The 122,131-nt window shown below is 60.7% G+C and overlaps 1 protein-coding gene across 4 annotated transcripts; it reads right to left on the bottom strand.

Annotated features, from left to right (window-relative positions):
* Positions 1–20,828: 20,828 nt before the first annotated feature.
* Positions 20,829–104,875, bottom strand: CARD11 (caspase recruitment domain family member 11). Of its 4 annotated transcripts, none has more exons than XM_040990039.1 (25): positions 104,552–104,875; positions 59,902–60,027; positions 48,928–49,140; positions 47,398–47,535; positions 46,012–46,337; positions 41,507–41,686; positions 39,960–40,112; positions 39,582–39,707; positions 37,812–38,009; positions 36,166–36,342; positions 35,630–35,681; positions 33,727–33,815; positions 32,668–32,768; positions 31,605–31,657; positions 30,073–30,205; positions 29,441–29,642; positions 28,911–29,037; positions 26,856–27,096; positions 26,278–26,374; positions 25,949–26,044; positions 24,469–24,604; positions 23,978–24,157; positions 22,308–22,432; positions 21,612–21,727; positions 20,829–21,253 (listed from the first exon to the last, which is right to left on the bottom strand). In XM_040990039.1, the coding sequence occupies exons 2-25, from the start codon at positions 59,906–59,908 to the stop codon at positions 21,049–21,051; spliced, it is 3,471 nt and encodes a 1,156-aa protein (XP_040845973.1). In that variant the 5' UTR covers positions 59,909–60,027; positions 104,552–104,875; the 3' UTR covers positions 20,829–21,048. The 4 variants fall into 4 exon arrangements, with proteins under 4 accessions (XP_040845973.1, XP_040845972.1, XP_040845974.1 ...); XM_040990038.1 differs by having other exon boundaries at positions 104,616–104,875; XM_040990040.1 differs by having other exon boundaries at positions 32,668–32,765; positions 104,616–104,875.
* Between the last annotated feature and the right edge of the window lie 17,256 nt (positions 104,876–122,131).

Raw genomic sequence — 122,131 nt, 5'->3', positions numbered from 1 at the left:
GTTAAATGTTGGCGTTGATTTCTGGGTGGGGCTGGCACCGTGGTGGGATGGGTTCAGTTGCTGTTTCAGATACTGGCCCCACACACCTGAGTGCTGGTTCAAGTCCCGGCTGCTCAGCTTCCTGCTCACGCCTGGGGAAGCCTGGGTAACGGCCCGCGTGCCGGGGCCTCTGTCGCACAGATGGGGGTCCAGATTCGAGGCCTCTGGCGTGCGAGCCAGTGGATGGCAGCACCATGACGAAATAAGACAAGCGTCAAGCAGGTGCTGGCTTAGCGAGGCAGGGGTGCTGGTCACAGTAGAGAGGAGTCTCAAATAGTAGCGAGGAAGAGGCTCAAAGTTCATTTCTCTGGTGAGATGTAATAATGCCACACTCGCCCGCCACCACTAACAGCCTCAAACGCTTGCGGTGAGAAACTGCCGGGAGCTGAAGGAGGAAGTGAGTCCACCGCTACCGCTGGGCCTGCGTGAAGCCCGCCTGTTCGAAACGTTAGCAGTGCAAGCAGCTCGGAAATGCCACGGAGCTGCCAAAAGTGTCTGGAAATTTTACTTATTAAAATGTCTTTTTAAAAGATGTATTTATTTTTATTTGGATGGCAGACTTACAGAGAGAGGAGAGACAGGTACTCCGACATGGGACGTGGCATCTCAGGGCCTTAGACGCTCGCCAGACGCCCGTCTTCCGGAACCGCCCGGGGGAACACTGTCACTGACGTCCCGCCCTGCATGCGCCAGGGACACCGCAGCGAGCAGCACGGGGATGCCTCCCGAAACGCCAGGTGGACACCATGACGGGACACCGAGGAAACTCGTCTAGACAAGAGGAAATTCTAGAACAAAACAGGATACTGGCATGAGGACAGGCCTGAGGCAGGTTGGGCTGCGTGGCCTTGGACTGAAGCAAGGCGTCAGAACCCCAGAATCTCACAGGTGCTGCAGGGTGAGGGGCAGGCGGGGGCGAGCTGGCCTGCTTCCTGCGGGTCTGTCCCAGCCCCAGACAAAGCCTGCGAGTGCCCGGCTGGACCCCGCGCCCACCCACCCACCCGGAGCGGCATGCCCTGTGGCTCTCTTGTTATGGCATCCCCAGAGGACAGCAGAGCACGGATCCGAACCACCACGATCCCAATACTGGACGACGGGAGGGGTCTTCAAATGCTCGTGGGAAATGTGTGTCGGGGGTGGGGCTGGTGTTGTAGTGCCACGGGCTAAGCTGCCTCTTGTGGCGCCGGCAGCCCATTTTGCTTCAGATCCAGCGCCCTGCATTCATGCCCCAGAAGGCAACAGTGATGAACCAAGTGTTTGGGCCCATCCGTGGGGGAGACCAGGATGAAGCTTCTGGCTGCCGGCTGTGTCGGGGCCCAGCCTTGGCTGCTGCAGGTATTCAAGGTAATGAACCAGCAGATGACAGATCTGCCTCCCTGCCTCCGCCCCCATCTCTGAAAATCTTTTAAAATGTTGTGTATCGGGTCCGGCGGCGTGGCCTAGCGGCTAAAGTCCTCGCCTTGAAAGCACCAGGATCTCATAAGGGCACCGGTTCTAATCCCAGCAGCTCTACTTCCCATCCAGCTCCCTGCTTGTGGCCTGGGAAAGCAGTCGAGGACGGCCCAAAGCCTTGGGACCCTGCACACATGTGGGAGACCCAGAAGAAGTTCCTGGATCCTGGCTTCGGATCGGCATAGCACCGGCCGTTGCGCTCACTTGGGGAGTGAATCATCCATCGGACGGAAGATCTTCCTCTCTGTGTCTCCTCCTCTCTGTATATCTGACTTTCCAATAAATAAATAAATCTTTTTAAAAAAAAATGTTGTGGATCATGAACAACAAAATAAAACCGCACAGATTTCAATGATCTTGTAAAAACAGACGTCCCTTCTCATTCCACGTCCATGACCCTTTCTGGGGTGTCCTTGCCTATCCAAGCCCCGACACGGGCTCCCAGCGCCGGGTGGGTTTGAGCTCTGCCTACTCGGGGCTGCTGCACGGGTTTGCCTAGGCCGGGGCCGACACAGCAGGGCAGGGCAGGCAGAGGCTTGAAGGTGCTCCCATGGCCTGGTCTCTCAGGGCGGGCCAGGTGCAAAGAGGAGCAACGCAGACCGGACCTGGCCAGGAGCAGCCGACAGGGCCCGCGGACGTGTGAGCGAGCAGAGGGGCCGCTCTGGACCCCTGAGGCGAGGATGGGTTGGTGGGCAGCACAGCCATGGCAATCACCAAGCACTAGGAAATCCATTTGTCGATTGATTTCTTGCAATTGTAGCTTGTTGCTGCATCCCGCCTCGGCAATGGGAAAGGGTTCAGAACCAGCTGCTCTGTTACTGGCTGAAGCTTCCTGCATTTACTGGCTGCTAGAATCAGCAAGGTCCTGGGGGCTGTACTTCCTGGTTCCCATGGCTGTGACACTTGTCCCCATGTGAGGTGTAGCCTGTTTTGTGGTCGCGTCCATAGCGGCCGCTGACCACTGCTGTGCTGAACTGTCATTGTGGTGACTCTGTCTGGTCTACCCCAAGACACTAAGCTGTGGGTGCCACACCCCGTGAGCCCTCCCAGGGTCCCCGCGGGAGGCAGTTTTCACTTCCACAACTGCATAACCCTCCCAGTCCCGGATCCATGCTGACTCTTTAAAGATGCAGCCACATCAGGCCAAGGCCATGCTGGCCATCGGAGGGGCAAAGCATGAACCCGAACATGGAGCCCAAGAGGCTGCCAACTGCCCAGAGCAGAGACTCACACCCTGGTGGTTCTGCAGAGCGGAAGCCCGGCTTTGGGGCGTCTGGCGGCATTCCCTGGGGCTGCCTCGGGGGGGCTCACCCCAGCTGGCTGGGCAGAGCCCTCCTGGCCTATCCACCTCGGGAGCCTTGTCCCTGCTGCACAGGGACTTACAGATTGCTTCTGTTTCTCTGGGATGCAGAGTGACAGAAAGACACGGAAGGAGAGAGAGAGAAGGAGACAGAAAGAGAGAGAGAGATTTTCCATTCACTGGTTCAATCCTCAAATGCCCCCAATGAGCAGGGCTGGCCCAGGCAGAAGCCAGGAGCCAGGAACTCATCTAGGTATCCCCAACACTTAGGCCATCGCGTGCTGCTTTTCCAGATGCGGCAGCGGCCGGGATAGGAGCTGGAGCTCGTGTGGGATGCCAGTGTCCCAGGCCACCACGGCTTAGTCACTGCAGCCACAACACTGGCCTCTGCCATCCTCCTCCCCGCCCCCTTTTTTTTAAAGAATGAATGTATCATTTATTTATCTAGTTTTTTTGTTGTTGTTATTTTTGCTTATAATCTTACATAGTTGATTAGGGTACATAGTTGATTATAGGAAAGTGGGTAATATCATTGTTTCCACATTAAAATCATTTCCCCCTGTATCTGGGGTCAGGGAGAAACAAAGGGAGAAGCCCCACCCAGCCTCCCACCCATCCCAGGTCCCCGATGTGGGGCACGCTCTGAGGGTCCTGCTCAAGCAGTTTTGAAAATTCAACAGTTCTGCATTGCTGCTAATCTCGCCATTCCAAGCACGATGAAATCTATTCAGAATCCACTGCTGACATAGTCTCTTCATGGTTGGGATTCTGAGATCAGCAGTTCAGTTGGAAGGATCTCCAAAGAAACTTCATCTGAGGTGATCCCAGACCTGATTCTTGTGTGTATTTTCCAGTACAGCGCCTGGCACAGTCCATCGCCCCAATCAGCTTATGCACATGCTGGTCGTTGCAATTGCTGGGTCAGTTCTGTTTCCAGCCCTGACTTCCACATGAACCAGTGGGTGTTGCATTCCAGCCCAATCCTGCCCACTTCATACTCGACCCTCACGCAAACCGGTGGGAACTGCAGCCTAGTTGGGGTGACTCCCCATAACCCCTACCAGGCCTGCCCCCTGTCCTGGTTCCCATGCTTGCCAGTGTGTACTGCAGACTTGTTCAGTCTGTCCCACAACCCCACTTAGCTCTTGTACTTGTCAATGGGCATTGAAGCATAGTTCAACCCAACCAACCTAGTATCCAGCCCACACACATACTGGCAGGTGCCTTTCTGTCTAGCCACCCCTGCCCCTGTTCTGGTTTTCATGTTCTCCAGTGGGAGCAGTAACTCAAGAGCGAGATGCCCACTGTTTCCCTACTAGGCCACTCCCAGTCCTGGATTATGCACTCTCCAGGTAGTTCTGGAGTTTAACTTGACAGATTTAGCCTCCAGTGCCAGCCTCTGCCAGCTGATGCTGCGGCAAAGCTCAATCAACCCTCATCCACTCTAATTTATGCTTGCACCAGTCGGAACAGTCATCCCAACCTGGCTTTTCACTGATCTAGCTCACATGAGACCCAGAGGTGTTGTAGCCCTGTCTGGTCTGGTCTGCCCCATCCCAGCTCACACTTTCCAGTGGGAGTGGTTGTCCAGCAGGGGAGCCCATATTCCCCCTGCCGGCTTTGTCCCCTCCCCGCCTGGTTTTCACGTGTGCTGCTTGGGTGCTGCAGCCACATCTGGCACGGCTCACCTCACCGTGGCATTCCTTAATGTGTACTGGTATGTGTCGCAACCGAACCTGACCCAACACACACTCTAATCTGATGCTTGGATTCACCAGTAGGTGATGTGAACTGGTTCAGCCTGGTCTGCCACTGATCTATGCCAAATGTATAACGGTGGGTACCTTTCCCTGGCCTGGTCTGGGTTGCTCCCTATCATGGTTCTTGCGTTCACCTGCAGGGACTGTGTCTCGACAGAGGAGTTTCCCAAGCTCCTCCATCAGAACCTCTCCCTATGCCAGATCTTGCACATACTGGTGGGTGCATGGGTCAGACCTCCTTGCTGGCCTTCAACCCATTCCATTTCTTACTGTTGGACGTTTCAGCCCAGCCAAGGCTTGTCCATACCCAGACATGGCTCACACATGGCTCAGTAGGGACAGAGACCCAGCCTAGTCCATTCTACATCTACTCAGGTTCTCCAGAGCACCAGATGGTGCTGAAGTCTAGCCAGGCTAGGTGTACCCAGTCCCAGTTTACACTTGTGCCAAGGGAGATTACAACCATACCCAGACCAGAATGCAGCCCCCACTCAGGCCCCCACACTCTCCCGTGGGAACCCCAACCCAGGAAGGGTGTACTCTCCCAGCTCCCCAACTAGGTCTATTCTCTGCCCTTGATTACACGCATACCAGTGGTTGCTCTGACCCAGTTGGCTTAGCCCCTCACATGTCTCAGCCTTTGCCTTCGATGCTGTGGCCTAGTATCCCTGGCTCATGCAGACCAGTTGGTGTAAGAGCCTAGTTTGGCATGACCTGTGCTCCATCATGATTTCTGTTCTTCCTTGTGAGTTGAGGTTTGCTCGGCCCTGCCCAGTCCGCAACTCGGCTCACCCCACATCCTATTTTAGGATGCACATTTAGGTGCTGCTGCCTTGACCTGCCCAGACTGTTGTCGGTTTCTTTAACTGTAAATGATGGCAGGTTCCATGGTCACACCTAACTCAGCCCATCACCACCCCAGCTCGCGAGCTAACCAGAAGGACTTGTATTTCCACAGGGTTCAGCCCACACTTCCCCCTCAGACCTAGTTCTCTCATGTGCAGGTTAGTGTCTTGACCCTGCCAAGTGTGACCCATCCCGTGTTCCACCACTCAGTCAGGTATGGTACCTAGCTCTGCCAGACAGGCCCCCATCAGTAGCTTTCGTGTGGACAGGTGTGTGGCAGTCAGTGATGCTCTATGCTAACAGCCCACCTCAGGATTCCCATGCGGGCTGGTGAGTCAGCCTGGCCCCAACAGATCTTATGGACTCTCCCCTCCAAACCACCAGGTCTCAGTCTCCACGTCTGCCAGAAAGTTCTGTGACCCTGTTGCTGGGAATCCCCCAGAATTCGTCTCTCACCTACACTCACACTGGCCTTATCCATGGGTGTCCCTAGGCAGCAATTCCATATTCTAAAAACCCTAGAGCTTGCTTCCAGGTGGCCAGCAGGCAGAGCCTGGCACCACTTGGTACAATGGCTGCCCAAAACCTAGGACTAGGTCACTGCCTTTCCGCATTGGCTTTGGCCTGAGTCCCCAGCGTTGGTTCCAGCCTGGCTGGGGCATGCCCCCACAGCTACCACACTGCAGGGAGCTGCTTTTGCCTCAACCCCACGGCCAACCAGTTGCCATCTCTCCTCTTGATGCCTGAAGCTTACACGGTGGGAATGGCCCAGGTGACCCAACAGCAGAGCTGCTTCCTGGCTGTGGAGAGCCCTCCACCTGGACTACCCATTCCTGGCTCCATGAAAGGCGGCTGGGTGGTGAATTCACGCACCTGGTAGGGGTGCGCCACCTGAGAGATGCCACCACTCAGGACTGGCATCACAGAGCCAGAGGGACCTCAGAAGCCCAGCCCGTGGCACTTGGCATCTAGGGCAGCTGTGCCCCCAGCTGTCTGTTCCCCTGGCCAGCATGCCTTGACCACAAGAAGCAAGGATGGGGCCTGAGGGTGTGGGCACAAGCATCTTGACCCGTCTCTTGTCTGTGGGACCAGGAATTCTCCAGACAATGAAGTCCTCAGAGGCCTTTATGAGCCAGAACCTGATGACAGTAGGCTGGCAATGTGCCCTTGGAATGTTCCCTTTGCTGCGTGGGGCAGCTGATGCCACTCAGCCAGTGCCCGGGATGGAAGTCACCCTGCTGCCCCAAGCTGCCAGCGTGGCTCTCACACATGCTGCCCGTCCGTTCCACAAATGCTTCCCAGGGTAGAGAGGTGTCAGGAGAGCCTGGGTTCCCACAGGGGAGTGGACTAGGACAGGGAGCTGCAGCTGCATGAGAAACTGCTGACCGCACATGAACAATGAGCTGCTGACACCCCAGCGATCCCTCCAACACCTTCCAGAAGAGCCTTCTAAACCAACACTCTGACAGAGCTCTCAAGGCCCCGGGGGGCTGTGCCATCTGCAGCCCATCCATCATCTATTCATTTATGCATCCTCTGTCTGTCCAGCATCATCCATCCTTCAATTCCTCTATCCGTCCATCCCTCCATCTACTAATCCACTCACCTCCGTCCACTCCATCATCCACCCACCTCCGTCCACTCCATCATCCATCCACCACCGTCCACTCCATCATCCACCCATCTCCGTCCACTCCATCATCCACCCACCACCGTCCACTCCATCATCTACCCACCGCCATCCACTCCATCATCCATCCACCTCCGTCCACTCCATCATCCACCCACCTCCGTCCATCCATCGTCCACCCACCTCCGTCCACTCCATCATCCACCCACCTCCGTCCACTCCATCTTCCACCCACCTCCGTCCATCCATCATCCACCCACTGTTGTCCACCATCGTCCACCCATCATCCACCCACCAGCCACCCGTCATCTATCCAGCCCACCATTGTCCATGTACCCGTTATGTGTCCATCCATTCATTAGTCGCTCAATCATCCATCTAGCCCCTTCTTCCACCCATCTTCCCACCAACATGATCCAGCTCCTGCCACGTGCAGGTACAAGACCTCCAGCCCAGCCTCAGTACACAGCCTCTGCCCTGTGGATGGGGGTGGGGAGGCCAGCATCACCCATACTTGTGTAGTTTTAAATGTGGCAAATACCAGCAATGACAACGGGAGTCCCGGTTGGCAGACAATGGGAGCTGGGCGTGGGGGGCATTGAGAAAGGCTTCCTGAGAGAGTAACCTCTGAGCTGCCCTGCAGGGTGACAGCCTGGGAGAGAAGCGACAAGGGCCGGTTTCCGGCCGAGTGAACAGCTGGAGCCACATTCCCTGGGGCCGGGAGTGGGCAGGCTGTGGTGGGCAGCAGCGGGAGGGGAGAGAGACCTTCCGCTGCCTGGGTGAGGGGCGAGCACGTGGTGAACCACAGAGGCCGCAGGGTCCCAGGTCCGGCCTGGAGCTGGTCCCACCCAGGCTGTCCCCCTTCTCACGGCTCACTGGACAGCACTCGCCACGGGCAGTTCATGTGTCCACTCAGCCGGCTGTCCTCTTGGTCCTGTCTATAGGCAAAGGAGCAGCTGTCCTCTCTGACCAGCCATCTCCAAGTCAAGGAGGATGGTCCCATGTGGCCTACTGGCCGCCTCAACGGAGCCTGTGTGGCTGAGAGGCACTGCTCAGGCACGGGGCACATTCCGAGGAATGTCTGGGTGATCCTTTCCTTGTTTGCCAATAGAGAGGGAGACACACTCGCGGCTGGGGGTGGCGGTGTCTTCCACCCACTGGTTCACTCCCCAAGTGGCTGCAATGGCTGGAGATGAGCTGATCTGAAGCCAGGAGCCGAGAGCTACGTCTGGGTCTCCCAAACAGGTGCAGGGTCTCAAGGCTTTGGGCCGTCCTTGACTGCTTTCCCAGGCCACAGGCAGGGAGCTGGATGGGAAGCAGACTCACACAGTCCCCAACCAGTTGGGGCTGGCAGTGACCTGGAGCGCCGAGGGTGCAGCCACCCGGGGAGCTGGGGCTGTGTGTCCGCCCCACGCCTGCCACTTGCAGACTCCAGCAGAACTCTTACCTGCCTCTTTGGGGTCTCAGAGCTGCCTCCTGGGGGGGACAGGGGAAGTGCCTGCGGAGGCCAGAGACCACCCCACCCAGGAAGTACAGCCCGGGGGAGCCTGGGCAGTGCACAGTCCACTGAGGACGTGGGCAGGGGTGTGGGCGAGCCCCTCCCTGGGGGCCAGGCCTGCTGGTCCCCGGGGGGAGGGGCAGCCAGGCCCCAGGTGGCTCTCGGAGGGGGGCCAGTGTGCTCACAGGAAGCAGCCGGTCAGTCCCACTGCCCTGTGACTCACCCCCCGCGGCCCTGTCCTCAGCAGCCCCCGCTTCCTGTCCTTTCTCTGAGCAGGAGCCAGCCCGGCCCCGCCGAGCTTTCAGCAGCCCTTCTTCCCTCCCGAGGGGCAGAGGGGGCAGGGGCAAGTCGGGCGCCGCCCATCTTGGCTCTGTCCCCTGTCTCCTGGGAGGGAAAGGGACAGGAAGGGGAGGGACCAAGTGTGCTGTGCTACGCGCGTGTCTTAGTCGTCACTGCCCCGTCCATGCAGGGGCCTGTGGGGGCGGGGCCGGGTCACTGGGTGACATGGCCACCCCGCGCTCCCTGTGCCTGACTGGTGACCCTTAGTCCCGCTCTGTCCCAGATGCTGGTCAGCTTTTGGGGGATTAGAAACAGCGCCCTGGAAGACTACAGGCCACACGCAGGCCCTGCCTGGGCAGGAGGGGACAGTGGCCTTGCAGCAGACGCCTCTCAGGGGGCAGGACAGGTTCCCAGGACACTCCGCGGTCATGCTTCCTGGATGGTGCACGGGGTCCTCTCGTGGCTGGAGGAGACCGAAGCCGAGCGAGGCAGGAAGTGCCTGAGCAGGCTGGTGGGGAGAGTGGCGGAGTCAGGGTTCAGGGTTCTCCTGGGGTCCCGCAGTTGCTGCTTCCTGCCATCTTCCTAGGAGCCCAGCTGACGTTTGGGCTTCCTCCTGGGGGATGTCGTGACCCCTGGGCTCGGTGGGGATGCAGGAAGTGGGGAGGGCCCTGCAGGTGTGAAGGCTCAGGGGCACCTGCAGACCACCAGCTCCTGGAGGTGGGGATGGGGGTGGGTGCTGGGGTGGGTGTGAGTGCTGGGGGTTGGGTCCTGGGGGTGGATCCTGGGGGTTAGAGTGCTGAGGGTGGGTCCTGAGGGTTGGGTGCTGGGGGCAGGTGCTGGGTTGGGTGCTTGGGGTGGGTGGTAGGTGGGTGGTAGGTGCTGGGGTGGGTGCTGGGGTGGGTGCTGGGTTGGGTGCTGGGGCTGGGTGGTAGGTGCTGGGGGTGGGTGTGGGTGCTGGGGCTGGGTGGTAGGTGCTGGGGGTGGGTGCTGAGGGTGGGTGCTGGGGTGGGTGCTGGGGGGTGGGTGCTGGGTTGGGTGCTGGGGCTGGGTGGTAGGTGCTGGGGGTGGGTGCTGGGCTGGGTGTGGGTGCTGAGGGCAGGTGCTGAGGGTGAGTGCTGGGGCGGGTGCTCTCACATAGGGGCTGAGGGTAGGTGCTGAGGGTGGGTGCTGGGGTGGGTGCTGGGGGCGGGTGCTCTCACATAGGGGCTGAGGGTGGGTGTGGGTGCTGGGGGCGGGTGCTCTCACATAGGGGCTGAAGGTGGGTGCTGAGGGTGGGTGCTGGGGCGGGTGCTCTCACATAGGGGCTGAAGGTGGGTGCTGAGGGTGGGTGCTGGGGCGGGTGCTCTCACATAGGGGCTGAGGGTAGGTGCTGAGGGTGGGTGGTGGGTGCTGAGGGTGGGTGCTGGGGCGGGTGCTCTCACATAGGGGCTGAGGGTAGGTGCTGAGGGTGGGTGCTGGGGTGGGTGCTGGGGGCGGGTGCTCTCACATAGGGGCTGGGAGCTTCTCACTTCTGCCCCTGCACCTGACCTCCTGTACTCACTGGGGAAGGGCGATAGCGGTGGGAATCCGAGGCCAGACTGCCCCCTCCATCTCTAATCTCTGGTGCCTGGTGGGGGCTGCTGCTCCGTGTGCCTGGGGGAAGGAATGAATGTCCCTCTGCCTTCCTCCGGCAGGTGCCCAGAGGTGGACCCTGCTGAAGGGACCCAGCAAGGTGCATGTCCTGACACCCTACGACCACCAGGTGGCGCTCACGCCACACAAGGAAACCCAAGGTCACTCCTGCTGAACCCCTAGGCCCGGGGCTGGGCCTTCTGGGAGCCAGCCCCATGCATCTTCATTAGCACCTGGCCATCCTGCCCTGGAACCAGACAGGCGTGACCTCTCACCGTCTCCTGCTTCTCCCAGAGACTGGCCCTGCTCTGCAGCCAGAGTCCTGGCCGGGGTGCAGGCTTCAAGCCCCAGGGCTCTCACCCTCTGGCTGGGTGGTCTTGCCTTCAACCCTGTACCCCACCCCACACCCCGGGCAGCCTGGATGGGCAGTGTTCCCTCCACCCACCTGCGTGAAGCCCACTGCCCACTGACACCCTGGGATTCCCAGGGGTGTGCCAGCCAGATGGCAGGCCCCCTACCATGCTGCAGCTCCACTTGGGAACACCGCCCAAGCTCTTGGTGATATTCAAGCATCCCTGGGTGAGGCAGCTGGCTTGATGCCCGGAGGACATCCAGGAGCCTGGGCAGGCAGACCTACGTGCCCAGCTCCCAGCTTCCCTGGCAGGCCCTGCCAGAAGCCACCTGGGAGAGCAGGCCAGTCGTGTGGCCGGTGGGGGGTCGGGTGGGCAGAGGCAGAATCAGGGAGGAGGGTCGGGCCTCCCAGCACCCTGCGGCGGCCAGGAGGAAGGTTGGAAGTGGGTGAGTGTGGGCAGATGGCATGAGGGCTCTGCCGTTCATTGAGAAGGGCGCTGGAGCCCGGGCGGCCGAGTCAACAGCCGTCATGGCGAATGGCAGAGGTAAATCAGGCTCGCCATAGGCAGGGTGGCCGGAGTTCATTAGGGAAAGGGGAACAACCACACCGTCCCACCCAGAGAAGCCGTCCCCTGGGAGACGTCCCGTGGGATGCCCGGCTGCCCGAGAGGCCCAGCCTGGTCTTGCCGCCTGTGCCCTGGCAGTGGGGCTGCGTGGCTCCTGGGCTCCAGTGGGGGGACCAGGGCTGCGGACGGTCCTGATGCTGAGAAGGGGCTGTGGGGAGTGGGGAGATGTGCTTCTGCGTGCTGAGGGGTTAGGGGCCCTTAGTGCCACAGGGAGGCTTGGGGGAAGTTGAGGGGAGCGCTGTCGGGGGCGTCCTGAGGAGGAAACCCCAAGGCCCCGTGCCACGGGCAGGCCAGGTCCAGCCCTGCCGCCGGGGCAAACGCGCCCGTGTCCTGGTGGTCAGGACTCAGAGGTTCCCTGTTCGGTACACACTGGGCAGCCCTCCTTCCCTCTTTGCCGACCGCACCCAGCATGCGCTGCCCCAGACAGCGGCAGAGGCCTGTGGGGTCAGCAGACGCACAGGGCACGCTGCCCTGGGCGCAGGTGGGCACACGACGCAGCCTGGCTTCAAGGGGGCAGGGTAAGGCAGCTGTATACCCAGGAGAAGGGAGCTGGTGCCGGGTGGGGGTTCGGCTGGCAGCCTCTGCTACCCCTGCGAAGAGTAGGGGGCTGCCCAGACCTGCTCCCTGGGGCTGGGATGTGAGTGTGTGCACGGAGGTGTGCAGGCGTGCGTCCTGGAGTGTGGCCACATGAGTCCTCATTTATGTGCCTCTGCGTGTGAATGTGTGTGCAGCTTGTGACGCGTGTGTACCCACGAGCACGTGTATGTGGGGACCGCATGGTGTGGTCAGCCCTCTGGGTAGAGAGTTGGGGGGGCCTGGGCAGGTGAGCCCTGGCTGTGTGCCATGGGAGTGATGCGGGCGGCCGCGGGGAGAGACCATGCAGAGAGAGATGTCCGGCCTGGAGCTGCCCCGGCCTGGGGGCCCCTGGGCCGGATGGCGGCTCAGGCCTTGTGGGAGGCGACCGCTCCTGCTCTGTTGCTTTTCGTAGGAGCCTGTGAGTCCCTGGAGGGATGGCAGGAAGGCCTGGGTTCCCAGAGGAAGAGCTGCTGGTGCAGGGTGCTCGCCTCAGCCCCTCCTTGCTGGGCCCAGGAAGCACCGTGCCACTGGGTTCCCCGGGTCCCTGGCCACGCGTCCTGTGGCTGGCTCATGATGTTCTGCCCTCATTCTTGTCTGATTGCACTGCTGCCCTTGGTGGGGGTTGTTCTGGTGCCTCAGTTTCCTGCTCAGTGGAATGGGTCCATAGCCTGACTGCCTGTGTACGACTGAGTAGGGGAGAGCCCGGAGCTCTCGGACAGTAGCTGCCCTGCCCGAGGCCTGGGAGGAGTGTCGGGGCGTGACGACTCGATGCAGAATAATGCAGTCCCGGATCAGACCCGCGGCTGTAACTCAGGCCGCAGACGCTGCCAGCGCTGTAAATCTGGGAGGAAACCGCGGCACCAGCAGTTTGTGTGTGAGAGCGGGAGGCCGGTGACTTACAGCCACGGGGGACGCGGGGCCCCTGCCTGGTGTGTGAGCCAAGCCAGCGATGGATTGCTCACTGGCTTTAATGAAATTGAATTTTAATTTATATCCCAGCCCGCGGTGGAGGTGGGGGGGCGAGGGCGTGCCTGTGCAGCGGTGGGGAGGGGGGAGGGTGGGACCAGCAGAACCCTCTAGAAAGGAACAGTGGTGGTGGCTACAGCCCCAAGTTTGCAATCCTGTATCCCTTCCCTTGGCAGCACCCAGAAGCTTCCTCTTGGGGGATGTGGGAGTCAGGTGGCCACCCTGAGGGTAGACGGCCTGGCACCGGGCTCACAGCTACCCAGGGCAGGGGGTGGCGGGCAGCGGGCCTCCCCTGAACTGGCTGGTTTATCCCTTGCTTCTCCCACCATGGCACCTGCATGCCCACCTGGGGCTGCTCGTGAACCAGCCACCAGCAGCAGCAGCTGGCAGGTGCAGAGGGGACGGGCTCTTACCTGAGGTCCCTTGGCCAGGTGTGGGCACAGCCCCGTGCTCCCCAAGGGGGAGAGGGCAGGGGAGCACAGGTGGCTCTGGAAAGGAGGGCCACGTGTGCCGCCTGTGCAGTCATCGCCGTGTAGATGGTGTCTCTGCGTCCACAGCATGATGCCCGCCCGGGGCACAGAGCGTGGGATCAGCTCACACTAGATGCCAGCCCCACAGGGCCCTGGAAGCCACACAGGGACCCTGGAAGCCACACAGGGACCCTGGAAGCCACACAGGGACCCTGGACGCCCCACAGGGACCCTGGACGCCCCACAGGACCCTGGACGCCCCACAGGGACCCTGGACGCCCCACAGGGACCCTGGAAGCCACACAGGGACCCTGGAAGCCACACAGGACCCTGGAAGCCACACAGGACCCTGGATGCCCCACAGGGACCCTGGACGCCCCACAGGGACCCTGGACGCCCCACAGGGACCCTGGACGCCCCACAGGGACCCTGGACGCCCCACAGGACCCTGGACGCCCCACAGGGACCCTGGAAGCCACACAGGACCCTGGAAGCCACACAGGGACCCTGGACGCCCCACAGGACCCTGGACGCCCCACAGGACCCTGGACGCCCCACAGGGACCCTGGAAGCCACACAGGGACCCTGGACGCCCCACAGGGCCTGGGGGACGCATCATCTTTCTTGGGGTGGAGTTCACCTTTTGTGAACACCAACACCTTGATCATAAAAGGAAACAGTGTGGGCAATCAGCACAGCAGCAGCACAAACACGCCTTCCGCACACCGACTTGGTTACATATTGCCTATTGCATCGGCAAGCATGTGTGAATATGTGTTCCTGCGCGTTGCATATACAAGGGTGTTGTGAAAGTTCACTGACGCGGCATCTGAACAAACATCTGAAAGGCAGGGTTACAGACAGAGGAGGACATGGGGACAGATCTTCCAGCAGGAAAGACTGGACCAGGTCAAACCCAGGAGCATCTCCTGGTCCCCCCTGCAGGTGCAGGTGCCTGAGGTCTTGGGCCGTCCTTTGCTGCTTTCCCAGACACGTCAGCGGGAACCGGATGGGAAGCAGAGCAGCTGGGGCTCAAACCTGTATGTATGTGGCCCCTGGGGTTGTTGTCAAACGGGTGTGCAGCCCCGCTCCCACCCGCAGACGGGAAGCACTCTGATGGAGCTCTCGGGTCAGACCGTCTGCTGCAGTTGCTGTGGCTGTGGGCAACTTCCGTGAAGGCAAACCTGCCTGAAAGGTGGGCTTGAATTGGGCAGGTGGCAGGGTCCCCGGGTTGGGCAGGGTGCTAAGCCATCATCCCGGCACCACAGGCGTTTACCACCTGCCTGGAGTGCTGGGTTGGGAGTGGCACAGCGAGACTCCGTCCGGGTCCTTTCCCGGAGGTGTTCTGTGGGGGGCCTTTACCGGAGGTGTTCCGTGGGGGGCCTTTACCGGAGGTGTTCCGTGGGGGCCCTTTCCCGGAGGTGTTCCGTGGCCCGCAGGTGCCGGGACAGAGAGGGAGCAGTTTGATCCCGGGAGACTGATGTTGCCAAGGACTCGGGGTCAGGGTCCACCAGCGGGCTGAGTCTGCTGAGCTGGCAGGGTTCTCTGGAGCAGATGGGAAGTGGGGGGCTGCCCTGGGAGGCACCTGACACCACCCCTGGACTGGGGTGCTGGGGTGCGGGCGGAGGGGCTGTGCACTTTGCAGTACCTGCCTGAGGACACCAGGACCTGACAGCTCAGACGCTGGTGTGAGCAGACACCTGAGTGTACACAGCCACACACACACACACACACACACAGCCTGCAGAGCTACACACACACACACACACACAGCCTACACAGCCACACACATAAACACACAGCCTGCAGAGCCACACACACACATATACAGAGACACAGCCTACACAGCCAGACACACACACACAGAGCACACACACACACACACACACACACACACACACACACACACACACACAGCCACACATACCCTACACACAAAGAGCCTGCCTTGCCATACAGCCCCCCCCCCCAGACACCCCAACACACGTACGTGCAGACACACAGGCTCCATGTACAGGACGTGCAGTGGAGCTCTGCCACCACGAGAGGGGGCTACAGGCCTGCCCAGAAACCCCTCGGCTATGGCACACTCACACAGTAATCCCTCCAGAGCGCCCCACCCACTGCGTGCGGTGTTGGCGGCGCTGAGCGCTGTACATCCCGGAGTCCGGCAGGTAACGAGGCAGCGGGCCCGGCATGCGCGGGCACGTGTGCCTGCGTGTCACTGCTGGAGGCGTGGGCACATGTGCTGTTGCAAATAGAGACTATACTTGTCCACGGTCTCTATCGTTGACACCTCAGGGTGCCCAGCGCAGCTCTAGGTCAGGGCCATTGTAGATGTGGCTAGAGGGGCTCCTGCCCTGCGCCCCTCAACCCTCACCAGGCCCGACGCTAAGTGTGCCCACTGTTGCTCAGAGACCCTGGTCCTCTTCTCTGTGCTGCTGCCTGGCTGCCCCTGCCTGTTTCTAGAACATTCTTATAAGCCCCAGCCATGCTGGTTTGGGGAGAGGGGCTGCTGGGCCAGCCCTGATTGCAGACCGCAGGGTCGGGGGGTGGGGACGGGGCTGGCGGTGGGGGCTGGAACGCCCTCACTCCAGCACGCGGTCAGATACTCCTGGGAGCTCAGATGGTGGTCCGTCAAGCACTTACTGAGTACCCGCTGGGTGCCAGGCCCGGGTGGGGTGGGTCCTACCCATCTCTTGCAGGGATCCCCAGGCTGTGACTGTGTCTCCCCGACCTCTGCCCTGCCTCTCTGGGTCTCCCACGGCCTCTCTGATGTGGACCCCACCAGGGGCTGCCTTGATGTGACGACTTCGGCCAGGGCCACAGCCCTGAGTCTGTGTGTGTGGGCACAGGCCATTGGCTAAGGGCTGGCAAGCAAGGGACAGGAGACGTGACACTCCTGCCACACCTCCTGCACGGCTCCCACTCCTGGAGGCCCTGCTCCCCTAGCATGGCCTCAAGGAGCCCGCCTCCTCCCCGGCCTCCCACGGCACACGCCGGCCGGCCTCCGTGCTGACATGTCCACTCTCTTGGCGTGGCTATGAACGCCGAGAGCTGGTCATTTGGGCAAGGAAAGGTTCTGTTGAGGTCATGGTCAGAGGTCAGAAGACAGCTCAGCCCACAGCCTCTTGGGGTCCCGTGGCAGCTGCTCACGGCGGGTGTGGAGGCTGGGAGAGAGAGTGGACCCAGCCCCAAGGACACACCCACCCTGGGAGGCCAGCAGGAGTAGCCCTGCCCGGGGGCCAGCCCTGATCCTTCCGGGGAGGCTCCGTGTACCCCTGGGGAAAGCCACGGTGGGCAGAGCCAATGACGGCCACCCCTTCCTCCAGCCGATGGATGGTCTGGGGGCAGGTGAGGTGGCCCTGGCCAACGAGACGTGCAAAGGTCACGGGGCACTGCGGTAGGACTTCCTCCATCACAAGAGGGAGGTCCCACATAAGGAGGAGGCCCCCCATGCTTCCTGTTCCCCTTGCTCCATGCTTGGGGCCCCTTGGGTGATGCTTCGATCTGTGGCAGCCACAATGCAATCTTGAGGCAGCGAGCGCGGCCACACCCTGACGGCCACAGCGGCCCTGGGACGGGTGTGCCCCCAGCTGACCACGGTGAAGGCGAGACGGTGTGGGCAACCTCAGCCGAGCCACACGTGCAAGGAGACGGTGGCAGGGCTGGCGGCTGCATTCCTGGGCTTTGTAAAAGTACTTCAAAGAAGCCGGTTCCCGTCCTTGACAAACTCTTCCAGAACTCTCAACCGGATGGAGGTCTGCCAGACTCACCGCACGAGCCCAGTGCCACACTCAAACAAGGCGTGACAAGAATAGGGACTGGCACTGAGCCATGGTGGGCACCCACAACGCTGGCATCCCATACGGGCACCGTTCGCATCTAGCTGCTCCACTTACCATCCAGCTTCCTGCTACCATGAGGTGAGACAGCAGAGGGTGGCCGAGTGCCTGGGCCCCTGCTCCTGCGTGGGAGACCTGCGTGACGAAGGTGGCCAAGTGCCTGGGCCCCTGCTCCTGCGTGGGGGACCCGCGTGACGAGGTTGGCCGAGTGCCTGGGCCCCTGCTCCCGCGTGGGGGATCCGGGTGACGAGGGTGGCTGAGTGTGTGGGCCCCTGCTCCCGCGTGGGGGACCCGCGTGACGAAGGTGGCCGAGTGCCTGGGCCCCTGCTCCTGCGTGGGGGACCCGCGTGACGAAGGTGGCCGAGTGTCTGGGCCCCTGCTCCTGCGTGGGGGACCCGCGTGACGAAGGTGGCCGAGTGCCTGGGCCCCTGCTCCTGCGTGGGGGACCCGCGTGACGAAGGTGGCCGAGTGCCTGGGCCCCTGCTCCTGCGTGGGGGACCCGCGTGACGAAGGTGGCCGAGTGCCTGGGCCCCTGCTCCTGCGTGGGGGACCCGCGTGACGAAGGTGGCCGAGTGTCTGGGCCCCTGCTCCTGCGTGGGGGACCCGCGTGACGAGGTTGGCGGAGTGCCTGGGCCCCTGCTCCTGCGTGGGGGACCCGCGTGACGAAGGTGGCCGAGTGTCTGGGCCCCTGCTCCCGCGTGGGGGACCCGCGTGACGAGGTTGGCCAAGTGCCTGGGCCCCTGCTCCCACGTGGGACCCGCGTGACGAAGGTGGCCGAGTGCCTGGGCCCCTGCTCCTGCGTGGGGGACCCGCGTGACGAAGGTGGCCGAGTGTCTGGGCCCCTGCTCCCGCGTGGGGGACCCGCGTGACGAGGTTGGCCGAGTGCCTGGGCCCCTGCTCCCGCGTGGGGGACCTGCGTGACGAAGGTGGCCGAGTGTCTGGGCCCCTGCTCCTGCGTGGGAGACCCGGATGGAGTTCCTGACTTCGGCCTGGCCAAGCTCTGGAGGAGTGAACCCCTTGAATAGATGCTCTAACACTACTTTTCAAATAAATAAATACATCTTTCCTTTATTTCTTTAAAGAAGTATTTATTTTATATTGTAAAGTCTGATATATAGGGAAGGAGATATAAAGATCTTCCATCTGCTGGTTCATTCCCTAAGTGGCCGCAACGGCCGAACTGAGCTGATCCGAAGCCAGGAGCCAGGAACCAGGAGCTTCTTCCGGGTCTCCCTGCGGGTGCAGATTCCCAAGGTCTTGGGCTGTCCTCCACTGCTTTCCCAGGCCACGAGCCGGGAGCTGCATGGGAAGTGGGGCTGCCAGGATTAGAACTGGTGGCCATATAAGATCCTGGGGCATGCAAGGTGAGGACTTCAGCCACTAGGCCACGGCACCGACCCCACATCATTCTTTTGCAAACTAGTCCAGTGTCCTCGGTGAACGTGGATGATGCAGAAATTCTCAGTGCGAAAGTGGCAAAGCTGCACCAGGTTCCAGCTCACACCTCCCGACCCAGGGGAGCACAGCGGGGCACAGCAGGGCACAGCCCAGGGAGCAGCGGAGGCTGTGCTGGCAGCAACCGCCAGTCACATCACGGAGCCAGGAAAGCCACTTGCTTTGGGGAGGACACCCTGCATGGAGCTGTGACCCGCAAGGTCACAGGGTCATGGCCCCTGCACTGAGCGCCCTGTAGGGTCACAGGGTCACAGGGTCACAGGGTCATGGCCCCTGCACTGAGCACTCTGCAGGGCCACAGGGGTCACAGGGTCATGGCCCCTGTACTGACTGCCCTGCAGGGCCACAGGGGTCACAGGGTCATAGGGTCACAGGGTCATGGCACCTGCACTGAGCACCCTGCAGGGTCACAGGATCACAGGGTCACGGCCCCTGTACTGAGTGCCCTGTAGGGTCATAGGGGTCACAGGGTCACAGGATCATGGCCCCTGTACTGACTGCCCTGCAGGGCCACAGGGGTCACAGAGTCATAGGGTCGCAGGGTCATGGCCCCTGCACTGAGCACCCTGCAGGGTCACAGGGTCACAGGGTCACAGCGTCACGGCCCCTCTACTGAGCGCCCTGCAGGGCCACAGGGGTCACAGGGTCACAGGGTCACAGGGTCACGGCCCCTGTACTGAGTGCCCTGCAGGGTCACAGGGTCACAGGGTCAGAGCCCCTGCACTGAGCGTCCTGCAGGGTCACAGCCTCACACACTGAGTGGCCCACAGGCCGTGGATGATAACACGGAGGGGGTACTGTGCTGCCTACTGCCCTGTTGGAGCTGGAGCAGGAATGGCAGCGAGTGCCACCCTGGCTCAGTACAGGACGGGAAGTGTGAGCTGGAGTCGCCATGAGGGGAACGGCACAGGAGGCCAGAATGGTCACGTGTGTGGAGGCTGTGTGCACCCGGCATAGCACGCACGGCCGGAGGCTCCGCACACGTGCAGCCAAGAGACAGGGGCAGAGCTGGGGAGGTGGTGGCACCCCACACCGCCTCACCTCTCAGCTCCGTCCACATGGCTCCCTCCTAAAGGCCTCCAAGGCAAATGGGGCTATCTTGAGGTTGCTCCTCCAGCAGAGCCTGGGACAGCGACAGGAACATGGGGCCGCCAGGTGCGGCCAGGCACCCTCGCCCCTCTTTGGGCTGGCCAGGAGGCCCCGTATGGCCATTGGCCTCTGCGTTCCAGGCTGAGGCAGCTACTCCGCGGTGTCGTCAGTGACCCTGGATCCTTTCTGAGTAGTCGCACCTCTCATGCCTTTGGGGTCGCCTCGAGAGCTAAGATCACGGCTGGGGCTCCAGCCATCACAGCTGCATCCAGGCAAGTCACTGCAGGAAAGGGCTGTTTGTGTGTATCTTTTCAACCTCCCCTCTTTCCACTCCCTGTTTTGGCTGCAGGAAAAGTGACAGATTCCACAGGCCCCTGGCAGAGTTGGGGTTCTGTGAGAGGGAAGCCAGGCAATGGTGTCCCTCACAGCGCCCCAGCCTTCTTGCTGACGCGGCGTGGGGCCTGGTCTGCTTGGGCTGCATGCTCTCTCCGGGCACACAGTGGGTTTGCTTGTGGGGGGCAAGGAGAGGGACATTCCGGAGCCTGCTGTGCCAGGGCGCCCAGCTTCCCGCAGCCCCAGCGCAGCGAGGCCAGGCGAGGGCGGGGTGCCCAGACAGCCACCAGAGGACCCGCTCCCGTGTAGGACCCAAGTCAGGGCGCAAGGGGGAGTGTCTGAGGGACACGGCTGAGTCCACAGTGAAGCAGCCCCACCCTGGGAGGCCTGGGAGCTGAAGACCTCCGAAAACCTGCGCGTGTTTTTGTAAACTGATTTTAATTTTTCAAAGACCAAGATCTCTGGGTCTCCCATCACCTGTTCACTCCCCAGGTGGCTCCAACAGCCAGGGCTGGAGCAGGCTGAAGCCAGGAGCTCCATCTGGGTCTCCCATGTGGGCATGGGGCGCCAAGTCCCTGGGCCGTCCTCTGCTGCTTTCCCAGCTGTATTAGCAGGGGGCTGGGTCGGAAACGGAGCAGCCAGGACTTGAACCGGTGCCCTTATGGGATGCCGGTGGCCCAGGCAGCAGCTTTACCAGCTGTGCCACCGTGTCGGCCCCTGCACAGTTGAGACGAATGGAGCGAGCAGTCGGGATGTGTTAATGCCAGCGGGCAGCACACTGCCCGCAGGTGGGCCACACCCACCTTCCTGCCAGTCACACTGCAGTGCCATAGGGCCTGGCTCTGCATCTGAGAGCCCGACCGCTCACAGCTGGTCCCTGCCGCCCTCTGTAGGTGCGTCTGTGCCGAGAGCCCGCGGCCGTTCACAGCTGGTCCTCGTCCACCCAGATGGTCTTGCGCTGTTCCTCGCTGATCTTGTCCTTGAGCACGCGCAGCAGCTCCTCCACGCTGCCCCACATGTCGGCCTCCACCGTGGCGTAGAGACAGGGCAGCGCCTCCAGCTCCTTCTCCTTGAGCCGGCACACCCGCAGGAACTCCTCCTCCGTCTCGGGCCGGGCCAGCAGCTTCCTGCGGGGATGCGTGGTGTGCGGGAGCCGTGGTGCCGGCTGGGGTGGCCCTGCCTCCCTCGCTGCCCTGCCCACACTGCTGCCTTGGACGACCTCCGCTCAGAGATATTCCGGCACCTGTGCAGCCCGCCCATCACGGCAGGGGGCTTTTGAGCCAAGGCTTCCCTGCACACCAGCCCTGCTGCTGGGGTCCCCCGCATGCGCTGCTGCACGCGAGGGCTGAGGGCCCAGACTGGGTATCCCACCCCTACAGACTGGGCACGAATGTGTGTGCCAGTGTGGATAAGTGGATCTAACTGCATGAGGCCGTGCATATCCGCACGTGTGCGTGGGGTGCCGGGACCGGTCTCAGAACCTACCGGAACCTCTTGCTGTTCTTCTCGGACACCCGGATGAAGAGGACGATGGGGTAAATCTGGCACTTGATCAAGTCCCTGGTGCAGCCAATCCCGGCCTCCAACAGGCAGTGCTTGTTCTGTGGGGACAGTGGCCCAGGCTCGGCGGGGGTCCTGACCGCCCCCAGGCTGTGTGGGGGTCCATGTGGGGCCTGCACCCCCGGTCAGAGGGCACGGGACAAGCCCCGAGGGCCACAGGCTGACCCAGCCCCACCCTTGCTCTGTACACAGGCACAGCAGAGATCAGGCCACGGCCGGCCTGCAGAGGCGCTCTGAGTCTTGGCCAGAGGGCACAGGCTCCAGGGAGGGAGGCGGGAGGCCAGGGGCTCTGAACCAGGATGTCACGCTCTGTGCAAGAGCACCACAAACCAACCTCATGTGCAGACGGATACCCTCCTGATGTCCCACTTTTGCTGCCCGTTAGGCGTTGCTCACCCCGTCTCTCACCCTGGAGTGCCGGCACATATTATCACTGCCTGACAGATACATCTCCAAGGTGTGCAAACTCACAAAAATAGATGGTGACTGCTACACGGGAAGCCCGAACACAGCCCAAGGACACAGGTGCATGGGGAGCCGGCGGGGCAGATGCAGGGAGAGGCAGGCAGGCACGGGGGCAGGTCTGTCACACTAGCCCGTCCAGCTTCCCCTGGCCCTCACCTTGGCTGCCACAGCTTCGATGTTGGCGGGGACGATGCACTCAAACGTGTTGGGGTTCTTCTCCCGGGAGTAGATGATGGTCTCCGTCTTCTGCTTCCTCAGGAACTCCTCTCTCGTGACAATATCTGCAGGGACAGGGCACATGGCGCAAGGGTGCCAGCATCCCCCCACAGGCCCTGCCTCACCCCCTTTGGGTCCCGCACAGCTGCATGGCCAACACCCTCCAGCTGCGTTTGTGTTCTGTTCTTCTGGTAGGCCGGCTAAGGCCCCACTCCATAATCAGGGCAGGCTGCAGGCTCTCAATCTCCCTCCTCCTCAGTCTCACAGGAGAAGCAGACCAGGCACCGTGGGGTGACGCTGGTCCCCAGTGCAGTCTCAGTCCACTCATCCACTCATCCATCCATCCACCCACCCACCTATCCATCCAACTACCCACCATCCATCCATCCCACTACCCATTATCCAGCCAACTACCCATCATCCATCCACCCATCCATCCACCCACCTATCCATCCACCCACCGTCCTTCTATCCAACTACCCATCATCCATCCATCCACCCATCCATCCACCCATCCACCCATCCATCCACCCACCGTCCTTCTATCCAACTATCCATCATCCATCCAACTACCCACCATCCATCCACCTACCCATCATCCATCCATTACCCACCCACCCATCCATCCATCTACCCACCCACCCACCATCCATCCATCCATTTATCCTTTCAGAAATTCATCCACACACCCATCTGTCCAACAGCCTTTGTCCATCCATGTACTCACCCACTGGCTCCCCAGAATCAGGGAAAGAGACTGAGAGGAGGAAGAGAACCTCCCCCCGACCCTGGCTCTGGTCACCAGGTGTGAAAATGTGGCAGCAGGCAGGAGCAGTGTGCAGGGGCTAGGGCTAAGAGAGCTCAGCCAAATCTGGCACCCATTGGAGTCTGCTTCTGCTGAGCAATCTCCCCAGCCTATCCCTGGCGAGCCTGAGGCTCTTGGGGAGTCGGGCAGGAGCAGGGTGCCATCACCCTCAAAATGCCCTGTGGCCCAAGGGCTGAGCTGGGGGGGCTAGGGCATGCCAGGCCTCGCCAAGGAGGGAGGTGGGGCCGTGGCCTCCGCTGGGTGAGGCATGGAGCCCATGTCTGGGCACCATTAGCTCCTAGGGCCTGGAGCTGCCCAAAGGCTGGCTCGGCCTGTCCAACCTGAGCCAGATCCTCAGACGTGGCTGCTGCTTTCCTGCAGGTGGCTGGATGCAGAGCCTGCCTGGCCCCAAGCTAGAGACGCGACATGGAGCAGGATTGCTGGGACTAGGCAGTGACCCTCTCTCTGGGGAGAGCTGGCTGAGGGCTGTGCCATAACATGGACCTCCCGAGGGGACTTCAGCACGGGGAATGTGCACATTTCATGTTATTTTTACCACAACAGACAAATCAGGCCTGGACATTCGTGGTGTTGCTAGCCCCAGATGTTCAGGATTCTGTGAAGGTCCCAGGGTGAGCTGGGCTGGGCTCCTCTCCCTGAGCCAGGCGGCACAAGGGGGTGGCTGGCCACAGCCTAGAGTGGGCCCGAACTCCTGGCTACCCCGTGACTGCTGAGTAGTACAGGGAAGAGAAGGCCGAGGCTGGGCACTCTGAGCACACTGGGGCAGCCCTGTGTCTCCGCACACCTGACTTGCATATGGTGAACTCCATGGCGCCCCCTGAGTTGAGCAGCTTCTGCACCAGCGTCTTGGCCAGCGTGGTGGGCGTGAACAGCACGGGCCGGCGTCGCTGGCAGTGGAAGGCGCGCACCAGGCTGTAGGGGATGAGGCTCAGTTTCCGGCTGAGCTCACTGTCCGGATCCAGCTCTGGGGAAGGAGCAGAGGTCACCAACAGAGCCCCAGCACGGTCACACCAGCCCCTCCGCAGGGCAGCCGCCCATGCTGCTGACCCCCATCGGGAGGCTGTGGGGAAGGGCAGGGCCAGGCCAGCCATCGGCCGTGGCGGCGGGCAGGGCAGGGCTGGGTCGGGCGTGTGAGGACATGGCCTGTCCTCGGCCGCAGGTCCTGCCGGCTAGCCCCCTTTCCCAGGCACAGGGGCCGAGTGTGGCTGGGCAGTCACCCCAGGAGGCCATTGTGTGCCTCCCCTGCCTCTCCGAGACCACGCGTTCCTCACGCACCTTCCTGCTTCTCTGGCAGAAGCTTGGTGGCGTCCAGCGAGGTGCGGGCCAGGCTGCCCAGGGGGCTCCCCGAGATGATACGGACACGCTCGTTGCTGTTCATGCGTTTGTACTTGTTCTCAGACCTGCTGACAAACTGCACAGGGCAGGATGGGAGGGCTGTGAGGCACAGCCCACTCCCAGCACCTGCTGCCTCCTGCCGCCCTGGGCTTCCATCCTGGCTCTGCCCTGGGCCCCGTGGCAGCTGTCGTGACCGGTTAGAGAGAGGGCAGACACCTGTTCTCTAGGACCCGACCAGGTCCTTGCCATCTCTCTGGAGCAATCCCTCCCTTTGCCCCGTGGACAGCTGCCTGGCACATCTCTCTCCCTGCTTTCCTGCCCCCTTCCCCCAATCAGAGTGGCTTGCTGGGGGGCAGCATACTCCCGGGGTGGCCTCCAGTCCCTTCAAACCCCTGCAACCCCAGCGAGGAGGCAGCCAGGGCCGCAGGGCTTGGCATCACGGGCCACACGCCGCTGGACTCTTGCTGAGCTGGGCTGGGAAGATGCCCGGCCTTGCCCCAGCCTCCTTGCCTCCGGGCATCCCTCAGCTCCCTGGCCGAGTCCACCTGGGCTTTAGGACTCGCCCCCGCCTTCCTGAGAGCCCTCCTCAAAGCATCAGGACCAGCAGAGAGCACCCACTGGCATCCGTGGGGTACTTGGGAAGTTCACGGGGAAGGTGGCATGGAGTCAGTGCCTGGGGTGGGTCCTGTCTCTGTCCCTGTGAGCGTGCACCCGGAGTCCCCGCCCCCCAAGTGGGAGAGCAGGAGGGAGTTCCTGGCTCCAGGCTTCAGCCTGGTCCCGCCCTGGATCCTGTGGGCATCTGGCAAGTGAACCGGTGAACAGAGAATCTGTCTTCCAAATACAATGAAAATGTAGGCTTGTTTGGGTGCCGACAAGTGTTGAAATCCACGACACTGTCTTCACTGGGTACCTCTGCTTGGGGACCAGAGGAAGACGTTGGTGAGCCTGGACTTCAACACTTGTTTTCTGCACCAAAATAAAACCTTTTAACTTCATTCTCCACAAGCTGCCAGCCATGCCCTGTGGCTGGCGCCCACACGGGGACACAGTCCTGGCTCCCGTTTCAGCTCACGCTCAGCCTTTTGTGGGCTGCACACAGCGCTCTGGCAAGGGTGGGGAGTTGCTCCTGGACGCGGCACATGCGTGGTCCATGCTGCCAGGGCAAGGCCATCGCTGGCCTCAGAGAGGCGAGCACGGGCTTGCGGACAGCGAGGTCCTAAACAGCTTGCTGGCTTTCCAGCTTTTCTTTGCTCAGCCTGGTCTCAATCTGTGAAACCGCCGCTTCTGGTTTCCTGTGGGACTCCACATTCCGAGCAGCCGGGTTTCTTTCAGCCACATGCTTTCCCCATCCTTGGGACAGTGGGGTTCCCTTCTGCTGGCAGGGCTGAGGGCAGGCCAGCACGCATTCCGGGGTCTTTACCTGTAGGAGCTGGCCAAACAGGAAGCTGGCCCGTGACAGGCGGGGACTGACGCGGGGGTCGCTGGTGGAGAGAGCCTCTTCAGGCTGCAGGGTGTTCTGGGAGAAGTGGAACAGTCGTTGGTGGAGCTTTCCATGCGCCTGCCTGTCCACGGGCAGGGATCTCAGAGCAGGAGAGAGGGCTCCACAGAGTCCAGAGAGATGCATCAAGCCCCATGCCCCAGCTGGGGCTGGAAACGTGGGCTCAGGGCTGGGGCTCCCCTGCCAGCCCTGGGATGAGGGAGGCTGTGGGGAGAGGAAGGGTGGCCCTGCGTCCTGGGCTTCCCACCTACCCGGAGTGCCCTGAGGGTGTGGTGGCCGCTGTCTGCCTCCTCCCGGACGCCCCGGTGCATCAGGCGCTGCAACTTGACCAGGAGAAGCTGCTGGGCTCTGGGGGGTGGGGGGAAAGGGGAGCCTTAGGGTTTGCAGCAAAGCAGTGTGGGTGGGGTGGGCGCCCAGGGGTGCAGCGGCCTGGGAGTCCTGCCTTGGCCAATGCCCTCCTGGGATGGGGCATCTCTGAGCCTCGGTGTCCCACCTGTGACCCTGGGCTGACCACAACCTGCTGGGCTCCAGGAACCCAGATATGAGGGTTGCTCTGCGGACATAACACCGCATGGCTATGTGCGTGACGGACGTGCCTTGCAGGAAAGAGGTGAGGAGCCCACACAGCGAGAGGGTTCAAAACGGAGCGCCCCTCTGTCCGGCGGCCCCAGGCAACATGTTTGGATGGATGCAGTCGTGTCCCCGGAGGGGAAAGGGGCAGGAAGGCCTCCTGGAGGAGGTGGACCCAGCTCCGCTGTGAGCCCCATGGCTGATGTCCCCCTGTCCCCAGGGCCAGGGAGACAGGGGCCCCCGCCGCCGCTGCCCTCACCGGCTGTAGCTGGGTATGGTGCCCATGTCGAGGTCATGGTCGGTAAAGGGGTCGACGCGTGCACACAGCCACTCGTGCCGGTCCTGGTACATGGTGTCGCGTACATGCACGATGTCGTCACACTTGAGGGACATGGAACAGGCGTCCAGCTGGCTGGAGATGTTGAGGTTCAGGCGGATGTAGAAGGAGTCGCCAGACGTGATCAGCCCCTCCTCCATGTCCTTCAGCAGCCGCCGGTACCCTGGGCAGGGACAGGCTTTCAGACCCAGGGCAGACCCCGGCCGCCAGGCTCATCCGTGCATACCCTCTGGCCATCTGTCACTCCTGGAGCCCGGCTGCGAGGGCACCTCCTGGCCCTCATCTACGCACACACACTCCTTCTGCTGACTGCTCACGCCGTGTCACCCCCAGAGTTCATCCGTGAGGGCACCCCCTGGCCGCTCATCTGTGCACACACACTCCCTCCGGTGACTGCCCACGCCATGTCACCCCCAGAGTTCACCCGTGAGGGCACCCCCTGGCCGCTCATCTGTGCACACACCCTCTGCTGACTGCCCATGCCATGTCACCCCCAGAGCCCACCCGTGAGGGCATCCCCTGGCTGTTCATCTATGCACCCTCTGCTGACTGCCCACGCCGTGTCACCCCCAGAGTTCACCTGTGAGGGCATCCCCTGGCTGTTCATCTATGCACCCTCTACTGACTGCCCACGCCGTGTCACCCCCAGAGTTCCTGGCTGCAGCACAGGCTTTCTTTCCTGGTGAGCGGCAGTTACAAGTTTCCGCTTTTGCCTTGGCTGCCAGGAAGCCCAGCGCTCAAAACTATGCTGAGCCGCACCGACACCCCACACTGGCCTGCTGGCTACGACCTCCCAACCTTTCATGTCGTGGTAGGGTCCTCGTGTTTGGTTTTCCTAAACGGACATGAAACTTACAATAAATGGTCTATGCTCTCAGACGTGCCACCCACACTCACTGTCACCATCCCCCCTGCATTCCAGCGCCCTCCGGAAGTCCCTGTAAGGCACGTCCTTTCACGGCTCCCAGGGGCTACCAGCTCATGGTGGGCACACCCGTCAGGTTCAGGGCCATGGTCGGTCTCCTTCCCTGTGGCTTCTGCACTCACAGGTTCAACCAAATGTCAGAAAAAAATTCCCAAACTGCACCTGTCCTAAGGTTCCAGGTCTTCCCTCACTGCTCCCCAAGCATTGCAGTGTAACAACCGGTAACATTGCCACAGGTGCCAGAAGTCTCTGGAGGTGTGTGGGTTCAAGGTGCTTTATGGTGGGGCCCTCAGAGTGCCAACTGCCAGCACAGGCAGGGTCATGGCAGCCTGTGGGGTGGACGCTCCCAGCTCCAGTCCAGTGCTGCAGGAGCTGGACTCTTGGCTAGGGCTCCCGACTCCCTCCCAGCCCAAGCCGGGCTCCCTCCAGTCTCTCCCTGGCATCTTGGCACTAGAATCCTTTCCTGGGAATTCCTGAAGGCCACACGACTCCACGAGGTGCCCCTCACCTTGCCTGTGTTGGCACCGCTGCCCGGGGTGCACAGCATCATCCTAACTTCCCTCAGGGTGGGGAAGCCAGGTCTGGGAGCGGGAGTGCTTGCCTGCTCATGGGGCAGCTGGGACCAGGCTGCCATTATGAGCCCCTCTGCCCTACAGTAGAGCAGAGTGGCTGGGTGGGGAAGCTGCTCAGTCATGCCCTGCTGAAACATTCATAAGGCCGTGGCTAGAACTAAGTCCTAGCTCCAGATGATCATGGAGGTGAGAAAGGACCCAGAACTGACAGTCTTGGCCGGGAAACGGGAGCTTAGATGAAAACCTGCTGGAGGCCGGCAGAGGGCCGGGGAACATGGCACAAGGCCACGCGGTCAGTGAGGCTGCCCTGAAGCTCGAGAAAGGAAACAAACCTCAAACGTGGCAGAAACGGACTCCTCTAACACTGTCTGGGAGACATGGTGCCTGCCTGGCCTAGCTGGCAGCCGAGGCAGGTGCAGGTGGACCCGAGGGGGCATGGAGGGCAGTTGGAGACCTGGATGGTGTGGGCTGGCAGCTCACCTTCCTGGTTGACCTTGTAGTGCAGGGTGATGGGGCCGCTGCACCTCTGGATGGTCCAGTGGGCCTCCTCCTTGGTGCACGTGTCCAGGGGCACGCTCTGCCTCTCGCCTCGGATGCATCCTTCAAGCTGGTACCAAGACACGGCATCCCCCTTGACTCTGCAGGCAGGGTGCCGCGGGGGTGGGGGCAGCCCGCTCCACAAAGGAAGTGAGGACTCTTCCCCAGCCAAGGGTGGAAACAAAGCTCCCCTCCCAGGGGTGTCCGTGTCTCCGCCCAGGCCCTGCCCAGGGGGTGCTCCTGCCCCCCACCCATCTACTCCCCAGGAGCAGAGTGTGTGTGTGTGTGTGTGAGTGTGTAGATGTTTGTGTGTTGTGTTCGTCGGCTCAGACACACAAGCGAGGGGCTGGGGACAGAAGGACTCGGAGGTGTGGGCAGCTCTCCGTGTGGCTCCTCCTGGCAGGGCTCAGGGATCCCCGGGTCCCAGCCCAGGGCGGAAGCCATGTGTGCCCTCTCCCTGTGTGGCCCCTCACCAGTAGCAGCTGGTGGCCCTCGTGCAGGCCCGCCTTCTCGGCCAGGGAACCCGGCTTGACCGAGTGGATGAAGCTGCCGCGGGCGTTGCCGCCCAGCAGGCTGAGCTGCGTGATGAGGCCATCGCCGTTGAGCGTCGTATGCTGCACCGAGGGCCCGGGACCCCGCACGTGGCCCCCGGATGTGACCGAGGGGCGGAACGGTCTGGGGTGGAGAGAAGACAGCGTCAGACTGCGGCTTAGCAGGGACGATAGCCCTGTCCAGGTCACGCGCACGTGGTGGGATGCAGCGGTCCTGGATCCGCCCGTTCAGCCACCTCCCTGGCCACTGAAGCGGGCACTCTCAGATGACCTGACTCCTGCTCAACGAAACATGAGCAGCTGGGCCACCCTCCTGGCTGCAGTGGCCACGGCAAGATGCCAGGACCTGTGCTGCCCACTTCCCAAGGGGTCACAGAGTCGCAGGCCAGTGAGCTCCGAGTGCTGAGCCGGGCTCCTGCCTCTGTGGGCCTGCGCGTCCTCGCCTGAGCAGGGCTAAGAGGAAGAAGCCTCTGACTTGCGGATGCTCTGATCCAGGAGGGGCCCTCAGAGAAGCTGGGGTGCCCGGGGGCCCCTGTGATGTGAGCGCCAGGTACCTTTCCAGGGAGAACTTGCGGAACATGAGGTTGACCTGCTCCAGGTCGTAGGCGTCCAGCCCCTCGGACTGGTGTGAGGAGGAGGAGGAGTGGATGGAGGGGGGTCCGAAGGAGTAGCGCTCGTGGCTGTCATCTGCAAGGCAGGGGGCAGGAGGAGGTGGGCCCCGGCACGGGACCCCAAGTCTCTGCATCTTGCAATGCAGCCCATCCCCTGCCTCACCAGCTTGTCTGGGTTTGAGAATCTGCGTCTGGAAGGGGAGTTTCCGAGCAGTTCCTAGTTCTGGTCTATTTTGGAATGGGTTGTGGGGATAGAACAAGGCAGGAAGAGGGGTAGGCCCAATACGGGGGCTCTGCCCTGCTTACCTGCTCCCTGCCCTGCTGGACGCCAAGGGCCCTAGGGCAAGGTGCCCCGTACATGCCTAGGAATCCAGCGGTGGCCCTGACAAAGGCTTTTCCTGACGCTGCAGAAAACCTTTGGACGGCTGCCCAGGAGTCTGTTCCCAGCTTTGCAAAAGCACTCCCTCCTAGTTCTCTTGCCTTTAGAAGCTGTGCCTCCACCAACCACCCAGTTAGCACCTGCTGGCCTCCCACGGCTCAGGGCCGGGCTTGGGGCTGCCAGGTCTGAGGGGCTGCTGTCCCTGTCCCCAGAGACTGTGGCCACTCCTCCTGTGTCCTCTGGCCCCAGGGCCACAGCGTCTGCCCACGGGACATCGGCAGCCCCTGCCTTCTTGGCTGGTGCTCCACTGTACTCTGCTGTCATTTCTGACCTCGTGTGCTGTCCATCCGGGCCAGCAGGTCATCCAACCCTAGGACCCTCCCTCCCTTCCGTGGTGGCTAGGTGAGGACTGTCACAGCCTTGCACCCATTGTCAGGGCCTGCCTCTGACTGCCCACCTCAGGGCAGCGTGATGTGTGCCTCTCCCTTGGTGCCAGCCCTGCCCCTGAGACTGTGCAGGCCGCTCTGCAGCCCACATGTGCGCTTGTCACGGGCCCTCCAGGCTTTCCAGTCTCCCAGCAGCTCCTGGACCCTGTGTCCTCACTGTGTGCTGACACCGGCAATTAGGTCAGACTGCACAGGCCCCAGAGCTGGGGTGGGCATCCAGCTGGCGATGCAGAGGGCCTGGCATGGGTCCCTGATTGTACCTCCTGACCCTGCCAACACAAACCCTGGGGAGCAGGGGACTGATGGCTCAGGCTACAGGGCCAGCCACCCAAGCGGAACGCCTGCACTGGATTCCTGGCTCCGGCCACACTGCTGCAGGTGTCCGGGATGGGGGCACGCTGTAGCTCTCAGAAGCAATAGAAAACCCAGACTCGATTCCGACCTCTGTCCAGCACCCAGGGTGGCTCCTGGCGCCACCCACCGGAGCTCAGGTGCCACACATTTCCTGAGGACCTACTATGGGGTCTCTTCCTCCCTGGGGAGGTTCTGCTGGAGGTTCGAGGTCAGAGGTGTGCAGAGGTGGCCACGCTCCCACTAGACAGCACCTGTGTGGTCACGGTGCCTACAAAAGCTCGCAGACAGCTACATACCATCCAGGTCTAAGGCGTCAAAGCCGCCACTCTCGTTGTCTTCTTCAACTGTGCTGCAAGACAAACGGGGCAGGGGAGGCGTCGTGTGGATGCGCGTGCAGGTGGGCGAGGGCAGGGAAGCTTCTGGAGTGTTCCAGCTGAGCGTGGGCAGGAGCAGGGGAGGCGTCGTGCGGATGCGCGTGCAGGTGGGCGAGGGCAGGGAAGCTTCTGGAGTGTTCCAGCTGAGTGTGGGCAGGAGCAGGGGAGGCGTCGTGCGGATGCGCGTGCAGGTGGGCGAGGGCAGGGAAGCTTCTGGAGTGTTCCAGCTGAGTGTGGGCAGGAGCAGGGGAGGCGTCGTGCGGATGCGCGTGCAGGTGGGCGAGGGCAGGGAAGCTTCTGGAGTGTTCCATCTGAGTGTGGGCAGGAGCACAGCAGGCGGGTGGGCAGAGGAGAGACAGTGGGGCCCTGACAGCAGAGCAGGGGTGAGGGGTGCAGGTTCATGGGCCCTCTGTCGGCCCTGTGTGCCTCACCATACCGGCTGGAGCAGAGCAGGCTATACAGGAAGACTGTAGAGCCGGGGCCTGCGGCTGGGCTTACGCAGGACTGGCCTTTCCTGCTCACCCTGCACCTTTACTCTGGACCCACTGGGGAAGCGTGGGCTCCAACGGTCCACACCAGGGCCTGCAGGACCACGGATACTGCCTGCTCTCAGAACTTCCAGAAGGCACGCCACAGCCCGTCTTTGCACATGCTGCATTCAGTACCCAGCTAATGCCAGGTGCACCTCAGCTGCGTCCTTACTGCTTGTGTGAGGACTGGCGGGGTGGAGCGGGCGGGGAGGGTGTGAGCAAGATGCTTACTGACCTCTCACTTTCAGGCAGCAAGAGCCAAGGGCTGGGACCGCAGGTCAGGGGCCAGCCTCCTGGGCAGCCTGGGGCCAAGCCCCAGCCTGTGGCTGCTGAGGTGCTCCACTGCCTTCTCTGCACAGTGGGCCCCATCCCAGCTCCTCTCCCCGGGGTCCCCAGGACCGCCAGGACAGTCTGGTTGGTCCACGGCAGGGGATGGGCCTCTGCCTGCCACCCACCTACGGTGAGGCGCGTCTTCCTTGTAGCGCCTGACGATGGAGTCGTTTCCTGGGGGCTCAGCCGTGATGGACATGATGCTGCTCCGGCTTCGGTGGGGCTGCTGCAAACGTGGGTGTGGGTACGTCATGGAGCCGGGCTCTGACCCCAGGCCCCGGGCGTGTGGGTGCACCCCAGGCCCCGGGCTCTGCACCCCAGGCCCCGGGCGTGTGGGTGCACCCCAGACCCCGGCAGCTCTGACCCCAGACCCCGGGCTCTGCACCCCAGGCCCCAGGCTCTGCACCCCAGGCCCCGGGCTCTGACTCCAGGCCCTGGCAGCATGGACTGCGTACACAGTGGACTGGGGGCAGCCTGGCGCCGATGCTGCTGCCCGCCGAGCTTGGAGCTCATCTGGTCACACAGCTGGTCCCAGGGATGGTGCCAGTGGGCACGGGCCCAGGCTCCGGCCCAGGTGGCTGAGCTCCAGGCCCCCGGCACAGGGGCAGGGTGGGCACAGGAAGCAGAGACCCCAGGACAGCACAGCAGAACTGCGGCCTCTGGGGGCAGGCCCACTAGCTCTTGGCGAGGGTGGCTGGCAGAAGGAGCCCAGGGCTTTGCCACCCGCAGCTGTCGGTTGGCTCCTGTGGGGACGCTTTGGGAAGCTAAGCCCACACACCTCCTAGGGCGTCCCCTTGGGGGCAGTTACTGATCCTGGGGGCTAGGATCTGGCTTGGCTCTGTGCAGCTTGGCTGGAGCCCAGGAGTGGGCAGGTGCTGGGTCAGGGGAGGGGTCCCTGGACCTCAGCTCTGTTGCGTGCCCTGACTCCCTGCAGCTGCTGCCTTGCTGCCAGGACCGCCTGGGGCTGAGGAGTTGCGGAAGGATCTCTAGCCACCTGTGTGATGCCTGCAGCCCCCCAGGGACCATCTCCTCCCACCAAGTGTTAAATTGGGAAGGGAGGCAGTGAGAAGGTGTAAAGACATGCTGAGCCCCCAGAACAGCTTTAAGGAAGCTGCTTGCCGCGGGGCGGGGGACGATGGACACTGCTGCTCACAGGTACGGGCCAGGTCCCCGGGGGCACTTACCATCTTGGTGAAGGAGCTGGTGATGGCCAGAGACCGCGAGGAACTGGGGCTGGCATCCGTGCTGTCCTCCTCAAGCCCCTTGGCTACTCCCGAGCCAGGGCACGGCAGGGCAGGGCAAGAAGGCAGGGTGGGGGCGTACAGGTTGGAGGGAACGAGGAGGAGAGGGAAGGAAATTGAGGGCCCCTGGCCACGGAGCACAGGGTGTCCCTGCGTGGTTGGAGGCCAGCCCCCTTTCAGCAAGCATGCTGGAGGCTCCTCTCTGCCTGGGGGTTCAGAACCCCCAGTTAGCTCCTCTGCCTATCTCTCCACCAAACTGCAGTCTTGGGGTGTGGGGGCAGGGTGGGGGAGTGTGACCAAGCCGGGCGACCCCAGGGAGCCTGAACACATGCCTCTGAAGATGCGTGGGGTTCCCTGACTGACAGTCCTATTGTGGCCAGAGGCAACAGGAAGAACAAGCCTTAGGGGAATGGAACTGGCCCATCATCTGCACCTGCCACCCAGGGCTGGCTCCAGGGGAGCAGGGCAAATGGGGGCCAGTCTACCCCCAGTACCTCCTCACCGGGCTTTCTGGTGGCTCGGGGCACAGGCGTCTCCCCCCTCAGCTGGTAGCCTGCTGCTCACCTTGGTTGCCCTGCACCGTGCCAAGTGTACCAGTGTGTGTGCACATATGTGGGTACTTCATGGGGAAGACCTTACACAGCACAGCCACAGGCTCCTGGCGCATCAGGTCGGCAGCAAGGCCTGGTGCAGTGCCAGGTGGCCCGTTGGTTCTGGCAGACCCGCCCCTCCTTGCCTGGCACACATCTTCCTGCACCACGCCCTCTGGTCTAGAAGGTGAGGCTGCAGCCTTGAGGGAGCTGGACTAGACGCCCATCTCTGGGCCCCCGGGAGAACATCCCACAGCCACAGGTGGACTTCTTACTGTTCCAGTCACCTCCAAGCAGGCACCCGGAGGGAGGGCTCCAGGCCTGCCCAGCAGCTGCCCACAGAGGCGGCATTCCCACCGCTGGCCGAGCAGCTGCCCACAGAGGTGGCGTTCCCACCGCTGGCCGGGCATCTGCCTACAGAGGCTGCATTCCCACTGCTGGCAGCTGCCCACAGAGGCGGCACTCCCACCGCTGGCAGCTGCCCACAGAGGCGGCACTCCCACTGCTGGCTGAGCAGCTGCCCACAGAGGTGGCATTCCCACCGCTGGCCGAGCAGCTGCCCACAGAGGCGGCGTTCCCACTGCTGGCAGCTGCCCACAGAGGTGGCATTCCCACCGCTGGCCGAGCAGCTCCCGGCATCCCTCCCCGCTCCGTGGGCTCCTCTCTGGGTTGCCGAGTCCTCCTGGGGCCAGACTGCCCTTGCCTAGTCCAGTTCCAATGCACCCAGCTCGACAGATTTCCCCGCCCCCATCTCGAGGGCTTCTCCCCCTGGGTCGGCCTCAGTGCCCGAGCTCTAGGGTGACTTTCTGCTACCCTTCCGGCTGTACCCGGCAGGTGCCGTACTCATCCGGGTGAGCCCTTGCTGCCTTGTCACCACCCAAGGATATGAAGTGGGGGGAGAGTAAGGGGTCTTAGGACAAACCTGCACCCTCGTATGCTCATGGGCATGTGGCCCCCTGGGAGGTCAGGGAGTCCTGTGCTGAGCCGGAGGGCGAGGGCCAGCTGCAGGCTCTGGGCAGACCACCGGGGAAGGGTGGAGCTCAGAAATGGGAGCCACAGGGATGTCCCGGGTATGCAATGTGATCACCATCTGGATGGACTGCTCCCCCCCCGACCCCATGCCCACTGTGGGACCCCAGGGCTGAGCCCAGGGTCTCCAGCAGAGGGGTCACTGTGGTGGGTGGGGCAGCAGATGGGCCCTGAAGAGAGAGCGACGGACGAGCGAGCAAGCGAGCGGGAGGCAGGCTCTGGCTCACCTTGAAAATCTGTCGCGTGTTTCAGGCTGATGGGTGATTTGGCCCTCTGCAGCTGGAAGACAGGGGAGGGGCCACGGTCAAGGACAGGGATCAGAGGAGGCCCTTGGCATGGGGGGGGGCTGAGCATGCCAAGACGGGAGTGATCCCAGCAGGCCCTTGTGCTGTGGCGACCTGGGCTGGCGCGCGCGCACACACACACACACACACAGCTCCTGGGCCAGCACATACATGGCCTTGCCTAGCTCCCTAATGTGATAACAAGATGTGGTCGCCTCCCTGGGCCTGGATCCTGCAGTTGTACGCGGACAAACCACAAGGGTGGCGCATACGAGGTGGCTCTTGGCAGAGTGGAAGGGATGGCATGGGACATGTTGCTGAATAAGCACAGGATAGGCATGGGATGGGAGTGTTGCAAAGTGAGCATTTCATGTCCCCGTCTCTGATCACACGGACACGGGAGGGCATTGCTGAGAGCACGCGTGTGCGAAGGCCCAGCGGCAGGGTCCTGGGCTGCCCGCCCCTGTGCGCCCAGGTACCTGGATGCCCTTCAGGTTCATCCTGCGCCGGGGTGGGTGGTACGGCAGGAAGTACTTGCTGTCCTCGGGGGACTCCTCCGAGGTGGAAGAATCGTCAGCCTCCTGCCCGTTGGTCCTGGGGCTGCCATCCCCAAAGTTCTGGGAGATGATGGTGGCTGGCAGGTTCCTGGGCAGACTCTGCAGAGAGACACGGCCTCTGGTGATGCAGCTGGCAAGCAGGTGGCAGCTGACCCTGTCACTGGCCAGTCTCTCTGGCCCGACAGCGCTCCCCACAGGCCGGCTGGCCGTGCTGTGAGCCTGTGCCGGCTCTCACGGCCTTACTCCATGTGCAGGAGCTGCTTCCCAAGGCCTCGCCCCTGTGTGTGACAGCCCAGCAGCGCACGTCCGACTTCCAGGACTGTGCCTAAGCCAGAAACGCAGACAGTGCCACAAACATCAGTGCCAAGGACAACCCTGACACTGAGTGGCCACGACCTCGCCAAATCCTCGTGAACCAGCCACGAGTGGCCACAACCTCACCGAATCTCGTGAACCAGCCTTGAGCAGCCACGACCTCGCTGAACCTCATGAACCAGCCACGAGTGGCTACGACCTCACCGAACCTCGTGAATCAGCCATGAGCAGCCACGGCCTCACCAAATCCTTGTGATCCAGCCAAGTGCTTTGCACCAAGATTGAGTTGTCTTTCTCAAGCTTGGTGCTGTCTCTCCTAGCAGACAGCCAGGGCAGGAGGTGGGACCCCGGCCACACAGCACCTTCGTGTGACTTGGCTGGAGCCCCGTATAACCACTACCAGTGCCCACCACAGACCAAGTGCCCATGAGGCCACAGCCTCACCTCACAGATCTGGGGGCTGCTGCATGAACACCGCATGGACCAGGCAGAGGCTGCTGGGACCTGCCCTGGGCCTGCAGCGCTGTGGGGCATTGGAAACAGCCGGGAAGCCTATCTCATAGGGCCGAGTTCCCGTTCTGGGCATCAGTGGGGCCTCCCTCAGGAGTGTGAGGGAAGGCACAGTTAGGGCAAGGCAGGAGGTGGGCTGGGAGCCTGCTCCTGTGGCTCCCTCACCTGGGACTCAGCCTTGTGCCTCCGCGTCGTCAGTGGTACTGAGTCCTCCCAGGGGAGGTGTTCATACCACCATGCCCCCATGCCATCTGCAAGCTGAGGCCTCAGGAAAGTGCCCTGCTGAAGGGCTGTGGGCACCTGCCCCACAGGACCAGTGTATGGGTATCTGTGCTGGGCACCTGCTGGGCCCACGGCTGCTGAGATGCCCCAGTTGGACTAAGGAGTCCACCCCGGGGTCTCCGACAGCAGCACAGAATAGAGCAGGACCTTGCTGGTGGCTTTGAACACCCGGGACCGCACCAGGACATGTCTGTAAGCCGGTGTTCACCCCCAGACCCTGCGGGGACACTTCCTCACACTGCCACAAGCCAGCGTCTACACCTGAGCCCTGGCAGCTGCAGCGGGAGCAGCCAGGAGGGAGGCTCAGGGAGGCGACTGCCAGCTGTGGATGACTGATGGACATGAAGTCGGCCGCAGGCCCTGGGAGAACGTGGCCGGGGCAGGACTTGAGCCTGCGTTGTCCGAGTCTCCCCGGCACTGCCCAGCTGCAGCCGGTGAGCGAGAGGGGCAGGCGGGCCCACCTGGTCGAGGGAGCCGCTGTCCTTGGAGAGACGTCGCAGCTTGCCCTCCAGGTTCACGATGCAGGCTTCCCGCCGCACCATCTCAATCCGCATCTCGTCATTCTTCTCCTCCAGCTCGCGGATCTGCTTCCTGTATTTGTCCTTCTCGATCAGGCACTGGGAGTACTGGCTCTGTGCTTCGTCGCGGGAATGGAAGGCCTGTAGGAGAAGCAGGGCTAGGCCTGCTTGGGTGCTCACCCCAAACCCAGAGACACCGGTCACCTCCCACCCACCCTGCTGCTAGCCCCAGCGGCTGCTGCTGGCTTCCTGACCCAGCTCCCAGGCTTGTCTCCCTCGGGCAGCCTGTGCAGCCTGCCATGCAGTGTGCTGAGAGCTCTGATGTGGGGGCTGAGACACTTGTTGCCCAGAGTGGAAGGCCTGGGTTCGAGCCCTGGCTTCACCTCCTGTTCTAACTTCCAGCTGATACACATCTTTGAGGAAGCAGTAGATGATGGCTAGGTAACTAGGTCCCTGTCCTCCATGTGGGAGACCCAGGTAGAGGACCTGGTCCCTGCCTCCCATGTGGGAGACCTAGATGGAGGACCTGGTCCCTGCCCCCTATGTCGGAGACCCAGATGGAGGACCTGGTCCCTGCCTCCCGTGTGGGAGACCCAGATGGAGGACCTGGTCCCTGCCTCCCATGTGGGAGACCTAGATGGAGGACCTGGTCCCTGCCCCCTATGTCGGAGACCCAGATGGAGGACCTGGTCCCTGCCTCCCGTGTGGGAGACCCAGATGGAGGACCTGGTCCCTGCCTCCCGTGTGGGAGACCCAGATGGAGGACCTGGTCCCTGCCTCCCGTGTGGGAGACCCAGATGGAGGACCTGGCTCGTGTACCCCATGTGGGAAACCCAGGTAGAGGACCTGGTCCCTGCCCCCTATGTCGGAGACCCAGATGGAGGACCTGGTCCCTGCCTCCCGTGTGGGAGACCCAGATGGAGGACCTGGTCCCTGCCTCCTGTGTGGGAGACCCAGATGGAGGACCTGGTCCCTGCCCCTCAAGTGGGAGACCTAGATGGAGGACCTGGCCCCTGCCTCCTATGTTGGAGACCCAGATGGAGGACCTGGTCCCTGCCCCTCAAGTGGGAGACCCAGGTAGAGGACCTGGCCCCTGCCCCCTATGTCGGAGACCCAGATGGAGGTCCTGGTCCCTGCCCCCCATTCCCTGCTCCCTATGTCGGAGACCCAGATGGAGGTCCTGGTCCCTGCCCCCCATTCCCTGCTCCCCATGTCGGAGACCCAGATGGAGGACCCGGTCCCTGCCCCTCAAGTGGGAGACCCAGATGGAGGTCCTGGCTCATGCCCATGTGGGAGACCCGGATGGAGGTCCTGGCTTGTGCCCATGTGGGAGACCCAGATGGAGGTCCTGGCTCCTGGCTCTTGGGGGCATCTGACGAGGCTTACTCTTCCTGTCTCTGTCCCATGGCCTCTTGCAGCATCCCTGGGAAGTCATGTCTGCTGTACTTACGCTCATGTCACATGTGGACACTGAGGCAGCCAGTGCAGCCAGTCAAACTGGGGGCCTAGCATGGGGGGATTCAGGCTCTGTGACGTGAGCTCGAGCTGTTAGGGCCCAGCACCGGGCCCCACGATACCCGGCACACTGTTACTCTGGCAGACTTCTGGGATGGAATTCACCGCTGGGGCTGTGAGACCCGTGTCACTGGGGATGCTGTTCTGGTCACAGCACTGCTGCCCCGAGGGGTCGCGGGCTTCCCGGGGGCTGTGTACCTGGTCCCGCTCGCGTTCCACCTCCTCCAGCTGCAGCATGACCGTGTTCATGCGGTGCTTGTACATGTCACAGTCCTTCCCCAGGGTCGAGCATTTGAGTTCCAGGTCTTCCCTCTCCTCCAGGTACTGCGGGCGACAGAGGGACATCAGGGCGTGCGTCCGCCAACACACAGGTCAAGCCGCTTCCCGGCGTGGCTGGCTGGTGCAGCGGGCTTGCCCGTTCCTGGGACAGGATCAGGACACAGCCTGCCCTTCTGACAGCCAGCTGCCTGCGGCAGGGGCACATGTGTGAACTGGCGGAGGATTGTGCCTGGGGGCACCGGAGGGCTGGGGTCCTGCCAGGGCAAGGCTGCGCTGCACAGCGCTGGGGGCTCCCACCTTGTCTCGCAGCTCCTCCGCCTGGCGGACCTCCTCCTGCAGGTTGTAGATCTTGTTGACCAGCTCCTGTCGGTCCTCCAGGGCCTCCTTCCGGTCGTGTTCCAGGATGTCCAGGATGGCCTTGTCGGAGTCCGGCAGGCTGCGCTTCCCGGCCTGGATCGGTGTGCAGGAGTGAAGGGTGGGGAGGGGCTGGAGCAAGCCGGCCCCAGAAGGGTGGGAGACGGAAGAGCCAGCGACAGACCCCAGCCCTGATCAGAGCCCAGAGAGGCAGCGGCTGCATTGCTGAGCTTGCACAGGTGACAAAAGGAAGGCTGGTTGGCCTTCTGAAAGCAGGCATCATTGGCTCTGAGGACACAGGGTTCGTCCCCAGCTCGCAGCCCGTCCTGGGCAGTGACTTGGAGCATGTGTGTGGGGGGAAGCACAGATTTCTATCCCTGCAGACACATGTATGTGTTGTGGAACTTTACTCCTTGGCCCCGTCTCCTCTGGACTCACGGGACGCTGGTGAACGCTAGAGGGCACGTGAGGTTGGAAGAAACTGCAGATTTAGAATTCAAGGCTGCTGGAATCTTCTAGGGTAAGGGGATTTCCAAGAAGCCCGCTCCCTGCGTACAGGGCTGGGGCACTGATTCCGCTTTGAAGGAAGATTATGGCCCCGGAAACATGGGCCTGCTCCCCAAACTCCAACCCTACTCGCTTGGCGTTGCACACACACTGCCTTTGGCTTAACCCCTGCGTGCACCCTCCCACGTGTGTAGCCCGCCCTCCCCTGCGTGCACCCTCCCCCGTGTGCCATGTGCGCCCTCCCCTGTGTGCAGCCCGCCCTCCCCGCATCCTCCCTCCCCCGCGTGCAGCCCGCCCTCCCCTGCGTGCACCCTCCCCCGTGTGCCATGCGCACCCTCCCCCGTGTGCAGCCCGCCCTCCCCGCATCCTCCCTCCCCCGCGTGCAGCCCGCCCTCCCCTGCGTGCACCCTCCCCCGTGTGCCATGCGCGCCCTCCCCTGTGTGCAGCCCGCCCTCCCCGCATCCTCCCTCCCCCGCGTGCGCCCTCCCCCGCGTGCAGCCCGCCCTCCCCTGCGTGCACCCTCCCCCGTGTGCCATGTGCGCCCTCCCCTGTGTGCAGCCCGCCCTCCCCTGCGTGCACCCTCCCCCGTGTGCCATGCGCGCCCTCCCCCGTGTGCAGCCCGCCCTCCCCTGCGTGCACCCTCCCCCGTGTGCCATGCGCGCCCTCCCCCGTGTGCAGCCCGCCCTCCCCTGCGTGCACCCTCCCCTGCGTGCACCCTCCCCCGTGTGCCATGCGCGCCCTCCCCTGTGTGCAGCCCGCCCTCCCCCGCGCGCGCCCTCCCCTGTGTGCACCCTCCCCCGTGTGCCATGCGCGCCCTCCCCCGTGTGCAGCCCGCCCTCCCCTGCGTGCACCCTCCCCTTCGTGCACCCTCTCCCGTGTGCCATGCGCGCCCTCCCCCGCGTGCAGCCCGCCCTCCCCCGCGCGCCCGCCCCCGCGCGCGCCCTCCCCCGCGCGCGCCCTCCCCCGCGCGCCCCCGCCCTCACCTGAATGATGGACTGCAGCTCCTGGATCTTGGTCTTGAGCATCTCGTTCTCGCGCTCCAGCTCTAACACCTGCTCCTTCTTGGGCCGATTCTCGATGTCATTCTTGAGCTTCAGCGACTGGTTCCTCTCCAGCTTGCACTCCTCCTCCATCTTGTTCAACCGGTGCTTCAGCTGGTCGATCTGAAAGGCCAGGGTGTGGCTGGGGCACGGGGCTGGCCTCACCTGGCGCACAGCCTAGCTGGGGCACGGGGCTGGCCTCACCTGGCGCACAGCCTAGCTGGGGCACGGAGCTGGCCTCACCTGGTGCACAGCCTAGCTGGGGCACGGGGCTGGCCTCACCCCAGTCCCCCCGGGCCCACAGCCTGCTGCCCCGTGGAAACAAAAGCACCCCTTGCTCATGGAGTTGGCACTGGTAATCTTGACTGGCTCTAACGGGCTGCCTGCCTCCCACCCTTCTCTTGGGGCTCTCGCGGGTGGAGCGGCTGTGGGTGAGGACAGCAGATGCCCAGGCTGTGCAGGCTGCTGCTCCTCTGACAGTCCTGGGGCCAACAAAGAGGCTGGGAGGGGCCAGGGGAGGAATGTCTGGTGCAGGTTTTGTCCCCTTGGGTTTCATTTGAGATTTGCACAAACACCTTTGCCAACAACCAATGGAGCCCACCTGGCTAGCCTGTGACCCCTTGGGCTCGAGGCCCAAAAGCAGCTTCCTGCTGTCCTCAGCTCCCCTTGTCAGAGCTGCCCAGACCTGGGGGCTGTCAGAGCTGCCCAGACCTGCGGGCTGCAGCAGATGTCTTTTGTGATGGTGCCCGGCTGCTTCTCCTTGCCACCCGGCCTTGGTAAGCCGCTCCCCCCCCCACCCACGAGATGAGCTCAAGACCTATACGGCCAGGGTGGCACTCAAGCGGTGAGGAAGCACAGGTGAGACGAAGGCCCATGGAGAGGCCAGTCCTGGCTACTTTGGCAGACAGAGGGTGGCAGCACTGGCAAGCAAAGCTTGCTGCCACACCCCAAAGACCTGAGCCCATGAGGAAGACACACCAGAAGTGACACAAGCTGAAAAATGCCCCAGGAACTCAGCTGTGAGTCTGAACACATCTGGTCACTGCAGCTAAGTCTACAGGGAGGCCGCACAGTGGAAGTGGAGGGAGAGTCAGCAGGGGCCCTGCCACAGGCTCACATTCCCCAATACTGCGTAAGCCAGACCAGAAGCCAACTCCCTCATGACACGTCCTCTGCATCGCGTGCAGGCTCAGATCTCCGGTCCTGCAGGCGTGGGCATGGAAGGCTGGAGCTGCAGAGGGCTCACCAGGCTGCCCACTCTGTGCAGTGACTCACAGCGGCCAGGGCCTGGCACGTTGAGAACAACACCTCACAAATGAGAGCCCACAGCCCAATGCCAGACAAGTGGTACAGCCAGAAGCCAGAACTGGATCCCAAACCTGCAGGACTTAAAAGCCCACGCTCTATTTAAAATGAGGTAATTAAGGAATTGAATAGAGAGAGGAAGAGGGAAGGAGGGGGAGGGAGACGCTAAGTGCCTGCCATGCTTGGGAGCGTGGAGCTCAATAAGGGGCCCTTCTCAGGGACGGCAGGACCATCCCCTGCTGCAGAGCGGGCTGGGACTGCAGTGGGCTGGGACTGTCCCGGCTGGTCTAACCACTAGACTAAACACCAACCTCGGACACTCATGTCCTAACACTCCACTGTCCACGGTGCCACCGACTCCGGTCGTCCGGATTCTCGTGGACGGCTGACGGACCCGTCTGTTCCACTAAACTGTGAGTGACTTATTTATCTCCGTCCCCTGCAGTGTTTAGTACAAAGCCTTACACGCGGCAGGTGCTCATAAATATTCCGAGAGTCTATTTTCCACCCAGCAGCCGGAGTGATCCTTCTAAGCCGTAAATCGGTTGTCACACTCCAGCTCTCAATCCTCCAGTGCCTTCCCATTATAACCAGAATAAATCCCAACGTTCTCAGCAGGCCCCTTGTCCGGTCGTCCGGGCCCTGGCCAGCTTGCCTGCCTCCCTCCATGCCATCTGCTCACTCAGCTCTAGCCCCGCTGGCCGCCCTGCCCAGTGAGCCCCCTGCCCACGGCTCCCGGCCAGCCTGCTCAAGGCAGCCCCTCGCTGTCTCCTCCCACAGCCCTCGCTCGAGCCTGGGTTTCTGAAGACAATGCAAGCTCGATCGTGGGAGCCTTCGTCTTGAGTCCGCATCCTTGGGCAAGAGCCTGGTGGCCGTGGTCTCAGGGAGAAGCAGGGATGAAGGGCGCTGACTGTCCCTCCCTCTCCCTGTCCAAGAGGCCAGCTCCGGCATGCCAACAAAGATGGGTTACTCACTGACACGGTGACAGGCGCCGTGCTGCGTGGACACGGGAGACCCTCCCCAGGGGTCATGTCTGCACACCGACACCCACAGTGACAGGCGCTGAGCTGAGCTGCGTGGACACGGGAGACCCTCCCCAGGGGTCATGTCTGCACACCAACACCCACAGTGACAGGCGCCGTGCTGAGCTGCGTGGACACGGGAGACCCTCCCCAGGGGTCATGTCTGCACACCAACACCCACAGTGACAGGCGCCGAGCTGAGCTGCGTGGACACGGGAGACCCTCCCCAGGGGTCATGTCTGCACACCGACACCCACAGTGACAGGCGCCGTGCTGAGCTGCATGGACACGGGAGACCCTCCCCAGGGGTCATGTCTGCACACCGACACCCACAGTGACAGGCGCCGAGCTGAGCTGCGTGGACACGGGAGACCCTCCCAGGGGTCATGCCCTCACACCACCGACACCCACAGTGACAGGCGCCGAGCTGAGCTGCGTGGACACGGGAGACCCTCCCCAGGGGTCATGTCTGCACACCGACACCCACAGTGACAGGCGCCGTGCTGAGCTGCATGGACACGGGAGACCCTCCCCAGGGGTCATGTCTGCACACCAACACCCACAGTGACAGGCGCCGAGCTGAGCTGCGTGGACACGGGAGACCCTCCCCAGGGGTCATGTCTGCACACCGACACCCACAGTGACAGGCGCCGTGCTGAGCTGCGTGGACACGGGAGACCCTCCCCAGGGGTCATGTCTGCACACCAACACCCACAGTGACAGGCGCCGAGCTGAGCTGCGTGGACACGGGAGACCCTCCCCAGGGGTCATGTCTGCACACCGACACCCACAGTGACAGGCGCCGTGCTGAGCTGCATGGACACGGGAGACCCTCCCCAGGGGTCATGTCTGCACACCGACACCCACAGTGACAGGCGCCGAGCTGAGCTGCGTGGACACGGGAGACCCTCCCAGGGGTCATGCCCTCACACCACCGACACCCACAGTGACAGGCGCCGAGCTGAGCTGCGTGGACACGGGAGACCCTCCCCAGGGGTCATGTCTGCACACCGACACCCACAGTGACAGGCGCCGTGCTGAGCTGCATGGACACGGGAGACCCTCCCCAGGGGTCATGTCTGCACACCAACACCCACAGTGACAGGCGCCGAGCTGAGCTGCGTGGACACGGGAGACCCTCCCCAGGGGTCATGTCTGCACACCGACACCCACTGTGACAGGCGCCGTGCTGAGCTGTGAGGACACAGGAGACCCTCCCCAGGGGTCATGTCTGCACACACCCCTGACACTCACAGTGACAGGCGCCGTGCTGAGCTGCGAGGACACGGGAGACCCTCCCCAGGGGTCATGTCTGCACACCGACACCCACTGTGACAGGCGCCGTGCTGAGCTGTGAGGACACAGGAGACCCTCCCCAGGGGTCATGTCTGCACACCGACACCCACAGTGACAGGCGCCGTGCTGAGCTGCGAGGACATCGGAGACCCTCCCCAGGGGTCATGTCTGCACACCAACACCCACAGTGACAGGCGCCGAGCTGAGCTGCGTGGACACGGGAGACCCTCCCCAGGGGTCATGTCTGCACACCGACACCCACTGTGACAGGCGCCGTGCTGAGCTGCGAGGACATCGGAGACCCTCCCCAGGGGTCATGTCTGCACACACCCCTGACACCCACAGTGACAGGCGCCGTGCTGAGCTGCGAGGACATCGGAGACCCTCCCCAGGGGTCATGTCTGCACACCGACACCCACAGTGACAGGCGCTGTGCTGAGCTGCGTGGACACGGGAGACCCTCCCCAGGGGTCATGCCCTCACACCACCGACACCCACAGTGACAGGCGCCGTGCTGTGTGGACACGGGAGACCCTCCCCAGGGGTCATGCCCTCACACAAGGTGCCCCAGGTTCGTCTCTGCCATCATTTCCCTCACTGTCGCACGAGGGGACCCTGGTCTTGCTGGTGTTGGTCCGCGCACTCCTGCCCGCGCACGCGCAGAGCGAGTCTCGACTCAGCCCGCTGGATCTGGGCTTGTCTGTCTGCACACGCGCACAGTGGATCTAGTGGCAGGGCGGAGGGGCGAATGGCGAACGGACCCCGGCGCCCTGCCCGCCTTGCCCACTCGCCTGCCCGGCGCGTCCCCGGCCCGCAGCCGCTCACCTCGAGCTGAAGGTCTCGGCTGCGCATCACCGCCATGTTCTTCTCCTCGCTGAGCTGGGCGTAGCGCATGGCCAGGTTGTAGTTGTCATCCTTGACCTTGACCAGCTCGTCGTTGTAGCCGTCCCGCTCCTCCTTCATCTTGTAGTAGCGCTCCTGGAAGGTGAGCAGCTCCACTCGTAGGAGCGCCAGCTGCTTCTTCTCGTCCTCCAGCTGCCGCGACTTGGCCAGCAGCTCGCAGCGCTGCAGGTCCTTGGCCTTCATCTGCTGCTGCAGCTTGATCACCTCGTTCATCAGGAAGTGCGTGAGGCCCTCGTGGCCCTCCTCCACTGCGGACGGGGCGCCGCTCAGGCCTCCGACGGGCCGGCAGGCGCGCTTTCTCACCCATTCACTCACCAACATTTCACACTGGGCACTGGGGTGTGAGCAAGACAGCCTGGGTCTCGGCAGAGCTTAGGGTCTAGCAGGACAGAGGTTAAGCAGCCTGAAACGACCACACACATGCAGCAGGGCACTGCAGAGCAGGGGACCGCAGAGCAGGGGACTGCAGACCAGGGCACTGCAGAGCAGGGCACTGCAGAGCAGGGGACTGCAGACCAGGGCACTGCAGAGCAGGGCACTGCAGAGCAGGGGACTGCAGACCAGGGCACTGCAGAGCAGGGGACTGCAGACCAGGGCACTGCAGACCAGGGCACTGCAGAGCAGGGCACTGCAGAGCAGGGGACTGCAGACCAGGGCACTGCAGACCAGGGCACTGCAGACCAGGGGACTGCAGAGCAGGGGACTGCAGAGCAGGGCACTGCAGACCAGGGCACTGCAGACCAGGGCACTGCGGGTGGTGCCGGAGAGCAAAGGTGTGCTGGGAAGGCCGGGCTGCACTGTCAGAGCTTGGGGAGCGGAGGAGACGGAGGGGAGGCCAGGTGGCCGAGCACAGACAGGGTGTCTGCAGGGACTGGAGCCTGTAGGAGCATCCGGGTCTCTACAGAGAGGAGGGAGACACCCCTGAGGGGCTGCAGCAGCGGGGGGTGGCCCGGGAGGAGGGCAGTAACCCTGGCAGGTTTGCAATGGAAGCACCGAGGTGATGGGGCTGCGGAGGGAGAGAAAACGAATTCCACAGTGGACAGGAAGGCAGATGAAGAAGCTAAGGTGGCCACCGGGCTGTGGCAAGACAGCAGGCAGGGACAAGGGCAAGGCCAGTCCCACCCAATCCCCCCAGGGATGCCTCACTCATGAGCAGGTCCTAATCTCCACGGCAGACATAGCAAGCCATGGGGGCTGGCAGCCCAAAGTCCTCCATGCCAGACTCCCAGCTCCAGAAGGGTCGCCCTGTGGGACACACACACCCCACTCCTACGAGGCTCTGGGTGCTCCTGTAGCCAAGCCACTCACCCACAATGGTGGAGAATCTGCGCGTGGGCTCCTTCCCAGTCACCAGTTTGTACAGTTCTGGGTAGTAAAATTCCAGGCTCTCCAAGAAGACCACGTAACCTCTCTGGCCCTTGGTGTGGAGAATGTCCAGCAGCCGGCCTGGGGAGGACCAGGACACTCGGTGAGACGAAGGCAGATCTGGAGGGGAGCGGGGCTCCCGCTCTGGTCTTATCCTAGGCCTGTACGCCCTGGACGCATTCCGCCTGAGAATCCCATCCCCACGCTGAATGTCAGCGTGTGTGCGTTGGGTCCCCAGTCAGGCTGTGGGACACGGGCTGGGGCCTTGGGGTGGTGACCCTTGGGGAGCACATATCGCCTATGCCCCAGTGCCTGCACGAGGAGGCAGAGCCAAGCAAGCAGACGTGTGAGTGGGCACTCAGAAAGAGCCGTGCAGAAAGGGCGCCGAGAGACGCTAATCTGGGCGCAGCATTTCCTGGGAGTTGTGAACTGGTATTGGTGTTGTGGGTTTCCAGGCACTTCCTGTGGCCCCTCCCCGCTCTAGGCAAGCAGCGCAGTCTCCTAATTGCATTTCCACAAGCTTGCCGAAGCACCTCCTGACTGTAGCCACATGTAACATCCATCAAACTAACACCAGTTTCCCAGTGGAGCTTGCCCCAGACTCCTGGAAGAGGACTGCCCTCTTGGAGCCTACTGCTGATCAGACAGAATCCACCAGATCCCAAGGGGAACCCACGAAAACATGGCAATTAGCGATGGGTGAGAGACCATCACCGGGATTAACAAGGTCCCCCGGCTGCCGGGCACTTCAAGGAAGACCTAAGGTGGGCCGCAGCAGTGCCTAGCGTGAGGGGGCTGCCATTCTGTGAACAAAGCCGCGGAAATTCCTGACCGCAGCAGACACGAGGGGCACCAGGGCTAAACTTCAGGTCAGGTTCATCAGGAGATGCAGCAAAGACGCCCCACATTCACACATCTCTCACGTGAGTCCAGGGGCAGCGTGGTGGGTGATGGTCTAGAGACGCCAGCTACGTGAGCCCCGAGTGACCCCAAGAACTCTCAGGCTGGTCCTGCTAAGCGCGGGGTCCGTCCTGGAGATGCTGCTTTGGGCGGCCCGCTTGCCCTCCAGGCTCCCGAGCCCAGCTGTCCCCCAGTCTCCCCAGCCCACCTGCCCTCCAGGCTCCCGAGCCCAGCTGTCCCCCAGTCTCCCCAACCCACCTGCCCTCCAGGCTCCCGAGCCCAGCTGCCCTCTGGTCTGCCCTGCCCACCTGCCCTCCCGTCTCCCAGCCCACCTGCCCTCCTGTTTCCCAGCCCACCTGCCCTCCGGTGTCCCAGCCCACCTGCCCTCCCGTCTCCCAGCCCACCTGCCCTCCCGTCTCCCAGCCCACCTGCCCTCCGGTGTCCCAGCCCACCCGCCCTCCCGTTTCCCAGCCCACCCGCCCTCCCGTTTCCCAGCCCACCTGCCCTCCGGCCTCCTATCCCACCCGCCCCCGGTGTCCCCTGCCCACCCGCCCCCCGGTGCCCCCTGCCCACCTGCCCGGTTGATCTTGGAAGGCAGCATGGGTGCACTGAGCACTTCGTCCTCATCTTGCTCATCGATGACCTTGCACTGCCGCAGGTAGGGGGTAAGCTTGGCCGGGTTGATGTAGCGACTCAGCATGTGCCGGTTGCATTCCACGTTCTCCCACAAGGCGTCCTCTTCATCCTTCAGCGTCTCCATGCAGTCATCCATCTCAGGCCCTCCTCCTGCGGGACACAAACCGCAGCCAGGTTAGTGCAGGGACCCTCACGGTGCTGCGGGGCGCTGTCCAGGCTGCACTGTGGAGCGGAGCTGGCAACACGGCCGGGGGTTGGGTTCCCAGGCCCAGCCTCTGCAGGTGCAGGTCCTGGGAGGCAGCTAGTGGTTCAAGTAAGCCACATGGGAGCGTGGGACTGAGTGCCTGGCCAGCCCAAGCCGTGGTGGGCATCTGGGGAGTGAGCCAGCGAGTGGGGCTCGCTCTGTCTGCCCTAACAGTCGAGTAGGGAGAGGTCAGAGTGGATTTTGCTGTTCAGGAAGGAAGGGCTATGTATCCAACCTGTGTGAGATGCGCCATCACCGACAGAGGACTTGAGGATTACTTACAGGGGCCTGGGGAGGCCGTGCCCCAGCAGGGCGCCTTTCTCACCCGGGTTTTAATCCTACCGAGAACACAAAGGTATCCTCGACAGTTATCGCCACTGCCAGGATTATTGTAGAATATTCTGTCCTTTAAAAAAAGAAACCCCACACCCGTGGGTGGTCCCTCTCAGGTCCTCCATCCGTCTCCGCTCTGGCTCCACAGACCTACCATGGACACACAGAATCGTAAGACCAGACCTTTTTCTTAGCTCCACGTTTTGCGGTTTGATCCATGTCAAAGCATGTGTCTGCTTACTGATTTTTTTAAAAAAAGATTTATTTACTTTTATTGGAAAGTCAGATTTACAGAGAGGAGGAGAGACAGAGAACAAGATCTTTAGACCGATGGTTCACTCCCCAAGTGGCTGCAACGGCTGGAGCTGAGCCAATCCAATGGGGAGCTTCTTCCTGGTCTCTCACACTGGTGCAGGGTCCCAAGGCTTTGAGCCGTCCTCGACTGCTTTCCCAGGCCACAGGCAAGGAGCTGGATGGGAAGCAGGGCTTCTGGGATTAGAGCTGACGCCCATATGGGATCCTGGCGCGTTCAAGGTGAGGATTTTAGCCCCTAGGCTATAGCGCTGGGCCCTGGACATGTTTTTGTGGGCAGCATGCTCTCCGGGGTAGATTTCCTGAAGCCATATGCTCCTTGTCCGTTTAGCATTTTGAGGCATTGCCAACTCTTCTTCATAGCAGCGGCACCATTTCACACTCCCGGCAGCGATGCAGGAGGGTCCTGGTTTCTTGCCAACACTTGCTATTGTCTGTCTGGTTGAGATGAGAGCTGCCCCACTGGGTGCGTGGCTCACCGTGGTTTGTCCTGTTTTTTTCCTAAGGACTAATCACAACTTTTCATATGCTTACTGGACATTTGCATCTTGGAAGAAATCCTCTCTTTACATCCTCCGGTTTTCTTCTTGTCCTTGTTGAGCTGCAGGACTTCCTTGCGCTTTCTGGATCCACATTCCTCACGCGGAGTGTGATCCGCAGGGATCTCCTCCCGGGCTGCCTCTGCTCGCATCCTTAAAGGCCCTGCTGGTAGCAATGTGTATCGCTGCTTGCGTGTCCAACTCAAGGGGATGCAACTGTGCTTTGGCTTTTGTCTCAGAGTTTTATTGTTCTTACGTTCAGGCCTATGCATTGCTGTGTGCTGCAGAGTGACACAGCGCCCAGCTAACTGCATCTGTGCTGCGGGGCGACACAGCGCCAGCTAACTGCATCTGTGCTGCGGGGCGACACAGCACCCAGCTAACTGCATCTGTGCTGCGGGGCGACACAGCGCCCAGCTAACTGCATCTGTGCGCTGCACTGCAGGGCGACACAGCACCCAGCTAACTGCATCTGTGCTGCGGGGCGACACAGCGCCCAGCTAATTGCATCTGTGCTGCGGGGCGACACAGCGCCCAGCTAACTGCATCTGTGCTGCGGGGCGACACAGCGCCCAGCTAATTGCATCTGTGCTGCGGGGCGACACAGCGCCCAGCTAACTGCATCTGTGCTGCGGGGCGACACAGCACCCAGCTAACTGCATCTGTGCTGCAGGGCAACACAGCGCCCAGCTAACTGCATCTGTGCTGCGGGGCGACACAGCGCCCAGCTAACTGCATCTGTGCTGCGGGGTGACACAGCACCCAGCTAACTGCATCTGTGCTGCAGGGCAACACAGCGCCCAGCTAACTGCATCTGTGCTGCGGGGCGACACAGCACCCAGCTAACTGCATTCTTGTGTGTGTGAATGCCTACTTGTCCCAGTTCTTCACTCTTGAATGGTCTTGGCATCCTTCCTGAAAGCCAGCTGACCATACAGAAAGCACGCTCTGGGCTCCCAGCTCCACCCTCTGGACACCTCTGTGCTCACATCCGCAGCACAGCATCTCGACGACCAGGAGGCTGGAGGAGGGCTTAGACGTCTCAAAGTCCAGGGCCTCCAGCCTGGCTTCTTTTCAAGATGGTCATAGCTGCTTTTCACAATCTCATGAGTTTTTGATTACTCTGTCCACTTCTGCGGAAAAGCAGCTGGCATTCTGACCTTCATTAATGTGTAGACTCACGTGCAGAGCTCAGCTAAGCATATTGTTTTCAGGTCTATGAATATGGGATGGCTTCCCAGTTATGTCGGCAGCGTTTTGTAGCTCTCAGCATACAAACTTATCCCTGGGTATTTATAACAATATTTATTGGGACGGCAGACTGGCAGAGACGGACAGAGCCATCTATCCATTGGATCACTCCCCGAATGCCTGCAACACTTGGGACAAGGCCAGGCCAACATGCAGACCCTGGCACTCTGTAAGGTCCCACTTGGCAAGTACTGGTGGTGTTGCTCCAGCCTTTCCTGTGTCGCCCACAGAAGCTCGGCCAGTGAAGCTGTGTTTCGTTCCTGACTTAGAGGGGAAGGCACCCCTTTCTGGAAGTCTCACTGAGGACACACCTAGCCAGGCTGCGGGTTTCCTTTCATTCCTGCTCTGTGAGTGAAGAATCTGACTTGGTCAAAAAGCTTTAAAAGTTTTATTTATTGAGCTGATCATGTGGCTTGGTTTTAAGTTTGTTGACAACCGATCGTCCGGTGGCGAGCAGTCCTGGTAGCCCCGTGCACACTGCCTCTACATGATGCTGGCTACTGCTTGCTGGTCTGTGTACATGTGTGTACACCTCACTGGTCTGTGTACATGTGTGTACACCTCACTGGTCTGTGTACATGTGTGTACACCTCACTGGTCTATGTACATGTGTGTACACCTCACTGGTCTATGTACATGTGTGTACACCTCACTGGTCTGCGTACATGTGTGTACACCTCACTGGTCTGTGTACATGTGTGCACACCTCACTGGTCTGTGTACATGTGTGTACACCTCACTGGTCTGTGTACATGTGTGCACACCTCACTGGTCTGTGTACATGTGTGTACACCTCACTGGTCTGTGTACATGTGTGTGCACCTCACTGGTCTGTGTACATGTGTGTACACCTCACTGGTCTGTGTACATGTGTGTACACCTCACTGGTCTATGTACATGTGTGTGCACCTCACTGGTCTGTGTACATGTGTGTACACCTCACTGGTCTGTGTACATGTGTGTGCACCTCACTGGTCTGTGTACATGTGTGCACACCTCACTGGTCTATGTACATGTGTGTACACCTCACTGGTGCATGTACATGTGTGTACACCTCACTGGTCTGTGTACATGTGTGTACACCTCACTGGTCTGTGTACATGTGTGTACACCTCACTGGTCTGTGTACACGTGTGTACACCTCACTGGTCTATGTACATGTGTGTACACCTCACTGGTCTGTGTACACGTGTGTACACCTCACTGGTCTGTGTACATGTGTGTACACCTCACTGGTCTATGTACATGTGTGTACACCTCACTGGTCTGTGTACATGTGTGTACACCTCACTGGTCTATGTACATGTGTGTACACCTCACCGGTCTGTGTACACGTGTGTACACCTCACTGGTCTATGTACATGTGTGTACACCTCACCGGTCTGTGTACATGTGTGTACACCTCACTGGCCTGTGTACATGTGTGTACACCTCACTGGTCTGTGTACATGTGTGTACACCTCACTGGCCTGTGTACACGTGTGTACACCTCACTGGTCTGTGTACATGTGTGCACACCTCACTGGTGCATGTACATGTGTGTACACCTCACTGGTGCATGTACATGTGTGTACACCTCACTGGTCTGTGTACATGTGTGCACACCTCACTGGTCTGTGTACATGTGTGTACACCTCACTGGTGCATGTACATGTGTGTACACCTCACTGGTCTATGTACATGTGTGCACACCTCACTGGTCTATGTACATGTGTGTACACCTCACTGGTCTGTGTACATGTGTGTACACCTCACTGGTCTGTGTACATGTGTGTACACCTCACTGGTCTATGTACATGTGTGCACACCTCACTGGTCTGTGTACATGTGTGTACACCTCACTGGTGCATGTACATGTGTGTACACCTCACTGGCCTGTGTACATGTGTGTACGCCTCACTGGTCTGTGTACATGTGTGCACACCTCACTGGTCTGTGTACATGTGTGTACACCTCACTGGTGCATGTACATGTGTGTACACCTCACTGGTCTGTGTACATGTGTGTACACCTCACTGGTCTGTGTACATGTGTGTACACCTCACTGGTCTATGTACATGTGTGTACACCTCACTGGTGCATGTACATGTGTGTACGCCTCACTGGTCTGTGTACATGTGTGTACGCCTCACTGGTGCATGTACATGTGTGTACACCTCACTGGTGCATGTACATGTGTGTACGCCTCACTGGCCTGTGTACATGTGTGTATACCTCACTGGTCTATGTACATGTGTGTACACCTCACTGGTCTGTGTACATGTGTGTACACCTCACTGGTCTGTGTACATGTGTGCACACCTCACTGGTCTGTGTACATGTGTGCACACCTCACTGGTCTATGTACATGTGTGCACACCTCACTGGTCTATGTACATGTGTGTACACCTCACTGGTCTATGTACATGTGTGCACACCTCACTGGTCTATGTACATGTGTGTACACCTCACTGGCCTGTGTACATGTGTGTACACCTCACTGGTCTGTGTACATGTGTGTACACCTCACTGGTCTATGTACATGTGTGTACACCTCACTGGTCTGTGTACATGTGTGTACACCTCACTGGTCTATGTACATGTGTGTACACCTCACTGGTCTATGTACATGTGTGTACACCTCACTGGTCTATGTACATGTGTGTACACCTCACTGGTCTGTGTACATGTGTGTACACCTCACTGGTCTATGTACATGTGTGTACACCTCACTGGCCTGTGTACATGTGTGTACACCTCACTGGTCTGTGTACATGTGTGTACACCTCACTGGTCTATGTACATGTGTGCACACCTCACTGGTCTATGTACATGTGTGTACACCTCACTGGTCTGTGTACATGTGTGTACACCTCACTGGTCTGTGTACATGTGTGTACACCTCACTGGTCTATGTACATGTGTGTACACCTCACTGGTCTATGTACATGTGTGTACACCTCACTGGTCTGTGTACATGTGTGTACACCTCACTGGTGCATGTACACGTGTGTACACCTCACTGGTCTGTGTACATGTGTGTACACCTCACTGGTCTGTGTACATGTGTGTACACCTCACTGGTCTGTGTACATGTGTGTACACCTCACTGGTCTGTGTACATGTGTGTACACCTCACTGGTCTATGTACATGTGTGTACACCTCACCGGTCTGTGTACATGTGTGTACACCTCACTGGTCTGTGTACATGTGTGTACACCTCACTGGTCTGTGTACATGTGTGTACACCTCACTGGTCTGTGTACATGTGTGTACACCTCACTGGTCTGTGTACATGTGTGTACACCTCACTGGTCTATGTACATGTGTGTATACCTCACTGGCCTGTGTACATGTGTGTACGCCTCACTGGTCTGTGTACATGTGTGCACACCTCACTGGTGCATGTACATGTGTGTACACCTCACTGGTCTATGTACATGTGTGTACACCTCACTGGTCTGTGTACATGTGTGTACACCTCACTGGTCTGTGTACATGTGTGTACGCCTCACTGGTCTGTGTACATGTGTGCACACCTCACTGGTCTGTGTACATGTGTGTACACCTCACTGGTCTGTGTACATGTGTGTACACCTCACTGGTCTATGTACATGTGTGTACACCTCACTGGTCTGTGTACATGTGTGTACACCTCACTGGTCTGTGTACATGTGTGTACACCTCACTGGTCTATGTACATGTGTGTACACCTCACTGGTCTGTGTACATGTGTGTACACCTCACTGGTGCATGTACATGTGTGTACACCTCACTGGTCTGTGTACATGTGTGTACACCTCACTGGTCTGTGTACACGTGTGTACACCTCACTGGTCTGTGTACATGTGTGTACACCTCACTGGTGCATGTACACGTGTGTACGCCTCACTGGTCTGTGTACATGTGTGCACACCTCACTGGTCTGTGTACATGTGTGTACACCTCACTGGCCTGTGTACATGTGTGTACGCCTCACTGGCCTGTGTACACGTGTGTACACCTCACTGGTCTGTGTACATGTGTGCACACCTCACTGGCCTGTGTACATGTGTGTACGCCTCACTGGCCTGTGTACACGTGTGTACACCTCACTGGTCTGTGTACATGTGTGTACACCTCACTGGTCTGTGTACATGTGTGTACACCTCACTGGTGCATGTACACGTGTGTACACCTCACTGGTCTGTGTACATGTGTGTACACACAGGGATGTTTTTCTGTTTGACTCATGTGTGTTCAGGAGCACAGTGTGCCATTTCCCTGTACTACTTATGAATTCCCTAAGTTTCTGTGATAAATCTCTACTTTATTGACATTTAGTTTAGAAAACACAGTTTGTGTCACTGCAATCCCTCCAAGGTCAGAGAGAGGCGCGTGTTTGTGGCTCAGCACACACACTCTCCTGCAGGAGAAGCCATGTGTGTTGGGAAAATCCATTGCTGTGTTTTGTGGGAGGGGTTTGCACGTGACCTGCTACAAACAGGTGAGTGAAGTTCCTGGGACTGCTGAGCTGTCGTGTCATCTTTGCTGAGTGTCTGGGGGCTCTGGCAGGTGCATGCATCCCTGGAACCCTCACGTTCCCTGAGTGCAGCAACCCTTTCTCTACCATGAAGCGTTGCTCTTCAGTTCCAGCAACATTTTAAAAAGCGATTTGCCCGATATTAAGATGGCTACTGGAGTTTTCTTACAATTGTTGTCATGGAGTATCTTCCCGTCCTCTTACTTTTAAAGGTTAATTAATTTAGAAGGCAGAGTGACAGAGAGAGGAGAGGAGGCAGAGAGGGCCATCTTCCATCTGCGAGCTCACCTCTCCGTCGGCTGCAATAGCCAGCGCGGAGTCGGGCTGAGGCCCGGAGGTGGAATACCACCTGTCCCGTGAGCATGCCCGGAGCGTCTCCCACCGTCCCAGGCATGTCAGCAGGGATCTGGCTGGCAGCAGTACAGCCAGGAGCCACCCTGGTGCGCTCACAAGGGGTGTGGCCATTGTAAGTGGCAGTTGAACCTGTTATGTGCTGGCCTGGTCCTTTACACTTGATGTCTTCAGCCTTTGAATTTAAAGTATGTCTACCGTAGATATCACACAAGTGATTAAAAAAATGCACACCTAGGGCCGGTGCTGTGGCACAGTAGGCAAAGCCTCCGCCCATCTGGGATGCTGGCACCAGTTCCAGCTGCTCCACTTTCAGTCATGCTCCCTGCTTGTGGCCTGGGAAAGCAGGAGAGGATGGCTGAAGTCCTTGGGACCCTACACCCACATGGGAGACCTGGAAGAAGCTCCTGGCTCCTGGCTTGGGACTGGCTCAGCTCCCACCATTGTGGCCATTTGGAAAATAAACCAGAGGATGGAAGATATCTCTCTCTCTGCCTTTCAAATAAAAATATAATGAATCTTTAAAAAAATTCAACCTGACATTCTGTCATTTGGTTGGATCATTCATTTTCAAACTGTTACATATTTTTCCATGATATGAATGGAGTTCACTCACCCATTCGCCTGTTGCTGGGTGCATTCAACTCGCCCCGGTTCCTCAGCTGGGACACCTGGAGCTGTTTATAACAGGGGAAAACATGGCAACAACCTAACTGCTTGTTAGCGGCTACTCTTGATCCTTACCCAAAGCAAACAGTGACACGGGAACCTCCGGAGACACAGTTTTACAAGAAAGCAAGGTTTAGGATATATACAAGAGGTTTTCAAAATGTTCATAGAAAATGTGTATTATGGAAAAAAACTACTTATGAAATTCAGATTTTGTTTGCACCAAAATAAACTCTTTTTTAACCTAATTTTCCAATGAACCCGTGTGTGGCATGGAATTATTCATGTAAACCAGCACAGAGCAGGACTTTGCCATGTAGGGGTGTGTGTGTGTGTGTGAGAGAGAGAGAGATTTCGAAGGATTGGACCGCAGTGTTTACACATGAGAAGAGGAGTGAGTTCAGAGGTTTGTGCTTTACACTATTTCAATATTTTATAAAAGACATGTGTATCCAGGGATTACTTCAACGGCTTGGAAATAAAAAAAAAAGTTAATGAAGATGAGAGCCAAGTTCAGAGTAGTAGACACCCCATATCTATCTTCCTGCCATTCTAAAGGTCACAGCCAGTTAGCATGGCAGTTGGCACCAGGACGAGCCCTCTGACTGCATCCAGCGTCCTGTCCCCAGGCAGGGCAGCAGCACGTCCCTGGGCCCGGGGCCAGTGCTAGGTGTGGCGGAAGGCCTGCTCAGGGTGCCCGAGCACACGTGGGTGATCCTGGCTGCTCCACTTCCCATCCCGCTCCCTGCTAATGTGCCCGGGAAAGCAGCAGAAATGGCCCAAGTCCTTGGGACCCTGCATCTGTGTGAGAGACCCAGAGGAAGCTCCTGGCTTCAGACAGGCCCGGCTGCTGCAGTGGTGGCCAGAGTGAGCCAGCAGACTGAACATCTCTGTCTCGCCTTCTCTGTAACTGCCTTTCAAATAAACAAACACAGGTTGGAAAATGTTCCTGCACTGGGGACTTCCTATTGGAGCAGAGGCCTGGCTTGTGGGGAACCGAGCCAGAAGGGGGCTTCAGGGAGGCCATGGAGGCTCCAGTGGGCCAAAGGGGCCAGAAACATGGGCAGGCTGCCGTTGGGGCAGGGAAGCGGGGAGGCGGCGGAGGCACGGCCCATGGTGAGGCCATACTGGGCTCAGCTGTGTGCCCGGGAGCCCTGGCCCTGTGGTGTCTGGCTCTTGGCACGGGCTTTCTGTAGCCAGCCCCGGACGTGAGCTGTTTTAGTGGGGTTTTGCTCCACGTAACCAAAGAAGAAGTGCCGCATCTCTTTTGGGGATAATTCTGTGGTTTCCCTTGAGCTTTGCGGGAGGCACAAACAGGGGACCCCGCCATGCACTTTTGGGGTGCTAGTGCTGGAGCACCGGTGATGCCAGGGGTTACTCTGTCAGGCCTGTGCCCCAAGGCCTCCTTTGGGGGGTGAAAGCTGAGACTCTCCAGGTGGTGGAGCCGAGCGATGGGGAGCCTGGCTCCTGGGGTCAACAAATCCACCCGGAGCCCTCCCACCTCTGCATTCTGCCCCGTAAGCGGACAAGGGCCCTTTGCTCAGAGCTGTGCAAGCCTGAGCCTACCGTGGCAGGCAGCCCGCAGTCTGCTAAATGCATCGCTTAGGTACAGAGTCGGCTCAGCGCCGGGCCTGCAGGCCGCTCGCTGGCACCAGGGGCCAGGAGCCGCTCGTGGCGCCTGCGCAGGAAGACAGGTAGGTGTGAAGGCACTGAGCTGTTTCCTTCCGGTTTCTTTGGGTTTGTGTTTATTTATTTGAGGCAGAGGGACACAAGAGAGACAAACTCTCTACTGCTGCTTCACTCCTCAACTGTCTGCAAAGCCTTGGAGAGGACCGGCCGCATCTGTGCACATGGGCAGAGGTGACACATGCAGCCCGCTATGGGGAGGAAGAGGGGCTCCCTGGGGCACCCTCGGCAGCACTGGCACCGCCAAGCTCCAGGACCTTGGAAAACAAATGCAATAGGGCTGTTCACATGCACTTCAGAACCACGCAGCATGGGACTCTCCTGTCAAAGCAACACAGCCACGTGACACTGGGCACCCAGGGACCGCACACAAGTCCAGAATGGAGGCTCCCCTGGGGAGGGAAGTGAGCAGAGGCGTTGCTGCAGGGGCAGCTCGTGGGCGTACAGGGAGTTATGTGACCACGACTCTGCTGGGGCCACGAGCACCCGTGTCTTCACGCTCGTCCCTGTGGGCTATGCTGCGTGCTCGCAACAAGGGGAAGGCCGAGCGAGGCCAGGCTGGGAAGGACATTTCAAGAGCAATTGAGCGCATCCCAGGAACCCAGCGGTGCGTGTCCTGTCCCAGGCAGCTTCCTGAGGAGGAGACTGCTGCACTGTAGCCCTGAGCTGGCCAGCCCATCCCTCCCCTCAGCCCCGGCTGCTGGCAGTTCCCGGGGGCCCCTCAACAGGGGCTGCCTTCCGGTCTCCAATAACCAACCCACAATTAAGCTCAACGTCCCCAGGGCCGGCTCCGCGAGAAGGGCAGTTTTGCCCACCTTCTTGCAGGATGCACAGGACCAGCAGCTCCTGCGTGTGCACAAACCCTGTGGCAGCTACTGGGCCCCTTCCCCTCCCGCAGCCATCACAGGCACCTGCCTGGCAACCAAGGCCCCGTGCAAGCTACTGCAGCCAGCCCTCTGTCTCTTCATGGCTGACCTGGGGGCATCCCCCAGGACTCGGCCCTCCTGTCTCAGGGGTCACGTACCTGGCATACAGCAAGTGCCCGGTGGGCGGGAGCTGCTCTCCTGTTACGAGGTCTGCCTTTCCCGCTTTCTGGCTGGATCTTGTCCTGCCTTGAGCCAGGCTCCTGCTGGAGTGGAGATCCTGGGATCTGGGAACAGAAAGAGAATCAGATGTCCAGCAGGGGCAGAGGTCGGAGGAAAGGGAGCTGCCCACGCAGAGGAGACCAGGAAATGCAGGTGCTCGTCTCTCCAGCTGACAACTGGCTGATGGTGCCAGGAGCTGCAGGGGGAGAAGGGCTCCTGGCCGAGGAGGTGGACAGCAGAGTGAGCCCCCCTAATAGCTCCTCCCTCATTGGGTCAAAAGCAGCCAAGGCCGTCGCGGAACCAGAGGAGCCCCCTTCACGTGGCCTCAGCTTGCAGGACCCCGCGGCTTGGGCTGCGGCACGCCACGGCACACGTGCTCCAGTTTCCCAAAGGTGGTGATCCTTTCGGTGGCTGACAGGCCAGCGCTAAAGTCTGCTTGGCCGCTGCAGGAGCTGTGGCTGTGGGCTTTTTACGGAGGGGTCAGCTGTCTCACAGACCAGGGAGAAGGAAGGAGAGGACGGATCTCCCACCCCTGTGACAGCTGCTCCAAGACCACCCACTTGCTGTGGCAAGGACCCTGGCTTGCTGCTGTGTCATCAGGAACCCGCTTGGAGTGGGTATGAGCTGGTGGATATTGTGGCCCGGCCTGCCACACACCTTTTTCTTGGGTGTGTGTGGTTGCTGCAACCTGGACCAGTCCAGCCTGTTCCCAACCCCAGTATCCATGAGTGTTGGAAGGTGCCATGGTCATGCCTAGCTCAGCCCATCACCACCCCTGCTCTTAAGCAAACCAGTGGAAATAGCAGTTCCACAGGGGTGGGCCCACATATTCCCCACAGAATATGTTCCCCAGCCTGATTCTTCAGTGTGCTGGTTAATGTCATGGTCCAGCCTAACATTGCCTTCCCTGTTCTGACTCTCACTCATACAGCCCAGCTCAGGTAAGGCCCCAGCCCTAGCTTTAGTGAGCACCAGTGAATGGAAGTCAGAAGTGGTTGATGCTAACTAGCCTAGCTCAGATCTCCCACATGGGCTGATGCACTGGTCTGACCCCTAAAGGTTCTCTAGTCCCCGCCCACCCACACTACTTCGTGTTAGTAAAGGTTCTACAGTCCCACCCCCGCCAACTTGGTGTCACCCCCTCGCTTACCGCCTGCAAGCACAGTGTGGCCTTGTTGACGCATGCCCCTCAGAGGTCATTCCTCACCTGGAGGTCCAGTGCACTCCCACCTGTGCCATCCCCCAGACCCTCTGCAAGCCCACACCTGCAGGCCCCTACGAGTGCATCGCCGGATGGCCCATGGGCTTTGCCCAGCACCACTGTGCCTGGGGCTGCCTGACCTGGGCTGCTCCTGCCCTTCAGGGTCCGTGTTTCCTTTCTTACATGTGATTTGGAAGAAAGTATAAACCAAGGGCTGAAGTTATCTGAGAAATGAGGTCAGAGATTGCTTTAGAAGCAGTGTCCCTTTGGGTACAGTCAGTGGAACACGAGCTTCTGAGAATGACATCGCATTTCAGGCCATGCAGAGAACTGGAGGCAAGAGTGTCTCCAATGTAACACTGGGCGCTGAAGACAGTGACGCAAAACGCTGTAGACGCCAAAGGCTGTACACAGCCCACACCACGACGCGGAAGAACAGGCCATTATTCCAGGATGGACAGGGACACGCTCCGGCAGAATGAGGCGTAAGGCAGTAACAAGGAAGACCTGGAGCCCAGGAAGCAGTGCGCTCTCTGGGGACAGAGGTCCCCAGGGTGGACGCGCAGTGGCCAGGACTGTGAGCTCCCATCACGGTGAGGCCGGCCGGGGCAAGGCCAATTGGTCGCACGATGTGATTGACAACTGACACAGGATACTAGGCAGGTGAGAGACCTGAGAGGTGGGACCAACATCAATGACGGATGACACATTAAAAATAACAGAAATAAGAGAGAATATGGCTGGGAAAGGCAGCAGTCGCTGCACACAGCCTGCCTGGACGTGAGCCACACTCCTCAAGTCACAACAGCATCACCGTGGCAGGTCACAGAAACGACAGCCTATCGTGACCAAGCACCAAGGAGGAGCTAGTGCTGGGATGGCATCATCGATTAATAATGCCTTAGACATATCCTTCCTCAAGATTTCTTTCTTTAAAGATTTGTTTATTTGAAAGATAGCGTCAGAGAGAATCTTCCAGCTGTTGCTTCCCTCTCCAAGCCTGCAGCCAGGAGCCCCCTCCAGGGCGTGGGCACGTGGTCCAGCCTCACTGCTTCCAGTAAGCAAGGAGCTGGATCAGAGGCAGAGCAGCCAGCAGGTGGTAGCTGTCCCTGCTCTAGGACAGCGTGGGCCTCCTTCTAAGTACAATTGCAACAAATAGTGATGCAAGTGGGGAACCTCGGAAGAAGCGTTGCAGAACTGTGATGGCTGGTTGGACCCTGACCATTTCCTTACAAGCCTACTCGCCTCCGAACTCGGCTTGACCTGTGCGTTGCTATCTTATTTTTAACGTTGTGGGTCACTGATGAGGTACGCAGGGAGCAAGGCGGCACAAACGTTTCTGGCTTTTTCTCTTGTATCTGTGGGGGATGGGAAAGGGACGGGGTCCCTCCCAGCTGCCAAGCCACATGAGCACCCAGGGATGGGGACAGTCAACTGACACCTTAGAGATCCCAGCGTGGGGGACAACGTTCCGAGGGTGTGACTGGAGCGGTTTTGGTGGTTCGGAGAAGTGGTCGGGTTCACTGCTCCAGGGTTGAGAATCCCCCTTTTTGTGCGCCCACACGCCCGCACGCTTGCTGCCCGAGCTTGGCTGGGAGAGCTGTCCCACTTGCTCTGCTCTCCGCTCTCTGCTGAGGCCCCTGCTGGTCTGGATGAGCTGCTGTGTTGTCCCTCACGTGCAACTGGACCTGCTGTCCCCTGCACAGGCAGCAGCAACCGAGGAGGCCCAGGCCGACGTGTGCAGGCCGAGGTTGGACCACACATCCTGTGACTTTCCCTGTGCTGGGGACTGAGTCCAGCGGTCTAGTTGGGTAGTTGGGGAGCCCAAGAAACCTCATCCTGGGTGACCTCAGACTCGACTCTTACTTGTGCCAGCCAGTCAGGGTCAGACAATTCATATACCAGGATGCAGCTGCCTGGTCAGTTCTGCCCTCAGCCCCGGCTCTCACGCAGATAGGTGCTGGGGCCTACCCCAACCCTGCCTACCACAAATCCAACCCTTGCAGCAGCAGCAGCAGCAGGAACAGCAGCCTAGTGGGGCAACTCCCAGTGACCCCCAGTTTCAGTTCCTGTGTGCGCTGGCGCATGCAGAGGCCTAATCTGACCCATCCCACATCCTAACCCGTTCTCACACACACCCATGGGTGCTGCAGCTTAGCTCAGCCTGACCCACCTCCAGATCCAGCCCCGGAGGCCGCCGCTGCTGGCCCCTTGGCTGCTGCTACGTCTCCCACAGTCCCCAAGTCCTTAAAAGCCAGCGCGCTTAAAATAAGGACGCCCGGGAAGCCATTTGGCACAGCAGCGAAGTCACTGCTTAGAATGGACACATCCACATCAGGTCCCCGACTCTGGGTCCTGAGCCCAGCTTCCCGTTAATGCAGGAATGAGGCAGGCCCTGCCAAGGCGACTAGAGGAGGCAGGACCAGAAACCCATCTAGAGCAGGCTCATGCCTAAGCTGATAATTTGGCCCTTGGCAGAAGACACGTTCTTTGCCTCTGCTGATGCATCCTGCGGGAGGCAGCAGGCCACGGCTCAAGTACTTGGGCCCCTGCCAGCCACATGGGAGCCCTGGAGGGGGTCGCCTGGCCCAGCCCTGGCCGTGGTGGGCATCTGCGAAGTGCATCAGCAGGTGTCTGCCTTTCAGATGAACAGACACTGTGTCCACATAACTGAATGGCACTGGGCCACAAAAGGAAGTTGGTTCTGAAACTGACAGTGTGTGGATGAGCCCTGAAGACACGTGGTGTGAATGAGCCGGTCCTGCGGCTTTGGTAAGACGCCTGGGAAAACAGTGGGAGACTTCCCAAGTGCTTGGGCTTCTGCCGCCCACGTGGGCTCCTGGCTCTGGCCTGGCTCCACTTGGGAGTGACCACTGCTGACCGCCTGGAAACAGGTGTTGTCCAACTCTGAGGATGTGCTGCACGGCCCTTGAATAGGGTGGATTTTATGTCATGTGGATTTCCCTCCAACAAATAAGATAGATTCAAATAGCTAGAGTTGAGCTCAGGTGAGCAGGGCTCAGGCCCTGCGGCAGCAATAACGACCCTCCCTCAAAGCCCCAGCCAGCACAGTGTCCTTGTCACTGGAGGGGGGACTCAAGGTGACTGGAGCCTGGAGAGGGACACAGCATGGAGGTGATGGGCGGGGGAGGCAGGCTCACGGCTGTGAGTAGGGGGTGTCCGGTGGCCACCCACGTGGAAGTTGCAGGAAAGGCCTCCGCGGAGCAGGGGCGGGACCTAGGACAGAGAAGACGCCAGCTGGGGTTTTGTTTAGTGCTCCAGGTGCAGAGCCGAGAGAGGGAAAAAGACCCAAGGAGGGGCAGTGCAGGGAGGGCGGAGGGGCAGTGCAGGGAGGGCGGAGGGGCAGTGCACGAGAGGGCGGAGGAGCTGCTCGCACGAATCGCAGTCACTTCCCAGAGGCCGGCTCATCTCACAGGGCCCCCAACCCGCGCTTTCCACGCTATGTACAAGACACAGGCGAGAGGATCAGGAGAGAGGGGCTCCGACAGTTGCCGGGTTGGAGAAGCAGCGCGCTCTCCTTCCCAGGGCCAGCGGTCCTCATGCGGAGGTCGCAGGGGGGAGTGGGCGCGGGCAGGGGCTGTTTCATTTTCATTCTCCTGGTGAAAGCCGGGCTGGTCTTTCCGACCTTGCGCTTCCTCTGCCCCAGCTGTGACAGACACACATGCCTGGTCCCTGGTGGGAGAGGAGTGGGGGGGGGGGCGCTGCATGTCGCCGTTAGCAGCTGCACCTGGTGCGGCTGAACTGGAGGCTGCCGGGAACACACTTCCCCCACCGTGCAGCGAGGGGCACAGTTGGCTCTTGTCGGGTCTCTGGTGTCAGAATGCCGGCTGGGCTGCCCCCAGCTCGTGCCTGGTGCCCTGTGAGGTGTGGGCCCCTCCCCCAGGACATCATTTGTGTCTTCTGGTCCTCTGAGGCCTGGCTCACTTTTTCTGAGCAGTGACATTGGGTTAGCCCTACGAACAGTGGCCAAAGGCCGGGCGAGGCCGGAGCCGCCAATGTCCTGGTCTGTTCAAGTTTCGAAGTGTCCCACTAGGAAGTGAGAAATGGTCTGGCTTCCTCAAGAAACCCCGGGGGAAGTGACCGTGCCCTCTGGGCCCTGTCCTGCTGCGGCCTGGAAGCTCCGTGAACCCCAAGTGCCTGCACTGGCTGTCATGTGCATTCTGTTGGTGGACAGGGGCTGGGCCTGGGGCTCATTCCTTGGTATCTACACCCTGTAGCGTGGGGCTGTGGGGGTGGGTGTGGGTGGGCCACGGAATCGTGGGGGTGGGAGGCACAGCAGGAGTCCATCCCAGATGCAGGGGGGTCACCCAGCAGGGTTGTGCTGCCCACAGAACCAGACACAGTGCCTGGACAGTGCCTTTCCACAGGACCTGCTCCGCATCTGGCATTGTTCTTGGTCAGAAGGCAAAGCCACAGCCCAGGAGATCGGGGGTGCCTGGGCTCCAGGAGGTCTGAGGGTGTGGTGTGCATGTTACATTCATGGCACATACATGTAAGTGTTGCTAGTATGTTACACTGGTGCTGACTCCAGCTGTGCGACTGCATCTGTTAGGGGGCGAAGGAACAAGCAACAAGGAGCATGTGGGCAGTCGCGGTGACTCGGACACGGACAGACGCAGGGGGAGCGGCAGCGCACGGCAGCCCCAGGCCCTGTCCTCCCAGCTGGCCTGGCCACCCTGGGTCTGCCCCGGGGTCTGTGGCGGCCCCTCTCCTCTGTGGGGGTTCAGGGCCCTGAGAATGTGGGTGCTGTGGGCCGCAGCAGCCCCTCCCCCCGGAAGCCGATGTGGGCTCCCGTCACAGCACCTCTATCTTTAGCCGGGCGCGGGGGGGGGGGGGGTGCGGTGTGCTTCCTCTTTCCTCTGAGCTGTCTGAGCTCATTTCCCACTCCAGGAGGGGGCGGCTGGGGAAGCCGGGGGCGTCTGCTGGGAGGTGGGGGTGTGTGCAACAGGACAGATGTCTCCAGCCTGACACGAAGCCCCCCTCTCTGGGGACCCTGGGCCTCTCTGCCTCTGTGCTGTACTGTGCGGATGGTGGGCAGCTGGGAGGTACAGCATCTAGAACATTCACTGCAGGAGAGACTCTTCTAGAAGCCCCTTATACCACTGCGCTCTTGAATTCCAAATGCCTGGGACTTCCCTCTGGGCTGCCATCACAGCTGGCCCCACTGGCCACCTGCACCCAGCCTGCCCCTCCGCACAGCCTCTGCCACTGCAGGCAGCCCCGCAGCCCCATGGACCAGCCTCTGCCACTGCAGGCAGCCCCGCAGCCCCATGGGCAGCTGTCCAGGTGGAGCCGAGAAGTGGAGCCACTCGGAGTCAGCGAAGGGAGGAGGGGAAAGGGGATGCAGGACAGATTCTTTTTGAGAGCCCTTTGCGCCCATGCGCCCCAGCTTTTCACGACCGGGTCTGCACCAGTGGGGAGATAACTTCCTTTCCTCTCCAAAGGTGGAGGTGCAGTGGGTGGGCTGCACGGATCTCAGGACAGGGCTCAACATGCCCACCCAGCGCCCACCCAGCCCGTGCGCCCCAGAGCCTGGGTGGGATACCAAGCCTGGCCCTGAGGCTGCCCAGGCCCTCCAGGCATAGACTCTCTCTGAGCCCCAGGGCAGGTGCCCAGGGCTGTCTCCATCACCCTTAGTCTCCAGGCAGATCTGCTGCTGGGCTGTGATGTCCCTACCTTGCTCTTTTTGCCACAGAGCCACATCCCACCACACGGGATCCACCTGTTGACGGACACCCGGTTGGATTCCCATCTGGGATGCCTTGACACAAGTCTTAGTGTGGCTGCGAGTGGCCGTTCCTCTCAGGGAAGTGCCCAGGTCTAGCGCTGTGGGTGTCAGGGTGGACATCTGCACATGCCCTCCCCGGGGGCCCTGAGGTTTTGGCTTCCTCTGGCAGTGACCCCCCCACTCTCTGGACCTGATGCCTCCTGTCATGTCCTTCCCACCACAAGTCCACTGTCGGGGTTCCACAGATCCTCCTGAAACTCAGAAGCGGCCTTGGAAACAGAGCCCTTGTGGAAGCCATTTAGTTAAGGTGGGGTCTGCCTGGGTGCTGGGAGCAAGTGGGGGTGTTAGTTCTACACCCAATGGTGGGTGTTGTGGATGGATGTGGAGCTAAGACACGGAGGAGGCAAAGCCAAGATGGGATGGGGCCTGGAGGGAGGCAGCCACACGCTACACAGCGCTAGGTCACTGCTCACCTCAGAGGTCAGAGGGGAAGGAAGGACGCTCCTCTGCAGCTGTGCGGGCAGGGGTGGCCCTGCAGGCCCCTTACCCTGGGCCTCTCACACCCGTCTGCGCCAGCATGCGCCCGTCTCATCTGAAGCCGCCCGGTTTGCAGCTCCCCTCTGGGCTGCAATGCCTCCTCCTCTTCCAGGGTCCAGCCTGGCCCTCCCTGGGTACCTCCAAATAAGAGGTGGAGGGCACTGCTCTCCGTGGGCAAGATGCTCCTTGAGAGCCAGTGTGGGGCTGACAGGAGATGCGGTGGGAGCTGGGTCCAGGGCCAATGTATGCACACGTGGGCATGGAGGGCAGGGAGCCTGGCTCCGGGCGGGAGGCTTCGAGGACAGTGCGAGCTGCCTAACCGGGCACAGCCACTCCGGGGAGGAGATGGGGGACTCACCGGCCAAGCACAAGCAGAGGCCAAAGGGCAGGGGCTGCAGGTGGAGCTTACTCAGGCTGGGACCTGCGCCTAGTGGGGCATTTCCAGCTGCCCCTCTGAGCCTGGGGTCTGCCCTCTGCATGGCGTGACATGGGGCATGGGGAAGCCACGCTGAGCTGTGTCTCCATGGGTCCCGCCAGTGTGCTGTGGGTCAGACATTGCCTGGTACCCTGAGGTGCTGGGCTCTGTGAGGCTTGTCAGGGACGGCGACTGGGGCCGCCCTCTATGGCCCAAGACTGTGGGCACTGCCAGGATGGGGGCAGTGTCTGGAGCCAGCGGGGTTCTCAGAGCTGCCAGACTCGATTCACGGCCAAGTGTCGCCAAGTCTCCAGGGATAAAGTGAATGCCTCGATGAGTTCCAGCTCCCCACAACCTGCCGGGGTCCGCCATGTGCAAGTTGCCCACCCGCAGCCCCATGTGTGCAGTGAAGGCTCCCACCTCCATACTGCACACAGGGGACCGGGCTGAGGGGCCACTGTACAGCAGGCCCAGGATGCCCACAGGCAGTCGGGAGGGGAGGGGCGGGCCAGTTCCTGTCTGTGCACCCACCTTCCCGTTCCCCACAGTGGCTCCTTCTGGTTCCTGTGGAAGGTGCTTCTTCCCATCACAGGGGGGCACGGGAAGCAGATCCCATAGGGAAGACGGGGAAGATGGTCGCCCAGTCCTGGGTGTGAGTTCAAGGTAAGCCAGTCCACCCATGCGTCAGGACCCTGCAGGACCCCGGCCTTGGGATCCCGCTGCAGAGACCAAGCCCACGTGGCGGCATTGAGGCGCGAGCCTTTTGCTCCAGGCAGGAGAACGAGGACATTCCAATGGGGCCACCCAGGTGGACAGCGAGAGGGGCCTGGGGGCTGCCCAGGAGGGCCAGGAGGAGAGGACTCGGGGAGCCCCCAGCAGAGGGCAAGGAGGGTGAGGCTGAGCATGTGGGAGCAGCTTCCTCTACCACAACAGCCCCTCAGGAGCCCAAGGCCCTTGGAGGTGGGGATGGCGTGGCTTGGCCCAGGGGCCTTGGGAAAGAGGCCCAGCCCCGGCTCTTCTGGGCTTCCAGCAGGACATGGGCAGCTCTTCGTCCTGATGCTGTTTGCAGGTCTGCCTCCCGAGCCCCCCAAACCAGCGTTGCCCGGGCTGCTGTTTTATTTATCATTGCCAGAAACTCTGGTTTTAAGCCGTGTAGGCCCCCCGACTGCTGACTCAGCTTCCCAAGCCCAAACTCATAAAATCCTATTTCAAAAAGGGCCAACGGTTTTATTTTCTGGTCATAAATATGAAACTTAATTAGCAGCTTGCTTGCTAATGAAGTCGCCGGAAGCCAGCCTGGAGACTGCAGAGGAGGGGAGGGCAGGGCGAGCCACACAGAACACGTACCCCGTTAACCCCTCCTGGGCCTGGGCCCCCAGCTGGGTCCTCAGCACGGAGTAGAGCCCTGGAACGCAAGGGGCAGCCTCTGGCCCGTGAGGTGGCAGAGCTAGAGCCAGAGCGGAGCCAGGGCCAGGCTGGGCACCAGGGTGCATGATTCAGCATGGGCACTGTGGCTAAGGGGTGCCCTTCATCCGTTCAGGTCCTCAGACAACCACCGTGCCCGCGTGCATCTCACAGGAGGCTGTTCTTTATGCTGACACAGACCTGGGGCGTGGCAGGTGCTCCGTGACCATCACCCCTCCGGGCATCCGTAAGAATTCCCAAATCCACACAAACCCACCAGGAGGAACCAGGTGGCTTCAGGCAGGCAAGGTTAACCCGTAACTGCTCATCCCCCCCGACATGCCAGGCGGGACCTGCTCCAGGCGCCTTTCAGGCAGGCGAGGTTAACCTGTAACTGCTCGCCCCCGTCTCCCAGCATCATGCTTACACAGCAAGCTCGCATGTGGGCCCTTGGGCTCCTTGTCATGGCTCTCCCCTACACAGAGTCCACGGCATCTGTGGGTGTGGAGTTGGCATGGGGATGCCCCCAACAGGCCCAGTGAGAGGAACTGGGCAGGGACCCAATCACACTTAGCAAAAGGCTCATGCTGAAGGCGGCGGAGCCTTGGAGGAATTTTCCACTTGATGCCAGCTTCCGAACAAACAAGATGACTCAAGCTGGGGGCCTCTGACTCTGGCGAGCTAAGCCCCCTCCTGTGACACTCCATAGGAACACAAGCTCGAGTCCCAGGTACCACGTCTCATCCAGGTGAGCCAAGTGCAGGCAGCTCAACCGGCCCTCTCCCGCTCGCTGGACTGAGCGCGCAGCTTCCCTTGTGAGGTGCTGCCTGGGACAAGGCCAGCTCAAACTCCAATTCCTCAGGAACCAAAGCCACAGCCTCAGCGTGCCCTGGGGCTGGTGGAAGCTGCAGCCTCAGCGTGCCCTGGGGCTGGTGGGAGCTGCAGCCTCAGCATGCACTGGGGCTGGTGGGAGCTGCAGCCTCAGCGTGCACTGGGGCTGGTGGAAGCTGCAGCCTCAGCATGCACTGGGGCTGGTGGGAGCTGCAGCCTCAGCGTGCCCTGGGGCTGGTGGGAGCTGCAGCCTCAGCGTGCCCTGGGGCTGGGGGTACCTGCAGCGCCAGCACCTCTGCGTGGGAGCCTGCACTGGGACGAACTCCTAGGCAGTTGAGCATGGGCTGAGAGGCACAGCTCCAACTCACAGCTCCCATCTGCAGGGACAGGGGCCGCGGCTGCCCTTGATCCTCATCTAGCTCTTTCAGGACCTGGCTGGGGCGTGCTTCTGACTTCCTGTCTCGGCATCACACACCCATGGCTCTTCTGGGAAAAGGCGGGTCCTGAGCACACCTTGGCTCTGTATCTTGCACAGCCTCTCCCCATGCCCTGGCCTAAAATTGGCTAAAAAAGAGAAGTCCTATGTTGAACGGAGGCATCCCTTATGTTTGCGGGCTGGAAGATCTCTTAGCAGGTTCGAATTGTGATGTCAGGTCCAAGCTGAGCCACAATTTCCACAGACACTGATCAAATCCTAATGTTGCTATCTGGTCTAATACGAACAAATTAATTCTAAAACTTAGCAGGGAAACCAGGGGATTTTGGAGAGACAGCGCAGTTTTGGAAAAAGAAGCACAAAATTAAAGGGGTAAGTCTGCCCGACTTCAAGGCTTACTATAAATCCACAACGATGAAGGCAGTGTTTAGAGAACAACCAGGATAAACAATAAATCGATGAAACGCAATTGAGTCCAAAACCCCACGTTCCTCAGCCAACGTGCTTCTCACCAAGGCACCAGGCCAATTCGTTGGTGAAAGTCGAGTTTCCTCAGCAGCTGGCGCCGAAACAGGCAGCCACCACGGGGAGGGCTTCGACCCGGCTTTACCCTGCACTTGAGGAGAAAACCTACGACCTCATCAAACGCCGTGGTCCAGGTCAGGGCTCGGGACCACGGGCGGGCAGCTCATGAGACGGGAGACCCTGGGTGGGAGCTGATGGGGGCTGCCGTACAACCACCGAGAGAATCATACAGCGGAGACATGCCAAGCCGGCCTGGACTCCAGCACGCCCTGGCACAGCCCGCAGACTGCCCTCCTGCAGGAACCTCCCACGAACATGAAGCGACTTCCGAGCAGGGGAGTGAAGCAGGCAGGGAGGTGGTGAAGAGCTGCATGGTGCCCTGGCCTGTCTCCTCCACCTCATGGGAGACCCAGGGCCTTGGGCACAGCTGGTGCTCCGCCCGTATTCGTTAAATCTGGGGACATCCTAGCTGATCCGGATCCCAGCCAAGCTCACCTCACTCAAGCTGTCAGAGCCTGGCTTTATTCCAAGGCGCAACAGGCAGTTGTGTGGAAGCCGTTGGACCTACAGCCACCATTTGTTTGTCCGGAGCCTGTCTTCCGCAACTGTATTGGATCTCCAAGACCCTAGCTGTTGCCAGGACCCTGCTCAGATCCAGGTGCCCTGACTCCTAGTGCAGACTTCTGGGCCATTCGCTGAGGCAACCCCAGAACCACGGCCCTGTTGGCCATCTTTTGGTGCCCTGCCTGGCACATTAGCAGGGAGCCTGGCTGGAAGCAAAGCGGCTGGGAGCCAGACTGTGGCTCTGACCCCGAATACCCCTGCAACCTGCTGTGCCACAGCGCTAGCCAAGTCTAAATCCCAGGCTGTTTAGAAGGCTCCAGATCTAGAGGCTGTCGTAGGTTAAGCATCCACCCGTGGCTCAGCAACACATGTGGACATTGGTTTGTGTCCCAGCTGCTCCACTTGCAAACCAGTTCCCTGCCTATACTTGGGAAAGCAGCAGAGAATGGCTCAAGTTCTTGGGCTCCCTGCACCACCTGGGAGACCCAGAAGAAGCTCATGGCTCCTGATCAGCTCAGCTGCGGGCTCTGCAGCCATTTGGGGAATGAACCAATCAGTGGATAAAAAAAAATCTCTCTCTGTGCCTTTTCCCTTCTCTGTAACTGTGACTTTCAAGTAAAATAAACAAATCTTAAAAACAAAACAGACTCGCGGTCCAGTAGCAGCACGGCTGAATGCCCGGTAGCTCTGGGCTCTGTCCACACTCCCTAGGCCCAACCTTCAGAATAGCACTTGTCATACTGCAGGGGCTTCCCTAGACAGCTGGGAGGCGAGTCCCTTCCCCTTAAACCCGGACCCTGCAAGGGACTGACCCTCAGACCCTAGCAGACTGGCAGCCTCCAGCCTGGGTCTTGGGACCCTCACTAATGCTCCCCAGACACCACACTGCCCTGGAGAAGGCACCACAGCCCTGGAGAGAAATGAGGTTCCCAGCCCTCACTCCTGGGGGGGCTCCCAGCCTCTGCCCTGCCCTCACTCCTGGGGGGGCTCCCAGCCTCTGCCCTGCCCTCATGGAGGGGCTCCCAGCCTCTGCCCAGCCCTCATGGAGGGGCTCCCAGCCTCTGCCCAGCCCTCACGCCCGGGGGGGCTCCCAGCCTCTGCCCTGCCCTCATGGAGGGGCTCCCAGCCTCTGCCCTGCCCTCATGGAGGGGCTCCCAGCCTCTGCCCAGCCCTCACGCCTGGGGGGCTCCCAGCCTCTGCCCTGCCCTCACTCCTGGGGGGGCTCCCAGCCTCTGCCCAGCCCTCCTGGGGGGGCTCCCAGCCTCTGCCCAGCCCTCATGGAGGGGCTCCCAGCCTCTGCCCAGCCCTCACGCCCGGGGGGGCTCCCAGCCTCTGCCCAGCCCTCCTGGGGGGGCTCCCAGCCTCTGCCCAGCCCTCACGCCCGGGGGGGCTCCCAGCCTCTGCCCTGCCCTCATGGAGGGGCTCCCAGCCTCTGCCCAGCCCTCATGGAGGGGCTCCCAGCCTCTGCCCTGCCCTGTGAGGGTACTATGCTAGCTTAGGGGCACCTCAGCTCACAGGGGAGCTGAACCTGTTGGCATATGGAGCAAACACACTTTCCTGGCCAGGCTCTGCTTGCAGTGCAGACCCCAGAGCTAAACGAACAGTGTCCTTGTCTGCTAGGGTCTGGCCGAGCTGGGGCTGGAGTGTAACCTCCACCATGAGGTACTCAGAGTACAGAAGCTTAGCTCAGCATGGTGGCTAGAGCTGGGGTCTGAGGTGACTAAACAGGGCCGTGAGCATGGAATGCCACGATTGAATACAGGTGGCTTTGTAAGAACAGGGCGGATGTCACACAGGTGCCCTGTGCCTCCTGGGGATGCTGCCAGCCACAGCACCAGAAACCACCTGCCGGTTTACTCCCCAAAGGCCTGTCTGCAGTGGGCGGGGCTGGGTCGCCTACAAGCAGGTGTTGCTAGAGTGTCCCTGCTGCCTCCCAGGGTGGGCAGTGGGAGGAAGCTGGACCCAGGGTGGGCACTGGGAGGAAGCTGGACCCAGGGTGGGCAGTGGGAGGAAGCTGGACCCAGGGTGGGCAGTGGGAGGAAGCTGGACCCAGGGTGGGCACTGGGAGGAAGCTGGACCCAGGGTCCAGGGCTGGAACTCCATCCCAAGTGGGTATATCACCAGGCAGAATGCCTGGCCACCTGCTTTGTAACTCAGGCTGGGATGCTGTGTGTTAGCAACAGGAATCATACCAGCACACACCGGGCTCAGCCACCTGCTTGGGGGTGGTTTTTATCTGGAGCACAGCCGTGACACTGCCTCGTCCTTGCTCTCTGATCTATCTCCTCCTGAGGAGAGGACCCAAGGTTTCCAAAGTGTTACAGCTCCAGTATTCAACCTGCCCTTCCAACAGGAAGCTTTGTCGCAGAACACATCTCCAAGTCACCAACATCTTCGCTACACGCACAAGCTACTCTGCATCATCTCTGCATTTTGTTCCTCTGGGTTTTGAAAGGCAAAGTGAACGAGAGAGAGAGAAAGAGAGAGAGAGAGAAACTTCCACTTGCTGGTTCACTTCCCAAATGCCCACAGCATCCAGGGCTGGGCAAGGCTGAAGTTAGGAGCCGGGGATGGCAGGGGCTCCAGTCCTGCGGCCATGGCCTGCTGCCTTCCACGGCACAGCCCTGCAGGAAGCTGAATCAGGAGTGGAGCAGCCAGGACTCAGATATGGGTATGTGGGTGTCCCACACAGCCGGACGCCCACCCTGGCAGCATCTGGGGAAGCGTGGGAATCTGCATTGTTCTTGACAGCTTGTGGTCTGTCTCCAATAGCTGTGGGATTAACCATGGAAGCTTACAGCAAATCCACAAGGAAGGTTCTGGAATCTTTCCCTTTGCTGATTGGAAATCCAGCCTTTAGAGAGATGTCCACAGAAGCGCGTGGCAGTGTCGCCCCAAACCCTCAGGTGATGCGTGACTAGCCACTGCTTCCTAATCCGCCCCTTGGGGCTGGCAGCTGGGCAGCAGGGATGCGAGGCTCTCATGGAGGACCCCTGGGAGGACCAGGGCTCAGAACAGGAAGAGCAAACAAGTTCCCGGACAGAGGTGACTTTTCCAGGCTTCCTCCCACCCGGCGTGATTAATCTGCAGAATTTTCCATGTTAATGTTTCCCTGCCTTCTGCCAGCAATAAACAACCAATAAGCCTTAACGTCTAGTTATTACTCATCCCTTTCAGATGCCCGGGCCTGACTCTGTGCTGCCGTTCAATCACAATGAATTCCTTTAATCAGGATAGCTCCATTACGATCCCCCCGCAAGGACGTCCTGGCAGGGCGGTGACGGGCACGTGGGGGAGCTGCAGGAAAGGAGGAGGAGAGAGATGAAAGCCTGTGCCCAGGACAGGGAGTGACCCCAGGGTGCCAGCGGCGATCAACAGACCTGGACGCCCACAGGAAAAGCGGCTCAGCGAACAATTTCCTTGAGAAAGGCTCATCCTTTTTCTGCAGCAGGTCACTTTAGCCACCCTGCTCCATGGAGGACGGTCCCCACAGTGCCCATTCTGTGCTGTGGTCAGCCCACTGGCAGGTGCACCAACCCCAGCTCAGCCACCATCACCGTGTGCCTGCTTCCTCCTCCACCACAAGGACGCACCCCGTCTTAACTTCCGGCCACCCTCTGGGGCCACTTGCACAATGTTTTCAGCACAGGACACAGCACGCAGGTGTGCATGGGAACGCAATGCTGCTGACCCAGCAGTCGAGCAGCCCGGAGGTTTTCCACTCGTGAAGTCACGTTGGATCGCCACAACCTCGTGTTGAAAATCACAGCTATAAATGATGCTGGCCAGACAGTGCCCACAGCGGGTGCTCCCTGTGGACCTCGGACAACAGGGACCCGGAGCGCCTTATGCATGGCAGCCACATGGCACCTGTAGGCGTGTGATGACAGCTGGCGAATGCACGGTGTGGCTGTGGCCTTGTGCCACGCACAGCGGAATCTGGAAGAGACTGCCAAACGCCAGGTCTCCAGGGCTGCCTCTGCTCACCCAGCACCGACTGGCCCCGAGCTGTAATTCACACACCGTGAAGCTCGCCATTTACGCGTGTGCCCGGGTGATTTGTAGCATCTTCACACGATCGAATAATCAGTCAGCCATTGCTATCTGCTATCTGACATTTTCAGCACCCCCAAAGGAGGTACTGTACCCACTGGCTGTCACTCGCCACGCTCTACCCCAGCCCTGACCACACCTTCAGTGCCTCCTGTGTCCTCTGCTTGGACACAAAGGACATCAGGCCTCGTGTGGCCTTTGAGTCTCACTCCTTACGCGGCGTGATAGTGACGACGCTTGCCCAGGCGGTGGCACGCGTCAGCGCCTCGTTCTGCTTGTGGCCGAGCAGTGTTTCATATATGGACTGTGTTTATCTGCTGACAGTTACTGTGTTTAAAAGGCAGATAAGAGCCAGAACAGTCCAGGTCGCCCCACGAGTGACAGGGTTAGACTTTGAGTCATCAAGGCTGCTGTCAGGCTGGACACAAGTGACTCCTGAACAAGCCCGGTGCACCAGAGGACAAAAGAGCTGCCCACAGGCCAGGAGCACCTGGTGACCTTGGGCCTGTCCCCTTGCTGTCTCCCCGGCCACAGCAGGGAGCACCACTAGCCATAATGTTGTCTTTGCTGAGGTCAAGCAGACACTCCCATCCAGATGTTTCCAATGCTGAGTCTGTGCGGGAGAGTAACACCCACCCTGATGACACGTCACGGCCACAGCACGGCCACAGCATGCGCAAACGGAGGAGCTGCCGCCTTGCCCCGTTCCCCACCCAGATGCGGAAAAGCCCAGTGCTACCCTCCCTGGGCGGCCATGTCCCTCACACGCTCACTCTGCCACGGGGAAGTGGTCCCAGGCTGTCTCTCACAGGAGTATATCAGATATACTCCTTTTCTCTCTCTGCTCTCTCTCTTTCCTGCTGGAAGAAGGAACCCCTGTGTTTCTTGCTGCATCTGGCTTCTTGGGTTTGTGGCTAACAGGGGCCTCCCGGGATCTGCCTTGGCTGGAAGCTGGAGTGAGGAGCAGCAGTGGGAGCCAAGTGGGGGATGAGGGGTTACACGCACCCCACGCTTACCTTAGTCCTACTTTTATGAGTGCAACCTACGGCCAGGGACACATTCTCCGCCCGCTACACACCCAGGAGCATGAAGCCCTGGTCTGACAGCACTGCCGTCCCATGAGGAAGCAAGGCGAGGGAAAGGGCGCTGGCAGGCACAGCAGGGCGCTTGTGCCAGGAGGAGGGACTCTCAGCAGGCGGCAACCCTGACCCAAGGAGTCAGAGCAGACTGGTGAGGACCCGGCCCAGAGGAGACCTCAGACCACAGGGTGCATGAGGAACCTGCCTCGCCTGCGGGAGTGCCAGCTGGAGTCCGGGCTGCTCTGTGCTTCCAAGCCAGGCTTCTCCTGACGCGCTTGGGACCCAGCTCGTGGTGGCACCTGCCACCCGCAGGGGAGGCTCATGGACCTCCGGCTCCCAGCCGTGGAGCGGCCCAGTCCTGGCTGCTGCAGCCGTTTGGGAAGTGATCCGGAGGATAGAAGAGCCCTCTCTCTGTTACTCTTTTCAAATCTTTTTCTAAGGGATCCACAGAGGTCTGCTCATCAAACACAGAATCCAAACTTGTTCCAAATACACGTGGAAATCTTACAAAAACTCTCCATGTATTAGCCACAAAGGAGCTGTCAAGCAATAATGAAAAGCACAAATAGCTTACAGCATATTTGTTGGCCAAAAAACAAAAAACAAAAAACAAAAAAAACCCACAGCTTACAAATTCTGTAAAAGAACACCCCCACTGCTCTACTCACTGGAAAATTAAAAGGCAAATTAAAAATTATTTTTGAAGGAACAATAATGAGAGCATGAAGTGCCAGAACTAATAGGCGAGTTCAACTCGGTGGTTCAGGATAAGGTCAGCTTCTCTCTCGTCACATGTGACAACACAGGCAGAGTCACATAGCAGCACGGAAACGGAGAATCAGATCAGCGTAGACGTGCACGTGAACAACCCACGCCACGAGAAAAGGCAGCCTCGGATCGCGGTGGAATTTCAAGCCAGTGTCGGGAACACACAGAGGATTCAGTGACTATTAGATGATTTGGAAAAAAAAACAATTCTAACCTGCCCTCTTGGCCAAAGTGACCTGCAGAGAGATGAGTGATTGAGAAGTTAAGTGCTACATTCCAAAAGTATTATAAGAAAAGCACTTCAAACATGCCCACCACCTCCGATGCTTTAGCAGGCGACTGGCACAGGAGGCCAGCCGGTGCCTCCTGCTGTACAACTTCGTGCTGGGGAGAACAGCCCAGCAAAGTTAAAATGTAAGCCACGGTGCAGAAAATAGCTGCCGTGGGAGTGGGAATGACGTGCTGACCTGTGACTCCAGGAACGTGGCGGGAACCAAGAGAGGGAAAATGAGCTGTCTCCAGGATCCCCAGAGGATCCAGCTCAGTGGGGGGTCACGGGCAGGGTGGGCACGTGCAGCTAAAGCAGCCACTCCACAGGGATGCTATGGGACGTCCCAAACAAGGTCGCAGCCAACGGGCACAGGGGCTGTGGTCAGTCAGCTGAGTTCACAAAGTGACCCACGTTCAAGGGCTCTAAAGTTTTTACGTAAGAGAGTTGAAAGATGGGTTTGTTTTGGTGCAAAGAAAACGTGGCCATTTCTGCACAAGAAGGGTCTTCCAAAAGCTCATGAAAAACATCTGTTGGCAGAAAATGGAGCAGGTTCCAGCCCCAGATTTCAGCCCCTGTCCCTCCATCTCCCCAGAGCTCTCTGAAGTACCCGGAGAACTTCAGCGATGGTCGAAGGGAAGTGGTCCCACACTGTCTATATGGGACCGTGAACCTGTCCAGCGACACACCCCCACGGGGTCCACAGCCCTGCCTCAGGGGTCCTCCCAAACTCACTGGGCGACTGTCTGCAGGTGGTGCGGGATGCTCTTCCTGGGAGGGTAGATGGGTCTGGCGGAGCCCTCCTGAGTGGATTAGCATCCCCGCGACAGAGGATCCAGAGGCCATCAGTGACAAAGTAGCCGTTGCTGGACGATGGCCTCTGGGACTGGGGACACAGCACCTGTCGCTTGTAGGTTGTCCAGCTGACAGCAGCCAGAGGGGAGGAGACAGCAGGATGTCCCCCTGGCACCTGACCTCGGGGACAACACTCCCTGCACCAGGAGGTTGGACCTCACACAAAAGACCGACGAAGTCACACCTGGGGCTTTCGTACTTAGGGGAACTTCGAAAAGTTCATGGAAAATGTGTATTATGAGAAACCACTCATGGTTTCAAAATCTTCTGAGGCAAAGTAAACACATTTCTAAAAATTATTCAATAGGGATAGAAAGAGAGAGAGAGAGAGAGAGCTAGCTGTGGGCTCATTTGTCAGCTGCCCCATGGTTAGGAATGGCTGGGCTGACGCCAGGAGTTGGGAACAAGAGCCAAGGCTCCTCTAAGGACCCCAGTTAATGGCGTCTCCACAAAGGCCTCCTACTTGCACACAGCAGGAAGCTGGGACAGGGAGGTGGCAGTTCCACAGGTCTCTTTATTTTACTTGAAAGGCAGAGTTGGGGATTGGGATGGGGAGACAGACAGAGGGCAACCTCCCACCTGCTGACTCACCCCAAAACCCACACCAGCCAAGGCTGGGCCAGGCTGACACGGAGCCTGCATCTCAGTCTGGATCTGCCGTGTGGATGGCAGAAACCCAAGCACTGAGCTGCCCCCCAGGACACTCACAAGCAGGGAGCTGCAACTGGGGCTTGAACCCGCCCTGTCTGCCACGGGATGTAGGCAGACCACACACCCACCTTTCAACTTTCTGTGAACACTTTTTGAAGTACATTCATGCTAGTAAGAATGGGGTTGAGTTTACTTAAACACATTTTAGAAGGAAGCAAAGAAGCTGTAGAGCAGTAAGTGGTGTTCGAAGCCACTTGGGAGAGCAGCAGCCGTGTGAACCCGGAGCATTTGTGTGCAGCCACACGCGTGTGGAAGGCGACGCCCGATGTGAGCACAGGGAGGGACGCTACGTGAAGGCAGGTCTAACGGTTTAGTTTACACCTTTAGAATGCGCCAGAGCGTGCTTTCATGACGACTTTTGGCAATAAAACAACAAAATATAGCAGCAGTTCCAGACCCATGGCAATTTACTGGCCTGAGAATATAGGGTCCAGGCCACAGGAAGTGACAGCCCTACTGCCTGTGAGGGGGGGTTGAGGCCCCCGCCAGACTTGTGCGCCAGCCCAGCGGGCATGACCATGCTGTACAGGGGATACCTGATGCCTGGAGTCTGTACCAAGCGCCCTCCCTGCACCCCTACCGGCTTCCCAGATGGATTTAAAGGGCTCATCTCTACCTTTTAGGAAAATACAAAATCAAGAGCGCACGCGCATACACGCGCGGCCAAGGCTACAGGGATGCTGCCGAGACCCAGGACCGGCTGGAGGAGCGGCTGTGCTGTGTACCGCCACGTCGACATAGCTGAGCCATCCTAAAGGACAAAGCAAACCTGCTCCCAGACATCATCCCACGGAAGAGCATCCCTGTGCCCACGTGCTCGTCATGGGGCCGTCGCCCCACACTGGCAGCTCTCCTGATGTCCACCAAGGGGTGAAGATCAGCCAAACCAACCTTCAGGAATGTCCGCCAACACAAGCTCACCTCCTGCCACGTGCTGGAAGCTTTGCTCAGAAACACAGAGGCAGAAGACAGCAGTGGCCGGCAGGGTTGGGGAGGGCCGTGGGCGCGCCAGCCGAGTGGCTCTAGGCCATGTGTGTTTATAACATTATCCGTTGGCCAAACAGATTCATCACCTTAGACATGTGCCCAGCCACTGCCTTGGCGGGGCCAGACAGGCCTCAGCCCTGCTTTGGGAGTCACTGCAGGGACAGGAAGCTGCCCAGGATAGGGAGTGGGGCAGTGGCGACTCCACGCCTTGTGTACCCCTTCCCAGGACAGCGGGAGATGCCAGCAGCTTCCTGGCCTCAGGGGTGCGTAGTGATGAAGCGAGAACTGACCCCTGCAGATTGGCACCTGCAGAGGGCACGTGGGGGATGTGGTGGGGGGGCGGGGGTCCTGTCCCTGAGGCCAAAGGCAGCAGCCCTGATCTACTCTGCTTCCACACACCTGTGCCTCAGCTCGGGGCTGGTCCCTGCAGCTCCTCTGGGTGGGCTGGAAGGTGGGCCTCTCAGCTGTAGGAAACATGGTATCTCCGTTTCCACTGAGCTGGTGGCCGTAAAAGCTGGCCTCTCCCCTCCCATCTTCCGTAGTGTGTGTCACACGTCACCCCTTTGCGGGGTTTGGTAACAGCCCCTGGCTTGGGCTGGCCAGATGCCCCACCTGCTGCAGTGGACGGAGGGGTGGGGATGGGGTCTTCCCTTCTCAAAGCCCCGGCAGAGGGGCCTTGCTTCCAGAACGTTCTCATGCCTGAGGAGTGAGGGCAGGGCACTTGCTTCTCTGGGTAGCACCTGCTGGAACTGCCCAGCCACGGTTTGCAAAGGGCGACCCCAGGCACGGGCCCTTGGGCCTCCAGGTGGGTGACAGGAGGGGTGGCTGGGAGGGACGCCGTGGGCCTGGTGATGAGGCTGTGTGTAGCCGTGACCCCTGAGTGCAGAGGCAGGGCCCGGGAGCTGTTGTCTGTCCACTTCCAACTGTTAGACAGAGATGGGCCACGCAGGAGATCTCAGCTAGAATTAACATGCCATCGTACCAGCGAAGCAGCCTGCTCTGCCGCTGGCCCGCTGGCTCTGCCTTTCAAATGAACTCCCCGGAGCTTGCAGGGCAGGCTGTGCAGAGCCAATTAAAAGCAAGACAAACAAACAAACATATAAAAAAGCGCCGAGACTGAACTCCACACTGTATCCACTGCAGGACGCTAGGGACCATTCCCGGGTGACAACGAGGTGGGGCAGGGGAGCCCTGGGAGAACCCTGCTGATCCAAAGCCGGGGAACTCCGAACGCGGCCCGTGTGACGGGCTCCGTGCCTCCCGGGATCTCCTCTTGGTGGAGCAGATGCCCTGCCGTCCCTGTGCCAGCCCTTGGCTCCCCATCCCACCCAGAGACATGCTGCTCGGCGGAGCCTGGGCCAGTCAAGGTGGCTCTCCGGCCCGGGCAGAGCCTGGAGCTTACATGAGGCGACCAGTCCCTTGTTCCTGAAAATGCAGCAGAGGTGCAAGGACTGGCAGGCAGGCAGGCTGGCCCTGGGCTGTGAAGCCAGCAGGACGTGGGCCAGGCTGGCCCTCAAGTCAGGAGGGAGTGCAGCTCCACCATGGACGCCCCGGCCCTGCGATTCTCCCACGTCCCTCCGCCATGGACGCCCCGACCATGGACGCCCTGGCCCTGCGCTTCTCCCACATCCCTCTGCCATGGACGTCCCGGCCATGGGCGCCCCGGCCCTGCGCCTCTTCCGCAGTCCTGGGCTACCTGCCCAGCCAGGCCAGGATCCAGGGGACAGGCTCCAGGACAAGGACCACCGCATGGTCATTATCTGGCTGGGCAACCCTGAGACCCATGCATCAATGCCACAGCAGCAACACGGAGAGCCTTGTCAGGCCTGGAAACTTCTGGAAACTTCTGGAAACATCTCGGCTTACTTCAGACATGGCGTGGACTCCCACACCCCAGGAGCACAGATTTCTAGGCCTCTGGTCAGAAAGCCAAGGACATCCGTGCTCCAGTCACAGAACTTAACTGGATCCCAGCCCAGCCCTCAGAATGTTTCTGTGATTTTCCAGAACGTTCTGAGGGCACAGATGCCTCAAGGTGCACGCGTCTCCTTGGCAACATGGCGTGGGCACCATCAGGCATTTGCAGAGCCCTGCCATGGGGTCAGTGAGCATGCCCTGGGTGGATCTGGGACGGAGTGCGAGGCCGCTGCGGGCAGCTCTGGGTCTGGGCAGAATGGCCTGTGATTCTGAGGGTCAGAGCCAGCCAGACAGGCCAGCCCCGAGGTCCGAGGACAGCCTCCACACTCCCAATTCCCTGTGCTGGCTCAGGGCACCCGGACCCTCTCCCAGACGCTGGGCAGGGCCTTGGTCAAGGGCTCCCCGGCCTCCCAAGTGGTGCCACCTCCAAGGCGCCCAGCAGCACAAACCCACCGTGGCAAGCACACGGTACAGACACTCCTTCACCATCATGCACCAACATGCATGACTGCCTGGGTGGGATGCCCAGACACCTGCGTGAGCCCAGAGTTGGGGGTGACATGGCTCTGTGGGCTCGGACAGCCTCCACCCATGGAGCAAGGCAGGCCATGAGCCCTGCGGTTTGCTTCAAAGCCATCCAGGGGTGGGGTGAGACGAGTGTGAAGTGGGGAAGAGGCAACACTGGTCCCTGGCGATGCTGGGGACACCGCCAGGTGCCACAGCCTCCATTCCAGACCTTGCTCCCCTTCGGGGTGTGAAAAGCCACCTCCCCCAAAGTCACAACCTTCCCCCTGCCCAGAACAATCGGCATCAAGAAGCAAATAATGCACCATCACTTCCCCCCAAGCTACGGCACTCGCCAGGCGTCCTGCGCACCTACGCAGCGCATGCGGGCAGCTTGGCTTGGAGCAGTCACTGCACTGTCCTCTCTGCGCTCGGATCTGTTAGGCGCTTTCCGCCATGAGCACATCTCTGCAAGGGAGAGCAGACACAGCTATGAGAGCAGCAGGTGCTTCCTGGAGAGAATGCGGTGAGCACCTTGGCACTAATACCCCAGCCGACTCCGGAGAGACGCAAAAATCAAGAGGGCCTGTTGCGACGGCTCAGAGGCTGGGATCCCGTGTGGGCACCAGTGTCTGTCTCAGCTGCTCCACTTCCCATCCAGCTCCCTGCTTGTGGCCTGGGAGGACAGTCAAGGATGGCCCAAAGCTTCGGGACCCTGCACCCTTGTGGGAGACCTGGAAGAAGCTCCTGGCTTCAGCTCTGGCTGCTGTGGCCACTTGGGAAGTGAACCAGCAGATGAAAGATCTCTCTCTCTGCCTCTCTCCTTCCATCTGCCTTTCCAATAAAAATAAACCTTTAAAATATAAAAGGAAACCTAGATGGCAGTTTCATTCATAGACATAATTAAACAAAACTGGTAGAGTGTACCAAGTCTAAAATGAGTGACATCATGGGGGCCGGCACATCGCGCTGGGCCGTGGCTTGCCATGCCAGCCTCGCGTTTCACAGTGCAGGTTTAAGTCCCGGATGCTCTGCTTCCAGACCAGCTTCCTGTTAACACACCTGGGGAGGTGAATGGCACTCACGTGGATGACGCTGCTAGCTCCAGTCTGGCCCATGCCCAGATGGCGAGGCCACTGAGGAAGTGAAATGGCATTTGGAGCAATGGAGCCTGTCCCCCCGTCACTGTGCCATCCAAGCAAAAAACAAAAACCAGGAATCAGTGAGAATTACAGCAAACATATCAGAAACCCTGCAAGAAGGAAACGAGGAGAAGCAGTAACGGACTCAGAGCAGCCGAGGCTGGAACTCAGTGATGCTGACCTCCCAAGCGACGGAGACACAGACTTCCTGACTATGACAAGGAGAGTGCACAGCCCAAAAACAAATGTCTGGAGGAAGAACATCAGAGAGGGAACAAATACAGCCAAAGCATATTGTTCCTCTTTCATTGGGTAAACATATGATTTGTTTATTTGAAAGAGTTACAGGGAAAGAGGGGGAGAGACAGAGAGCTCTTCCACCTGTTGGTTATCTCGCCACGTGGCTGCAGTGGCCAGTATGGAGCCAGGGCAAAGCCAGGAACCTGATCTGGGTCTGCAACAGGGGTGGCAGGGGCCCAAGAGCTGGGCTCATCTTCCACCGCTTTGCCCAGGTCATTAGCAGGGAGCTGGACTGGAAGCGGAGCCGCCGGGACGTGAACTGGAACCCGTGCGGGATGCGGGTGTCACGTGTGGTGGGTTAATATGCTACTCCACCACGCTGGCTCCTGTTATTTCTTTAAATATTTGTTTATTTGAAAGGAAGAGATTGGCTGATGCTCTGTTTACTGGTGCACTCCTCAGATGTCTCCAGCACGCCAGCGAGGGCTGGGCCAGGCTGATCCAGGAGCTCCAGCAGGGTCCCCGTGGAACCTAGCACAAGTGTTCCAGATGACCACCGGAACATTCCACAAGACCCTGACATCCCTGGGCCCTCACCTCTGCCTCCCAGACATGCTGACAGGGCGCTGGACCGGAAGCGCAGGCGCCGGGGACCCTTACTCTATCCGACACGGGGAGTGGCATCCGTGCCCTTTGTCATCTCAAATGCTTACTGAAAGCCATGTTGGCCAGGCCATCACGTGCAGTGCGGACAGCATGTAGATCCGGGAGACGACAGGCAGGGAGCTGGCAGGAAGCAGACGTGAGGAAGGGTGGCGGGGAGGTGCCCACATCCCTTGGGAAATAAATCCCTCCACGGCCTCCCACACGCCACTCACATAAACCAACCCCAAGAAGCGTGGCTGCGGAATCTCACCGCCAGACTCAGAGTGAAGGAGGGCTGAACCCGCTTGCCCGTCGGCAGGAGAGATGGCAGGGAGAGGCCCAGAAAGGCCGGGACACGTTGCAGGAGGCGGATGTGTGGGCAGGGCCCAGCCACGGGTCAACGGAGAGACCTGGGGGGGCGGGCAGTGCTCCTCAGTGTCCTGCCAGGAGAAGGGAGGTCCCGGCACCACAAGGGTAGCCCTGGTGAGGCTAGGGTCTGGGGACCCTGGGCGAGGGGGTAAGGTGGGCCATGCCGGCTTCTCCGGCAGTGCGGTGGAAAGCCTGACATGTGTGGTCCCAACGCGTAGCACAGGCCCAGGGGAGGCGCCACTCCCAGCAGGTGAGGTGTGGTGAGGAAGGGGTCCCATCTCCAAGCGGGAAGCTAGAGAGCTATGGTCAGCTTCATCCACTCCAGGAGCGCCACACGCCCCTCTGAGGGCAGCGTGCTCTCCCACCTTGGCCCCCCTCCTAGTCCCTCCCAGCCCCCACTGGGAACCAGGCTTCCAGCAACAGATGGGTGAGTGGGTGGCACGCCTCGCTGGGACCTCTATAAGGTGCCATTTGGAGGAAGCTGGTAAGCACGCAGGAACAGGCTGATCCAGGAGCAGCTGGGGGCCTGCTGCCCCCTTACGAGGAGCTGACACATGAGCCCTCAATCCCGGTAAAAAAGCATTCAGATCACACTCTTATATAGACTGGAAGGCCCAGCGCCGTGGCCTAGCGGCTAAAGTCCTCGCCTTGAACGCGCCAGAATCCCTATGGGCACCAGTTCTAATCCCGGCAGTCCCACTTCCCATCCAGCTCTCTGCTTGTGGCCTGGGAAAGCAGTGGAGATGGCCCAAGGCCTTGAGACCCTGCACTTGTGTGGGAGACCTGGAAGACGCTCCTGGCCCCTGGCTTCAGATTGGCTCAGCTCCTGCCATTGCAGTCACTTAGGGAGTGAATCATCGGATGGAAAATTTTCCTGTCTCTCCTCCTCTATATATCTGACTTTGCAATAAAAATAAATACATCTTTTAAAAAATAAGATAAACTGGAACACCAGCAAGAACTTTGAGTTAAGGGAGCAGGAGTGTGGGGGCAGCGAGGGTGTGGGGGCAGCGAGGGTGTGGGGGCCATGAGGGTGTGCGGGCCGTGAGGGTGTGGGTGCCGTGAGCGTGTGGGGGCCATGAGCGTGTGGGGGCAGCGAGGGTGTGGGGGCAGCGAGGGTGTGGGGCCAGTGAGGGTGTGGGGCCAGTGAGGGTGTGGGGGCCATGAGGGTGTGGGGGCCATGAGGGTGTGGGGGCCATGAGGGTGTGGGTGCCATGAGCATGTGGGGGCCGTGAGGGCGTGGGGGCCGTGAGCGTGTGGGGGCCATGAGGGTGTGGGGGCAGTGAGGGCGTGGGCAGTGAGGGTGTGGGGGCAGTGAGGGCGTGGGCAGTGAGGGCGTGGGCAGTGAGGGCGTGGGGACCGTGAGGGTGTGGGGGCAGTGAGGGTGTGGGGGCAGTGAGGGTGTGCAGGCCGTGAGGGTGTGCGGGCAGCGAGGGTGTGGGCAGTGGGGTGTGGACAGTGGGGTGTGGACAGTGGAGTGTGGACAGTGGGGTGTGGACGACAGTGACCATACGGGGGAGTGAGGCTGCTATGATAGGGCTTCAACACTCACGCATGCCCTTCCCCCCACCACCCGTGGGTCTCTGTGGGGCACCCCTAACAGGTGCGTACTTCTCAGCCTTCTCCCTGGGTGGAACATGCTGGGTGTTCAGGAGTTTTGCTCGGACGCACACTGGCACCCAGCAGCCCGCCTGGGGCCTGAGGCTTCCCACGGGTCCAAGCAGCCCCAGGTGCGGGCGGCCTGCTCTAGGGACCCCGCTCAGAGGAACGGGGGGACCTGAGGCAGCTTCATGGAGAGAGGCAGCCTTTCTAAACCTTGACTCCGCTTACCCCAAATTCCTGAACTGCACATTTAAATAGAATATATGTTTTAAATGACTGTTTTATGTTCATCATATCTCAATTAAGTTGATTATAAAGAAAAAAACCATTCTGGGTAGACCTACACATGTAGACAATGAAACAGTAACGTTTTTAGAAGGAAACAAACCTTGGGGTTAGTACGCATTTTTTAACCAAGTTTTGAATAGAAGTGTGAGAAGACACTGACAGACATACACACACACACATGCACACACGCACACACACACGCACGCATTGAACCGAATTGCTCGTGCAAACCTCTGAGACTGTGGGGAGAATGAACGAAAAGCCAGGTCACACAGTCACACATGCATATCGGACGAGTCTCCGCCCTGACATACGTGAAGATCAGCTACCAACAAACAAGAAAAAAGAGACCAGGGCAGGCAGGCAGTCCCCAAAGGGGGCGGTCCACAAGGAACGGCTCAGCTTCATGATCTTGAGGGAGACGCAAATGGAAACCGTAGGATGCTTGTTTTGACGGCATGCTTGCAGAATGGCCGAGAGAAGAGGCAGACAGTGCCTCGTGCGAGCCAGGATGCAGAGCAACACCCAGAAAGGCAGGTGGCAGCAGCATCCTCGGGAAGCTGCCTGCTAGCACTGACGAGCGAGGACTAGGAACTTGTTCCAGGGTCCAAGAGGTCCCCACACGGAAGGACAAACACGGGCTCCAGCGGAAACACACTCAGAGTAGCATTGCTCACCGTGGCCAAAAACCAGAAACAACTCAAACGCACGCCACCAACAGCTTCCAGAAACCAAGAGCTCGTCGCAGAAGGGGTTCGGCCCAGCAATAACAAGCCAGCAAACCGTCGTGACGGGCAACAACAAGGAAGAGGCGGGGGCAGCCGGGAACCACGCACGACCCTCGATGACACGCGTCCCGTCAGCCCACCACTCAGAGTTGCTTCCTGCAAGAATATTCCGGAAACTATCTGAGACACGTTTTTATGTGTAGCTCTTCTTCCCAGACAGGTGTCATTGTTGTTATGTAACGCTGCATCTTGCAGCTGATCACGCTGAGGTCTCGGCGTAGGGATGACCGGGGTGAGGAGACCCTGAGCTGCCTGCTGAGGCTGTGTCCAGGAGGCGGGTGTGAGTGTGTGTGGGCATGCCTGCCGTGGTTCCACAGACACATCCCTGAAGCCACACCTGCCCAGGTGCCCCTCAACCAGGGCCTGTGTGCAGCCTGAGGCCCTGCTGTTCTCACTGTAGCCTGGACGTCTGGAGGCTCACAGCCCTTCTTCAGAACACACCCATGGAATGGCGCTTTTGCCCTCCTTGGCACAAAGTCACAGGTTTGTCCTCACGGGTATCACTCCACCGATCCAGTGGGAGACAGTGTCTGCCCCTGTGGGCGCTGGGTCTGTGACAGGTGTCAGAACATGCAGGGGTCCTGGTCAGGGGCACACTGCGTGAAGGAACAATCCAGCCAGCATCACAACAGGAGGGCTGCACACGGTGCTGGGGTCTGAGAGGTCCATGGTCAAGTGGACCCAACTGGCGAGAGCCTTCTGCTTCAGCAGCCCAAGCAGGAGGTGCAAGGGTGGAGAATGGCCGCATCTTCCAGGAACCCATTGCCCCACAGTGCACCCACTCCCCACAGTGCACCCACCCCATCCACAGTGCACCCACTCCCCACAGTGCACCCACTCCATCCACAGTGCACCCACTCCATCCACAGTGCACCCACTCCCCACAGTGCACCCACTCCCCACAGTGCACCCACTCCCCACAGTGCACCCACTCCATCCACAGTGCACCCACTCCCCACAGTGCACCCACTCCATCCACAGTGCACCCACTCCATCCACAGTGCACCCACTCCATCCACAGTGCACCCACTCCATCCACAGTGCACCCACTCCATCCACAGTGCACCCACTCCCCACAGTGCACCCACTCCCCACAGTGCACCCACTCCATCCACAGTGCACCCACTCCATCCACAGTGCACCCACTCCATCCACAGTGCACCCACTCCCCACAGTGCACCCACTCCCCACAGTGCACCCACTCCATCCACAGTGCACCCACTCCATCCACAGTGCACCCACTCCATCCACAGTGCACCCACTCCCCACAGTGCACCCACTCCATCCACAGTGCACCCACTCCCCACAGTGCACCCACTCCCCACAGTGCACCCACTCCATCCACAGTGCACCCACTCCCCACAGTGCACCCACTCCCCACAGTGCACCCACTCCATCCACAGTGCACCCACTCCATCCACAGTGCACCCACTCCATCCACAGTGCACCCACTCCATCCACAGTGCACCCACTCCCCACAGTGCACCCACTCCATCCACAGTGCACCCACTCCCCACAGTGCACCCACTCCATCCACAGTGCACCCACTCCCCACAGTGCACCCACTCCCCACAGTGCACCCACTCCCCACAGTGCACCCACTCCATCCACAGTGCACCCACTCCATCCACAGTGCACCCACTCCATCCACAGTGCACCCACTCCCCACAGTGCACCCACTCCCCACAGTGCACCCACTCCATCCACAGTGCACCCACTCCATCCACAGTGCACCCACTCCATCCACAGTGCACCCACTCCCCACAGTGCACCCACTCCATCCACAGTGCACCCACTCCATCCACAGTGCACCCACTCCCCACAGTGCACCCACTCCCCACAGTGCACCCACTCCATCCACAGTGCACCCACTCCCCACAGTGCACCCACTCCCCACAGTGCACCCACTCCCCACAGTGCACCCACTCCATCCACAGTGCACCCACTCCATCCACAGTGCACCCACTCCATCCACAGTGCACCCACTCCATCCACAGTGCACCCACTCCATCCACAGTGCACCCACTCCCCACAGTGCACCCACTCCATCCACAGTGCACCCACTCCATCCACAGTGCACCCACTCCCCACAGTGCACCCACTCCCCACAGTGCACCCACTCCCCACAGTGCACCCACTCCATCCACAGTGCACCCACCCCCCACAGTGCACCCACTCCCCACAGTGCACCCACTCCCCACAGTGCACCCACTCCATCCACAGTGCACCCACTCCATCCACAGTGCACTCACCCCCCACAGTGCACCCACTCCCCACAGTGCACCCACTCCCCACAGTGCACCCACTCCATCCACAGTGCACCCACTCCATCCACAGTGCACCCACTCCATCCACAGTGCACCCACTCCATCCACAGTGCACCCACTCCCCACAGTGCACCCACTCCATCCACAGTGCACCCACTCCATCCACAGTGCACCCACTCCCCACAGTGCACCCACTCCATCCACAGTGCACCCACTCCCCACAGTGCACCCACTCCATCCACAGTGCACCCACCCCCCACAGTGCACCCACTCCCCACAGTGCACCCACTCCCCACAGTGCACCCACTCCATCCACAGTGCACCCACTCCATCCACAGTGCACCCACCCCCCACAGTGCACCCACTCCCCACAGTGCACCCACTCCCCACAGTGCACCCACTCCATCCACAGTGCACCCACTCCATCCACAGTGCACCCACCCCCCACAGTGCACCCACCCCCCACAGTGCACCCACTCCCCACAGTGCACCCACTCCCCACAGTGCACCCACTCCATCCACAGTGCACCCACTCCCCACAGTGCACCCACTCCATCCACAGTGCACCCACTCCCCACAGTGCACCCACTCCCCACAGTGCACCCACTCCCCACAGTGCACCCACTCCATCCACAGTGCACCCACTCCCCACAGTGCACCCACTCCATCCACAGTGCACCCACTCCCCACAGTGCACCCACTCCCCACAGTGCACCCACTCCATCCACAGTGCACCCACTCCCCACAGTGCACCCACTCCATCCACAGTGCACCCACTCCCCACAGTGCACCCACTCCATCCACAGTGCACCCACTCCCCACAGTGCACCCACTCCCCACAGTGCACCCACTCCCCACAGTGCACCCACCCCCCACAGTGCACCCACTCCATCCACAGTGCACCCACTCCATCCACAGTGCACCCACTCCCCACAGTGCACCCACTCCCCACAGTGCACCCACTCCCCACAGTGCACCCACTCCATCCACAGTGCACCCACTCCCCACAGTGCACCCACTCCCCACAGTGCACCCACTCCATCCACAGTGCACCCACTCCCCACAGTGCACCCACTCCCCACAGTGCACCCACTCCATCCACAGTGCACCCACTCCCCACAGTGCACCCACTCCATCCACAGTGCACCCACTCCCCACAGTGCACCCACTCCCCACAGTGCACCCACTCCATCCACAGTGCACCCACTCCCCACAGTGCACCCACTCCCCACAGTGCACCCACTCCATCCACAGTGCACCCACTCCCCACAGTGCACCCACTCCATCCACAGTGCACCCACTCCCCACAGTGCACCCACTCCCCACAGTGCACCCACTCCCCACAGTGCACCCACCCCCCACAGTGCACCCACTCCATCCACAGTGCACCCACTCCATCCACAGTGCACCCACTCCCCACAGTGCACCCACTCCCCACAGTGCACCCACCCCCCACAGTGCACCCACTCCATCCACAGTGCACCCACTCCATCCACAGTGCACCCACCCCCCACAGTGCACCCACTCCCCACAGTGCACCCACTCCCCACAGTGCACCCACTCCCCACAGTGCACCCACTCCATCCACAGTGCACCCACTCCATCCACAGTGCACCCACTCCCCACAGTGCACCCACTCCCCACAGTGCACCCACTCCATCCACAGTGCACCCACTCCATCCACAGTGCACCCACCCCCCACAGTGCACCCACTCCCCACAGTGCACCCACTCCATCCACAGTGCACCCACTCCCCACAGTGCACCCACTCCATCCACAGTGCACCCACTCCCCACAGTGCACCCACTCCCCACAGTGCACCCACTCCATCCACAGTGCACCCACTCCCCACAGTGCACCCACTCCCCACAGTGCACCCACTCCATCCACAGTGCACCCACTCCCCACAGTGCACCCACTCCATCCACAGTGCACCCACTCCCCACAGTGCACCCACTCCCCACAGTGCACCCACTCCATCCACAGTGCACCCACTCCCCACAGTGCACCCACTCCCCACAGTGCACCCACTCCATCCACAGTGCACCCACTCCCCACAGTGCACCCACTCCATCCACAGTGCACCCACTCCCCACAGTGCACCCACTCCCCACAGTGCACCCACTCCCCACAGTGCACCCACCCCCCACAGTGCACCCACTCCATCCACAGTGCACCCACTCCATCCACAGTGCACCCACTCCCCACAGTGCACCCACTCCCCACAGTGCACCCACCCCCCACAGTGCACCCACTCCATCCACAGTGCACCCACTCCATCCACAGTGCACCCACCCCCCACAGTGCACCCACTCCCCACAGTGCACCCACTCCCCACAGTGCACCCACTCCCCACAGTGCACCCACTCCATCCACAGTGCACCCACTCCATCCACAGTGCACCCACTCCCCACAGTGCACCCACTCCCCACAGTGCACCCACCCCCCACAGTGCACCCACTCCATCCACAGTGCACCCACTCCATCCACAGTGCACCCACCCCCCACAGTGCACCCACTCCCCACAGTGCACCCACTCCCCACAGTGCACCCACTCCCCACAGTGCACCCACTCCCCACAGTGCACCCACTCCATCCACAGTGCACCCACTCCCCACAGTGCACCCACTCCCCACAGTGCACCCACTCCCCACAGTGCACCCACTCCATCCACAGTGCACCCACTCCCCACAGTGCACCCACTCCATCCACAGTGCACCCACTCCCCACAGTGCACCCACTCCCCACAGTGCACCCACTCCCCACAGTGCACCCACTCCCCACAGTGCACCCACTCCATCCACAGTGCACCCACTCCATCCACAGTGCACCCACCCCCCACAGTGCACCCACTCCCCACAGTGCACCCACTCCCCACAGTGCACCCACTCCCCACAGTGCACCCACCCCCCACAGTGCACCCACTCCCCACAGTGCACCCACTCCCCACAGTGCACCCACTCCATCCACAGTGCACCCACTCCATCCACAGTGCACCCACCCCCCACAGTGCACCCACTCCCCACAGTGCACCCACTCCCCACAGTGCACCCACTCCCCACAGTGCACCCACTCCATCCACAGTGCACCCACTCCATCCACAGTGCACCCACTCCCCACAGTGCACCCACTCCCCACAGTGCACCCACCCCCCACAGTGCACCCACTCCATCCACAGTGCACCCACTCCATCCACAGTGCACCCACCCCCCACAGTGCACCCACTCCCCACAGTGCACCCACTCCCCACAGTGCACCCACTCCCCACAGTGCACCCACTCCCCACAGTGCACCCACTCCATCCACAGTGCACCCACTCCCCACAGTGCACCCACTCCCCACAGTGCACCCACTCCCCACAGTGCACCCACTCCATCCACAGTGCACCCACTCCCCACAGTGCACCCACTCCCCACAGTGCACCCACTCCCCACAGTGCACCCACTCCATCCACAGTGCACCCACTCCATCCACAGTGCACCCACTCCATCCACAGTGCACCCACTCCCCACAGTGCACCCACTCCCCACAGTGCACCCACTCCATCCACAGTGCACCCACTCCATCCACAGTGCACCCACTCCCCACAGTGCACCCACCCCCCACAGTGCACCCACTCCCCACAGTGCACCCACTCCCCACAGTGCACCCACTCCCCACAGTGCACCCACCCCCCACAGTGCACCCACTCCCCACAGTGCACCCACTCCCCACAGTGCACCCACTCCCCACAGTGCACCCACTCCATCCACAGTGCACCCACTCCCCACAGTGCACCCACTCCATCCACAGTGCACCCACTCCCCACAGTGCACCCACTCCCCACAGTGCACCCACTCCCCACAGTGCACCCACTCCATCCACAGTGCACCCACTCCCCACAGTGCACCCACTCCATCCACAGTGCACCCACTCCCCACAGTGCACCCACTCCATCCACAGTGCACCCACTCCATCCACAGTGCACCCACTCCCCACAGTGCACCCACTCCCCACAGTGCACCCACTCCCCACAGTGCACCCACTCCATCCACAGTGCACCCACTCCCCACAGTGCACCCACTCCCCACAGTGCACCCACTCCCCACAGTGCACCCACTCCCCACAGTGCACCCACTCCCCACAGTGCACCCACTCCCCACAGTGCACCCACTCCCCACAGTGCACCCACTCCCCACAGTGCACCCACTCCCCACAGTGCACCCACTCCATCCACAGTGCACCCACTCCCCACAGTGCACCCACTCCCCACAGTGCACCCACTCCCCACAGTGCACCCACTTCCCACAGTGCACCCACTCCCCACAGTGCACCCACTCCCCACAGTGCACCCACTCCCCACAGTGCACCCACTCCATCCACAGTGCACCCACTCCCCACAGTGCACCCACTCCCCACAGTGCACCCACTCCCCACAGTGCACCCACTCCCCACAGTGCACCCACTCCCCACAGTGCACCCACTCCCCACAGTGCACCCACTCCCCACAGTGCACCCACTCCATCCACAGTGCACCCACTCCCCACAGTGCACCCACTCCCCACAGTGCACCCACTCCCCACAGTGCACCCACTCCCCACAGTGCACCCACTCCCCACAGTGCACCCACTCCCCACAGTGCACCCACTCCCCACAGTGCACCCACTCCCCACAGTGCACCCACTCCATCCACAGTGCACCCACTCCCCACAGTGCACCCACTCCCCACAGTGCACCCACTCCCCACAGTGCACCCACTCCCCACAGTGCACCCACTCCATCCACAGTGCACCCACTCCCCACAGTGCACCCACTCCATCCACAGTGCACCCACTCCCCACAGTGCACCCACTCCCCACAGTGCACCCACTCCCCACAGTGCACCCACTCCATCCACAGTGCACCCACTCCCCACAGTGCACCCACTCCATCCACAGTGCACCCACTCCCCACAGTGCACCCACTCCATCCACAGTGCACCCACTCCATCCACAGTGCACCCACTCCCCACAGTGCACCCACTCCCCACAGTGCACCCACTCCCCACAGTGCACCCACTCCATCCACAGTGCACCCACTCCCCACAGTGCACCCACTCCCCACAGTGCACCCACTCCCCACAGTGCACCCACTCCCCACAGTGCACCCACTCCCCACAGTGCACCCACTCCCCACAGTGCACCCACTCCCCACAGTGCACCCACTCCCCACAGTGCACCCACTCCATCCACAGTGCACCCACTCCCCACAGTGCACCCACTCCCCACAGTGCACCCACTCCCCACAGTGCACCCACTTCCCACAGTGCACCCACTCCCCACAGTGCACCCACTCCCCACAGTGCACCCACTCCCCACAGTGCACCCACTCCATCCACAGTGCACCCACTCCCCACAGTGCACCCACTCCCCACAGTGCACCCACTCCCCACAGTGCACCCACTCCCCACAGTGCACCCACTCCCCACAGTGCACCCACTCCCCACAGTGCACCCACTCCCCACAGTGCACCCACTCCATCCACAGTGCACCCACTCCCCACAGTGCACCCACTCCCCACAGTGCACCCACTCCCCACAGTGCACCCACTCCCCACAGTGCACCCACTCCCCACAGTGCACCCACTCCCCACAGTGCACCCACTCCCCACAGTGCACCCACTCCCCACAGTGCACCCACTCCCCACAGTGCACCCACTCCATCCACAGTGCACCCACTCCCCACAGTGCACCCACTCCCCACAGTGCACCCACTCCCCACAGTGCACCCACTCCCCACAGTGCACCCACTCCATCCACAGTGCACCCACTCCCCACAGTGCACCCACTCCCCACAGTGCACCCACTCCATCCACAGTGCACCCACTCCCCACAGTGCACCCACTCCCCACAGTGCACCCACTCCCCACAGTGCACCCACTCCCCACAGTGCACCCACTCCATCCACAGTGCACCCACTCCATCCACAGTGCACCCACTCCCCACAGTGCACCCACTCCATCCACAGTGCACCCACTCCATCCACAGTGCACCCACTCCCCACAGTGCACCCACTCCATCCACAGTGCACCCACTCCCCACAGTGCACCCACTCCATCCACAGTGCACCCACTCCATCCACAGTGCACCCACTCCCCACAGTGCACCCACTCCATCCACAGTGCACCCACTCCCCACAGTGCACCCACTCCCCACAGTGCACCCACTCCCCACAGTGCACCCACTCCCCACAGTGCACCCACTCCCCACAGTGCACCCACTCCCCACAGTGCACCCACTCCCCACAGTGCACCCACTCCATCCACAGTGCACCCACTCCCCACAGTGCACCCACCCCCCACAGTGCACCCACTCCCCACAGTGCACCCACTCCCCACAGTGCACCCACTCCCCACAGTGCACCCACTCCCCACAGTGCACCCACTCCCCACAGTGCACCCACCCCCCACAGTGCACCCACTCCCCACAGTGCACCCACTCCATCCACAGTGCACCCACTCCCCACAGTGCACCCACTCCCAGGACAACCGAGCATCCATGGATGATGGCCTTGGGGACTTCCTTGCTGGGGATCTGGGTTCCAGCCCACACTCCTGGGAGATGCATGCAGGGTACACCGGTGGCCATGTGGCATTACGGGTGCCTGGTAAGAAGCTCACACTAAATACAAGAGCTGAGACAGCTGGCCCTCAGTCTCCCTGCTATGGACACACCACACGAAGTGCTTCCCGGGTGAGGGCAGGGCAGGGCAGCAGGAGGCAGCGATGGAGGTGCTTGGTGTGTCTGCTGGTGTCGGAAGGTGGCATCTGATTGAATTTCTTGTGAGAAGGTTGCTGGTGTCACCAGCTGATGGATCAGGGCACTTGGCCAAGGTCTTGCAGCTGCCACTCCCCCTAATGACACAGGGTGCTGAGTCACTCAAGTGCCCACAGAACAGTCGGCTCAACAGCTGCGTTGAGGCCCGCTCTGTTCCGGGCGGCATCTTCACTCAGCCAGCTCTATGATGGATTGGCAGCGGTGCCTGGGGGGTGGCCACTGCTCACGCAGGAGTGGCTGGTAGGGGGCGGAACAGGGTCGGGGAAGGCAAGAGAGGCGGGGTGCGCCTTGCTGATCCCTGACCCAGCACCGCCAAGCTGAATGGAGACTCTCGGGGCTTTAAACAAAATCTGATTCACTATTTCCAGTCCTACAGGAAACTTAAGTCCTTTATTTACCTTCCACTCAGAACAGAAAAGAGGGGGAGGGGTAGAAAGAGCGAGTGAGCGAGAGAGAGCCAGAAACAAAAAAAGCAGCTTTGTGTCTTAGCAGTGTTTGGACTAATCACACTCCGCACAGCGCCAAACACTGCTCATGGCGGCAGCGGGATGAAGCCCAAAGCAAGACAGAGGGGAAGGAAGCAAACTGCGCTAACACACACACACCGACAAGAGCCGGGCCATGAATCCTGCACGGTGCTCCCACTGCCAAGAAGCAATGCCCCAAAGCTTTGCTTAAACCAAATAACACCAGAACAGATGGCTCCCCTGGGTCTCGCGAAGACGGATGCCCACATGTGGCAGGCGAGTTCCATCAGGGCTCTTGGCTGGGAGCGCAGATCGGCATTCAGGGTGAATGGAAACCCGGGGCTTGCCCGCAGCTGGGGGCTCAGAGAAACAGACACGTTCGGTGGGGCAGAGGGGGGTCTCCACCACGAGGCACAGAGCCGTGCCAGTCATGAGCCGGGGCTGCCCCCAGCAGCTGGAAGGACGATACTCGGGACCTTTCAGAGAGAGACAGGGTCACCTGGGGCAGATACACAGCCCCACCCTCACCTAGCTCCCCTGGGAAGTGCTGGGATGTGACGGGGCGAAGGCAGGGAGTGGGCCCAGGTGCTCCGGGGCCAGCAGGCAGATGCTGGAGGTCACCTCCTGGCCTTCGCCTGCCCGAGGGCCGTGACATGCTGAGATCTCCAACATCCACACGGAGCCTGCTCTCATCAACCCCACAGAGAGCCAAATGCGTGGTGAGGCTGGAGCAGGGGAACCGAAGAGCCCAGTGGGAGAAAGCAGCGACTCCAGCCCACCCCAGGAAGCCAGTCCCACGCTGGGCACGGCTGCCATGGCTGCCCACAGCCACGGAGGTCAGCTAGGAAACACAGGCGCCCGCCAGAGGGCCTTTGCTTGCCATCCACTCACCTCACACGAGCTGTCCTGCACAGTACAGGCAAGAACTGACTATCCCCATCTGGTCTACGAAGACACACAATCTCCCAAGAGCAGAGCGATGTGCTCAAGGTCGTGAGGTCACCGTGGACGTGAGGAGTTGGGACACGCAGGAAACGCTAACAGGAGTGGCCAGCCATCAGCTGTGCAGTCCCAGCTTCACACCCACAGCAGACACGGGCCATTGATCACAGAGCTTGCAGCAAGCCATCGCTAGCCGATTGGGATCGGCCTGCAAGATGGTAGCCGCATGCCATCCCACGCTGTGGCTGCACCTAAGAGGACACTGAGCCAAACGGATCGGTGTCACAGCCCAGCCGTCTCTCCAGCACCCCACACCGCCCCCGTCCGCCGCGTCAGCGAGCACGCGTGTGACCGTGGCTGAGACACGCACGTCCCCCACCCCAGCTCCTGAGCCCAGCTTTCTGCGGGTGTGGTCTGGCCGGCAGCAGGGGCGAGCTCCAGGAACTGGACCGAGTTCTCGGCTCCTGGCTCCAACCCGGCCCAGGCATGCTCCTTGCAGGCAAGAGCGATCTCTCTTTCCTGGTCTCTGCTTCTGATTGTAAAGGATTCTTGCTGATACCTTAACTGCACAAGAGAACATGACCCAGCCCCCGCCAACATTCCTCTCTGTGCTGAGCGAGTGGACGAAGGAGTCAGAGGCCAAAGGTCACAGGCCACTCCTGTCCAGAGGTCATAGGTCGGGAAGGAGTATGGGTGGGACAGCTGGACTGGGCAGTCACGAGCAAGTGGACATTGTGTAAAGCAAGGGTGCCGGAGAGGCCCCAGGACTGAGCTGGGCCAGCTCGGCCTCGGCTGATGGAAACTCCGAGGAGCATCCAGGAACATGGGAGACAAGCCCGGAGGGAGAGCATCCCTCGGCGTCAGGCACAGGGGCATCCTGCAGGAGGGCGGATGCTTCTGCTCCGGTGGTGCCTGAGGGCTCGCGTCCCAGACCTGACAAAAGCTATTTCAGGTGGGACCCTAAGATGTGATCAGAAGAACAAAGCCGGGCCATTGGGGGGGATCCACCATCCTCTGGGTGACCTCCTGTAAGGCTGCAACAGTTGGACCCACGTGGGAGACATGGCTGCAGCTCCGGGCTCCTGGCCCGGCCCTGTGCTCCTGCACCTGCGTGGGAGACACGGCTGCAGCTCCGGGCTCCTGGCCCAGCCTGGCCCGGCCCTGCGCTCCTGCACCTGCGTGGGAGACACGGCTGCAGCTCCAGGCATCTGGCCCAGCCTGGCCCGGCCCTGCGCTCCTGCACCTGCGTGGGAGACATGGCTGCAGCTCCAGGCTCCTGGCCCAGCCTGGCCCGGCTTGTGCTCCTGCACCTGCGTGGGAGACACGGCTGCAGCTCCAGGCTCCTGGCTCAGCCTGGCCCAGCCCTTGCTGCTACAACCAGTTCTTGGGGCGAACCAGCAGATGGAAAATCTCTTTTTTCTCTCTCCATCACTCTGCCTTTCCAATAAATATCTCTTTAAAGAAAGGGAGACAAAATTCTGTGAGAACCAAGCACTCAGAGGAGCCTCCTGTGCCCTAGTCTGGGCATCGGCAAGCCGGGTTCCCTTGGGTGGCTCCCTGAGGTGCTGGCAGGTTCAGGAGCTGCCTTCCTAAGTGCATCAGGATGGAGGGCGGGGCCCTTGGCAAGCGGCTGGGGTCACCACCACTGCGTGGAAACGCTGGCCTCGAGCGCATTTTTCATTTCATTTTATTCTGTCAAAGACTGATTTACACAGAGGGAGAGGGTGAGTGTCCTTCACCTGCTGGCTAAGTCCCCATATGACAGCAGCGGCCAGTGCTGGGCAAGGCCAAAATCAGAACTTAAGAGCCTGCTCCAGGTCCCCCAGGTGGGGGCAAAGGCCAAGTCCGTGGGCCGTCCTCTGCTGCTTTCCCAGGCCATTAACAGGGAGCATCCAGGACTCACAGTGGTGCCCAGATGGGGTGCTGCATCACAACATCACCCTCAAGCCCTGGTCTTCTCCAAGAGGACTTTGGTGAGCCACAAAGCCCTTTGCAGAGGCAGGGCGGGCAGCAGGCATGGAAACGAAGACCAACTGAACTTTAAGAAACCGGCCCCTCAGATCTGAAAGGACTACTTCCCCTGGGAGTACATCCCAGGCAGGGACCTGGGCAACACAGCCGCACCTGCTGAGCTCAGTGTGTCCAGGCTGAGGGAAAGACGGGGGCCAAGGACGGCCAATCCACCGGGGTCAACGCTGGCTGGAGCCAGGGCAAGCGGTGGCGAGGGGGTCGGGGAGGCTCAGCTGCTGAGAGGGGCCAGCAGCTCCCAGAGCGGATGTCAGACCCTCCCCAAGCTCCGTGCCTTGAGACTCGGGCAGCACACCATTGAGTGTGCCACAGCCTGGTAGCTTCAGTTCTGTCGCCAACTCGGGCACTTCTGTCCACTCAATCAGCGAGGGGATGGCACCTTCGCAGATGCACCTCCTGTTCATGGAGCACCCCCTCCACCCAGGACCCCTGGTCACGTGCTCCTGGCAGATGCACCTCCTGTTCACGGAGCACCCCCTCCACCCAGGACCCCTGGTCACGTGCTCCTGGCAGATGCACCTCCTGTTCATGGAGCACCCCCTCCACCCAGGACCCCTGGTCACGTGCTCCTGGCAGATGCACCTCCTGTTCACGGAGCACCCCCTCCACCCGGGACCCCTGGTCACGTGCTCCTGGCAGATGCACCTCCTGTTCACGGAGCACCCCCTCCACCCGGGACTCCTGGTCACGTGCTCCTGGCAGATGCACCTCCTGTTCATGGAGCACCCCCTCCACCCGGGACGCCTGGTCACATGCTCCTGGAAGCTTCCAGGCCCTTGCTAGCTTTTCCTGTCCTGTCACATTGAGGTTGGAAATCTTCGCACTTAGCACCCGGAGACTATGGCCTCACAGCGTTCAGACCCGGAACTCCCGTGTGGAGGGTTCATTAACACTGATTAATGGGGTGCTCATGGGCCCCCTCCTGTCCCCGGGAGGAGACACCTCCCCTCCCTCACCAATGCCGGATCTTCTACTTTTTGGTCCCTGTTGGTGTGACAGGATCCTGGCTGTGCCACCACGGATGCCGGCGGGTCAGATCCTGTCCTATTCGGTTGTGTTCTATCCTGGTTGGTTACGCCAGCACCAAGTGGCCAGGGTTCGCCGTGTGCCCAACATGGCCACGCTGCCCCTGTGCACATGGGTGTGACACAGCCGAGGAGCTGCCATGGGGCCTGAACGTCACAGTGTGCTGGCCGCTGCCTCTCCGACTGCCCCGTAGAGAAGGAAGCGGCCCCTCTCGCACACACTCCTGGCTCGCACGACACTCAGACCCAGACATTCGCCCTCCAAATAACTGCGCCTGAATAAAACTGAAAAGCAGAAGCTCCCGGTGCGGTCACAGGCTGTGCTCCAGGCTGGCGGGTGGGCGGGAGGGCGGGAGGTCACAGGCTGTGCTCCCGGCTGGCAGGTGGACGGGAGGGTGGGCGGGCGGTAATTTTACACCCATGTCACACATGCAACATGGCTCAAGTCCCACAGGCAAGCGCGTGGCTCCAGGTGCCCAGAGCTGGCCTGAGGAACACTCTGCCTCTTCCTGGGAGAGGTCAGGACCAGGGCGTGACCGTGATTATAAAAGCCGGGTCCTAAGGTCCAGCAGGTTAGGCTGCCTGCAATGGCATTGGCATCCCGTAGGGACACGGGTTCAAGTCCCAGCCACTCCACTTCTGATCCAGCTCTTTGCTCATGCGACCAGAAAAACAGCAGAAGGGGGCTTCAGTGCTTGGGCCTCATACCCACATGGGAGATCTGGCTGGAGCCCCTGGCTCCTGGCTTCAACCTGGCCAGGTCTGGCTGTCGTAGCCATCTGGGGAGTAAACCAGCACATGGAAGATCTCTCTCTCTAACTGTGCCTTTCAAATAAAAATAAATCTTAGAAAAACAAAGCGCATAGCCCTGGCAGGTGTTGCCCTGACATCATCACAGTCTGTGAGACTGGGCCCAGCATGCAGGGGAGCCCCTGCGGCCCCGTCACACAGACGTGGAAGGCCACCCACTCCCAAGGCGGGGAGGGGCAGGAAGGAAGTGGCTAACTTAACACAGAAACCACACGGGAGGTGGGGCCTCTGGGGTGGCTTATGCTCAGTGCCCCCCACCCTGGTGCATACTGCAAGAGGAGCTGGGTGCTAGAGAGGACCTGGTGGAGCAGCTGAGGCCTGGGGAGGAGCAGGTGAGCACCAGGAAGCAGGCTGGCACCAAGCTGAGAACTCCCACACAGATTTGCTGGTGACCGTCATGTGCTCGAAGCCCTTCTGCCAATCACAGCCCAAAAGGTCACTCCCCTGACAGCTAGCATAGCGGAGCCAGGACAGCATGGGGACGGGCACAGGACACGTTCTCACGGGTGGCGGGCACCGGCTGTGTGCTGGCACCTGCTCCTTTTCCTTTTAATCCCCGTCTGTGTGTTTTGACGGACTGCGCTCAGCAGCTGCAGCAGGGAGAGGGCCTTGTGTCAGGGCCTTGTGTCAGGCCCAGCCAGCCTTCCTCCCCCTGGAAGGCTGGCTGGGCCTGCGGACAGTAGGGCTCACAGCCCTTGGGCTGCACCGTGTGGACAGGTGACGGCAACCCATGCAACGTGTCACCTCTTGCAGAGTCCACCCGATGCCTCCTGGCTCTCTCACAGAAACCATGTCAAGAGCTTCATGGCACCGCCGAGCACCGGCATCTATCCATGTCTTAACACGGCACACTGGCACCCTGGGGCTTCTTCCTGGGTTGTGAACACCACACCACACACACACGTTTCACAGATCAAACAGTAATACCCAAGGTCGGGGTGACATCCTGGACCTCTCTGACCCAGGTGCCTGCACCCCAGCCCAGCCCAGCCCACTGGGGCCCCAGGGCCAGAGGCAGGGTCTTGACCGGCCTCCTCTGGGAGCAGCTACAATCACAGCGCCCTCTGCACCGCCTCCCCTTGCCACGGCCGACACGCTGATGCAGAGCCCTGTGGGAGTCAGGGCCAGCTGTGCCTGGGGGAGTGGAGAAAGGCTCCTAGCATGGCCGCTCCAGGCCCTGCCACCTCCCTGCTGCCCTTCGTGACTCTGCCCCTTTCCATCCTGCAGGGGTCTCAGCACACCCACGCTGGCCTGCAGATGGCCGGGGAGGACCCTGGCAGACCTGGGAGCCCCATTGTCCCACATTCCTCTGTCCCCTGTGGTGCTACGATCAGAACCACCCATCTGGTACACAGATGGACAAGCAACATCAAATTTGGTTCCAAGGTCGTTTGGAAACATCCAGCGAGAATGACCAGATCAAGGAAACCTCAACATGAAACGGGAGGGGGTGACAGCCGCTATGATGCCCGGGGAGCCCCAGGGACCTCAAGCGTGCTGAAATGGGCCCCGTGTCGCAGAGACACAGCGGAGGACGGAGCTGCTGGGGACGCATGGCAGTGGAGGGTTTCCTGGGGACAGCTCTGCTTAGGAAAGAGGGGCTCCCGCTGGAAACAGACGCCTCACACCGCGATGTGTCCAACACCCGAGCCACAGGCATGCAGGTAGTGGGAATGGTGCGCTCAGCGTCGGGCATGTTTAAGCAAAACCCTTCTCTTTAAACCTGTCGCATGAAGGACCGTCCGGCATGGACTGCAGACGGCTGCACCGGTGGGGCGGCCAGGCTGGCCTGCAGACCAGCTGTGTCTGCTAACAGGTGCTCAGGGCCGGGGCATTGGCGCTAATTCCCTGGACGCTTACCTCTGACCCCTGGACACAACCTCCCAGCTACTGGCACAGCGGGTCAGCTTGGCCCAAGGCCACCTGTGCCTCTGCTGCACCAGGGGCTGGGCCAGCTGTTCACACTTAGCCAATGGCATTCGGTGTCCCAGGGGACATGGGTCAGCCTGTTTCGAGGTGGCTCCAGCAAGGTGGTGCCTTCAGGCCTGAGCTGGCGGCCAGGGTAGGGACGGGGGAGGTCTCCCAGCAGAGCCCCTGCCGACACTTGCCTGCACCCAGCCCCACTTTCTCAGCCAGCAGCCTCTGCTGCCAGCTCCCGTGCCCCAACCCCGCCCCAGGCTCAGTCTGAGGACTTCCGGCCCTTCAGGTGTCAGAAAAGATTCTCTTCCTCCCGGAGCTGCCACAGGTGCACGCAGGGGGCCCCTCTCCCCCACGCACCGCCCCCTCCTCACTACTCATCTTCCTCTTGTTGCCCAGAGACCACCGACGCGGGGAGGAGGTGGGGGGAGGAGGGGGGAAGGAAGGACCCCTCCCGGTCACCTTGTGTGTCTGTGCCCGCACTCCGTGGCTCATCTCCCACCCCGGCCAGCCGCGCCGCGCCCACCTTGGGTGCTCATGCTCTGCGGAGCGCTCGGGACGCCTCCTCCATGCAGGCTGCCGGCTTCCTCTCGCTGTCGCCGCCGTCACCGCCACTGGAGGTCCCCAATCCCCACGGGCCTGGGCTCCGGTCGTTGGAGGCTGAGCCGCCGCCCGCGCGCCGGGGGCCTTTAGGGCCAGGAATGGGCTGCGCGCAACGCGGGCCAGGGTCCAGAGGAGGCCAGAGGAGGCAAAAAGAGAAAAAAGGAGAGAAAGTGTGTCACAGGCTGGGAGGGGCGGGGGAGGGGAATGCAAACCCAACAGGAAGTGAGACTGAGAAGAAGAAGAAAAAAAAAACTCGAAAGGTTAGAACCGGAGGTGAGGTGGGGGAAGGGTGGAGGACTGGGGAGGAGCCCACCTCCAACACCCGGCAGTGGAGCCCAGTGAGGAAACCCAGAGGGGCCTGGGGGTTGGGACCAGATCAGCCCTGCACCTGCTCCGAGTCCCGGAGTGTGTGTGCGGTGGTTCTGCCAGGCAGTCATCCCTCACGGGTCTCCTCCTGTGGAGGGGGCCCCCGGGCCCTGGCCACCCTCTGCCCCTTGTCCTGGCAGCTGCCCTGGTCAGCCAGGGTCAGGATGGCCCTCTTGGGGACCCTCTCCTTCCTCTCCCTGCCGCCTTGGCCACCGCACACCTGCCCCAGCTCGCTGGGACCCTCAGCCCCTTCCCCTCCCGGCCGCCTTGGCCACCGCACACCTGCCCCAGCTTGCTGGGACCCTCAGCCCCTTCCCCTCCCGGCCGCCTTGGCCACCGCACACCTGCCCCAGCTCGCTGGGACCCTCAGCCCCTTCCCCTCCCGGCCACCTTGGCCACCGCACACCTGCCCCAGCTCGCTGGGACCAACAGCCGTGATTTTCAGGGGTGATTTTGTGTGTTCCCTTTTGAACTAGTCTTCTTCTAAAATTTGTATTTATTTATTTATCCTGAATTACAGAGAGAGCATTTCCGGCTGCTGGTTCACTCCCCACATGGCTCCAGTGGCCAGTCCAAAGCCAGGAGCTTCTTCTTCAGGGTCGCCTGTGGGTGCGGAACCCAAGCACAGGGGCCTTTCCCAGCATCCTCCCAGGCCACAACAGGGAGCTGAACTAGAAGTGGAGCAGCCAGGAGGTGAACCAGCACCCAGCGGGAGGCTGGCGCTGTAGGTGGTGGCTTTACCAGCTCTGCAGTGTGCCAGGTTAGGGATTGTGGTGGCAACACCTGGCTGAGCGGGGGTGGGGGGCTGCTCCTTCGCTCCCTGGCTCCCCACAGTTCTCATTCACCCTCTCCTTTTTCGGGAGAAAAGTCCTTTGAGCTCCTGGGCGGGAAGGAGGTGGGTAAATCAGCCGGCCACGCCCGAGGCTCATTCAGGCTGGGCCGCGGGCGGAGTAAGAGGGTAGGAGTTAGGAGTAAGACCCTGTATTACCCAGGGGGCCCCTCCCAGGCCCCACACCTGCAGGCAGCTGGAGCTGGTCCTCGAACCCAGGCCTTCCAGATGGACCATGGGCGTGCTAAGACTAGCAGCGTTTCCCACCCCTGGGTTCCCATTTGAGTCTGGCCTCTCTCACTCAGTGTTTGGTCTCTGAGGCTGATCAGGGTAGCCGCATGCTAGTTTAGTTCCCTTGGACCTGTCTTCCCTCTCTGTGTAGCTCCTTAACGATGTTACGAGTTCGAACTGCTTACTGAGTATCAGTGCACCCGCAGAGCGTGATTCCGCAAGTGCGTTTGGCTGGGTGGGCTCGATGGCGCTTCTGTCCGGCTGACCTGTCCCTTCATCTCTTCTATTCCCAATGCTTTTCCCAACAAATCGCAGACTTTGGTATATACACACCCCAGACAACCCATGCTACATACCACCCAGGAGAGGGTAAGTTGGGTTAAATGAAACATCATCAAGATGGATTCCTCCCTGTTTCTATTGTCATAGGAATTTTCAGTGACACGTTTGGGAGCTGGCCCGGTGGCACGGCAGGCTAAACTTGCTTCGTGCAATGTCGTCATCATGCCCGTTCAACCCCTGGCTGTTTGGCTTCCTCCCCCGCTCCCTGCTATGGGACAGTGGGCACTGGGCGGTGAGGAGCCCAGGCTGGGCATGAGCTGTTCCTGGGGACAGCAGGCACTGGGCGGTGAGGAGCCCAGGCTGGGCATGAGCTGTTCGTAGGGACAGTGGGCAGGTATGCAGCTTCAAGCCCGAGGCAGACAGGCAGTGGCTGAGAGCTGCCCCGTCCCTCCGTGGGGCCTCACCGGGTACAGGGAGCGTTTCCCCCATGCTGACCCAGAGAGAGATTTCTAATGGAAAATGCTGGGGGTGGGGACCCGTGAGATCAGAATCGCAGCTGCAGCCTGGGGAACACCCCTCCCCAAAAGAATTAGTGCAAATCTGCCATTATGGATACTTCTATAAAGTTTAACTACTAGAAAACGGGGCTTAAGGAGAAATACTCAAAAAACACGCAGTCCTGTCATGCTTGGTTGTCGCGGTGTCAAAAGACTCCAGTTTCCAAGTGCTCTGTCCCCATCGCTGTTCTCCCCACACCTCTGATGGGCACTGGGAGGAGGCCTCGGGCCAGGGGCCGGGCTTGCTGGAGCTGTGGCCCGGAGGGGCCGGGCTTGCTGGGGCTGTGGCCCGGAGGGGCCGGGCTTGCTGGGGCTGTGGCCTGGAGGGGCCGGGCTTGCTGGAGCTGTGGCCATTGCTGACCCAGTGTCTCCCTGCCCGGCCCAGCTGGCCTCACCTCCGGCTTAGGCTCAAGGCGAAGGTCAACATGGACGTTCACAGATGTGGACAGGACCCAGCAGACAGTGCTGGGAAGGGGTGCAGCAGGAGGACCCGAAGCGCCCACTCCAGTGGACATGATGTCCATGTGGGTGGAACATGACCATGGACCAGCCAGCTGGATAAGAAGAAATGACTCGTGGCAGTTAAAGGCAGGATTGTCAGGGGACAGGTGCAGTGGCACAGCAGTGACCGCACCCCACATGGGCGGCCAGTTCGAGTCCTGGCTGCTCCACTTCCAATCTAGCTCCCTGCTATGTACCTAGGAGTACAGCAGAGACTGGCCGAGGGCTCGGGCCTCGCACCTGCGTGGGGCTGGAGACAGTGCTGGGCTTCAGCTTGTTGATCCCCTGTTGGAAACCCAAAGCAAAACCCCAAGAAGAACGAGAAGCATGGAGGAGAGCTGAGTCGTGAACGAGAGGAAGGCCAGCGGCCACCAACCGGGAGTTCCAGCGGGCAGAGGGGCGGCCGGGGAGGGGTCTGTCATGAGCTGAGGGTGAAAGGACCAGTCGAGGTACACAGATGGCTCAGCTCCCGACAGCGGCGCGAGGGGCCACAGGCAGGAGACACTGCTGAATCCACGGGTGTTGAGAGGTGGCTGCAGGAACTGAGCAGACCAGTGTGTGTGTGTGTGGGGGGGCATGCCATTGTGTGTGTGTGTGTGTGTGTGTGTGTGTGTGTGTGTGTGTGTGTGTGTGGGCATACCAGTGTGTGTGTGTGTGGGGGGGGGCATGCCATTGTGTGTGTGTGTGTGTGTGTGGGTGGGCATACCAGTGTGTGTGTGGGCATGCCATTGTGTGAGTGTGTGTGTGTGTGGGCATGCCAGTGTGTGTGTGTGTGTGTGGGCATGCCAGTGTGTGTGTGTGGGCAGACCAGTGTGTGTGTGTGGGCATGCCAGTGTGTGTGTGTGTGTATGTGTGGGCATGCCAGTGTGTGTGTGTGTGTGGGCATGCCAGTGTGTGTGTGTGGGGGGGCATGCCAGTATGTGTGTGTGTGTGTGTGTGTGTGTGTGAGTACCACTAATACTATGTGGGTACCCAGTGGCAGCCGTTGTTATGTCCACTGAGCTCCCTGCGCCACACTGGGTACAGGCGGGGTTGCAGGTCACGCTCAATCCAATCTGTGTTTACAGAAAGCCTCTATTTGATCTGGAATTAATGTCTTTCCTCCTGGTCCCTCCTGCACGCAACCAGCAATTCAGGTCTTCACAGGCTGGGCTGGCTCTACCGCACCCACCTCTCTTTCTGACTGCCCTGATTGTGTGGAAGCGAGGCCCCCAGGACCTGGGCAGAGGCCCTGCTCAGACCTGTCCCTGAGGGGCACAATGCCATGCTCAGAATGCCCGTGGCCAGCCAAGGAGGCAAGCCCGGCCCTGGCCCCTGTCTCCTGCCTGGGCCTATGTGTGGGCTCGCTCTGAGAGGGAAGTCGGGTCTTCTCCCAACAGCTGTACCCAGTGATGCCCTGACGGTCACATGGTCCTTCCCCACTTCATTACAGAGGAGCGCTGCCCGCTGGCATCTGGCCTCACCGCCTGGCGGTTGGAGTGGAGTTGCCCACAGACACAGCTGTGCCTTGGGTAAGGGGCATTGTAGGAAAGGTCACTGGCTGTGGGCTGCCTGGAGGAGGTGTGTGTGTACCATACACAGGCCACGTGGAAGCCACAGCCAGCCACTTAGGCAGGATCGGGGCAGCTGGCAAGGTCAGCAAGGGGGACGGGGCACACTGTTGCCCAGTGCCTAGCCTGTTGTGTTCCAAGCAAGCTGGAGGGAGTGCGGGCGTGTCGGGGAGCTGTTGCCAGGCTCCCCCCACCCCGATCTGCCACCCCTCCAGCCAACTATCTTGCCAAGTACCAGGAAGATGGCAGCAAGGAGGCATTTCACAAACGATTGAGCCTTTTTCCCAGAAGCTGCCCCTCACAGCCCCCAGGCAGCATCGAGGCAGAGCACACCCTTCCAGGCTTCTCTGTGCTTCATGCTGTCTGTACGCAGACCCTCGCCCTGCCTTTCCCACCCCCGACAGCAGGCCCGGGCGTCTCTGTCTCTCACGGCTTCGTGCCATCTCCCTGTGTAGGCACAGATGCTGCCGGAAAGGCGCAATGTGTGTGTTTGATGAGAATCAGCCATTGGCTCTCCTGTCGCTTGTGCCCAATGGCCCTTGATGTGTGTGTGTGACTCTGGCAGAAGGCGTGGCGTCAGCCCGGGGGGTCAGTCAACCTGGGGTGATGGACACACGACGGTCGCTGTACCGTGCAGCGTCTGTGCTCCTGGCTCCTCATAGATAAGGAATAATCGTGGTGCCAACCGGTGCTGGGTGCAAGCTGGTGCAGCCAGCATGGAGCAGACACTGTGCTTGTCTCCAGGGACCGTGGTAGCCGTGCCTAACGGAGGAGCCTTCAACTGCCCTGGGTCACCTGAGGTCTCAAGGGTTCCAGCCTGGTCCCCTGCGTGTGGCTAGGACGAGCTGCCCCGAATTTGCTGTCGGTCCCCTGGCTTGCAGAGGGAAGCTCTTCTTCCGTGCTTACCCATCGCACCCAGGGGCTGCTTCTTCTCCCACCAGCACCCAATCTGTGTCACGGCCCTGAGTGAGGTCGGGGCCAGCTCACACCACTGGAGGCAAACCATGAAGGCTGTAGCTGGCAGCGTCAGCGGCTTTCAACACAGCCTGCACACCGCAGCAGGTCGGCAAAGGAAGCCTGGGCTTTACAAGGCGTCTCTTGGTGTGTCTGTGTGTGTACCCAACCCACAACCCACATCCATGGATTTCCCTTGGAAGCTGGGATTAGAACCGGCATCCATGTGGGATCCTGGAGTGTGCAAGGCGAGGACTTTAACCACTATGCTATCGCGCCCGGCCCAAGGGCGTGCCTCTTTAACCAGGCAGATGCTGTGGGGCAGGAGTGGTGGTGGTGCGGCCACGTTAGGGTCGTTGAGAAGAATCATGCGACCTTGTGAGCGCACACTTGCTTCTTCTATATACATAAATGTCAATCAGTCATTTACTTTTAATTCCAATGGAAAAGTAGCGAGGTCTCCCAGCTACTGATTCACTCCCTGGATGCTGGACCGAATCCAGGAGCCAGGGACTCACTGCGTCCCTGTCTCCCACACGGGTGGGCAGGACTCAAGGCCGGGAGTGTGCATTAGTCTGGAGTTCGACTGGAGGGACAGTCCAGACACAATCAGGTGCCGGGACACGGGCCGCGGGTGGCCCAGGCGGTGTCTGGACTGCGTGCCGCAGGCTGGCTGGCCGCCCCGCCTCTGTGCCTGGGACTCACAATATTCTACGTACTGTAATATGAGTGTGCTGCGGTCCTTGGCTTAGAGTGCTTGGAAACCAGCGTGGCTCTGATGTTCTCAAAGTATCGTGCCCATGTGAAATGTCTGTGCAGAGAGGGTCTGGGCAGGGGGAAGATCGTCAAGAGAATGCCCACCCGCTAAGAGAGGGCTCCCCGGAGGGCAGCGGGAGTGGTGGGCATAGCGCCAGGACGGAGGCCGTCCCAGCCCTGCGAGGGAGCGCCAGGAACAGTCAGAGGGCACAGGAACAGTCCCACACCCGGCCAGGAGTTGTCCCTGAGGCTAAGACACACTGGGCGGAGAGCGCCAGGTGAGACGGCCACGTGGCAGGGGTCTGCTCCACTCTGCAGGCCTACGTGTCGTCACAAGGGACCCGCAGTGTGACAGCCCTGTCCCCAGCACTGCCACCAGGAAGACCCACAGACAGGAACCCAACCAAGCCCAAACCGGCCTGCTGCACACACGGTCACACACACACTCACACACAGTCGTGCTCTCACACACACACACACAGCCACACACCTCATACTCCACTCACACACATAATCACACTCCATGCACACTGGTGCCATAAGGGACGCCAGCATTGCACGTGGGAGATCAGCCTGATAAGCCGCAGTGCCAGGCTCTCCTTCACATTGCTGACCCGTCTAATGCACCCTGGAGGCAGAGCAGGCTGGCCTAAGGACTCCCCAAAGCCTGCTGGACTGAGGGCCCCCAAAGTCTGCTGGACTGAGGGCCCCCAAAGCCTGCTGGACTGAGAGCCCCCAAAGCCTGCTGGACTGAGCGCCCCCAAAGCCTGCTGGACTGAGGACCTCCAAAGCCTGCTGGACTGAGGGCCCCCCAAAGCCTGCTGGACTGAGGGCCCCCAAAGCCTGCTGGACTGAGGACCTCCAAAGCCTGCTGGACTGAGGGCCCCCCAAAGCCTGCTGGACTGAGGGCCCCCAAAGTCTGCTGGACTGAGGGCCCCCAAAGTCTGCTGGACTGAGTGCCCCCCAAAGCCTGCTGGACTGAGGGCCCCCAAAGCCTGCTGGACTGAGGGCCCCCAAAGCCTGCTGGACTGAGGGTCCCCCAAAGCCAGCAGGATTTCCTCGCAAGTTCCTCAGCTGCTGACGTGGACGAAGACATTGTCCCAGTCAGGGCACCCCGGAAGGAGTCCCTGGCTCCTCACTGCTGTGGACTCGGGGCAGTGCATTTGCCTCCTGGAGGGAAGCCAGATGGGGAGAGGCCCCCAGAATCCTCAGAGCTCCCCATGGAGGCACTGCCCTCCATGGTAACAGGAGCCCCGGCCCACTCCAGAAAGTCCCACAGGGGACGAGGGCACCAGGACTCCTACATGTGTGTTTAAGCATAGCATGTCCCGGAGGACCGAACAATGACTCATCAGCCCTGTTAGGGACCGGTGGGCGCGGAGGAGCGGCGTGAGAACCCCGCTGGTCAGGTGCGGAGTTACGGGGACCACGCGGGGTTCGGCTGCTCTCTGGTTTACTCGTTTGCTTCCAGGGACAAAGTTGGGCTCAGACGTGGCCGGGGGACTTGAAGCTGTCTGCAGAACGGGTGCAAGCTGGGAGAAGGGTCGTGAACGTACAGACACTGCCTGGCTGAGCCGTGCCAGCCCCTTCCTCTCTTCTCATGCTCTGGAGGTGGGGGGCGGTAAGGGGAAGGGTCCTACTTAGTAGAAACGAGAGAGGTGTGTGTGTCGAGAACCTGGAATTTGAGGTTTTGGGGAACATTTGCTTCAGACACACGACGCGTGTGAACGTCCCTTGGTCATGCCCAGCCCAAGACCAAGTCGATTCTGCTGGGAGATGCTGCAGCCCCCGTTGTAGCCATGTCGGCTGCCAGGGGGCAGCCAAGCACTCTGGGGTGCCCCACGCCTGGCAGAGCTCAGCAGTGAAGCCGGCGGCAGGGTCAGCCCACACCCAGCAGAGCCACCCGAGGGTGCCCTGACAAGAAGGCATGCTCTTTACTGACGTCAGCAGCTGAGGCTCTTGCAAGGAAATCATGCCGGCTTTGGGGTGGGCCCTCAGCCTGGAGAGACAGCCAGGAGGCTGGGTCCAATGCAGACGGGGCCAGGGACGGGTGCGCTGGGGACCACCAAGAACCCTGGGGGTGAGAGCAGGGGCGTGGGACAGAAGGAGGGGGGCTTGCCAATGCCTTGACCTGGTACTCCGGCTTCTGTACAGCTTTCTGTGGCTGTCAGATGCCAGGTGTGCCCCAGTCTGTTACGGCAGCCCTGGGAAGGGGAGAGGATTACAGCAGAGAAAATGCAGACAGGGCCTGTAGCTCCTGGGTGATCTTATACGGAGGGTTAGTGTTCGGCTGTGCATCTCCTCGAGGTGTTTGCTGACAAAAGCTCCGAACGCGGGCTCAACGTCTTTGCCTGGCCTGGGTGTGGATGTTTGAGCCGTGTTTGAGCCTCTTGTCCTGGAAGTCCTCAGCTCTGTATTGACTGATTTGAAAGACAGTGGGAGAGATGGGCTGGGATCTCCCAGGATGGCCACAGGAGCGGGGAGCTGCGTGGAATGCGGGGCAGCCGGGACTCGGAGCAGTATTTGCAGGTGGCGGATCCCCATGCTGCTTGTTCTTGCTACTCACTCTGGGGGACACCGGTTAGCGTTAGGATTGGGGTGGAGTTGTGACAATGGCTAGACTTACTGCTGAGTTAGGTTAGGGTTAGTGTTGGGGTGAAGGTATTCTATGGATAGAATTAAGGCTGACTTAGGATTAAGGATTTGGGTGAAGAACAGGGCTGGTTTAGTTTTGGCTTGTGTTAGGGTTATCACTGGGTTAGGGTGAGCGTTAGAGTGAGGGAACGTGGCCCAGAGTTCCTGGTTCCTGGCGATGTCTGACGGCCCGTCCCTCCCGTCTCCGTTGCTGCACACGGAAGCTCTGTATGTCCTGCTTACGAGGGTGGGTGTGCCTGGTGCTGTGCCAGGGTGGACAGGGGCCTTGGCTTGCACGGGCTAGTCTGCGATAACCACCCAGGCTGTGCCAAGCACCCCTGTGCCCATCTCTCAGGGCTGTGGGATGTGGAGCGGAGGTGGTGGCACAGGGGAGCTCTCCCTGGGGGGTGCAGGTGTGAGCCCCAGGACCTCTGCACCCTCACTGGGGCCATGGCATCCAGCTTCCACTGCAGAGGCCAAACGTCCCTGTTCTGTTGGGGATGGTGGCTCATTCACTTGATCGCTCATTCATTTATTCTTTCACTTTCCCTCCTGTCAAACCAGCGTGTGCCATGTGCCTGCCCTGTGCCTGCCCTGTGCCGTGTGCCGTGTGCCGTGTGCCTGCCCTGTGCCCTGTGCCTGCCCTGTGCCTGGTGCCTGCCCTGTGCCGTGTGCCTGCCCTGTGCCTGCCCTGTGCCCTGTGCCTGCCCTGTGCCTGCCATGTGCCTGGTGCCTGCCCTGTACTGTGTGCCGTGTGCCGTGTGCCTGCCCTGTGCCCTGTGCCTGCCCTGTGCCGTGTGCCTGCCCTGTGCCGTGTGCCTTCCATGTGCTGTGTGCCTGCCGTGTGCCGTGTGCCTGCCCTGTGCCTGGTGCCTGTCCTGTGCTGTTTGCCTGCCCTGTGCCGTGTGCCTGCCATGTGCCTGGTGCCTGGTGCCTGGTGCCTGCCGTGTGCCTGCCCTGTGCCCTGTGCCTGCCCTGTGCCGTGTGCCTGCCCTGTGCTGTGTGCCGTGTGCCTGCCATGTGCCTGCCCTGTGCCCTGTGCCCTGTGCCTGCCCTGTGCCTGGTGCCTGCCGTGTGCCTGCCCTGTGCCGTGTGCCTGCCCTATGCCATGTGCCTGCCATGTGCCTGGTGCCTGCCGTGTGCCTGCCCTGTGCCATGTGCCTGCCCTGTGCCGTTTGCCTGCCCTGTGCCATGTGCCGTTTGCCTGCCCTGTGCCGTGTGCCTGCCCTGTGCCATGTGCCTGCCCTGTGCCCGGTGCCTGCCCTGTGCCGTGTGCCTGCCCTGTGCCTGCCCTGTGCCCTGTGCCTGCCCTGTGCCGTGTGCCTGGTGCCTGCCGTGTGCCTGCCCTGTGCCCTGTGCCGTGTGCCTGCCATGTGCCGTGTGCCTGCCCTGTGCCTGGTGCCTGCCATGTGCCGTGTGCCTGCCCTGTGCCATGTGCCTGCCCTGTGCCGTGTGCCTGCCCTGTGCCGTGTGCCGTTTGCCTGCCCTGTGCCGTGTGCCTGCCATGTGCCATGTGCCTGCCGTATGCCGTGTGCCTGTCGTGTGCCGTGTGCCTGCCCTGTGCCTGGTGCCTGTCCTGTGCTGTTTGCCTGCCCTGTGCTGTGTGTCTGCCCTGTGGCTGGCAGGGGGGTCGCTCCGGAGCAGGAGGAAGGAGTCCTGGAGCGTTTTCCAGAGGAGGTATTGCTCCCGTAGAGGTCATGAGAAGGAGTTGGCAGGATGACAGAACGAGGAGCTAGGGTGAGAAGGCAGGATCCATGACTTCCCTGGGTGAAGGGGCAGAGCTGGGCAGTGAGGCGGGGCTGCATCCACACAGACCCCTGCAGAAAGCTCTGGAAAGGCATGGGGTGGTGGCAGGGAGGCCGAGCGAGGCTAGCCGGATGGATGGGGGTAGGTGGGACGCTGCGGTGACTGGCTGGCAGCACCGTGTACCTCACACGATCCCTTCCTCCCTGTGCCTACACGGGGCTGCTGAGGGCCCTGCGTGTCCCGCGCCTCCTGCTTCCTTTGCGGTCACGGCCATCGCTGAACTCCAAGAACTCTGTCTGTTGTGGATCATGTCAGCCTGTGGCATGCAGGCTTTGTCCTCCAGGTATTGCTGGCCCTCTGGTCCTGCTGGCACTCAGAAACCCCCTCCCGCTGCACCACGGCCCCTGCCCACTCACAGCAGCTTCCCCAACAAACACAGCGCCTGCAATACGCAGTCAAATTAGCATTTAGCAGAAAAAGGGGCTTTTTTTTTTTTTTTTTTTTTTTTTGCAAATCATGTAACTCTAAATTACCTTCAATTTCCTAAATGGAATCTGGCTCGAGCTTCGCACTGGTATGGAATAGTCTAATGAGATTATATTATGTTTGGGAGAAAACATTCAAATGACCAAGATAATTAATTTTGCATAACAGCCGACCCAGAGCAGGACCCAGAGCTGTGATTCTAAGCCTGCAACTTGCCGGTTGCTTTCTGTACCCTCGGCCCTCCTGTTTTCTCTGCTCTCCTGGAGGGCCTCGCTGGGGGGACATCCTGGAGAAGCAGCCCCAAGCATTGTAACACTGTGTCTCAGGGCTCATGGAAGGAAGCAGGCGTGGCATGCGCCTGTGTGTGCGCGCACCTGTGCAGGGCAGCATACGCTCAGACACCATTGGATTCCTTGAGCCCTCCCTGCCAGGTGGCTCTGTTTGACTGGCAACAGGTGCATCTGAGCATCAGGGAAGGGTCTGATGCCACAGCAATTTTCTGATTCCAACTCATTGTTAAAATCACCAGCTCTTGGCACCCTGCCCACCTGTGCGTCTTGCATCTCTTGGTTGCATCTATCCAGGAATATGCATGAGTTTGGGGGATCAGAGAACCCACATTTTCATTGCAGGACTGCTTCTGCCTGCCCGCCTGCCCGCCTGCCTGCAGGGGCCCAAGCGCTAGGGGCATCTCCCAGCACTTTTTCAGGCCGTCTGTAGGGGGCTGGGTCCATAAGAGAGCAACTGGGGTGCCAGCACTGTCACAGGCATGATGATGCAGTCTTCACAATGCCAGCCCTGCAGCAACAGGCAAAATCTCAGGAAGCAGACGAGCTATTTCCAGGAGTGGGCAGAAGGAGCAGTGAGTGGGGAAGACAGCTCAAACGGGTGGGTTTCAGAGCGGATGGAAGTGCTTAGAGCCATAACGAGTGGGGCTTAGCAACAGTGTAAGTGGAGGACATGCTACGACCTGCCCAGGTAGCATGTTCAGCTTAAACCTCACATGATGTGACTTGCATCTCAATTTTTTTTTTCTTTTTTTTTGCAAAAACTTCCTCCCTCTTCCCCTCCCCACCCACCGGTCCTCTGTCTCCCGCCGGAACTGACTTCAGCTGGGAAAAACAGAGTCAAATATTTCACACTTTCCGTTTTGGGGCCAGATTTGGACAGCTGATGTGTAATTGGGTCTGTGGAGTATTTTTAAAAATTCTAAATGTGTGCTTCCTTTTGTGGTCCTTGCAGAGAGGAGCGCTCTCTCCAGAGAGTGGCTGCCTGCCGGGATGCACGCCCCTTTGGGCGTCCACTGGCCTCGTTGCTGGCTTTGCCCAGCAGAGGACAGCAGAGGGCATGCCACTCGCAGCTCCTGCAGCCGCCACAAGGGGCGACCCGCTCAGAACCCAGTGGGCGGCCGCAAGGGGGCACTCTCCGGGGCCAGTGCCCACTGCCGCTGCCCACTGGCCCCGGCAGCCGGGCATCCTGCAGCTCCAGGGAGCAGAAGAGCACCTCTGCTAGCCCTGCCCAGCTCGGCTGGGGAGAGAGCACCCGGGGCTTCCTGCTTCAGCCCCAATTCTGCCTGTGGTTTGCGACGTGGGCAGACACCAAGAGCAGCTCTGGCTACCGCTGCCCCCCCATTGATCTCAGTCCCTCTCTGCCGAGCTGTGCAGTGAGCCCAAGATGCCGCCCGAGCTTTCACGAGGGGGTGGGGTGTGTCTGTGTGGGTTCCCCAGAAAGGCACCTTGGAGTCCATGCGAAGAAAAGAGGCATTTGGGGCAGCGGGTCAAGCTGCCCCCATCAGAGCGCCCTGTCAGAGCGGCCAGGAATGAGCGAGCTGCATGTCCCACGCAACTGCCTGCTGACGCACACACTGGCAGGCAGCAGGTGCCGGCACAACGAGCTGCCACCCACGCGGCGGACCTGGGCTGCTCCCGGCTCCTCCTGGCTCTGCTCACTGCGGGCGTGTCGTGAACGCAAGGGTCTCCCTTCCTCTCTGCCTTTCAAATAAAAAAACAAACTTTAAGAAGAGAAGTTTGCTTTGAAACGCATGCGTACATCTTCCTCTTACCCAATTTCCATGAGTTTTAGAAGACTCCCTTCATAGGCGCAGATTTGGAATTTTTTGAATCAAAAATAACCTGGTATGACTCTGTGTGCTACGAACACGGTCAGCTGCCTTTGCAGATCTTGTAGGCATGACGTAGCTGCCCGTGAGAGAGAGCGAGGCTGCGTCTGGTTCAGGAAGTTGGCTCAGTCTGTGGGGGCCCCGTGAACTGGAGTCCTGTTCACACTGTGCCTGCGGCCTCAAACCTCCCTCCTCCTTGGGGTGCGGCTAAGAGACCTCCTGGCAGGACGCTGGTCACACGCACGGTGGGCGAGTTGGAACTGCATTCAGCTTGTCCGAGGAGCACCTCAACAGTATAGCGTCTGTCCTCGTTGTGCGGGCACCATGGCCTGGCCACAGTGACGCGTGAAGCTAGCCATGCTGGGGGCAATGAAGCCGCCAGGAGCGACTCTAGGTTCCTGGGTAGAACCTGTGCCCACTTCACCTGGGCTCCTGCCTGCCTGCCTCGGCCCCTTTGCCCCGCCACTGGGCGGTGGTCTCCAGTGCTGGGCGGTGGTCTCCAGTGCTGGGCGGTGGTCTCCAGTGGGCCTGCCTGTCCTGGGAGGCTGCCAGCTGGTGCACTGGGTGTGGCCTGCCAGGGCCAGGGAGGGAGTGTTCTCCCATGGGTGCAGGGGGAGGAGGGCTGAGTGAGGTCAGCCTGCTGGCCTCAGCAGAGGGTCACTTGGGGGCCTGGCCCACCCTGCAGTGCTCCTGCGGGACTGGGTCCACGCCAGGCTCCCGCCCCGCCCCCGGATGCTCCCCACTCAACAGCAGTTTCTTCCGGGACACCCCAGTCCTCCCCTGGTATCTGAGCCAGCAGAACCCTGGCTTAAACACCCTGGTGCAGGGGGAGCAGCCCAGCAGGATGGCATCACCCACAAGGGGGACAGGAGCCAAACAGCCCCAAATCCCTGAGCCAGGGGCCGCCAGCCTTTGGGGTCTTGAGAGCACAGATGACCCCCACCTGCCCCACTTGCCTGCAGGACGGTGACAGCAAGTCTGGGGGCCTGCAGCAGCACCCAGCCCTGCTGTCACTTACAGCTCTGGAGTCAGTTGCACACTCCTAACTTGGGCATCGTGTCAGGGAGAAGGCTGGAGGTTGGACGGGCACCAAGCCGGCACTTCTGCTCTGCATCTTATTGGCCAGAGCAGGTCACATGATGAGCCCCCCCTCAAGGGAGGATCTTGTGACCAGCCTGGGTGAAGGCACACCAAGCCGACTACCCGTCCTGGCAGAGGGTGCCATGGTCAGGGAAAAGATGTGGGCTCCCTGGTCAGCCCTGGAGAACGGCAGATTACTCCCAGGGAAATAAAAAGCCTTGCACTGTGAATGAAGACCCATGGAAACCTTGCCATCGTCAGCCCGCGTGTCAGGGGTGGGAGAGAGACACTGCCCTCCGAGGCCTGGCTGTGGCTCCCGCGGACCCCCTATGTTCTCCCTGCAGGGTCCTAGGACACCCCGTGCTCCCTCAGGGTCCTAGGACACCCCGTGCTCCCTCAGGGTCCTAGGACACCCCGGGCTCCCTCAGGGCCCTAGGACACCCCGTGTTCTCTGCAGGGCCCTAGGACACCCCGTGTTTTCTGTGGGAGGGCCCTAGGACACCCCGGGCTCCCTGCAGGGAGGGCCCTACACCTTACAACGAGTTTGGTTGATGGCTTTGTTGGAACCTAGTTTTCTCCAGCGACATGCATGGACACTCCTTGCGCAGTCATAATTCAGTCCTAGCTGCCGATGGCCTGGGGAACACTTTGCATGCAAAGAAAACGGGACCTGCATATATCTTGAAGCATGGTGCCACATGGACAAGATGGAATTTGGTAAGTAAGACCCCCTGCCAAACGACGGAGCTGCCGGAGAAACCCTGAGTGCTGACGCCGAGGCTGGCAAGGCTCCGTCATCAAAGCCAGGAGCCACCATTTACAGGATGGCTGTGCAGCCAGCCGGCCGGATGGGGGGTCCGGGTGCTACCAGGAACAGACTACAGAGCTCTGGAGTGAGCCCAAGAACCATGCGTCGAGCAGGCTTGGAGAGTTGCTGCGTAGAGGGCAGCTACTAGGAAGGTGGCAGGACTGCAGAGGAGCCTGGCTGGCGTTGGCCGCGGTAGCTGACAGCTTCCTGGTGAACTCACTCAGAGACAGATGGGCCAGGAGGCTGGGGGGTAAGAGGCTGTCCCCAGTTCCCAGACGAGAAGATAGAGGCTCAGTTCAGGAGGACTGGGATAGGTGAGTACAGGAGAACCCGAGTTCTTGGGACAAAGATGACTTCCAGCTTAAGGCTGGCTGCTTGGCCCTGAAAGCAGAACCATGAAGTGCAGCTGGGGCTGCATCCAGAGCCGGCAGGCTGGAGCTCGAGGCCCCTGCTCACCCTGCATGCCAGACGCAGGGAGAGTTCAGAGATGGGCAGAGTGGGCTCAGGGGCACCGCCCACCCCTGCTCCCATCCTCTCTGCAGTGGCCGGTCACCGGAGTCCAGACACTTGGGAGCCAAGGCCAGCCCGAGATAGCATCCTTGGAGGTGAGCCTGCTCAGCTTGCTGGGGGGAGATTTATGGGCTCTTTCCCTCACGCACCGTCCAATGCTGGCCGGACAAGAGGGAGATAATATTTACTATTTTGTCCTTACAAAACACAGGCGAGGTGCCGGCCATATATTTGGGGAGCAGGGACTGGGTGTTTTTGAGATGGGGTGTTGGGCTAGGGGGAAAAGACTGTACAATGTCATCGTGTTAATTTATTTAAGTGTGACAGCGAGACTTTCTCCTAAGGAACTCAATGTCAGGCCTGCAAAACATCCATCCAGGTGGGGGAACAAGGCCGCCATGAGCAGGAGGGCAAGATTGATCAGGACGCATATGGGGAGCAGAGGGACAAGAAGGCAAGAGGCACCAGTGGAGGTGGCAGAGGGCCGCAGAGGGCCCAGGGTGGACGGGGCAGCTGCCACTGCTCTGTGTGACTGAGGTCCACCAGGGAGCCGGGCAATGTCTCCTGTCAAGGTGAGTCATCCTGGAGCAGGTGTGGGACCACAGTCCCTGCGTCAGCCTTGGCTGGCATTGACGGATGAGCCTGTCGCCAGTGGGATGCTCCCGTCACACGCGCTGCTGGTGTGTCAGGGGAGAACGCACAGCCTCACCTCCACTTTCCTGGGCAGCGGCCACGCTCCCGTCTGTTAGAGGCTGGCGGCTGGACCAGCCTGGACACGAGGCAGATGTCCAGCCTTCCAGAACTGGCCCGAGCGCTGACTCAAAGCAGGGCAAGGAGGCTGCGAGCTGGCCCCAAGGGGAGGGAGGTTGCAAGCTGGCCCTGAGTGCTGACTCAAAGCAGGGCAAGGAGGCTGCGAGTTGGCCCTGAGCTCTGACTCAGAGCAGGGGAAGGAGGCTGTGAGCTGGCCCTGAGTGCTGACTCAGAGCAGGGCAAGGGGGCTGCGAGCTGGCCCTGAGTGCTGACTCAGAGCAGGGCAAGGGGGCTGCGAGCTGGCCCTGAGTGCTGACTCAGAGCAGGGCAAGGGGGCTGCGAGCTGGCCCTGAGTGCTGACTCAGAGCAGGGCAAGGGGGCTGCGAGCTGGCCCTGAGTGCTGACTCAGAGCAGGGCAAGGGGGCTGCGAGCTGGCCCTGAGTGCTGACTCAGAGCAGGGCAAGGGGGCTGCGAGCTGGCCCTGAGTGCTGACTCAGAGCAGGGCAAGGGGGCTGCGAGCTGGCCCCAAGGGGAGGGAGGTTGCGAGCTGGCCCTGAGTGCTGACTCAGAGCAGGGCAAGGGGGCTGCGAGCTGGCCCTGAGTGCTGACTCAGAGCAGGGCAAGGGGGCTGCGAGCTGGCCCTGAGTGCTGACTCAGAGCAGGGCAAGGGGGCTGCGAGCTGGCCCTGAGTGCTGACTCAGAGCAGGGCAAGGGGGCTGCGAGCTGGCCCTGAGTGCTGACTCAGAGCAGGGCAAGGGGGCTGCGAGCTGGCCCTGAGTGCTGACTCAGAGCAGGGCAAGGGGGCTGCGAGCTGGCCCTGAGTGCTGACTCAGAGCAGGGCAAGGGGGCTGCGAGCTGGCCCTGAGTGCTGACTCAGAGCAGGGCAAGGGGGCTGTGAGCTGGCCCCAAGGGGAGGGAGGTTGCGAGCTGGCCCTGAGTGCTGACTCAGAGCAGGGCAAGGGGGCTGCGAGCTGGCCCTGAGTGCTGACTCAGAGCAGGGCAAGGAGGCTGCGAGCTGGCCCCAAGGGGAGGGAGGCTGCGAGCTGGCCCTGGCCTGAACGCCCTTGGGTGGATCCCTCCCCTGCCGTAACCCAGGCCAGGTATGTCGGAGGTGGTGCAGCTCACTGCTGAGCTCTATGCTGACCGTGTTGGAGAGGAGACACCTGCCAAGGCAACGTGCATGCTCTCCCCGCCCGAGGAGACACTAGGGCTGGGCCACTCTGCCCAATCCCTGATGCAGCGTGCCAGGCCTTATTAGAGGTGCAGGATCACCGAGCTGG

Source organism: Ochotona curzoniae, unplaced genomic scaffold (assembly GCF_017591425.1).
Source record: "Ochotona curzoniae isolate NIBS_2020 unplaced genomic scaffold, NIBS_Ocur_1.0 contig_54, whole genome shotgun sequence".
NCBI lineage: Eukaryota > Metazoa > Chordata > Mammalia > Lagomorpha > Ochotonidae > Ochotona > Ochotona curzoniae.
Note: the sequence above shows the minus strand (reverse complement) of the source record. Positions and strands in the feature narration are given on the sequence as shown.

Coding starts and splice junctions, on each gene's coding strand:
- CARD11 (XM_040990039.1), bottom strand. Junction 41,687..46,011: donor GCCGAGACCTTCAGCTCGAG/GTGAGCGGCTGC, acceptor CTGGCCTTTCAG/ATCGACCAGCTGAAGCACCG. Junction 29,038..29,440: donor AGGGCCACCAGCTGCTACTG/GTGAGGGGCCAC, acceptor TCTTGGTACCAG/CTTGAAGGATGCATCCGAGG.